At 45.7% G+C, this 144,179-nt stretch overlaps 2 protein-coding genes across 6 annotated transcripts; both read left to right on the top strand.

Moving 5' to 3' along the window:
• Positions 1 to 46,557: 46,557 nt before the first annotated feature.
• ANO5 (anoctamin 5) lies at positions 46,558 to 134,157 on the top strand. 5 transcript variants are annotated; one of them, XM_044271152.1, is made up of 22 exons: positions 46,558 to 46,692; positions 77,066 to 77,136; positions 83,238 to 83,285; positions 94,934 to 94,975; positions 97,556 to 97,672; positions 108,835 to 108,903; positions 109,306 to 109,590; positions 109,895 to 110,008; positions 111,931 to 112,046; positions 112,566 to 112,700; positions 113,335 to 113,440; positions 113,529 to 113,589; positions 115,095 to 115,246; positions 118,519 to 118,593; positions 121,359 to 121,581; positions 122,792 to 122,961; positions 123,287 to 123,384; positions 123,971 to 124,101; positions 125,538 to 125,743; positions 126,871 to 127,052; positions 130,678 to 130,783; positions 131,089 to 134,157. In XM_044271152.1, the coding sequence occupies exons 1-22, from the start codon at positions 46,638 to 46,640 to the stop codon at positions 131,311 to 131,313; spliced, it is 2,787 nt and encodes a 928-aa protein (XP_044127087.1). In that variant the 5' UTR covers positions 46,558 to 46,637; the 3' UTR covers positions 131,314 to 134,157. The 5 variants fall into 5 exon arrangements, with proteins under 5 accessions (XP_044127087.1, XP_044127086.1, XP_044127090.1 ...); XM_044271151.1 differs by lacking the exon at positions 118,519 to 118,593 and adding an exon at positions 117,862 to 117,942; XM_044271155.1 differs by lacking the exons at positions 83,238 to 83,285; positions 118,519 to 118,593 and adding an exon at positions 117,862 to 117,942.
• A 4,407-nt stretch (positions 134,158 to 138,564) lies between these two features.
• On the top strand, positions 138,565 to 141,541 carry LOC122920745 (P2Y purinoceptor 1-like). Its single transcript, XM_044270459.1, has 2 exons — positions 138,565 to 138,585; positions 140,556 to 141,541. Exons 1-2 carry the CDS (start codon positions 138,565 to 138,567, stop codon positions 141,534 to 141,536), a joined length of 1,002 nt encoding a protein of 333 aa, XP_044126394.1. The 3' UTR covers positions 141,537 to 141,541.
• The last annotated feature ends 2,638 nt before the right edge of the window (positions 141,542 to 144,179 follow it).

Genomic DNA, 144,179 nt, shown 5'->3' with positions numbered 1-144,179 from the left:
AGGGAACTATAACATGCAATCATCTGATTGCTATTCTCATAGACTCCAATGCACTTGCATTGGAATCTATGATGAGTTCACTACTTTCCTATGGAGCCCTATTACAGGCAAGGGCTCCATAGGAAATACTATGCGGCAGCCTCCTGTCATTCACAAAGACACGGGCTGCTGCATACACGCTCCGGCTCCTCCAATCGCCACATGGGGGAGCCGGAGCACAAAGTGCGCACTTTCGGTTTCAGAGAGCTCAGATGCCATGGTCAGGATTGACCACGGCATCTAAGAGGTTAAATGTCCAAGATCGGTATTACTGGCGGTGGTGGACATTAGCCGCAGGTGTCTGCAAAAGAAAGCTAGGGCGCCCGCAGCGGGTAGGAGCGGGCGCCATCTTTAAACACCCGCCCTGCGCCGTACATGTACAGTGCTGGGCGTGAAGGGGTTAAAGGCCGAATCCACCTTTAAAACCAAACGTATTTGTTGCCCCAATGCATCTAAACGGAAATAAGATTTGCAACAAGTCTTAATTAAAATTTTCCTATCCTTTTGGGTACACAGCTCTATGCAGGCCGATGCATCTCCATGGTAACAGACAACAAAGAAACCCTAGATAATCTTATCCTGCAGTTAGTTTCTTCCATCTGTTACTAGCTTTATGCTAGCTTGCATTCAGTAGGTTACCAGGAAGTTGGCGACTGATGGACGAAGGTATGACCGCAGGATCAGACTACACAGGGTTTTGCTGTCTGTTACCATGGAGACGCATAGGTTTGCAAAGGAGCTGCATAAAAAAAAAAAATTTTATAGGACATTTTTCATCAGGAATTAATACAAAGTTACTTAATTTTTCATTTTAGATACACAGCAGGATAAAAAAAAATAATTGTGAATGTGGATGCTGTACGTCTGGTTACAGATCAATTCTGCATCGTGTGAGCTTATTAAATGGCTGTGCGCGATGCAAGTTATTAATTGGCGGTACAATCAATTAAAGAGACGATTCGCGGACGCAGAGCTAAATGTGCGTCTGGTGGTAAAAGCTTTGAGGCTGAGAAAAACACTCAGCGAAATAACACGTCAGCGATCAGGACAAATCACTGGTGACTGAGAGAGATAAGATAATATTTCTGTCAGGCGTAGATTTAAGGCTCGTTTCATTTCACGGAACACAAAATAAATGGAAGTATTACTGCTGGAAGGCCATGGGAACATGACTTCACATTACATGAATGGACATCATTTTTCAGGGCAGAAAACTAGTCTGCGGGCCAAGTCTGAGCCGAGATGAAAGGAAGCGACCCGGAGTCTTCCACCACCAGGAAGGTACAAGGAGGAAGACGCTTTGGGGGATCTGGAGGAACCTGCAAAAAAATGAAAAAATGATTTTTCTCTGTTCAGCTCCACTGACTTCTAAGAGATGTGAACGCGCAGAGGAGAGAAACGTCTAATGAGCAAAACTGAACCTATATGTACGGAACCGACAACAAAGACATGAGAACATGAGCCGCCCGAGGGGTTCTACATGGATGCCGTATACACACACATATATACACAGACTGGGGGGGGGGGGGGGATATAAAGAAAAATCTTGGTCTTCTTCCAACTGAAATTCTTCTGTCCCTCGCAACCAGTACCGTTAACTGGACCGCCTTTGGTATCATCATGTGATCGCATCACTACAGACACAATGGCCCCATTTACTAAGCAATTTACTAGAGTTTTTGGTTTAAACTCCACAAAAAAAGTCCAGTGTGACCCATGTGCTCGAGTCCGCCCAATGCAATGCAATTGATGAGCACCCAGCTCCACCCGCCGCCACTGATTGGCAGCTTTCTCCCTATCCCTATACCAGAGGGAAGTGGAAGTTAAAGGGGTGATCCCATGACTAATGTAAAAAAAAAAAATCTGACATAATCTAGTACATGACCACTTCTTTCTAACAAAGCCAGAACCAGCCCTGCACCTCACATGGGTCCAGAGATCTCCTCAGTCATTGCTCTGTTAGATTTATATCAAGCTGACCATTCAAGGGGAGTGTCCTTTCTGCTGCAGCTCAGGGGGCGTGGCTATGCTCTCCCCATCACAGCACATGGGGCAGTTGAAGGATTAAACTGAGCATGTGCGACCATCTCAGTGACCTGGACAAAGAAATAAGAAAAAACACAAACAGCAGGTGGCGCTATACAGATACATTTTATTTAAGAACTCAGTGGTTATGCTAAATGTTTAATTACACTCAATTACAAAAGTATTCAGGTCCAGGTGCTGGTTTGAAAACTGTAGAATATTTTTCGTGGGACAACCCCTTTAATGAATATGAAGACTCCAGCACTCCGGATCCACTAGAGATACTCTATAGCAGGCATGCCCAACCTGTGGCCCTCCAGCTGTTGCAAAACTACAACTTCCAGCATGTCTGCACAGCCTACAGCTATTAGTGCATGCTGGGAATTGTAGTTTTGCAACAGCTGGAGGGCTGCAGGTTGAGCATCCCTGCTCTATAGGGATTCTGTGACAGTTTCCCTATGGGTGATGGCTGCCACTGTGGTATATGTTGGATGCATGAATTGGGAAATCTCCCAACCAGAAGCCTTATTGGGATCAGAGCCTTCGGCCTCATGCACACAGCCGTTGTTTGACTCCGTTCCGTGGCCCCGCTAAAAAAATATAACATGTCCTATTCTTGTCCGCACTTTGCGGACAAGAATAGGCATTTATATTGACGGCCGGCAAATTGCGGAAGGCACACGGGCTGCTTCAGTTTTTTGCAGATCTGTTTGCGGACTGCAATAAAAGGGCACGGTCGTGTGCATGAGGCCTTACTGATATTTTCCAGTTTCAGAGGGTAAAGGATTCTTCACAATGCCCTCAGCAGGCCCCAAAATTCAGACATCAGAGGTGAGGTTGGACAGCCAGCCTCGCCCGGACTGGCACTGATATGATCCGAAAACGCAGGCGCCCCCTCTGCTGTGAGCCGCACATCCTGTACCTATCCCCTATACACCGGGAAGCATTGATCTGCTCTTCTCACAAGCAGAGATAATTCTCTCTTCAATCATTTCCCGCTGTAGATGAAGACGAACAAGGCCCTTTGATTTCCACCAGCGACTGATAATTCAATTGCCGACGTTCCTCTCGGACGGACGGCATTACAAACTGGAGAGGGAGACGCTGCTCATCCTTTCATCACATCGGCCTGAAAATGACTGAAGTGATGTGGAGATGCCATTATCCGGGGAAATTTACAGGAAAGGTCACGACATGGACTGGCCATGGACCCTGGTAACGCAATCACTGGGGCGAAATCAATTAGTGTCACCAGTTATGAATGGATGTTGGTTAAGGAAAGTCCAATTGTGGAAGATCTAATACAATAACACGCCACATACATATCGGTTAACACCTCGCTGTGACAGGGCGGCTAGCGGAACGGCTCGCCCCAAATTACACAGAGCTTAAAGGGCATTTGAGGCAATGTCTGGGAGTGGTAACTGGAGCACACATTACACTAATCACATCAGGGTGGGAGCGAAGGGACCTTCATGGGGGCTGCAAAGACGAAATACAGGCTACAACCCCCACAGACTTATAGGATTTTACTGGCAGTCTGCACCCAGAGAGAGCTATCGGGGCACCCACAAAGTGCCGGCGGCGGGTTACAATGGAGCTCACCCCAGAACCTGCCACTTTATGGCTGTCCAGGAGGGCGCACTGGAGGTGGGGTGCTGTACAGCTATGGGGTGCCTTGCCTCGTTAAAGAGCTTGTCCCAAAATTACAACTTATCATCTATTCACAGGAGAGGTAATAAGTATCTGATCTCTGGGGGTCCGACCACTGCTTTCCCACCGATGACAAGAATCTGTATCCCCGACTCAATAGAGTGGCAGTCAGCCATGTACGCTCCTGCTCCATTCAAAGTCTATGGGATTGACGGAGAAAGCAGAATGGAGCTTGATTGGAGACATACTGCACATGCTTGACCGCAGCTCCCTTCCGATGCGGAACTTGCATTCCCTTAAGGCCTCTTGCACACGAATGTTTTTTTTTTCTGTTTACGTTCCGTTTTTTGCTTTCCGTATACGGACCATATACGGAAGCATTCATTTCAATTGATCCGTTAAAAAAACTGAAGGTACTCTGTAGCCTTCCTTTTCCGTATTTCCATTTTTCAGTTCCGTTCAACGATAGGACATGTTCTATTAGGCCTCTTGCACACGACCGTATGGCTTTTTCAGTATTTTGCGGTCCTCAAAAAATATGGATGACGTCCGTGTGCATTCAGTCTATTGCAGAACGTAACAGCTGGCCCCTGATAGGCCAGTACTATCCTTGTCCGTTATGCAGGCCTATTCAAAGATAGGACATGTTCTATCTTTGAACGGAAAAACGGAAATACGAAAACAAAAAGGCATACGGAGTACCTTCCGTTTTTTGGGGGGATCCATTGCAATGAATGGTTCCGTATACGGTCCGTATATGGAACGCAAAAAAAAAAAAAGAATGTAAACAGAAAAAGTTTGTGTGCAAGAGGCCTCCGTGGCCGTATTGCGGATCCGCAATACACAGGCGCCGTTCTGTGGGCATTCTGCATCACGGATGCGGACCTATTCACTTGAATAGGTCCGCAAATCCGGAGATGCGGAACGGAAGCATGGAATGGAACCCTACGGGAGCACTATGGAGTGCTTCCGTGGGGTTTTGTCCCGCACTTCCGTTCTGCAAAAAGATAAAACATATCCTATCTTTTTGCGGAATGGCCGGATCGCGGACCCATTCAAGTGAATGGGTCCGCAATCCGCTGCAGCTGCCCCACAGACGGTGTTCATGCATTGCGGCCCGCAGCACGACCACGGGGCGCACACATTTGTGTGCAAGAGGCCCTATTGATCGCATAACAAACAAGGACAGCGCTGTTCTATCAGGGGCCAGCTGTTCCGTTCCGCAAAAAACGGAATGCACACGGACATCATCTGTATTTTTTGTGGACTGCAAAATACATACGGTCGTGTGCAAGAGGCCATATATTGTAGATTCATCAATTACATGTTTTATAGATATAGGCCAATAGCTCCACACACAACATACGTGGCGGTATTACTTACGCCAAGGCGGCTAAGCATATTAAAATATTTTAAAAAGTGCCTATCAAGTATAAGTCTGCACCAGACATCAACGTAAAGAGCAATAAAACCCATATAAGAGGCGTTCTATGGAAATCCCACCCGGCGCTCTCAGCCTGGCAGCGCGCCAATCTCATTCTCCGCTCAGATATAATAAGATAAAGAGAGATTTATTACAAGTAACTACAATTGTCTATAAATGGGGAGATTGTCCTGCCTGCTCCGTAGGATGCGCCATAAACTACGTTATTTTACCGCTTACATCATTAAAGGTGAAGCTCCGTGCAGACGCCGAGATTTGGCTGCAATCGTCCTAATTGGAATATTGTTCTGATCTTAGAAACTATCATTATGATTTAATGTTTGCACGTCCTTGAATAATGGGCTAATGGCTGCTGAACGTTAGATCGCTCACATTCTCCTTATTAGATATTTCGGTATTTATGGCGGCAATAAGAGCACAGTCTGCAGGGCTATTATTACTGTCACACGTGATGAGCCCCATTATAAATCAGTGGGGTCCGTCAGAACCGGTCGGATCTGTTTGAACAGATCATGGTGTTTTTATCACGCTAATGTGAACAGAGCCTAAAGGAACAAAGAAAGTGACATGGATGAGGGCGAAAAGATCCAATGCAACTTCTCAGTGAGGCAGAATGGGGGTCATTTGTCAACGACTGGCGTTTTCAGCCAGTGTTTGATACCCCCTGCGCTGCCGACGGATGAGCCTCTTCACATATTAGGCCTCTTTCACACGAACGATACGGATTAGGTCCGGATGCATTCAGTGAAACTCGCACCATTTCGCAAGCAAGTTCAGTCAGTTTGGTCTGCGATTGCGTTCAGTTGTTCAGGTTTTTCCACGCGGATGCAATCTGTTTTCGGGTTATCGAACAATAGCGTTATGGATTCCGCTACCACGGACTATAACGGAATTTAGAATCCATAACACGATTCTTTGATAACACGAACTTTAGACGCCGAACTTAAAACACAAGTTCGCTCAACGGTACTATGGAACATGCTGCAAATCTCGTGCGACGCAGAACTGATGCGTGGAAATCAAAGCTCATATGCACAGACCCATTGGAATGAATGGGTCAGGATTAGGTGCGGGTGCTATGCGTTCACTTCACGTATCGCGCCCGTGCGGAAAGCTTGCTTGTGTGAAAGGGACCCATGTGACTGGGGTGAAATCTACTTTAGCCCCTGACCGGAATAGATTTCAAGCATCATTTACACCTGTTTCCTGGCATAAATGTTTGTGGCATGCCCCCCCACTGCCCGAGGTCGAGAGTGGCGTGGAAATGGGGTCTTGCTCATTTTTTTAAGCCTAAAACTGTACCGTCAAGAGGCTTTCCCCATGAACACCTTCCATGTGTACTTCTGACGAGTCCACTGCATAGACATACTGTCTATAGTTGTCCGGCCTGACAGCCAGAGTATGATGGAGGTTGTAGTTTCGCAACAGCCAGGGAGCCACATGTTGGAGGCGCCTTAGCACATGACAACCTGACCACCTGAATCCTATTACAGACCTTGGCTCCTATATAACACAATTAGACCCAGATCTCCGACCAGCGGTGCCATAACATAAAGACGGTTCTGTGCAGGACTTGGACACAATCCAAGGACCCAGCAAGAGAACGCGCTTGTAGACGCACTGACGGTGTTAACGCTGCTTACCCCGCAGGCAGTGACGGAAAAGTCTGCCAAATCATCTCGCTAACTCTTCATTTCCCTACAATTAAAGTAAAAACTATTTCCAGTTTGCTTTACGATCCAGAGGTCACTAGGGAAGAGACGGCACTAATGCGGATTATATGGAATACATCCAAAATATCAAATAAAAGCAACCAAATAGGATTTCATGCACACGGCGGAGAATGGAGTTCAGTGGCTGGGGATCTCCACCAGTTTCTGCAGATATCGAGAGCCTAAAAGATATTTTATTATGGTCCAACAGGGGGAACTTGCAAAGACGAGAAAACCAACCCAATACATCAAGTGTCCACTGCCTGCAATGACTGCCCGACTCCTGGGATTTCACCTGCTCCATTGGGATGTATTCACACCTGGCTATGTGCTATGTTCAGAGGCCTTTATTTCACAAGGAATGCTATAAATGTCTGGTAGCTGGGGGTCCCACATTGCCAAACTGCTTCCAAAACACCCACTGCCACAAATCGAAGACTGTCGTCATGGGAACCCCTATTCTCCATAAAGCGGGGGAGGGGGGGGTCACACATATTTAAAGGCTAGATCCATCTTCACCACAATTATTTTTCAATGAGCCATAGTACTTGATTCAAACTTTCCTATTCTTCTGTTTATACAGCTCCTATGCAGCCCGGTATGTCTCCATGGTAACAGACAACAAACAAACCCTGTGTAGTCGGATCTTCCAGTCGTACTTTCTTCCATCAGTCCCCAAAGCCTTGATAACCTACTGAAGGTATGTTAGCAGAAAGCCGGGAACAGATGGAAGAAAGTATGACTGCAGGGGTTTGTTTGTTGTCTGTTACCATGGTAACACATAGGTTTGCCTGGAGCTGTCGATCCAAAATGAAAGGACATTTTTCATTAAGTGTTATTGCAAAGTTATTTCATTTTTCATTTTCTATGCATTTGACAATATTAAAAACCGATTGCGAAGGAGGACATAGCCTTCAGTTTTTTCTTAGGCCTCATGCACACGACCGTTGTGTGTTTTGCGGTCTGCAAATTGCAGATCCGCAAAACACGGATGGCTTCCTTTTCCGTGCCGCAATTTGCGGAACGGCACGGACAGCCTTTACATATAACTGCCTATTCTTGTCCGCAAAACGCGGACAAGAATAGGACAGGTTATTTTTTTTTGCAGACCACGGAACGGAGCAACAGATGCGGACAGCACACGGAGTGCTGTCCGCATCTTTTGCAGCCCCACTGAAGTGAATGAGTCCGCATCTGAGCCGCCATAACTGCGGCTCGGATGCAGACCAAAACAACGGCCTTGTGCATGAGGCCTAACTTTCTACCGTCTCCAGTTCTTGTCTTGCTAATAGTAAAGCACCAGAAAATCCTAACACCAGGCGCCTCTGTGACGCTGGATAGGACTTGTGCTTAGCATTAAAGACCGAAGACTTTCCTAAGGAGCAGGGTTTGATTAAGTGCCTGCATTTTGCCACATTTGAAGCCCATGATAGCATCTCCTTCAGGTAATCCAGGAGTTGGATTTAGAAAAAAGCTTCAAGAGGGGTTTCCAGGATTTTAATACTCAGCATCAGTCACCGACGCTTGCAGTTATGGCGCGGCCTTCTCTCAGCTTTCCCTACACCTGGGACCCCCACCGATCGGCTGTTTCAGAAGTCACCGACGCTCACAGTTATGGCGCGGCCTTCTCTCAGCTTTCCCTACACCTGGGACCCCCACCGATCGGCTGTTTCAGAAGGCACTGGCGCCGGGGCCTTCTCCGTGCTCAACAAGCACAGCGCCGCACATTGTATAGTGGACGTGCTTGGTATTGTAGCTCAGTCTCATTCACTTCCTTCCTCAGCTTTCTATGAAAAAAATCTCATTAATCTCATGAAAAGGACAAAGAAATTGAAGTGTCCTTGCTTCTCTCGCGCAATGTCATTTCAACCTTTAGCTGAAATCAGGAGTAATCTGAGACAGACCGGTTGCTAAGGAAATATTACCAGGCAACATCACTAAAGGCAGTTTATCCCTAGCAACCAGGCAGTATATCCATTACAACCAGGCAGTATATCCATTACAACCAGGCAGTATATCCATTACAACCAGGCAGTATATTCCTAGCAACCAGAATTCACACAAGTCTCAAATCCGGATAGTCATTGTGCTGGAAGCAGGGAATATGAAGGGCAGCCTGGCCTCTGTCACATCACGCGAAGCCCCTTTAAAAGGGGTTGCATGAGATTACAAGGAAGGCTCTGCTTTTTTCCTGTGAAATAGCGCCACCTTTGACCATGGGCTGTATTTGCTATTGCAGCTCAGAGCTCCAACAGCAGCCATGACCCATAGACAGACGCGGTGTGTAGGACATTTAGGGTTCATGTCTTGCAGAAATCCTACGTCTGTCCTATCGGTCTGAATTGGGCTAGCAGAAATCTATGCACACGCTGCAGAAATAACTCCACATGAATGGAAACAACGATTGCAGAAATTACTGCAAGAAACCTGCCATGTGTAAACACATCCTTAAAGGGCCTCTGTCAGCAGTTTTGTCCCTATGACGCTGGCAGACCTGTTACATGTGCGCTTGGCAGCTGAAGGCATCTGTGTTGGTCCCATGTTCATATGTGTCCGCATTGCTGGGAAAAATTAAGTTTTTATATATGCAAATAAGCTGCTAGGAGCAACAGGGGCGTTACCATTACACCTAGAGGCTCAGCTCTCCCTGCAACTGCTGCACCCTCTGCATTTTGATTGACAGGAGCAGGCAGTGTAAACGTGATCACACCTGGCCCTATCAATCAAAGTGGAGAGGGTGCAGCAGTTGCAGAGAGAGCTGAGCCTCTAGGTGTAATGGTAACGCCCCTGTTGCTCCTAGAGGCTCGTTTGCATATATAAAAACTACATTTTTCTCAGCAATGCGGACACATATGAACATGGGACCAGCACAGATGTCTTCAGCTGCCAAGTGCACATGTAACAGGTCACCAGTGTCATAGGGACAAATCTTCCCTTTAAATACTTAGTCAGAGACTAGTGACTCCCCACAGCTAGACCCGACCATCATTCATGGCTACGTCTATGTGGTCATCGCACACAGGCTGTTTTCAGTTTTGCGCATCTTTTTGAGCGCCCAGTCCTGTACACCCACACTGGCAGCACTCTGAAGCGCACTCTTTATTAATTAGACTTGTTTGGACCCGGCGAAGGAAAGGAAGAGCAGTTAAAATCAAAGTTACACATATCATTATGTATGGAATGCATCCCTGTGACAGAAAGAGTGCGAGTGAAGATGAATGGCAGCAAACCATGACCAACTTGATTCGCCTCCCAGCTGCCACGCAGGCTCGCCAGCTAATACAATACTCTCAGCGCCCCCTTAATACATGTGTCCGGGCACCCGGTGTCAGCAGCAGATGGGACGCTCTGGAGGTTTTGTTTTGCTGGGTGAACCAAGGAAATAATTAATTGCATATTAATTTAGCGGTACTGGGGCAATTAATCGGTGCCGGTGTCAAAAGGTCTCACATATTTTGCCATCAAGTCCTTATTACAGAAACCAAAACCTGCCCGAGGCTCCTACTGATGTATTCCTATTATACAGAAGGTAGGGGGGGGGCAGAAGACAGCGGCAGGATGATCTGACAGCTCTACAGTCTATAAATCAAACCCTCAGCACTGAAATCCATTGAAGGCTTTCCCCGATTTGTAGGAGCCGGGAACAGATGCAACGCGTCATTATCTACACGCCTTATATCTATGAGAACTCACTAACACAATGCAAACCCAAACTAGCAAATAAAACGTCCCTGGATGTAATGTAGACAGACACAATACATACAGTGTATATTACAGCCTCACGGAGCCTCTAATCCCTTTTGTTGAGGTCCGAGCCTCATTACCTGGCTGCTCTGCGGGGCCCGGGGCCACAGACGCACGACAGATGCCTTATACAGATCATAAACCTTGACCCATCGTGGAGCTTCGGATGAGAGAATGATATTCTGCAGCTCTGATCAATAACGAGGCCGACCTGCTGATGGCGGCTACTGTTAATTACTGCTAATCCCATTCATCTGTCATCTCCAATGCCCAGCGACACGGAGATCCTCGCTATTTTTACAGGACAAATCCAATAAAGTCATTTACATTTATTACCCATACACATTGCTGAACAAGGCTGCACGTGGAGCCTCCGCTTACTGGTCTACAGTCTACTGGAACCAGTCAGTCACAGTCTATGGGCTCATGCACACGACCTTGCCGTTTTTTTGCGGTCCGCAATTCGCGGATCTGCAAAAAACGGATGCCGCCCGTGTGCATTCCGCAATTTGCGGAACGGAACAGTAGGCCCATTATAGAAATGCCTATTCTTGTCCGTAAAATGGACAAGAATAGGACATGCCTCATAATTTTTGCGGGGCCACGGAACGGAGCAACGGATGCGGACAGCACACAGAGTGCTGTCCGCATCTTTTGCGGACCCATTGAGATGACTGGTTCCGTATATGGAATCAAAATACGTCCCGTATACGGAACGGAACGCAAAAAACGTTCGTGTGAACGAGCCCTATACTGAGACCAGTACTTTAAAAGACACTGAGGGGATGTGACAATAGACGACTTCTTGGTAACATTGTCTCCAGCAACTGGGATAGATAGATAGATAGATAGATAGATATGACATAAGTAGACAGATGGACAGACATAGGTATAACGTGCTGGTGCAGAGTATAGCTAATCTGCCCATGAGCGATGAAGCATGAGGACCCCTGGGTGTGAACCATCAGATGTAGCAGAGTGCATCCAGTAACACTGAATAGAAGGAATTATAAATGAAGGGCGGCCAAGTGAAATAAATGGCACGGAGGGCGTTAGATTCTACATGTTCACATGAAAACTGCTGCATCTCGTCTGCTGCAAACCAAAAGTCTGGAAGTAATTAGACTCGGCCTCCATTGTTTCCTACTACGGCTGCCTACCTGAGTGGTCAACTGCGACCGTGCAATACGAGGAGCCCCCGAGTCTTCAGCCACAGATGTAATTATACCGCAATCATCTGCTTCTCTATATCACCAATTCACTATAACCCTGGGTTCACACCTGAGCGTTTCTCAAACGCGCGTTTTACGCGCGTTTTTGTCGCGCGTTCTTATGCGCGTTTTTTGTAATAGTAAACGCGCGTTTGACGCGCGTTTGTGTCCATTGACCTATGGCCACAAACGCGCGTCAAAACGCCCCAAAGAAGCTCAAGTACTTGTTTGAGCGTCGGGCGTTTTACAGCGCGTTCGTACGCGCTGTAAAACGCCCAGGTCTGAACCATTCCCATAGGGAAGCATTGGATTTCATGTCTTGAGCGTTTTACAGCACGTTTGAACGCGCTGTAAAACGCTCAGGTGTGAACCCAGGGTTAGGCCTCATGCACACGATATAAGTCAAGTTTGCCATGCAAATGATAGGAAACCGTTTTTTCACGGACCCATTGACTTGAATGGGTCCGCGAACCGTTTTCCGTGAAAAAAATAGGACAGGTTATATTTTTTTGACGGACTGAAACCACGGATCACGGACGCGGTTGACAAACGGTGCATTAGCCGAGTTTTCAACGGACCCATTGAAAGTCAATGGGTCCACAGAAAATCACGGAAAACGGAACAACGGACACGGGACACAACAACGGTCGTGTGCATGAGGCCTAACAGTGGGATTGTGACTGAGTACCCGTCTTTTTAATCAAAACCCCTTTATGGTGATATTTGGGGTGGGTATCACCCTGGGTATATTCAATGGTCCAAACACTTCTTTAGTATCTGCTTTCTATGTTTGTGGAGCGCAATCGGAGAATATCCCACAATATACGCCAAACTTAGGCTGAGTTCACATCAGCGTTCAGCCTTTCCGTTCTCCTGCTCCGTTATAGGAAGACCAGAAAGGACGGATTCAGCAAATAACTGAGCCGAACGGAGCCTATGGACCTGCATGCATGGCTTTTGTCTCCGCTTCAAAAATCATCCATTATAGTCTATGGGGCCCGTAGGTTCCGTTCGGCTCAGTTATTTGCCGAATCCGTCCTTTCCGTTCTTCACCTATAACGGAGCAGGAGAACGGAAAGGCTGAACGCTGATGTGAACTCAGCCTCAGGCTTCGTCCCACACAATCAGGTTTCCTGGAAGACAAAACCAGGAGTGAATTTTGAAAAAGAGAAGTCGTATCCGTCCTTTATACTCATCTTGAATGATCCACTCCAAAACCGTAAGCAGAAACCTGACCTCCAATGTCTGTAACTGGTGGCCACTGGTCGCCCATTGACTCTCATTGATAAAAACAACATGCGCTATAAGTTTATTTAGCAGGATCCATTTGTATTAAAAAGTAAAAAAAAAACTAAAAAACCAAACAGGGTATGACGCCGCATGACTGCAGATCGTCTGTGGCTGCTATATGCTATGGATATGTTCACCATGAACTAAGAGCCAACACCACAAACAGAATGAACACAGTCTTAGGGCTCGTTCACACGAACGCGTGAAGCCCGTGCCTATGCTGCGGTTCCGCAATGCACGGGCACCGTCCATGGGGCAGGCGCATGGGGATCACAGACCCAGTCACTTGAATGGGTCTGCGATCCTTCCAGTTCTGCAAAAAGATAGAGCAAGTTCTACCTTTTTACGGTGCGGAAGCACGGAACGGAACCCCAGAAAGCACTCCGTGGTGTTTCCATAGTGTTCTGTTCCTGTGCTTCCATTCCGCATCTCCGGATTTGTGGACCCATTGAAGTGAAAAGGTCCGTATCTGTGATGAGGAATAGCCACAGAACGGTGCCCGTTTATTGCGGATCCGCAAATGCGGTCCGCAAGACGGCAACAGGGCAGCACAGCAACTCAATAGCTACAAAAAAAATAGTCCACTGCAACCAATGAGATAAAACAGAGATCACCATGCAAGCGATCAATGCCACAAAATCTGGTGCACCCAATGCCAAGAATGCTGCACCCAAAAGAGAGGCTATTTACACAAAATCCCAGGGGACTGAGGCCAGTTTCGCATTAAAGTCTCAAAACTCTGACCCACAGCAGAACGTAGACCACCACACAGGACCACAAGGGCCCCACTCTTGTGGACATAGGACAAAATGTATTCATATTCCAGGCCCATGAAACCGGCCTAGGACTGAATACATATGGGGTAATTACTAGAATTTATCATCATGGGGGAGGAACGGGGGGGCCCCAACCTCTGAGACCCCTACAGATTCTGAGAATGAAGGGGCTGCACCGCTAAACTAACCCCATCTAAGTTTTCCCTGCACAGCAGCGCTCCCGGCCGCCCAGTCAATGGCATGGAGCAGAAGGGCCCGGAGATTTCTAAACCTGTGCTGTGGCCCCTTCATTCTCAGGCTGTGTTCACATCTCTGTCAGAGAGGGTCCAGCAGCTTGATCCGGCATAGATGGCAGCTGGACATAAAACGCTGCATGCAGATGTATTCGTCTGACCGAAATCCGCCAAAAAGCGGCCGGATCACCACCGAAACTCATTACGGTCAGCGGGGATCCGGCAGTGAACTAGAGAGTCCATCAATCACAGGAGATGTGAACGTGGCCTTAGGATCAGTGGGGGTCTCAGAGGTCGAACCCTAGTGATACGCAGGAGGGAATATAGCTTGGGGGGGACTGCTCCTGGTGGTACCCCACGGTCCTGCCTCTCAATGACATGAGCGCAAAACAACCAATTGCTGCAAGAAATGATTCAGAGGACAGAGAATACAATAAAACAAAAATCTCATCTGCACCCTCGTTCTGCCTCCCCATAGAAGCAGGGCCCGGACGCCTCCTGCCACAGATGCTTGTAGCCACCAAACTGCATGCATTCATCTGGATATTTTCGCAAACCGCCGCCGCTGCCCCCTAATCTAATACTAAATCCTAATCTCAAGCTACCCCGTGACTCACCCTTTTCTGCTCCTCCAGCCCATGTGCTATTGGCTTCCTCTGCTGGTGCTGCTTGGATTCCGGAACAGACGCCATCCCTTGGTTATTTGTATTCCTTAGTTTCCCTCAGGACACGACCAGACATATTCCTTCAGATGTGCGCCTCGCCATTCGACCATCCACCCAGATATCCCACCGCTGCGCTAGGACGAGCCATTGCCAAGACACCACGATACGTCCTTTTCTTCTTCAGCACAATTCATTTCTACAATCCCACCACATCTGTACAATCCAGAATTTCACCACGGCTGCCATGTCCACTGTCTTAGTCACCCGCCGTCCACCATGACTAGTCCAGGGGAATCCGGAACCGAGATTACGTTCCTAGGACCACAAAAAAACGCACCGGTCTTACATCTGGAAAGAGGGAGACAAACCTTCTGCTCGATGGAGAAATATTGAACCTGCAAAAACACAAAGACGGTGAAACTCAAGACAAAGCGCAGCGAAAAATAAAGCATAAAGTCAACTGCCCGGTAAAACGTATGACGGACGTCATCCATTTTTTTTTTGCAGACCGCAAAACACATACAGTCGTGTGCATGAGGCCTAAATATGATTGCCATTTTTTTAACTAGGCCCTCTTGTAACATAGCGTCACCTGCGGGTCCACTGCGGATTCTGCTACGTTTCTGCAGCAAAATCTGCAACAAATCCGCATACATTACGTGTAGATTTGTTACGGATATTCCTGTGAATTCGCAGTCCGTGCCAGTTTTTATCATCTTACATGCTACATTTTCACGCTTCTTTAAAAAAATGAAAGTCAATATTGCGTAGGCGTTAACGTGTGAACTAAAATGTTTGGTTTTATATAAGTAATAGCCAAAGCATATCTGAGCCACTCCTATTCTCCCAGCCACAAACACAATGATTGGAGTTAACACCCCTGTAAGGCCTCATGCACACGGCCGTATGTATTTTGCAGCTCACAAAAAACATATCCACAAAACACAGGGATGACATCCGTGTGCATTCCATATTTTTCAGAACGGAACAGCCGGCCCCTAATAGAACAGTCCTATCCTTGTCCATAATGCGGACAATAATAGGACATGTTCTATTTTTTTGCACAACGGACATACGGAAATGGAATGCACACAGAATAACTTCCGTTGGGAACCCATTGAACTTAAAGGGGTTCTGCAGTTTTTTTAAACTGATGATCTATCCTCTGGGCCCCCACCGATCAGCTGTTTGAGAAGGCACCGCGACCTTCTCGCTGTTTACCGCCGGCCCAGTGACGTCCCGACTAGTATCAATGGCCTGGGCGGGGCTAAGCTCTGTTGACTTGAATGGAGCTTAGCCCCGCCCAGGCCATTGATACTAGTCGGGACGTCACTGGGCCGGCGGTAAACAGCGAGAAGGTCGCGGTGCCTTCTCAAACAGCTCATCGTGGGGGTCCTGGGTGTCGGACCCCTGCCGGTCAGATGCTGATGATCTATCCAGAGGATAGATCATCAGTTTAAAAAAACTGCAGAACCCCTTTAATGGTTCCGTATATGGTCCGCAAAAAAAAATAAAAAACTGAACGGACACGGAAAGAAAATACGTTTGGGTGCATGAGCCCTAAAACAGATGATCATTCGAGGGGGTTTCCAGCTTTCTTTTTTATTAGTCTCCCCCAGTCTGGAGTAAATGTGGAAAAATCCATACTCATCCGCTCCCCGATAATCCGTTTCGGCACCCTGGCTCTATTCGCTGGTCTTCAGGCCGGTCTGTCAACTTCTGGATGGACAGGGTCACATGCACCACTGCAGCTAATGAATATCACATCCCCAAGTGGCACGTGGCTTAGTAGTGATGTGCCTCTTGGGGACACATCACCGCTGAGGACAATCACAGGATAAGGCGGTTCACGTGACCCTGTCCGTCTGGACGTGGAATGGAAGACAATGAAGAGAGCCAGGGAGTAGAGCGATGGAGAGCAGGTGAGTAGGGATGTTTCCACAAGTACCGCAGGATGAGGTGGAAATATTTTTTTTAAAAGGCTGCAAAAAAATCATCTAAAGGAGGTTTTCCAGGTGTTTAATATTGAAGATGTAAACTCAGGAAAGGTCATCAATATCAGATCGGTGGGGGTCCAACACGATCAACTATTTGGGGAGACCATGGCTTTCTCGCAGCTTACCAAGCAGAGCGCCATCCATTTGACAGTGGCTGCACTTGGTATTGCAAATCTGTCCCATTCACATGAATGGGACTGAGCTGTGCCTAGGACACATGACCGATGAACGTGACGTCACTGTCCTAGGAAGAGGTCACTATAAAATTGGCCAGGGGTTGCTGTCAGAATATTTATACTGCTTCTGATAAACAGTCTAATTTATTTATGTAAACAAATTAGGATCTATAATAGAGGAGATTCCAATTTGTTTTCATAACAAAAAGCTCACAAGAATCGAAGATGAAAAGAACCCAGTTGTAAACAAAATATATATTAATAATAATTCAGTGCAAAATAGTCAATATAATATAAAAATTGGTGACAATCAAATAATAAATCAATTATAAAATTGGTAACAAGAGTATTATAATAATCAAAGATATGCCATCAAGAAACCCAAAACAACCCGAAGAATATGACTCTAATCCATAATATAATTAGATTTCTTAATAATAACCCAATGAGACAATTCCTTAACTGTACACTTGATTTCTCCCAGCAGCGGATCTATCAGATGTCCATCATATTTCCATATATATATATATATATTCAACTATATGTGACTAGAACTAAAACAGTTCTTTGGAGATGATACGATAATAGGATTTATCTCCCCATACTGAAAAAGGTACACTTGATACTGCAGGTACAAGAACCCAATTCAGTATGTATCCTACACACAAAATATAGTTGATACTATATATATATATATAAAATGAAATTAATGTACATAAATTTATACTATACCAAAGAATCTGACTGGATGAGATCAGAGTCAAAGTTCGGGAATATAGACGGGTCTGGTCCTATTTGTCCCCGTACTGATTGATTATAGATTGAAGAATGGAATGATGGGTGGATCTGAATGGATTAAAAGGTGGCTCTCCAGAAATAAGTGGATCCCCCCGGATGGCTGGATAGGTGCTAGTCGTCCTCTCCCCACTCATGCAGCCTTTTTATCCCATTTAGAGGTGGGTGGAGTAACTTCTCTGATGTCACCAGTTACTGATCAACCCGACTAATCCCACAGATTTTTTGACCGTACAACCCTTGCCTAGCTTCTGCAGCGATTTTGCAAAAAGCATGGAAACAAATATATGTCTGCGCCATGTGAACGCTCCCTAATGCAATACATGAGCAGCAATACCGCCATACATGACTTCTGCCCTTGACGAGCGGCATCCCAATAGTGAAAAATACAGGCTGGATGTTAATGGCATTCACGCGGCCGGCTCCAGGAGACACGTCTCTGCTCCACACAAGAAGCCCCCCTACCCTGTTTGCATATAAATTGCGCAGCCCCTTGAACCTCTCTGGTGCAGCCGGTGGATGAGCAGCGCCGGCTTGTGCTGCGCTCAATGATTTTACATTAGTCAGTATAGGGGCTGAGAATGGGGGGGCTATTCAACAGCAAATCAGCGGGGGCCTCTACAGCGGAGAGCAGCGCGGAATCCTGAGTTTACAAACAATGAAATAAGATGAGCGCGGCGTTACCACCGTACATAGCGGGAACGGCGGCAATTAGCAGAGTAATTACCAGCAATTACCTCGATCATTGCCTTTAATTAGACTTCAGGAAAATACAGAAGATATGATGGAAAACAGAAGGAAAGAAGGAGCTGCGGCGTACGTCATGATGGATGAAGTGAGCGTCCTGCAGAAATGTGCCCCGAAATGTAAGGGAGTCCCTAATCCTCCCTTCAGATGAATATCCCCTTTAGGCCTCTTTCACACGACAGTATGTCCATTTCAGTGTTTTGCGGTCCGTTTTTCGCGGATCCGTTGTTCCGTTTTTTGCTTCCGTTGTGGTTCCGTTTCCGTTCCGTTGTTCCGTTCCGTTTTTCCGTATGGCAAATACAGTATACAGTAATTTCATATAAAAAATTGGGCTGGGCATAACTTTTTCAATAGATGGTTCCGCAAAAAACGGAACGGATACGGAAGACATACGGATGCATTTCCGTATGCATTCCGTTTTTTTGCGGACCCATAGACTTTAATGGAGCCACGGAACGTGAGCCTCTGCTGACGTGAGGGGCCCCGAAAATATCAAGGACCCCTGCCTATATTATGTACGCCTGGCTCAGGACTGTCATGACATAATGTGACTGTTATGATATAAGGGTCTTTTATGACTGTTATGGTTCTTCTCTGTCACGTGGGATGACATAGACTTCAGCTGTTGTGATATAGGGATCTGCCAGGTAAATTCTACCCGGGATCTTCAATTTATATCAGAAAAAAGGGACCATTATGATGAAAGGGAGCTCTGTCATGACATTGGGTAAGACATATATAATGTGACTGTGGTGATATTTGTTTGTATCATGACATAAAGCTAAGTATATATTTAAATATATATACATATAGGGTGTTGTGTGGTAGTGGTCTGTCCTGACGTGGGAATATTTATAATGTAGCTGTAGTAACATAATGTCTTGTATGTCGAGTGCAGATGAGGTCTGTCGTGACATGGGACCATATATTATGGACCTGTAGTGATATAGGGATTTTCGATATAAAGTGTAGATGCATTGTGTCGCCACACTGGACAATATATAACGTAGATGCAGTGAGCAGAGTGCGGTCTGTCGTGACATGAGACCATACATAGTGAAGCTGTAGTAAGCTGAGAGTAAATGTGGTTTGTCGTGACATGGGACAGTACATAGCGTCGCTGTAGTAACATGGTTTCTATGTAAAGTGTAGATGAGGTCTGTCACGACATGTTACAATATATTAGAGATATAGTGATACAGGGTCTTCCGTGTGGAGTGTAGATGTGTTCAGTCGTGACATAATAATACCATATATAAAGTAGCTGTAGTGTACGGTCTGTCGTGACATAGAGTAGCTGTAGCAGTGTAGAGTGCGGTCTGTCGTGACAGTGTAGCTGTAGCAGTGTAGAGTGCGGTCTGTCGTGACATAGTGTAGCTGTAGCAGTGTAGAGTGTGGTCTGTCGTGACATAGTGTAGCTGTAGTAAGCAGTGTAGAGTGCGGCCTGTCCTGACATAGTGTAGCTGTAGTAAGCAGTGTAGAGTGCGGTCTGTCGTGACATAGTGTAGCAGTGTAGAGTGCCGTCTGTCATGACATAGTGTAGCTGTAGCAGTGTAGAGTGCCGGCTGTCGTGACATAGTGTAGCTGTAGCAGTGTAGAGGGCCGTCTGTCGTGACATAGTGTAGCTGTAGCAGTGTAGAGTGCGGTCTGTCGTGACACAGTGTAGCTGTAGTAGTGTAGAGTGCGGTCTGTCGTGACACAGTGTAGCTGTAGGGACACAGGGTCTCCTATGTTCAGTGGATGATCGGAGGCTCTGCTGACATGGAGCCCCAATAAATCTCCTCTCTGTACTGAAGACCCGATACATGTGAGAATCCCTGTAACTTCCTGTCGTCTGTCGTGATGCTGGGGTCTCACCTGTCCTTCTCAGAGCGGGATGATGAGGAGGATGCTCCGGCTGGACGCGGACGGTGTGGAGAACACAGCGGCTGGTAGCGAGCAGCGTGCAGACCCTCTCCTCCTCCTCCCGCCCCGCCCCCCGCTCCTCCCCGTTACCACAGTGCGGCGCCCCGTACTTTACCGTCTACTTCACACACGATAAAACTTCCCTCTCCGGTGCGGTCACATGACCTGAAAAGAGTAAGACACCCGCGCGGCCCCGCCAGCTCCCGGCATCACCGAGCCCGTTACCTGGGCAACCCCGGCACCGCCTCCGTAACTCCCGCCTGTGCCAGCTCCTCTGGGCCAATCAGCTTCCAAGGCTCGGTCACGTGGGGGTATTCCAGCCAATGACAGCGCCCAGCGCTGCGCATCTCTCGGTGTTCTCTACTAGTACTTGGTCCCTTGAGCTGAACGTTGTGAGGGGGGTAGCGGAGTCAGGAGAGTGTGACGGGGCCCCGACGATATGAGGGGCCCTCACAGACACAGATTGACCCCAGCCTCTGGGGTTTCATGAGTATCAGGGCCACATTTGTGAGAGTAAAAAACTCTGAATCGTTGTACCATACTTTTAGTCTCACCATTTGTAATATCTCTGCTTGCTGTCAGTGACTGGGGATTCGGGTTCACAACTACGTTCTCAATTTGCAGGAGCAGAAGGATACTAAGGTTGCCAGTGGACCCCACTGACATAATGGGGAATGTTACCAGAAAACAGTGGCGCCTGCAGAACAAGGGATTGGGCTTCTTAAAAGCCAACATGCCCAATCCTTCTTTCCCGCCACGTCTGCTGGGACACCTCCATGGCCGGGTTTGGATTAGGATGAAGTTTTAGGGTCGCCTTCACACGCAGCAGACTTTTTAGACAGAAAATTTCTGAGACTAAAAATCAGTTCCATTCACCTGAATGCAGCTTGCAGAAATCCACGTGCTGCCAATAAAACAACCCCATTGACATGAGCAAACGGCTTTTCAGCTGCAGAAATATCTGCGCAATATCTGCTGCTCCATGTTATCAGCCGACGTCTGCAGATGCTGCCGCTCTGTCGTGTGGTTTGGGTTTTTTGGCTAAAGACTCCAGTTTTACCGTTTTTTTTAGGTGTTTCTGCCTATATAGTGTTTAAAACTTTATGTGGCATTTTTTTGTAAAGGCCACTATGTAAACCCGTCGCCCCAAAGCCGACCCTGGCAAGTGTTCCGGAATTTTTGACGAAGAAAATACCGCAGCATGCTCCAAAAACCGCAGTGTCCAAAAACCGTACAGTGACTGAACTGAAGACATCCTGATGCCTCCTGAACGGATCGCTCTCCATTCAGAATGCATGGGGATAAAACTGATCAGTTTTTCCCCGGTATTGAGCCCCTAGGATGGAACTCTATGCCGGAAAAGAATAACGCTAGTGTGAAAGTAGCCCAACATCTGGAGATGGCTGCAAAAATGGCAGAAGAATAAAAAGGTACTAAAAACAACTCAAAACGTAAAAAAAAAAATATATATATATAATGATGGCCTAGCGAACCTCCAGCACGCCAGCTGGGGTAAAACTACGACTCCCAAGATGCACACTTGCTTGGCTATTGTCAGAACATAGAAATTAATGGAGCATGCTGGGAGCTGTAGTTTCACTACAGCAGGACTGCCGGAGGTTAGCCATCATCCTCTGGTCACCAGTATCTGATGTGTGGCGGTCCGACCCCCGCCAATCAGCTATTTGAGCAGTCTACTGTGCCCATGTGAGCGCCGGGGCCTTCTCACAGCTTACCCTTAGGTCCATGACATCACGTTCCTCAGTCACGTGGCCCAAGCGAATGGGGCTGAGTTGCAATACCAAGCATGGCCATCATCAAATGGACGGCGCTGTGCTTTGTAAGCAGTGAGGAGGCCGCAGTGCTCTGGTGAGCTGATCGGCGGGGGTCTCAGGTGTTGGACCCCCTCAGATCAGATGCTGATGACCTATCATCAGTATAAAAGAGTCGGAATACCCCTTTAAACTGCTATCGTTTGGCCTATGTCCCAGCAGCGACCGCAGTAGTGTGGTACACGATTGGCTCTGGTGGTCTTCTACACACACGTCATCGCTGGCAGCTGAAGAGTCGCTGACCACCGGAGGATCTCAATGGGATCAGCAGGGGAGCCCAGAAAACCTGCCTGTAGTGCGGTGTATTCAAGATCCCGCTACCACTGCACCTACAGCGTTCCCTACTGGATCCTCTGATCTATTACAGTCTATGGCGGGAGCAGGTCTAGTGCCTGTGTCTTTAATAGTGAATTATTTTTGCTCTCCGTAATGATTTGGCTTCCATAATGGGCACAGTGGCCCCGTTTGCCTCTTAGTGGCTTTGGTTCTACTATTACCCGCAGCGTGTTGCACAGTCAGAGGACATGCCAGCCTGAATGCCCCATGAAGCAGTTATACTAGCTGCCCCTGGCCTCACACTGTACATGGAGGCACTGAGGTGCTGTGCTTCTGATGTGCTCCTCTGGCTCCCTCTAGTGGTGGAGAGAGAATGTCAGCGGGATTACGCACAGCTACAATAGGCTGCAGTTTAGAGCCTGTTTTTCAGCAAAAAAAAAAAATAAGCCATAACTTTCAAGTGTTTCTGGTGTAATTTTTTAAATATTTTTGTTACTTTGAGAAGCCGGTGAGGAAGCCAGCCATGGAAAGAACACGCTAGGTTTTTTGGCTCTGTATAAATGAACTTACATCACTATACAACCCTCTGATGATCCCAGCATTGTAACTGTAAGGCCTCATTCACACGTCCGTGTCCGCACTTAAAGGTGGTCAGTGATGCCTCCGTGAAGATGTCCGTCATGGATCCGTGTTGAGTCCGTGTGCCATCCATGTTTCACTGACCCTGCACAGCTGAATTATTTTTTTTTTTAAGGCATCTCTTACTAATGGTCTGTGTTGCATCTGTGGTTTTAGCGGACCCATCGATTATAATGGGCGTGGTGATGGATCCGTGAACACGTGTTAGGCATGACGTCAGCATGTTTAATAGACTGGAAGGCATCGCTGCCAATCAGCTGTAAGGAAACAATGCGCCGCTCATTATGGTTTCTGTTACCCGGCCCTTGTTATATATATTACAATGGCGCAGATCTCTCTTTTCTGTAGATTTCATATTATGTTTTCTATATTTATTTCTGGATATCCGTATGTACAGGTCTCTTTTCTCTGGATTCCCGACTCTAGAAAGCCCCAGTGGGTGCAGAGTATTGTAGGCCAGGCCCCTGTGGTATTCTGGGAAAGATTGAAATTAGCTCTCCTAATCCTAGCGCAGCAGACGTTAGACCGAATAATTTGCATATATTTTACTCACTCCAATGTAAAATATAGCAAGGTCTCGAAAATTTGCATATACTGATATCCAGAAAAGATACTCCATGAGCATTTGTGATATAAAACAAGGCGTGGATTAACAGAACTCATATGAGCGCCGCGTTATCTTCCAGCTGATTGGCAGAGACGCCTTCCAGCCTATTAAACATGCTCACGTCATGCTGACGTCACGCCTAACAGCTGCTGTCTTCAGATAGGCTTAGGAAAGCTCATATGAATATATTTCCCAGAATACCAAATGTGCAACGCCTGCCTACAATACTGTGCACATGCATTCCACATAATAGTGGCTTTGTGGTAGCTCAGTGGTTAGTGGTGGCTCAGTGGTTAGTACTGGTGCCTTGCAGCGCTGGGGTCCTGGGTTGGAATCCGACCCTGGACAACATCTGCATGGAGTTTGTATGTTCTCCCCGTGTTTGCGTGGGTTTCCTCCAAGTACTTAGATTGTGAGCCCAGTGGGGACAGCTTGATGATAACATGTGGAAAGCGCTGCAGAATATGTCAGCGCTATAAAAGTGCAGAAAATAAAGAATCCACAGAAAAAAAAAAAAAAAGAGACTTAACTCTTAATGTCCAGGCCATTTTTTGCAAATCTGACACGTGTCACTTTATGTTGTAATAACTTTGGAACATTTTTACTTATCCAGGCCATTCTGAGATTGTATTCTCGTGACACATTGTACTTCATGACAGTCAATAAATTTTACCTTTTTTATGAAAAAATCCCAAATTTACCAAAAATGTGGAAAAATTCACAATTTTCTAAACTTCAATTTCTCTGCTTTTCAAACAGAAAGCGATACCTCATACTTAACATTCCCCAGATATCTACTTTAGGGTCCATTCACACGTCCATATGTGTTTTGCGGATCCCCAAATTGCGGATCCGCAAAACACGGACACCGGCAATGTGCGGTCCGCATTTTGCGGACCGCACATCGCTGGCACTCTCATAGAAAATGAGCAATTGCGGACAAGAATAGGACATCTTTTACTTTTTTGCGGAACGGAAGTGCGGATCCACAAATGCAGATGCGGACAGCACATTCCGTCCCCATTGAAAATGAATGGGTCCGCACCTGTTCCGCAAAATTGCGGAACGGATGCAGACCTATTTTGCAGACTTGTGAATGGACCCTTATGTTGGCATAACCAACCCCAAAATGACGCTATTTTTGAAACTACACCCCTCAAGTTATTAGAAACTGATTTTACAAACTTTGTTTACCCTTCAGATGTATCACAAGAATTAAAGGAAAATAAAGATAAAATTTCAAAATTTCACTTTTTGGGCAGATTTTTAATCAAACTTTTTCTGTAACACATCAAGGGTTAACAGCCAAACAAAACTCAATATCTATTACCCTGATTCACGGCCTGGAACCGTGGGGAACAGCCCCCCACCCTGCTCTTTGACTGCTCCCAATAAGAACCGGCCCGGATCGGCTTTACAGCCACACTAAGGCTGGGTTCACACCTGAGCGTTTTACAGCGCGTTCCTACGCGCTGTAAAACGCTCAACAAGGAGAAACCAATGATTCCCTATGGGAATGGTTCACACCTGGGCGTTTTACAGCGCGTACGATCGCGCTGTAAAACGCCCGACGCTCAAAAAAGTACATGAGCGACTTTGGGGCGTCTTGTCGCGCGTTCCCGTACATAGACTTCCGGGAACGCGCGACAATGGGCGTTCGCATACTACTGGAGCCGCGTAGGTGAGACGCCGGAGAATCGCGCATACACAGCGCTCAGGTCAGGACGCTCAGGTGTGAACCCAGCCTTACAGCTGAAGTGTCAGACTGCAATTGCAAAACTGACACTTCAGGGAAAAACCCAGTTCTTACCTCACCGAGGCCAGGAACCTCGGTGACACGTATCTTCCGTCAATGAGGGCCCTTGTTCCTTCTTACAGTATACTTTTTTAATTTATTTAGGTTTTACACAATAAAAGCATAAAAAAAAAATAATAATGTTTTAGTGTCTCCATTTTCTGAGAGCCATATTTTTTTTATCATTTGGGCGATTGTCTTATGTAGAGGCTCATTTTTTTGCCAGATGAGATGACTTTTACAGTGTTCACCTGAGGGGTTAAAGGGGTTTTCCCATCTCAGACAATGGGGGCATATCGCTAGGAGAGGTGCGGGTCTACAACGAGAACGAAGCTGGGAGCGCTGTGGCTGGAGGACCCCGTATTTCCCAGGGTCCGTCCACCACCAAGCGCTGCTCCCATAGAAGTGAACGGGAGCGCACCGCGCATGCGCGGCCCATGCTCCCATTCATTTCTATGGGGCCAGCGCTCGGCTATTTTCGGGGGCTCCATAGAAATGAATGGAGGGCGGCTGCGCCCTCCGTTCATTTCCCGGCTCCGTTCTCATTGTAGGTGCAGGTAACCCGCACCTATCAGACAATGGGGGCATATCCTAGCGATGTGCCCCCATTGTCTGAGATGGGAAAACCCCTTTAAGGCTACTTTCACACTGGTGTTTTGGTTTCCGCTTGTGAGATCCGCTGAGTTCGGATCAGTTTTGCCCTTAAAGGGGTTATCCCATCTCAATGATCACTGTTAAATCTGTTAATGATTCGACAGTTATCATTTTTGTAAATACATTTAATTACCCAATTCCCACCCTTTTTGAGAAAATAAGTCCCCTCTTACCTGATCGTTGTCTTTCGTCTCCCCTGGTTACAGCCACCTTTCCTGTCCAATCCCGCCGGGCCGCGCTTGAGCAGAAGACTGAAGATTTTCTCCCGGCTGGGCCGCGCATTGTCCTGAACCCGCACACCGCCGCGCATGCGCCATGATGACTTCTTCCTGGCCAGTATAGTACAGAGCTCCGAACGCGCACACCGGCTCTGTACTATACAGGCCAGGAATAAGTCACCATGGCGCATGCACGACATTGCGAGGCCCGGCCGGGAGAAAATTTTCAGTCTTCTGCGCAAGCGCGGCCCAGACGGGAGAAGAATCCAGGAAGTGAATGTCGCGCTCAACAAGGGTAAGTATAAAAAGTGAAGATGGGAATACCCCTTTAATGCATTCCGAATGGATAAGGATCTGCATCAGTTCGGCTCAGTTCCGTCACTGTCCCATCACCATTTTGCTTTGGAGGCGGACACCAAAATGCTGCTTGCAGCGTTTTGGTGTCCGTCTGACGAAACTGAGCCAAACGTAACAATGTAAGTCAATGGGGACGGATCAGTTTTCTATGACACAATCTGGCACAATAGAAAACTGATCCGTGCCGTCCTCCATTGACTTTCAATGGTGTTCAAGACGGATCCGTTTTGGCTATGTTAAAGATAATACAAACAGATCCGTTCTGAACGGATGCATGCGGTTGTATTATCTGAACGGATGCGTTTGTGCAGATCCATGACGGATCCGCACCAAACGCCGAGTGTGAAAGTAGCCCAAGGGTACTTTCACACAGGGCCAGCGTCATAACCCGGCATCCCCGGACAAGTGCCGGGGCCCAATGCTCCTGGGGGGGCCCACTGAGCTGCTATGAGCACTTCCATCAATACAGATGGGAGCTCTCACTGCTGTCATTTCACTTACGCAGTACCCCCCTGGTGGACCCTCTGAGCTGCAGAGACTCAGACACGCCCCCTCTACACAGGACACACCCCTCTACACAGGACACGCCCCCTCTACACAGGACACATGCTGCCTGAGGAGAGAGACCGGAGGGCTGGAGCTGGAGCAGAGAAGTGTGAAGACAGTCTGTGAGTGAGTCTGCACTGTGACTGTCTCTTGTCTGTGGGACAGAAGGGGGGGGACTGGGACTCTTCGATCTGCTGCTGCTTCATTCTATTTAGTTGTGTTACTGTTTTATTAAGCTGTTTGTCTCCATGAGACCTGCCCTCCTCCCCCACATTTCCTGTCCTATCTCATCCTCATGGGGCCCCTGCTGTCTCCTTTCCTCCATGTATCCAGAGCTCCTGTTTCACCCTCCTATCTCCTATTGCTGCCCTACACAGACCTCCTGCCCCTACTTCTTGTATGAATCCCCCTCAGAGCCCCTTCCCCCTACTTGCTGTGTCCACCCCTCCTGTCCATCCAGGGCCCCGGGCCCCTGTCTCACTCCTCTGCCTCTCATTATGGTGGCATCTGAACAGCATTCACCATATGGACCTTCTAACGTCACAGGGTCATGTGACTGTGCCCCCCACCCCGTACTGTGCCCCTTTATACCCTGCATTGTGCCCTCTTACCACACCCTGTGCAGTGCCCATAGTCATTCCCTGTACTGTGCCCTCTTATACCCTTTTATCCGGTCACTGTATGGTGTTTATCATTGTATGGCAGGTGTTATCACTATATGGCAGTGGTATCCAAATAACTGCATGGCCATAACTGTATCCCCTTCCATGCCCACACCACTTTTTTTAGACCTGGCATGAGCGGGAAAAGATACAGATTGCGGTGCTAAGGACCTTTGCGCCACAATCTGTGTCAGAAATACGCCTAATATAGACGTATTTCTATATAATAAATGACCCCCTGATTGTATTATTATTCGGGGGTAGGGCTAATATCTTTATATTATATAGATTCTAGTGTATTATACTGGGCCCTGTATTTCCCAGTAGAAAATGATCCTTGGGAAGCGCAGTCCTCATCCCTGACCACCAGGACCAGGTAGCGCTCTGTCAGTACATGGCGGCCTCCCCTCTCCGCCACGCTGCTCCGCTGTGTACTGGGGCTTATTCTGACACTAGGGCTGGGTTCACATCCCATTTGTGCCATCCATTTAATGTATACCAAAAATGTCTGCGTTAACAGATGCCTCAGACTGATGCCGTACAGTGGCGTCCGATCACCATACAATCCTCAGACTGATGCCGTACAGTGGCGTCCGGTCACCATACAATCCTCAGACTGATGCCGTACAGTGGCGTCCGGTCACCATACAATCCTCAGACTGATGCCGTACAGTGGCGTCCGGTCACCATACAATCCTCAGACTGATGCCGTACAGTGGCGTCCGGTCACCATACAATCCTCAGACTGATGCCGTACAGTGGCGTCCGGTCACCATACAATCCTCAGACTGATGCCGTACAGTGGCGTCCGGTCACCATACAATCCTCAGACTGATGCCGTACAGTGGCGTCCGGTCACCATACAATCCTCAGACTGATGCCGTACAGTGGCGTCCGGTCACCATACAATCCTCAGACTGATGCCGTACAGTGGCGTCCGGTCACCATACAATCCTCAGACTGATGCCGTACAGTGGCGTCCGGTCACCATACAATCCTCAGACTGATGCCGTACAGTGGCGTCCGGTCACCATACAATCCTCAGACTGATGCCGTACAGTGGCGTCCGGTCACCATACAATCCTCAGACTGATGCCGTACAGTGGCGTCCGGTCACCATACAATCCTCAGACTGATGCCGTACAGAGGCGTCCGGTCACCATACAATCCTCAGACTGATGCCGTACAGTGGCGTCCGATCACCATACAATCCTCAGACTGATGCCGTACAGTGGCGTCCGGTCACCATACAATCCTCAGACTGATGCCGTACAGTGGCGTCCGGTCACCATACAATCCTCAGACTGATGCCGTACAGTGGCGTCTGTTCCATTGTAAAAAAAACATACGTTAACGTCTGCATTTTTTACTTGACTCTGCAGGATACAAAAACGTGGAGTGCTGCACATGTCTATACATCAAACCGATAGGAAAAACGTGATGTGAACACACATTGGGGGGGAGGGGGGCGTACTAAAATTTGCTGTGGGGCCCAGTCAGTTCTAGCTACATCACTGCACATCTCCTTCTCTGCTCCAGGCCTGGCTCACTGCTGCAGCTGGCCGCCGGAGAGAAGGAGCGCAGGGAGCTGCGGTTAGTGAATGACAGGACCACCAGCTCCCCTCCAATGATAGGTATGTGAGGGGGCCACTGGGGGGTCATTCATCACACTGTGAGGGCCCCCTACACAGTATAATGACTCCCAGTGCCCCCTATTTAGTATAATGATTCCCATTGACCCTCCATTTAGCATAATGACCACCAGAGCCCCCATTAAATATAATAACCCCTCGTGCCCCCTCCAAACAGTATAACCCCCAGTGTGGGGGCGACTGGGGGTCATTATTCTGAATGGAGGGTCACTGTGGGGTCATTATACTGTTAGGGCCCTTTACATAGTATAATGACCCCCAGTGTCCCCCATTTAGTATAATGATCACCAATGACCCTCCATTCAGTATAATGACCCCCAGAGCCCCCTCCATACAGTATTCCCCCAGTGTGGGGGCTACTGGGGGTCATTATTCTGAATGGGGGCGACTGGGGTTATTATTCTGAATGCAGGGCCACAGGTGGTCATTATACAGTGGGGGGGGGGGAATTGGGGGGTTTATTATACTGTGTGAAGGGCCACTAGTAGTCATTATACTGTGTGAAGGGCCACTAGTAGTCATTATACTGTATAGGGGCCACTGGGTGTCATTATACCGTGTGGGAGCCACAGGGGGTCAATATAAAAAAAATGCCTCATGGGGGCCCACTGGAATTTATCGCCCAAGGGCCCACATGAACCTGGAGCCGGCCCTGCTTTCACACTAGTGTTTTTCTTATCCGGCATAGAGTTCCGTCAAAAGGGCTCAATACCGGAAAAGAACTGATCAGTTTTATCCCCATGCATTCTGAATGGAGAGCGATCCGCTCAGGATGTCTTCAGTTCAGTCATTTTGACTGATCAGACAAAAGATAAAACCGCAGCATGCTACGGTTTTATCTCCGGCCCAAAAAAACTGAAGACTTGCCTGAATGCATGCGCAGACCGAAAAAAAGTTTAAAAAAATAAATGCCGGATCCGTTTTGCCGGATAACACTGGAAAGACGGATCCGGCATTTCAATGCATTTTTCTGACTGATTGGGCATTTTTAAGACCGATCAGGATCCTGATCAGTCTTACAAATGGCATCAGTTGGCATACGTTTTGCCGGATTACTCTGCCGCAAGTGTGAAAGTAGCCTAATATGTATACTTGTTATTGCGCTTTTTGTGATTTTTGGCACAGTTTTTAATATTTTTTTTATGGCGTTCACCTGACTTAGTAGATTATGAGATATTATTATAGAGCCGGTCATTACGGACGCAGCAATACCTAAGCATTTTTGAAACAAAAAAAGTCGCGTTTTAGTGTCTCCATTTTCTGAAAGAAGGCTGTAGAAGGCCAGTCCCGATGCCTCTGTAAGGCATCAGGCTGCCTTGTCACCCATCTAATCCCTATCACCCGCTGCAAACACCTTCTATGCCGCGGTCAGCACTGACCACGGCATAGAAGGGGTTACTCTGCCAGCATTGGCTTTTACAGCGATGCCGGCAGATACAGCAGTGGTCCGGCTATCAGTGACTGCCGGGCCCTTGCACTGATCAGGAGCGCACAATCAGCATGACCTAGTAGTACGTCAAATTGTGGGAAGTCACTTCCCGCTATGACATACTATTACGTCATATGTTGGGAAGGGGTTAAACATGCTCATGTCGTGCTGACTAACATCTGCTGTCTTCAGATAGGCTTAGGAAAGCGCAGTTGAAAACTCGGAAAATGCACTGTTGTTCGTGATCCGTGTTTCCTGTCAGTCAAAAAAATAGGACCTGTCCTATTTTTTTGACAGACAACGGTTCACGGACCCATTCAAGTCAATGGGTCCGTGAAAAAACACGGATGCACACAAGATTGTCATCCGCGTCAGTGATCCGTGTCCGTAGGCTACTTTCATACAGACGGATCCGAAGATCCGTCTGCATAAAAGCTTTTTCAGATCTAAGTTTTCACTTCGTGAAAACTCAGATCCGACAGTATATTCTAACACAGAGGCGTTCCCATGGTGATAGGGACGCTTCAAGTTAGAATATACTACAAACTGTGTACAAGACTGCCCGCACCCGATCTCTTACAGGGGGCTGTGATCCGTACAATTAACCCCTCAGGTGCCGCACCTGAGGGGTTAATTGTGCGTATCATAGCCCCCTGTAAAAGATCAGGTGCTGCCAGGCAGCAGGGGGCAGACCCCCCTCCCTCCCCAGTTTTAATTTCAGTGGTGGCCAGTGTGGCCCCCCTCTGTCCCTCTACTGTATTAATTTCATTGGTGGCCAGTGCGGCCCCCCCTGCCCCCCCTCCCTCCCTCTACTGTATTCATTTCATTGGTGGCCAGTGCAGCCCTCCCGGCCCCCCCTCCCCTGTATTAATTTCATTGGTGGCCAGTGCGCCCCCCCCCCCCCCATCATTGGTGGCAGCGGAGAGTTCCGATCGGAGTCCCAGTTTAATCGTGGGGCTCCGATCGGTAACCATGGCAACCAGGACGCTACTGCAGTCCTGGTTGCCATGGTTACTTAGCAATATTAGAAGCATTATACTTACCTGCTGCGATGCCTGTGTCCGGCTGGGAGCTCCTCCTACTAGTAAGTGACAGATCATTAAGCAATGCGCAGCACAGACCTGTCACTTACCAGTAGGAGGAGCTCCCGGCCGGTCACAGACAGCGCAGCAGGTAAGTATAATGCTTCTAATATTGCTAAGTAACCATGGCTACCGGGACTGCAGTAGCATCCTGGTTGCCATGGTTACCGATCTGAGCCCCAGCGATTAAACTGGGACTCCGAACGGAACTCTCCGCTGCCACCAATGATGGGGGGGGGGGAGAGGGGGGCCGCACTGGCCACCAATGAAATTAATACAGGGGAGGGGGGCCAGGGGGGCTGCACTGGACACCAATGAAATTAATACAGTAGAGGGAGGGGCGGGGGGGGGGGGCCACACTGGCCACCAATGAAATTAATACAGGGGAGGGGGGGCCGCACTGGCCACCAATGAAATTAAAACTGGGGAGGGGGGTCTGCCCCCTGCTGCCTGGCAGCCCCTGATCTCTTACAGGGGGCTATGATATGCACAATTAACCCCTCAGGTGCCGCACCTGAGGGGTTAATTGTGCGGATCACAGCCCCCTGTAAGAGGTCGGGTGCTGCCAGGCAGCAGGGGGCAGTCATGTACACAGTTCGTAGTATATTCTAACTTGAAGCGTCCCCATCACCATGGGAACGCCTCTGTGTTAGAATATACTGTCGGATCTGAGTCATCACGATCTAACTCAAATCCGATGGTATATTCTAACATAGAGGCGTTCCCATGGTGATGGGGACGCTTCAAGTTAAAATATACCCTGACTTTACATTGAAAGTCAATGGGGGACGGATCCGTTTGCAATTGCACCATATTGTGTCAACGTCAAACGGATCCGCCCCCATTGACTTGCATTGTAAGTCAGGACGGATCCGTTTGGCTCTGCACGGCCAGGCGGACACCAAAACGACTTTTTCCTTTATGTCCGTGGATCCTCCAAAAATCATGGAAGACCCACGGAAGAAAAAACGGACACGGATCACGGAACTACGGAACCCGTTTTTGTGGACCGCAAAAAAAAAACGGTCGTGTGCATGAGGCCTAATAGGGAATCCACAGAAAAGAGACCTGAACCAAAGAAAAAAATACCAAGGGCCAGAAAACCTGTATATACTGAGATCCAGAAAAGATACTGTAATATATAACGAAGCACGGGTTTACAGAACTCATATGAGCGCCGCGTTCTCTTCTCCCAGCTGATTGGCAGGGACGCCTTCCAGCCTGTTAGGCATGACGTCAGCATGACATGTTTAACACCTGCTGTCTTCAGATAGGCTTAGGAAAGCTCATTTGAATATATTTCCCAGAATTCCACAGGAGCAGCGCCAGCGTATTCCACATAGTCTGGACATTCTATAAAGGTCTCATGCACACGACCATATGTTTTTGTGGTCCGCTAAACACAGATCCGCAAAAAAAAGACATCCGTGTGATGCCTGTGGTTTTTTTTTTGTAAAACGGACTAGAATAGGAATTTTTTTTTGCGGAACGGACATGCAGACATGGAATGCACACGGAGTCATTTACGTTTTTTGAAGTGAATGGTCTCGCATACGGACCTGTAAAAAAACAGAACAGAAAAAAAAATATGTTCGTGTGCATGAGCCCTAATTAAGAATCCATAGAAAAGAGACCTGAACCAATGTAAAATATACCAAGATCCAGAAAACCTGTATATAGTGATATCCAGAAAACTAATATATGGAGTTGAGCAGATTGTCGTAACAGTGTCTCTCCTTCTCTCCCTCTCTTGGGGGGAATTAGTAAATTCGTAGCAGTATAAGGTTCCATTCACACGTCCGCAACGTGTTTTGCAGATCCACGGAGCCGCGGATCCGCAAGACACGGAAAGTGGCAATGTGCGTTCCGCATTTTGCGGACCGCACATCGCCGGCACTAATAGAATATGCCTGTTCTTGTCCGCAATTGCAGACAAGAATAGGACATGTTCTATTTTTTTGCGGAACGGAAGTGCGGACACGGAAGTGCGGATCCGCAAGTCCGTGTCCGGGCAGCACATCATGCTGCCCCATAGGAATGAATAGGTCCGCAATTCCGTTCCGCAAAATGCGGAACGAAATTGCAGACGTGTGAATGGAGCCTTATAGTAGTTATTTTCTTACATATAGAAGGCAATACTAGGATAGTCATATTGTTAGGGCTTGTTCACACGACCGTATGGCTACAGATACGGAAGACATACGGATGCATTTCCGTATGTGTTCCGTTTTTTTGCAGAACCATTGACTTGAATGGAGCTACGGACCGTGATTTGCGGACAAGAATAGGACAAGACTCAAAATCTAGCGGAACGGAATTGCGGACATACGGAAACGGACTGCTCACGGAGTACATTCCGTTTTTGTTGCGGACCCATTGAAATGAATGGTTCTGTATATGGACCGTATACCGAACGCAATAAACGGCCCGTATACGGAACGCAAAAAACGTAGTGAACGAGCCCTTATACAAAGGGGGTAGTGTTATCTCTCTTTCTCTTCCTTGGTGGGAGTTAGTACATTAGTATTATAGCAGTTATATTCTTGTATGTAGAAGGCAATAATATAGTAAATCGGATCCGTTTTTCATTGACTTGCATTGTATGTCATGCCTATTCTGTTTTGATCCGCATCCCATGAGGGAAAGAAAACTGCAGCTTGCTTCTGTTTGCTCTCCGGTATGGGAACGCAACCAAACGGAACGGAAAGCATTTTGGAGCAATCCATTCTGTTCAGTTCCGTTTTAGCCCCATTGACAATGAATGGGGAACAAAACAGAAGCGTTTTTCTCCGGTATTGAGACCCTCTGCTGGATCTCAATACCGGAAAAGTTAAACGCAAGTGTGAAAGTAGCTTTACAGTCTCTCTCTCCACCTGGTATATACAGGTATATCATCCGTGCGCTGCAGACCCTTCAAACAGCAGATGGTGTCTCATGTAAAAGGCTAGGGACCTGCCTTAAACACTTACAGGATAAATGATATATATGTTAGATTCCCAGGGGCCCCATCGATCACACAGTTTACCATTCCTTGTCACAGGTACAGCTGCAGTGGGGGGAGGTTTAGGTATATGGCAGTATTCCACAACCTAAACCCAGTGGACCCCATTTTAGTTAGTAAGGTCCAATAGACGCTATTTGTGGTTTCCATCATATCACAGATTCATTTTCTCCTTTTTGTTGTTCCTATACTACATAGTAACATAGTACATAAGGCTGAAAAAAGACATCTGTCCATCCAGTTCGGCCTGTCATCCTGCAAGTTGATCCAGAGGAAGGCAAAAAAAATAAAAAACCTGTGAGGTAGAAGCCAATTTTCCCCACTTAAGTGGAAAAAAAATTCCTTCCCGACTCCAATAAGGTATTAGAATAACTCCCTGGATCAGCGACCCCCCCCCCCCCTCTAGTAGCTATATCCTGTAATATTATTACGCTCCAGAAATACATCCAGGCCCCTCTTGAATTCCTTTATTGTACTCACCATCACCACCTCCTCAGGCAGAGAGCTCCATAGTCTCACTGCTCTTACCGTAAAGAATCCTCTTCTATGTTTGTGTACAAACCTTCTTTCCTCCAGACGCAGAGGATGTCCCCTCGTCACAGTCCTGGGGATAAATAGATGATGGGAGTGATCTCTGCACTGACCCCTGATATATTTATACATAGTAATTAGATCTCCCCTCAGTCGTCTTTTTTCTAAAGTGAATAACCCTAATGCTGATAATCTTTCAGGGTACTGTAGTTGCCCCATTCCAGTTATTACTTTAGTTGCCCTCCTCTGGACCCTCTCCAGCTCTGCTATGTCTGCTTTGTTCACAGGAGCCCAGAACTGTACACAGTCCTCCATGTGTGGTCTGACTAGTGATGTGTAAAGTGGTAGGACTGTGTTCTCATCACGGGCATCTATGCCCCTTCTGATGCAACCCATAATCTTATTGGCCTTGGCAGCAGCTGCCTGACACTGGTTTTTGCAGCTTAGTTTGCTGTTTATTAAAATTCCTAGATCCTTTTCCATGTCAGTGTTACCCAGTGTTTTATCATTTAGTATGTACAGGTGACTTGCACTATTCCTTCCCATGTGCATAAATTTACATTTGTCAGTGTTAAACCTCATCTGCCACTTATCTGCCCAAGCCTCCAGTCTATCCAGATCGCTCTGTAGCAGTATACTGTCCTCTGTAGTATTAACAGTATACTGTCCTCTTCAGAAAATGGAACACATGTTGCAGATGTGAACCTAGCCTAAGAGATACATGGGTTTAGAGCAGGGGTGCACAACCTGTGGCCCTTGATACCATTCTGTGCGGCCCCCAATCATCTGGTAACAGACATGCATGTCTATGTCTTGTGGCTGCTCACATGTATCTTTCACGTATTTCTCCCATTAAAAGGAAGTCCTGGAACTGGAACTAGACATTAATGGTATATACTGTGTGTTCAATATGACATAAATACAGTATTTCAGTTGTTAATACTCCTTTAAATTTAAATATCGGCCCTCATCATTGGTTCAGTCTGGCAATGTGGCCCCCAACCAGGAAATGTTGTGCACCCCGGGTTTAGAGTGACTCTACAATGTAAACGAGCAGTTCACAGATTGTCCACTAGGTGGCACAAAAAGATTACAAAAATAATTAACTTTCAGCAACTGTAAACAGCAGTTTCAATACGGTTGCATAGATCTATTATTATTATTATTATTATTAAGAGCCATTCATTCCATAGTGCTGTACATATGAAAAGGGGTATACATACATAATACAGACAATTGCACTAAGCATGAACAAGGCGAGTTGCAGAAGGAGAGAGGGCCCTGCCCGTGAGGGCTTACAATCTATGAGATCTGGGGTGTACAGTCCCACTGTACATAACTGTCAAATATAGGGGTGACCCTGGCCTTAGTATCACATCAGAATCGTATGGTGTGATTTTAAATTGTATTCCTCTAGGAGTTTTATGTCCAGATTTTGCATTTCTGGGTCCACAAGCAAAGTTATGTCTGGGGCCCCCAATGCATCCCTAAACTCTGCCCCCTCTCCGGGCTAAGCTCTAATTTGTCACATCTCTAAGCTCCGCCCCTAACACCCCGCTAAGCCCCACTCTCTGCTTAGCGGTACAGTCTGGGCTCTTCTGCCACTGCTCTACCGCTGGGAAGGGCCCCTCCCACACTGGTCACCCCCCTTCCCGTGCAGCTGAACCAACTACACAGGTGGTACGTCCGCCCTTGATTTAGTCCGTTTTTTTATTGGGCCCCCGATCTCTGGTGCGCTATGCATTAATTTGGTTTGCATTGCGTTAAAGTTTGCCCTTGTGTATGAAGTGAAGTTATAACGGTATTCCTTTCTGACATAGCGGATATATTTCCGATGCAGATCTCACCTCTGGGACTCATAACCCACCATCGTGAATTCAAAGTAGACACTTTTCCTATTGCAATCAGTGGAGGGGCTTATGATTGGCCCTGCTATCATTGGCCCTGCTTGAATATTCGTCATATTCTAAAACAAGAATATATAGCAATATAGCGAATATTCGTAAAATACACACATAGACTGCACTTTAGCTAATATATTGCTATAGTATTTTTTGAATAGTGTATATTTTTACTAAAACTGAAGTTCAGAAGAGACAAAAAAATTAGACTATAAAAAAAGATTATAGCACTATATTAGCTAAATTACAGTCTATATGTGTATTTTACGAATATTTTAAAAAACGTTATAGCAATATAGCGAATATTCGTAAAATACACATATTAGCCATAGCCAACCAATAGGAAAGTTGCCTTATACAGTTAAAAGAAAATCGCAATACGCAAATAATTAAATCGCATATAAATTACGATAAATAGAATAATGATGAATATTCAATTTCGACGAATATTCAATCAAATATTCGCGAAATATCGCGAAATCGAATATGGCACCTCCCGCTCATCACAACTAATTAGAGGTTTTCCAACACTTTTTAACTGGTGACCTACCCTATCCTGTAAGCACTGCGTTCTTCTCGCAGCTTACCCTAGCCCATGTGATGTCACGTTTAGGGGTCTCGTGGCCTAGGCGCAGCTCAGTCCAATTCAAGTGAATGGGCTGAGCTGCAATACTGAGCACCGCCACTATCCAAGAGACAGCGCTGTGCTTGGCAATTTGTGACGTGACCACATCGCTCACCGCAGCTTATTCAAACAGCAGATCGGAGCGGGTCTCGGCAGTCGGGCCTCTGCTGATAAGATACTGATGATCTATCCTGAGGGTAGGCCGTCAATATTAAATTCCTGGAGAACCCCTTAGTTGGATTCTATTTACTTTCAGTTTGAGAATGTCGTAGGTACAAACTTTTGGGGTCATTTATCAAACTGGTGTAAAGTAGAACTGGCTTAGTTGCCCATAGCAACCAATCAGATTCCACCTTTCATTTTTGACAGCTCTTTTGGTAAATGAAAGGTGGAATCTGATTGGTTCCTATGGGCAACTAAGCCAGCTCTACTTTACACCAGTTTGATAAATGACCCCATTAGGGCTTGTTCACATCATGAAGGCTCCATTACAGAGTTTGTCAAAAATTGCAGAGAGAAGTCCTGCATGCAGGACTTTTTTCCCAGCTAAAAAAAACATTCTCCTGAGCAGATCCCATTAAAGTCAGTGGAATCTGCTTGGGTCTGTTCCTGTCAGTTATGTGCTGAATCCAGGGCTTCAGTTATTTTCATTGTTCTGCTCCTATAATGGAGTAGAAGAACAGATATTATAGTGCTGATATGAACTTGCCCTTAATGATTATTGTGATTTATTTTTTCTTTTTCTACTTTTATGTATTTTATTATGTTTAGATGTCCTTTTATGTAAATCTGTAGAACATTTCTTAGAACCAGGGGGAAATAAAAAGAATCCTTTATGACATAGATCACGTAGTTTTGTAATCAGCTCGGACTGGCCCACAGGGGGATAAGTGAATCCTCCATCCCCTGCACAAGTGGCCCATGGCACCGACATGCAGATACCAGCCGATGCTGACCTGACCTCTGAGGGTCTCTACAGGGACCCCCATAATCCATCATCCTGTAGCGTCCTGCTGCTGCCGCTATGTGAGCAGGTGGTATTTGCATGCAGGTTTACAAAAAAACCCAAAATGAATTTTACTGGTGGTCCCTAGGCACCCCAGTCCGACACTGTTGGTAATGTATGGCAGGGTTACTATCTGGCAGGATTGCAGGGCAGATCTTTGATCCCAGCGGTGGGGGTCACCTCATCTTCAGCCATCATTAAAGGTTTTGACTACAAGTAATACAAGATTGTTCTACCCAACAACCACTCCCAGCATCTCCCATGTAGAGCTTGTTACTCGTCTTTAGTGTGGTGAAAACATATGAAGAAAATAAGAGACTAGATGGCAAAGGCTGCCATTAACGTCTGGCTAAATATAGCTGGTGGCCGCTCATCTCTACTCGTGGCCAGACACCAACATGCCTGCTGTCATCTGAGCGGAGATGGCTGCAAACTACATATAACCCCAGGAGACACCCATAGGGAAAATAATCCTAAATTCTCTTCATTATTTCCTGTCCTGAGTCGAGGGACCACCGCGGGCACCCTGTCGATTTTGGATATGTGTGAATAAAGACCACATTTTATTCTTCACGGAGTGCTGCGGATTATTGCTCATAATTCCCCTGTAAATGTCCTTGCTTCACTCATATTGTGGATATGTCCACACACACGGGACGGTATTCCAGCTGGATTTGCTCCATGTGGAAAATCCTCTGCATTTTCCAGCCCCAGCAAAGTGGAAGAGACTTTCACACTTGTGGCAGAGTGATCCGGCAAGCAGTTCCATCGCCGGATCAGGCAATCTGTATGCAAACGGACAGCATTTGTAGACTGCTCCGGATGCGGATCCATCTCACAAATGCATTGCAAGAACGGATCAATTTTTTTTCACATTTTTAAAGGTCTGCAGATCCGGCATTAAAAATACAGCAAGAAAATCTGGCAGCACTCCCTTCAATAGTAACCCAGGGTGCCCGCGGTGGTCCCTCGACTCAGGACAGGAAATAATGAAGAGAATCCGCAGCACTCCGTGAAGAATAAAATGTGGTCTTTATTCACACATATCCAAAATCGACAACGTTTCGGTTCTCTCACAGAACCTTTTTCTATCACCTGACTTGAAAAAGGTGCTGTGAGAGAACCGAAACGTTGTGGATTTCGGATATGTGTGAATAAAGACCACATTTTATTCTTCAAGGAGTGCTGCGGATTCTCTTCATTACATATATATATATATATATATATATATATATATATATATTATATATTAGTAATTACACATTTATTTTGTGCCATACATTTTCTTTTACAATTACAAAAAAATATATATAAAATAAGACTTCTGTTGTATAGGAATACCTAATACATGAGAAACTACTATGAGGTTTTTCTAGCACAGTTTAGCATTGAGCTCCATAGCTCAGTGGTTAAGGTTCTTGAAATCCCAGCAGAAACATTTCAGAAATAGAAGCTAAATTAGACTTAGGCTACTTTCACACTTGCGTTCAGAGCGGATCCGTCTGAGACGGATCCGCTCATATAATGCAGACGGTGGATCCGTTCAGAACCGTTATATTGTAAAAAAAATTCTAAGTGTCAAAGTAGCCTCAGACGGATCCGTCCAGACTTTACATTGAAAGTCAATGGGGGACGGATCCGTTTGAAAATTGAGCCATAGTGTGTCATATTCAAACGGATCCGTCCCCATTGACTTACATTGTAAGTCTGGACAGATCCGCACGGCCAGGCGGACACCCGAACGCTGCAAGCAGCGTTCAGGTGTCCGCCTGCTGAGCGGAGCGGAGGCTGAACGCCGCCAGACTGATGCATTCTGAGCGGATCCGCATCCACTCAGAATGCATTAGGGCTGGACGGAAGCGTTCGGGGCCGCTTGTGAGAGCCTTTGAACGGAACTCACAAGCGGAGCGCCGAACGCTAGTGTGAAAGTAGCCTTAAATATACACATACTGATAATGCTTGGGGATACCCCGTCAGATGGGAACTAGAGTCCTGACTGTTCAGTAACACTGGGGGATTCCCCGTACAGCGATCTTTGCATAGACCTGAGTGGGCCCCCTAGGAGCAGTGGGCCCGGGTTTGCCGGGAGCTGATGCTGGCCCTGGGGATGAATGTGCTGTATGGAAGATGAATGTGTTGTATGGGGGATTAATGTGTTGTATGGGGGATTAATGTGTTGTATGGGGGATTAATGTGTTGTATGGGGGATGAATGTGTTGTATGGGGGATGAATGTGTTGTATGAAGGTTCCCCCAACATACGGTAGGTGTAAGCCGTGAACATGCGCGTTGTGTGGGGAGCTATTATTATTTTTTGAGGACTGCACTTCTCATTAGTTTTAACCCCTAAAGGTCTGTGCCCTTTTGCTGCAGATTTGTTGCAGAGTTTGCTGTGAATGTTACCCTATGCATTGTGGTTTTTTTTGTGTGAATGAGATTTCTAGTTCTGATCCAGTTAAAATAAACTACATGCGGATTTGCTGGAAACAGGCGTAAAAGTGCAGTGAAAACTCCTCCTATTGGGGGCTATCAGTCAGGGAGTAGTGTTCACTCCAAGCACACGGACTGCCCGTGGTGCGCCTAATGTATAACTAGGCCTGAGCTCAACATAAATTATGCGCTGGAGGAGAAATAAAGATTGGCGTAAACTTCTGGTCTTTGTAAATGACCCCCAAAGTATCCGTGCTCGGTCCGTGTGCGTCATGTAAGGCCTCCAGTACATAAAACTCCAAAATTGAGTTGTTGCCCCTAGCAACCGGTCAGGCACCATCTTCCATTTCCAACTTATTCACTGCATTAGGAACCATCAGGCAGTGAGGTCCGTATGTCTCCATGTGCCCATAAGGCATGGCCCAACATAGGACCTGTTCTGAGTTTCTCGGCACAGACCACTTACTTCTAAAAAACATGGTGGTCTGTAGAGGCCTCTATTAGGGAACATGGATGCATAATACAGGGGTCCCTCATCCAGGGCCTTGTTTATCAAAACAGTAAAAGCCTCTGTAGCCCATGGCAACCAATCAGAGCTCAGCTTTCATTTTTTAAACTGCTCTGGAAAAATGAAAGCTGCGCTGTGATTGGTTGCTGAAAACAAATCACCATTCTCCTCATGTCTATGACCTTTGCAGCAGTTTCTGTGAGGAAAAATCCGCCATGGAATCCGCGACAGAAGACCTGGCTGATCCTTGGATTTCTGCACGTCCGCCTGCAGTTTTAGCATTATCGGTAAGTGGACATCTGCCATAGTTTACCACAGTGTCAATGCTAAGTGTGAACATGTCCTTTGTTGGTGCGGTCTGTTGGCATGGACATTTCTTTGGTCCACCCTTGAGGAGAGCCGCCATCTTATTGGTTGCTATAGGCAATCGCTCCTTTTTGCTGCTCTCAGAAGTATCAGGGACATTCTGAGTTGCCAGTGCGGTATTATTATCACAGTATTTATAATAGAGGCGCTCTGTTACCTGAGACATTACTGATAGTACTATAATAGAGGAGCTCTGTTACCTGAGACATTACTGACAGTACCTATAACAGAGGAGCTCTGTTACCTGAGACATTACTGACACTACCTATAATAGAGAAGCTCTGTTACCTGAGACATTACTGACAGTACCTATTATAGAGGAGCTCTGTTACCGGAGACATTACTGACACTACCTATAATAGAGGAGCTCTGTTACCTGAGACATTACTGATAGTACTATAATAGAGGAGCTCTGTTACCTGAGACATTACTGATAGTTCTATAATAGAGGAGCTCTGTTACCTGAGACATTACTGATAGTACTATAATAGAGGAGCTCTGTTACCTGAGACATTACTGATAGTACTATAATAGAGGAGCTCTGTTACCTGAGACATTACTGATAGTACTTATAATAGAGGTGCTCTGTTACTTGAGACATTACTAACAGTACTTATAATAGAGATGCTCTGTTACGTGAGACATTACTGATAGTACTATAATAGAGGTGCTCTGATACCTGAGACATTACTGACAGTACCTATACTAGATGAGCTCTATTACCTGAGACATTACTGTCAGTACTTATAATAAAGGAGCTCTGATACCTGTGATATTACTGACAGTACCTATAATAGAGGTGCTCTGTTACCTGAGACAGTACTTATAATAAATGAGCTCTGTTACCTGAGACATTACTGACAGTACTTATAATAGAGGAGCTCTGATACCTGAGACATTACTGACAGTACTTATAATAGATGAGCTCTGTTACCTGAGACATTACTGACAGTACTTATAATAGATGAGCTCTGTTACCTGAGACATTACTGACAGTACTTATAATAGATGAGCTCTGTTACCTGAGACATTACTGACAGTACTTATAAGAGGAGCTCTGATACCTGTGATATTACTGACAGTGCAGTACGCAGCCCTGCAGGGTGAGGCGAATGGTGAGGTCACAGGGGTAGTTACTAACCGTGGGTGGTTATAGTACTCAGTCTTTTATATACCCTGGGCAGACATACAGCTCTACCTATACTAGATGAGCTCTATTACCTGAGACATTACTGTCAGTACTTATAATAAAGGAGCTCTGATACCTGTGATATTACTGACAGTACCTATAATAAAGGAGCTCTGTTTACCTGAGACATTACTGAAAGTATTTATAATAGAGGTGCTCTGTTACCTGTGATATTACTGACAGTACTATAATAGAGGAGCTCTGTTACCTGAGACATTACTGACAGTACCTATAATAGAGGAGCTCTGATACCTGTGATATTACTGACAGTACCTATACTAGATTAGCTCTGTTACCTGAGACATTACTGACAGTACCTATACTAAATGAGCTCTGTTACCTGAGACATTACTGACAATACCTATAATAGAGGAGCTCTGATACCTGTGATATTACTGACAGTACCTATACTAGATGAGCTCTGTTATCTGAGACATTACTGACAGTACTTATAATAGAGGAGCTCTGTTACCTGAGACATTACTGACAGTTCTTATAATAGAGGAGCTCTGATACCTGTGATATTACTGACACTACCTATAATAGAGGAGCTCTGTTACCTGAGACATTACTGACAGTACTTATAATAGAGGAGCTCTGTTACCTGAGACATTACTGACAGTACTTATAATAGAGGAGCTCTGATACCTGTGATATTACTGACAGTACCTATAATAGAGGTGCTCTGTTACCTGAAACATTACTGACAGTACTTATAATAGATGAGCTATGTTACCTGAGACATTACTGATAATACTTATAATAGAGGAGCTCTGTTACATATGATATTACTGACAGTACTTATAATAGAGGAGCTCTGTTACCTGTGATATTACTGACAGTACTTATAATGGAGGAGCTCTGTTACCTATGATATTACTGACAGTACTTATAATAGAGGAGCTCTGTTACCTGAGACATTACTGACAGTACCTATAATAGTGGAGCTCTGTTACCTGAGACATTACTGACAGTACTTATAATAGAGGAGCTCTGTTACCTGAGACATTACTGACAGTACTTATAATAGAGGAGCTCTGATACCTGTGATATTACTGACAGTACCTATAATAGAGGTGCTCTGTTACCTGAAACATTACTGACAGTACTTATAAAAGATGAGCTATGTTACCTGAGACATTACTGATAATACTTATAATAGAGGAGCTCTGTTACATATGATATTACTGACAGTACTTATAATAGAGGAGCTCTGTTACCTGTGATATTACTGACAGTACTTATAATGGAGGAGCTCTGTTACCTATGATATTACTGACAGTACTTATAATAGAGGAGCTCTGTTACCTGAGACATTACTGACAGTACTTATAATAGTGGAGCTCTGTTACCTGATACATTACTGACAGTACTTATAATAGAGGAGCTCTGTTACCTGAGACATTACTGACAGTACTTATAATAGAGGAGCTCTGATACCTGTGATATTACTGACAGTACCTATAATAGAGGTGCTCTGTTACCTGAAACATTACTGACAGTACTTATAATAGATGAGCTATGTTACCTGAGACATTACTGATAATACTTATAATAGAGGAGCTCTGTTACATATGATATTACTGACAGTACTTATAATAGAGGAGCTCTGTTACCTGTGATATTACTGACAGTACTTATAATGGAGGAGCTCTGTTACCTATGATATTACTGACAGTACTTATAATAGAGGAGCTCTGTTACCTGAGACATTACTGACAGTACCTATAATAGTGGAGCTCTGTTACCTGATACATTACTGACAGTACTTATAATAGAGGAGCTCTGTTACCTGAGACATTACTGACAGTACTTATAATAGAGGAGCTCTGATACCTGTGATATTACTGACACTACTTATAATAGAGGAGCTCTGTTACCTGAGACATTACTGACAGTACCTATAATAGTGGAGCTCTGTTACCTGAGACATCACTGACAGTATTTATAATAGAGGAGCTCTGTTACCTGAGACATTACTGACAGTACTTATAATGGAGGAGCTCTGATACCTATGATATTACTGACAGTACCTATAATAGAGGTGTTCTGATACCTGAGACATTACTGACAGTACTTATAATAGAGGTGCTCTGTTACCTGAGACATTACTGACAGTACTTATAATAGAGGAGCTCTGTTACCTGAGACATTACTGACAGTACCTATAATAGTGGAGCTCTGTTACCTGAGACATCACTGACAGTATTTATAATAGAGGAGCTCTGTTACCTGAGACATTACTGACAGTACTTATAATGGAGGAGCTCTGATACCTATGATATTACTGACAGTACCTATAATAGAGGTGTTCTGATACCTGAGACATTACTGACAGTACTATAATAGAGGAGCTCTGTTACCTGAGACATTACTGACAGTACTTATAATAGAGGTGCTCTGATACCTGAGACATTACTGACAGTACTTATAATAGAGGAGCTCTGATACCTGTGATATTACTGACAGTACTATAATAGAGGAACTCTGTTATCTGTGATATTACTGACAGTATGTATAATAGAGGATCTCTGATACCTGTGATAATTACTGACAGTACTATAATAGAGGAACTCTGTTATCTGTGATATTACTGACAGTATTTATAATAGAGGAGCTCTGTTACCTGAGACATTACTGACAGTACTATAATAGAGGAGCTCTGTTACCTGTGATATTACTGACAGTATTTATAATAGAGGATCTCTGTTGGGGCTCTCCAGCCAGACTACCAATGTCGGGCAGGCTGGGGGTTGTAGTACAGGGGGCGCTGCAGTACACAGGGGGCGGAGGAGGAGGGCGGGGGCTTCTTGGAGGAGGAGCCCGGGGAGGAGGCCGCCGTCTCCGGCTATATCCGCCGCTCGGTCCCGTCAGTCTGTGCTGCTCCCGGCCGCCGTGTCTTCTGTCCCCGCCAGGAACCATGAACCGCTCCGGGGGGAAGGAGGAGGAGACCCTCATAGAGATGTCCGGGGCCGGTGAGTGAGGGGTTAATGGGGGACACACCGAGTCTGGAGGCTCCGGGATCGCCGCGTGTCCTGACAGGGAGCCGCCCGTGACCGGAGCCGAGGCCGGAGACTACACTGTCCGTATACTATAGGATACATTGTATACAGTGTCCGTATACTACAGTGTCTGTGTACTATAGAATACATTGTATACAGTATCATATACTATAAAATACATTGTATACAGTGTCGGTATACTATAGATTACATTGTATACAGTGTCCGTATACTATAGAATACATTATATACAGTGTCTGTATATTATATAATATATTGTATACAGTGTCCGTATACTACAGTGTCTGTATACTATAGAATACAATGTCCGTTTACTACAGTGTCTGTATCCTATAGAATACATTGTATACAGTGTCTGTGTACTATAGAATACATTGTATACAGTGTCTATATACTCTAGAGTACATCCGATACGGTGTCCGTATACTGATTACATACACCACATCATTTACCATATAGTACATCATATAGAGTGTCATGTATACACCATATAGTACATCTATACATGTGATAGAATGTATCATATATTCCATACACATAAACATGATATAAGACTTCTATATGTGTCACATTATCTATAAATATTGTTAGATACATAAACTCTCCTAGAGATGTGGCGCCTCCTCTACATGTAATACTATGTAAGTCATGTACTGCCCCCTATACACCCCCCCACACGTACTGCCCCCTATACACCCCCCCCACACGTACTGCCCCCTATACACCCCCCCACACGTACTGCCCCCTATACACCCCCCCACACGTACTGCCCCCTATACACCCCCCCACACGTACTGCCCCCTATACACCCCCCCCACACGTACTGCCCCCTATACACCCCCCCCACACGTACTGCCCCCTATACACCCCCCCCCCCCACACGTACTGCCCCCTATACACCCCCCCCCCACACGTACTGCCCCCTATACACCCCCCCACACGTACTGCTTCCTATACACCCCCCCACACGTACTGCTTCCTATACACCCCCCCACACGTACTGCCCCCTATACACCCCCCCCCCCACATATATACAATCCTGATGCTTATGGGTATTGTACGGTATATAGAATACGGATGCGTCTTTTGTGTCAATCATTTTGAGAACATTCTCAGGTTTCACACCATGGATTTTGCACAATCCCCATGTGGAAGGTGAATTTGGATCCCGTAGATCCGCGCTCGGGGCCGGGACCCTAATCCGTAATGTTCCCACATGGAACTGACTGCTGATCCAGCGGAGGTGTGGGCTTTCATGTGGCGCACCCACACGTGGCAGAACTGCTGCAGACTTTTCACTGTGGACAATCTGTGGTGTTTACAGTAGCAGCGACCTAGGTGACGTCCAGACCACCTGCAGAAAACCTGCGTGAAATCCACTCCAAAACCTAATGAAAACTCTCATAATTCCGTACTATTTATCGCGGGTTTGGTGTGTCTTTTGTGCAGATTTTCTGTGTAACGACCACACTGGAGTCTGTGGGGAAAACCAGTCCACATAAAGTGCCGAATCGCACAAACAATTGAACTTCTGGAGATCTTAAAATCCACACGATATGAAAAGTGCTGGTGCTGTATTAACGTTTTGTCTTATTTTGTTGGAAAATCCATGTGGAAATAAACGCACACACGGCCTCATGCAGGCGGACCGTATGTATTTTGCAGTCCACAAAGCGCATATCCGCAAAATGCTGAGACCGACGAGTTGCCGTCCACGTTTTTTTGTGCAGATCCATTGACTTCAGTCAGTCCGTGGACCGCGTTTTGCAGACCAGAATAGGACATGTTCTTTTAATTTGCGGATCAGACATATGGATAGCGCATGGATTTCGTGGTTGCCACATTAATGCAATTTTTTTGGGTGCATTTACGTCACTTAGTGGTTTTCCAGCAATGCATCACATTAGATACACAAATACGTTAATATTGTGCCCAGATTAGTATACTTTAAGTTGCGCACAATTATCCGCCGTCATGTGTGATGGAAACCAGTGTGTATCGTAATCGGAGAAAGTGAGAGTCCTGCCACCAGTCACTCCCGGTGAGTCACCTAGACGTAGCTCGCAGCGGTGAAAAGCCATGTCGCCTGCACGCCTGCAAAGATCACAACGTCCTGACAGCTGCTGGGGGTGAGAGCAGGAACAATACACACGATGGGAGTTGTGTTACCTGGAGATCTCACGATAGGACGCGGTTAATCTTTATGGAGGCAGATGTGGCCACCCAGCTTTCCCCATCTGCCTGATTATGCACAGTGGGATCTGGAGAGCAGCCGCTTGTCACCCAGCTTTCCCAGAATCTGATATGGATTATTATTGGATAGAGAAGGGCTGGCTCATTTCTCCTCCATGCTGGGAGTTTCCGATCTTTGTACATGGTTTCTGGGCAGAACGTGGCGACAGATTTGTAGGCTTTAGGTTCGGGGTTTGGTCTGTGGTTTGTGGAGAGGAACCTTCATTCATGAGAGAACTGTTTCAGAAGCGTCCTCGTGTCACTGATTGTATGTGTGGTCAGTATTAGGATACAATGTATGCATTCTTAGGCTACTTTCATTTCCAGTATTGAGATCCGTCATAGGGTCTCAATACCGGGAAATAACGCTTCCGTTGTGTCCCCATTCATTGTCCATGGGGACAAAACTCAACTGAACAGAACGAAAAGCTCAAACGGTCCGTGAGATACCGGCTGGCATTGCAGGAGCGCACGGCGTCATAGCAACCAATGATGCCGTGCGCTCCTGCAATGCCAGTCCGGTATCTCACGGACCATGTTCCACGGACGTCTGCATGAGGTTTTACCGTGTAAAACCTCTCCAGCAGATGACCATCACAGGGGGGCAGCGATGTGTCTTTCATAGAGGGTCACTATGGGGTACTTCCCTCTGTCACTTAAACTAATTATCATTGCAATTGTTACCACTTTATGGAACACTCTTCCACCAGCATCCTGGACCTATCCCTCCATTACAAATCTGTTCACACGTGGCAGATTTGTTGCAGACGTTTTTCCAACTGAAGATCGGTTCCATTTGTCTGAAGGGGAGTTTTTCTGCAGTAGACGTGGATTTCTACAAACCCAGTTCAGATTCACTGGGGAGCGGCAATAAATCTGCCACATGTGAATATACCCCAAAGGGAAAATTCCAGGAAGTCCCTCAGTTGTCCTCTGTGCCGACACTGCTTGGCCCAGGCACAGTACAGGAGATGTTATCATGAGGTCCAGAAGAGGACTTTATTTAAGGCCTTATGCACAAGACCATAGGATTTTTGCAGTCTGCAAAATACGGATACCGGTCATGTGCATCCTGCAATTTCAGCGAGCCTTATTGTCAAAATGAGGACAAGAATACGACGTGTTTTATAATTTTGCAGGAGAGACACACGTGAGCTGTCTGCAAAAATATTTTTCGGCCCCATGGAAACAAATGGGTCCACATCCAGTCTGCAAAGAAATGCAGATCAGATGTGGAAGAGAGAGAGAGGGAGTTTCTCTGTGGTCTGTCCTCTGCTCCGGTGACAACAGGTCATTGTGCCATGACATCTAGTGTAGGCTTGTGGGTACAGGAGGATCGCTGGTCGCCATGCACAGCAGACCCCTCCTGCCTTTTGTAGTTGTGGCTATAGCTTATGTCTATAATTGAAGGTCCGGATGGAGTTCTGCTCCTGTAATTTGAACTATTCATGGTGAGGAGCTCCACCCTGACCCCATATTCCTTCAAATTGAGGTTGGTGGCACAGGACTGTCATAAATAGACTAGAAATATATTTCCTATGGGTTATCCTCCAGCTTTCCATAAACCTAAAGGACATGTGTGAAAATGTACTAGTTTTTTTCACCATTTAGAGGAGTGCTGTGGATTTCTTTTGTTATTCCTACACCCAGGATCAAGGGTTAAACGCTGGCACCCAGATTGCTACATACAAAAAGTGCTGCCCCACTTCATTATATAATTTTTATAATATTTATTTATTTACACCGTGACCATTGGGCGCCACTGTATGGTTATGGACTTGCAGTGATGTATATTATTTTATATACTATATTCCACAGCACCTTAGACATAATCATCACTCGCTGTCCCCAGTAGAGCTTACTATCTAAGTTCCCTATCAGTCTGTCTTTGGGAGAACACGGAATAAACCCACACAAATCGGAGCCTTAGATCCAAGATGTATGTGGGTTACTGATTCCAAGATAAGAATCTGACTAGATGTGAAGTTAGCACTAGATGAACAGCGGTTGAATCCCCAGATTTCAGCAGCTGACAATCTACTACCTATGGGGCCTCCTGACTCTACCCTGACAACATGTTAAAAGAAGGATCGGGCATGTTGAATTTCTATTCTCGATCCTCTTGTTTTATGGGAGATGGGACATTGCTAGTGTTAAGTCCAAGGTTCGGGTTATCGGAGAATCCCGTTATGGATTCCGCTACCAGGGCCATAGACCTCTATTATGACGGAATGTGATATGGAATGCCTCTTATAGGCTTCTGTGGTACGTGCTATCATAGAATTTCGTTATGGTCCGTGGTAGGGAAATCTATAACGGCATTGTCCAATAACCTGAACCTCGGACGCCGAACTTAGGCTACTTTCACACTTGCGGCAGTGTGATCCGGCGGGCAGTTCCGTCGTCGAACTGGCCGCCGTTCTGCCGCTGACTGAAAGCATTTGTGAGACTGATCCGGATGCGGATCCATCTCACAAATGCATTGCAAGGACGGATCCGTCTCTCCGCTTGTCATGCGGACCGACGGATCCGTCTTGTACATTTTTTGCACATTTTTACCGATCTGCGCATGCCGGAATGACTGATCCGGCATTCCAGTATAGAGCCCCTGTGACGGAACTCTATGTCGGAAAAGAAAAACGCAAGTGTGAAAGTACCCTTAAAACACAAGTTCGCTCAACACCAGACAAATGCCAGAAGAGGCTGTGATTTGCTCCCATTATCCCATTTAATGCACACTCTGGCTAGCATGCACGTGTATGGTGGGTTCGGGAGGAATACTGTAGCTGGCGCCCGAACAAACGCTTAACTGATGTGCAGGGCTGCCCTCAGTGTGGAAACCCTCATGGTCTGTACCAGGCACAGATCTGCAGTGTCTGGCTGCATGAGGGATGAAGAGGCAGCAATGATAAGACCTCTTGATAATGAGAGGGTGCATGGTTTTTGAGGAGCAAATTCATGAATAACTGGAAATTAGGAAGTTGTTGCCATTTCAACTTTGTAACAAATGCATGGTGACCTTTTCAAAAGTTGTTAGGTTTTGCCTATGGTGACTTGACAGTTTGTGACTTGACCAGGCCCCTGCTAGGCCTGAAGAGCGGATCTGGAGCATGAAGCACTGAAGGCACTCATTCCTGCTGACCGCATCATCCTTGTATGCTATTAGATCATGCAGGCGATTGTCGGGACTGTTGTTCCTTCCTGGCAATCACTTGCTCTGTAGCAGAGGAGACCGCTGCTATTACATACACCAATCTCCTCTACAGTATGTAAATGTATACGGCCGTGTGCATGAGGTCTAAAACAAACCCTGTGTAGTCTGATTGCGTTGCTCTCATATGTGTAAGGCCATGTTCATGTCTGCATTTCACCCCAAAAGGTGAAAAAAAAAAATTTATTGTGCAATAACGTACCGCACCGTGTGCATGCTCCCTTCTGTCAGTACAGTAGATATGCGTAGTAATTAGGCCGATGCTTTCACCTCTGACCCTTGCATGAGTTTTATTTTTATTTTTTTTAAAGTGCCAATCCAGGCGTTCCCTGTAAACACTTGGTTCTACCTTTTTGCAGTTTTCTTAGGCTACTTTCACACCTGCGTTAGGTGCGGATCCGTCTGGTATCTGCACAGACGGATCCGCACCTATAATGCAAACGCTTGTATCCGTTCAGAACGGATCCGTTTGCATTACTATGAACAAAAAAAGTCAGTGGGAGGCGGATCAGTTTTCAATTGCACCATATTGTCAGTGAAAACGGATCCGTCCCCATTGACTTGCGTCAGGACGGATCCGTTTGGCTCCGGATCGTCAGGAGCGTAGGCTGAACGGAGGCAAACTGATGCATTCTGAACGGATCCTTATGCATTGGGGCTAAACTGATCCGTTTTGGGCCGCTTGTGAGAGCCCTGAAACGGATCTCACAAGCGGACCCAGAAACGCCAGTGTGAAAGTAGCCTTAAACGTCCTATCTCCTTTATATTAGTGGAAAACATCTAAGGCTACTTTCTCACTAGCGTTAATATTTTCCAGTATTGAGATCAGTCATAGGGTCTCAGTACCGGAAAAAAAACGCTTCCATTTTGTCCCCATTCATTGTCAATGGGGACAAAACGTAACTGAACAGAATGGAAATCTCCAAAATGCATTCCGTTCTCGTACCGCAGGGCAAACGGCAGCATGCTGGGATGCAAGTCAATGGAGACGGATCCGTCCCCCCTTTTTGACTTTTGCTAGTTTTTACGCTAGCGGCAAGGAACTCTGGCAGGCTGTTCCGACGGGTGAACAGCCTGTCGGATCCGTGCTGCCGCCAGTGCATGCCAGCCCCATTGGCTATACAAAAGTACATGTCTTACTCTTATTCCAGCCGCCTCTCGGCATGTTTGCCGTGCTGCCGCCGGAACATTTATAGTCAATGGGGCCGGAGCGGTAGTCCGGGGGCACGCGGGAGTTCCTTGCTGCTTGTGTGAAAGTACACTTACAATGGTGTTCATGACGGATCCGTCTTGGCTATGTTACATATAATACAACCGGATCTGTTCATAACGGATGCAGATGGTTGTATGATCAGAAACTGAAGCGTTTTTGCTGAAACCTGTCGGATCCCGCAAAAACGCTTGTGTGAAAGTAGCCTAAACCGAAATAAAAACCAAAAAGAGGGGAAATATAAGTTGTATATAAGGCTACGTTCACATCACCGTTCAGCCTTTCCGTTCTCAGAGCAGGAGAACGAAAAGGACGGATAAGGCACATTACTGACGTCAAACTGAGCCCTTAGGACCTCATAGACTATAATGGGGTCCGTTATGTTTCCGCTCAGAAGATGATTTTTAAGCGGACACAAAAGTTGTGCATGCAGGACTTTTGTCTCCGCTTAAAAATCATCTTCTGAGCGGAAACCTAACGGACCCCATTATAGTCTATGGCTCCGTTTGGCGTCAGTTATGTGCCTTATCCGTCCTTTCCATTCTCCTGCTCCTAAACTGAGCAGGAGAACGGAAAGGCTGAACGGTGATGTGAACGTAGCCTAAGAGAGCTGCAGCTTGAAACATGTTAATCCTCCAACACCCCCCCCCCCCCCCCCCAACTACAAAATACAGTTTGTGGGTTCTTTTCTTTATCACCCGGAAGGAACGCCCTTGGCTGTGTAATGGTGTTATTTTTAGATTTTGGGGCGTTATGATTGCTGGAGGGCTCACAGCTGTGTGACCCCGGGTTACAGTTTGATGCACATAGCCTTGTATCCTGGACCCCACATTCTAGCTCCCCTCAGCCTGAGTGCTGTGAGATGTCCAGGACGCCTGCGTCCAGCTCTTTTGCAGGCAGCTGTCGGAGAGAAGGAGTTTGTTGCCAATAAACATTACAGAAATAGAAATCACTGCCATTCTCCAGCAATGCTGAGACCTGCAATACACTGTACATTTTTCTTATGGCTTTTTGCCAAAATAAGGCCTGGAAATAATTTTATAATTGCAAGATAAATATTTTTGTTAGCAGATGTTGATTATTTATTTTTAACTTTTTGTTTTTTTATTAGAGGGAGGAATACTGCCTGCCCTGACTATGTTCCTGTCTACGAGTTTTGCCAGAACCCCTTGGTGCTTTGCACTGGTGCCTCTGACCCCTGTAGGTCAGCCACCAACTACACCAGTACTATTCCAAGAAGTAGTGGCCTGGTGGCACCCCAGAAGTGAAGACCAGATCATTGTACATGGTTTAAAGGGTGAATACCACAGGGGTCACCAGGATAATGCCCTTAGGTCTATCCCAAAGTCAGACCAGTTGGCTTGCACAGTGTTTCCACACACACAGCGCTGTACACCACTGAAGCCAGTGATTGGCTGCAGTGGTCATGTGGGTATACGACACCTCACGGCTGCAGCATTGTAAACAAGGATGAGCAGTAAGAATATATGCCTTTTGCTATTTTATGCCATTTCCTCTCTGGTCTGTTTTCTTTCTTAAAAACCCCCTCTAATAATGTATTTATGATAAATTGCCTGAAAAAAAAAAATTATTCTTAAACGGCAGCTCACATAATAGTGAAGGTGATCGATCCCCCGACACAGGTTTCCATTTCATTTAGCCGCAGTAATAACGTCATTGTCTCCAAGGTTACATGAAAATTAGTCTTTTCTCTGTTCTGTCTTTTTCATTTCCCTGCCCCTCCCTTTTTTTTACTATTTATTATGTTTCCGAAACATAATAGCAAAACCCCCACTACAACCAGTATGCAGCAGAGCTGGTCAGAAATTCCCTCACTTTGTGCTCTTTTCTAATGGTTTGTGACTTGTAAGAACAGGTTCAGTATATTTATTCATGTCACCTGGACAAACATACAGTATAGTGAGGAGGAGGGATGCAAATGAGCCATCGATATTGCCCTTCTGTATATCGGCAGGATCATTATGTGTGTTTTTTTTTGTTTTGTTTTTCACATTTTATGGTCATCAGCGTGAGATCCCTTTTTAAGGCTAGGTCTACACGACGACATTTGTCGCGCGACATTTTGTTGCACTAATGTCGCGCGACAATTTTTATAATGGCAGTCTATGGTGTTGCACTGCAACATGCTGCGACTGATGCAACAGTCGCAGAAAATCCATTCGAGATGGATTTTTCTGCGACTGTTGCATCGCAGTCGCAGCATGTTGCAGTGCGACACCATAGACTGCCATTATAAAAATTGTCGCGCGACATTAGTGCAACAAATGTTGCGCAACTTATTGTCGCGCGACAAATGTCGTCGTGTAGACCTAGCCTTAGTGTCACTCGGCTAATCGGATTGATTTCTTGGCAGATAAACTGCACTTGAAGCGTCTAGCAAACACTCTTTGCTCCCTGCCAAATTTAAGGGGACATGCTATCCTTTCGGGCCATCTACTGTAAAATGAAGCCTATAAAATTATTCCTAAAATAGCGCAAGATAAATTCAAAATTCCACCTGAGTGTGCTTTCACATTGCCTTTTTGCAGTCTGTTTTTCCTGGATCCGTTTTTTTCCCATTATTATTTTTTTTTTTTCAGTAGTGTTTCCAGTTCTGTTTTTCCATATGGCATATATAGTAATTACATAGAAAAAAATTGGGCTGGGCATAAAATTTTCAATAGATGGTTCTGCAAAAACGGAACAGATACGGAAGACATACGGAGTACGTATATGTTCCGTTTTTCTTTTTTTTGTGGACCCATTGACTTGAATGGAGCCACGGAACGTGATTTGCGGGCAATAATAGGAAGAAGAGAAAAAAAATAAAAAATTTATCCAGCCCTAAAGTAACCATTTTTTCTTTAGTTCATCAGCGTTTTGTGCTTTTTTGCTATGGCCCTCCATCACCCGTTCTTCTTTAATCAAATTATCGACTGCTTTTCTCCACTGTCCCGCTGTCGGAGGATCTACCTTTACCCATTTCTTAAGTATAAGGCTACTTTCACACTTGCGCTTGATCGGATCCGTTCTGAACGGATCCGATCATATTAATGCAGACGGAGGCTCCGTTCAGTACGGATCCGTCTGCATTAATAACTTAGAAACATTTCTAAGTGCGCAAGTAGCCTGCGCGGATCCGTTCAGACTTTCAATGTAAAGTCAATGGGGGACGGATCCGCTTGAAGATTGAGCCATATGGTGTCATCTTCAAGCGGATCCGTTCCCATTGACTTACATTGTAAGTCTGGACGGATCCGCACGCCTCCGTACGGCCAGGCGGACACCCGAACGCTGCAAGCAGCGTTCAGCTGTCCGCCTGGCCGTGCGGAGGCGAGCGGAGCGGAGGCTGAATGCCGCCAGACTGATGCAGTCTGAGCGGATCCGCATCCATTCAGACTGCATCAGGGCTGGACGGAGGCGTTCTGCTCCGCTCGTGAGCTCTTTCAAACGGAGCTCACGAGCGGACAGCAGAACGCTAGTGTGAAAGTAGCCTAAGGAGTCTAGCTTGGAATAATACTTTGCTCAAAACCAATCGTATATTTTTATTTATCTTCAGATGTTCGGTTACCCCTAATATACAAGTTACTGGATCTTCTGATATTTGGACCTTAAAAAATAGAGACAGTCTCTTCTATTTCTGTCCAATATCTGAACAATCTGGGACATCTCCAGAAACAATGTATTAAATCAGCATTCTCTCCCCTACATTTTGGGACATGTTCTATTTTTCAACGGAAATACGGAAACTGGAATGCATACAATACGGAGTACATTCCGTATTATTTTTTATTTATTTTTTGCTTTCCAGATACAGTCCGTATATGGGACTATTCATTTCAATGGGTCCGCAAAAAAAACGGAATGTACTCCATATGCATTCCATTTCCGTTTTTCCGTTCAAAGATAGAACATGTCCTATTATTGTCCGCATAACTGACAAGGATGGTACTGTTCTATCAGGAGCCAGCTGTTCCATTCTGCAAAAAACGGAATGCACACGGACATCATCCATTTTTTTTTTTTTGCGGATCCGTTTTTTGCAGACTGCAAAATACTGAAAGCTATACGGTCGTGTGCAAGCAGGCCTGAGACTACTTTCACACTCGCGTTTGGTCTGGATCCATCATGGTTCTGCTCAGACGGATCTGTTCAGATAATACAAACGTCTGCATCCGTTTGTATTATCTTTAACATAGCCAAGACAGATCCTTCTTGAACACCATTGAAAGTCAATGGAGGATGGATCCGTTTTCTATTGTCACAAAAAACGGATCTGTCCCCATTGACTTACATTGTGTGCCGTTTGGCTCACTTTCATCAGACGGACACCAAAACGCTGCAGGCAGCCTCCAGAGCGGAATGGAGACGGAACGGAGGCAAACTGATGCATTCTGAGCGGATCCTTTTCCATTCAGAATGCGAACTGATCCGTTTTGGACCGCTTGTGAGAGCCCTGAACGGATCTCGCAAACGGAAAGCCAAAACACCAGTGTGAAAGTAGCCTAAATGAGCCCTAAATCCCCCGGGAGCAGGGTTGTCAGACATATCCTGAGCGCTCCTGGATCCTGTCATAGTTAGACCCGTGCAGGATGATATCTGACAACCATTTTCCTACGCTTTGTTGGAAACTGTCAGATTGGGTGAGCACGGAACAATGCCGCCTGACACCCGACCTTCATTCTTACAAGGCGCTTCTCTTTCTGGCTTCGTTGTCTAGTAACATGTTCTGTATATTCTAATTTGTTCACCTGGTAACATGGCCTCCAGGTGTGTGACCAGTGAGGTTCTGTGGGCCTAAGGCCTCCTGCACATGACCGTTTTTTTTTCCCCCCCCCGTTTACTGGCCGTTTTTTGCGTTCCGTATACGGAACCATTCATTTCAATGGTTCCGCAAAAAAAACTGAATGTACTCCGTATGCATTCCGTTTCCGTTTTTCCGTTCAGTTTAAAGATAGAACATGTCCTATTATTGCCCGCAAATCACGTTCCGTGGCTCCATCCAAGTCAATGGGTCCGCAAAAAAAGGAACACATACGTTTCCGTTCCGTTTTTTGCAGAACCATCTATTGAAAATGTTATGCCCAGCCCAATTTTATCTATGTAATTACTGTATATGCCATACGGAAAAACGGAACGGAAACAAAAAACTGAAAAACGGACAGCAAAAAAAACGATAAAAGCCATACATTCGTGTGAACTAGGCCTAAGCGTAATGTCACGCAGCATACACTGGTCAGCCATACAGACTCATACTAAACTGCCGACAGCATTAGGTAGGTGCCAGGGAGAGCATGAAAAACATTCCTTTTGTGAAGCTTTTATCATTGGGAGTAGTGTGAATATGAGCTTTTATTCTGCTCCTGGAAGTGTCCAGGAGGCGGAGCTTCACTGTGAATTGCCCTCTGCTGCCTGCATTGAGCTACTTCACAGCTCCTCCCCTCTGCTGAGTGACAGTTTTAGCATTCAACCAGGACCCCTACAGCCTAACGCACAGCACTTCACAGGGAAGCTCCGCCTCCTGGACACTTGCAGGTAAAGGACAAAGAATTATATTAAAGGGGTTGTCTAGGACTAGTAAAAGATGGCTGCTTTCTTCCAAAAACGGCACCAGTTGTGTGTGGTATTACAGCTCAGCCTCATTCACTTTAGTGGAGCCAAGCTGTAATACCCAACACAACCTTTAGACAGGTGTGGAGCTGTTTTTAGAAGAATGTTGCCATCTTTTCTAATCCTGGAGAACCCCTTTACCACTGTTCCTGATAATAGAAGCTCCACAAAAGGTCGGCTTGTCCTGGTCTCTCCTGCTTAGTGCTGTCAGCAGTTTAGCGTGGTCAAAACTGTCCATGTCCTTTAAAGCCACTGAGGTTCAGTGAAATCGTGGATTATCTGCTGATAATAGTGCATGTCAGGGGTAGGAAGTGAACAGTAAGTTTTTGAAGTTGAGTTGGAAGGTGGAAAAATTGGTAAGTGTAAGGGCGCATTTACACCAACGCATTATCTGACCAATCAGATGGCCATTTACACACCAACTAGTTGGTCCGATTGGACAGAAATTGGTCAAATAATCTGTTGGTGTAAATGCGCCTTTCTGAGAAACACTGACAAGGACCAAATGGTGATGTGTAGACATCCCGGTCAGAGTGTCTTGTGGGCATTTCTGGTATGCAGTGGTTAGTACCTATCAAGTGGTCCAATGAAGGACAATCGGTGAACTGGTGATGGACTGCCCAAAACTCATTGATGCAAATGGGGATTGAAAGCTAATCTTCCTGGTCCCATCCCACAGAAGCACTACTTGGAGCAAATTACTGGAAAAGTCACTGCTGGTAATGACAGGTGCCAGGACGCTTGCTGCATAATGCATAAAGGCAGGTGGTTTCAATGTTATGGCTGATCTGGTGTATGTTTTTGAATTTTTTTTATGTCCATGATAAATTCAAAAAGAGCCAGTGAGGGTCACAGTGCAGAAAGGGAGAAAGAAGAGCCAACAGCAGCACAGAGTATTACAGTAGAACAGGGGTCAGCAACCTTCGGCACTCCAGCTGTTATGAAACTACAATTCCCAGCATGCTCTATTCATTTCTATGATATTTCTTAGAAGAGCAGAGAAAGGATGTATGCTGGGAGTTGTAGTTTTACAACAGCTGGAGTGCCGGAGGTTGCTGACCCCTGCAGTAGAACATTGTGCTGATCTAGTTGGGGGTATTGACCTGTCCACCCATAACTGTGAGGACAGGGTCTGTCTCATGTTTGGAGGGGAGAATTGGGGACGTGGGTGAGATTGCAAACTAAAAGGAGGCTCCCCAGCAGCACAGGGTATCTTCTTCTTTAGGCTGGGTTCACACCTGAGCGTTTTACAGCGCGTTCCTACGCGCTGTAAAACGCTCAACAAGGAGAAACCAATGCTTCCCTATGGGAATGGTTCTCACCTGGGCGTTTTTCAGCGCGTACGAACGCGCTGTAAAACGCCCGACGCTCAAAAAAGTACATGAGCGACTTTGGGGCGTTTTGACGCGCGTTTGTGGCCATAGGACACTGTAGTCAATCACACAAACGCGCGTCAAACGCGCGTTTACTATTACAAAAAACGCGCATAAAAATGCGCGACAAAAACGCGCGTAAAACGCGCGTTTGCGCAACTGTTGTCTGGATCCTTGTGATCTGCTCCATCACATTAGTTCCTGGGATCAGAAACCTCCGGCATGCATACTTGCTCTGCTCTTCTAAGGCCCCTTTCACACGGGCGAGTTTTCCGTGCGGGTGCGATGCGTGAGGTGAACGCGTTGCACCCGCACTGAATCCTGAACCATTCATTTCTATAGGGCTGTGTACATGAGCGGTGATTTTCACGCATCACTTGTGCGTTGAGTGAAAATCGCAGCATGCTCTATATTGTCCGATTTTTTTTTTTTTTTTTTTTTTTTTTTTTTTTTTTTTTTTTTTTTCTTTTTTTTTTCTTTTTTTTTTTTTTTTCACGCGACACAGGCCCCATAGAAGTGAATGGGAAGCGTGAAAATCGCATAGCATCCGCAAGCAAGTGCGGATGCAGTGCGATTTTCACGCACGGTTGCTAGGAGACGATCGGGATGGAGACCTGATCATTATTATTTTCCCTTATAACATGGTTATAAGGGAAGATAATAGCATTCTGAATACAGAATGCATAGTAAAACAGCGCTGGAGGGGTTAAAAAAAAATATAATAATAATAATAATAATAATTTAACTCACCTCCACTTGATCGCGAAGCCCGGCATCTCCTTGTCTCCTTTGCTGAACAGGACCTGGGGTGAGCATTAAATACAGGTAAAGGACCTTTGATGACGTCACTCTGGTAATCACATGGTACGTCACATGATCTTTTACCATGGTGATTCACCATGGTAAAAGACCATGTGATGACCGAAGTGAGTCATCAAAGGTCCTTTACCTGTTTTTAATTCTCACCACAGGTCCTAGTCAACAAAGGAGACACAAGGAGATGCCGGCTTCGCGATCAAGTGGACTAAGGTGAGTTAAATTTTTTTTATTTTTTTTTTAACCCCTCCAGCGCTGTTTTACTATACATTCTGTATTCAGAATGCTATTATTTTCCCTTATAACCATGCTATAAGGGAAAATAATACAATCTTCAGAACATCAATCCCAAGCCGGAACTTCTGTGAAGAAGTTCGGGTTTGGGTACCAAACATGCGCGATTTTTCTCACGCGAGTACAAAACGCATGACAATGTTTTGCACTCGCGTGGAAAAATCGCGCATTTTCCCGCAACGCACCCGCCTCTTATCCGGGCAAAAAAACTGACGCCCGTGTGAAAGAGGCCTAAGAAATTCACATAGAAATGAATGGAGCATGCTGGGAATTGTAGTTTCACAACAGCTGGAGTGCTGAAGGTTGCTGATCCCTGGTTTAGTCTATAGTAGCATTGCTTGATATGAATTCTGCAGGTGTGAACACGCTCGGGGGTGGGATGTGTGCAGAACTTGTCAGGCCGAGTCCTGATCTTGTATTTCATGTTCTTCAGTGAGATCATTACAGAGCAGCAGCTTTCACACTTGTTCTCATTGTGTATGTACTACTACTACTCCTCCCATCCGAGCAGGTAACAGGTGGAATAGATGATGATTTATGAGATGGGCCTCTTGCACACTCTTTTTATTATTTATTTTTATTTTTTTTCCATTCCGTTTGCTGTCCATGTCCTTTAAATGTGGAACCATTTATTTCAATAGTTCCGCAAAAAAAACTGAATACTCCGTATGCATTCCGTTTATGTATTTCCATTGTGCTGAAAGATAGAACTTGTCCAATTATTGCCTGCAAATAATGATCCGTGGCTCCATTCAAGTCAATGGGTCCGTAAAAAAAAAATGGAATGCATGCGGAACACATCTGTATGTCATCCGTTTTCTGCGAATCTTTGCCGATGAGTATGCTGTTTAAAACTGTACATTACATTAATGATTAAAAATGTTATGTTTCAATTTTGCGATCCGCAAACAAGGGATCGCATACGGAAACGATACAGAGATTTTTTTTTTTTATGGAACGAAAAACTAAACAGATACACAACGGAAACAAAAAACTGAACAACGAATCCGTAAAAACGGGCCGCAAAATACTGAAAAAGCCATACGGTCGTGTGCAAAAGGCCATAGGCTTCCATGGGGTTAAGAAGATATTAGTTAAAGGAAATATCAGATACGACCCCTGTTAAAGCCTCATTCACATGTCCGTGTCTATGCTTAAGGGCTCATGCACACGAACGTATTTTCTTTTCGCTTCCTTTCGTTTTTTTTGGCAGAACGTATTTCATTTCCGTTCTGCAAAAAAGTAGTGCATGTCCTATTATTGTCCACAAATCACGGTTCAAGGCCCCATTCAAGTCAATGGGTCCGCAAAAAATACGGAACGCACACGGAACACATCCGTATTTTGCGTATCCATACTGTAGATATTCTATGCCCAGCTCATATTGCTTGTGTTTGGTGATTAATAAGTTACTGTTTCCGAAAAACAGATCACATAGGGATGTGTTTTGTGGAATAACTGAACAGAAGAGGACTTTAAATCGGAGAAAAAAAAAACTGATACGGAACAACGGATCTGTGAAAAACTGACTGCAAAACAACGGTCGTGTGCATGAGCCCCAAGTCCGTGAAAAGGTGGTCAGTGATGTCCTCCGTGAAGATGTCTGTGATGGGTCAGTGTGTCTGTCTTTTGCTGTCAGTGTGTCATCAGTATTTCACTGACTGCACAGCTGAAAAATAATTTTTAAAGCATGCGTCTGTGCTAAAAAAAAAAAATGGTAAGAAACTGGTGTGTGAATACACGCATTACAATGAATGGGTCCGTGTGCTGTCCGCGGAGAACACGAATAGCACATGTATGTGGAACACTGACGTGTGAATGAGGCTTAATGCATGAGCCAGCCGGGCGGTCTGCTGATCGCCTCAGGGTGAGATCCTGAGACCCCTGGCAGATCAGCTGATGAAGCTGCTGTCGGCTGCTCCTTTTTCCGCAGCGGTCGCCCTCTGCGCAGAGGGAGTGATTCTCAGGCAGGGAGCATCATGGTTGTCCAGGTGAAAGTCTCTAAAGGAGATCAGCCCAAGATGGGTAACTGATCGGCAGCTGCATTCCATGGGGCACTTTACCAAGACCGGCTTTTTACACAGGTCCTAGTTTCCCGATCTGCGCTGCCATTAGATTAGTCTAATTTATGATGAGTCTTTCGCATCTGTGCCAGTCCTTGCGCCTGGCTGGCATAGCTTTTTGCTAACAATTATGCTCATTTCCAGGAGTAAACGTTGGTAAATTTGCTGGGGCTGGAGTCTTGGTCCTGGCACAGCCACCATCATACCGAATGGGCAGACAGAGTTGCACAGCCAAAAAAGGGCCTAAAATAAGTCACAAGTAAGTGTGCCCCCATGTCTATGTTGGAGCGGACATTGTTATTCTTCTGTCCAGCAGTCCCACAGAAAATGAATGGAGCAGCAGTGATGTGCATCCCAGTCGCACACAGACGTGGGACCCCCGTTTCTATGATCGGTGGAGGAGCCAGTGTTTGGACACCCATTTATCAGTTCTTATCCCCTGTCCTGTGCATAGGGGATATGTTTATATCTTGGGACAACCCCTTTAATGTGGATCCAGTGATGGAGCTTCACCTTTAAGCTGACTGTACATGTCAACTGTCTCTCCTGATCCTTTCATACGTACGCATGCTTGGCTCGGCTGAGCATGAATACAAGGGGAAAGCCACTGCCATCACCTCTGGCAGCAGCTCAACTCCTGAGAACAATAGGGTCAGGCAGTTGAAATAAAACATGCCCGATCCTTATCTATCCTGCCATCAACCATCAGAACTGTTGGATGCTCGGCTGAATGTGCTCGGCTGAATGTGCTTTACATCTGTCCTTGATGCGTGAATTCTGCATCAGTTTTGTGGGACCAGCACTGACAAGTAGAATTTTGTTGATACAGGAACTGGGAATGCTCTGCGAAAAGTCTTCTGAAACACTCTGTGCTGCTGTACAATGTAGGACTGCTGATCCCTTCTAATGAGCAGAAGAAAAATGTGTGTCAGAGGATGAGTGGCCCCCAGTTGACTTCGGTCATGGGAGGTTTAATGCACTGAGATCTGTGAGGTGAACAGCTGTCTCTTGTGGGATTGCCGTGCGGTCTATTAGCCGTGTCACTCGGCAGCTCTGCTCCTGGGAGTCACTAATTAGTGGGTGTTTTCCTCTATACATTGTGGTGTGATGTGCCGATTATTCACTTGTATTGCCCCTCAGGATATGACCCATGAATGGAGTGTCACTACCTGTCTGGTATTCTCTCCAGCCGTGGCTACCTTTATTCACTGCTTCTTTATTAGGGCACAGCTTTCAGCTTAGCCTGTTGGTGCCTGAGGTGGTCTGAAATCCACCTTCTGTCTCGTCCACGACTCCCCCGTGCTTTACAGTGAAGCTCTGCCCTTGTTTTATACCATTTTTTATAAGCAGATAAAAAAAATATATATATAATCATGGGGTTGGAAACCCCTTTTAATATACTGGGAACCTTTCTAGTAGGGTCAGTTTTTGTGGGAGTATATATTTGTGTGCCCCTCCGCAGTGGTGTCCCCAGTGCAGTAGGCTGGAGGTTTATTGGGGTCTATCCCTGTGCTCTGCAGCGACGCCTCTGTTTCCCCAAGTGCTGGGGCAGAAATGGCTGCGGCCCTTGTCTGTGGTGCTGGTGACCTGTAATATGGAGACTGCATCTGAGTGGAGGAAAAGTGATCTTCACCAAAGAGATCCATGAATCCCTGTATGATCATTAATGTTACACACACATCGATTTGCAGGTTTATAATTCTGGCCGTGATCCACTTTACATCCCTGGCCATGCCGGAGTCTTGTTCTGTAGCGGACAAAGCGTCTATGATGTTTTGCACAGTGTTAAGATCTCTTTATTGATTTAATAGATTTAGGCCTCATGCACGTGATCATATCCATTCTTGCTATCCACAAAACGCGTATACCGGCCATTTGCAAATTGCGTTTTGCGGATCAGAACGTCCGGCCCTATGAGAAATGCCTATTCTTGTCCACAAAACGGGCAAAAGAGTGGGACATGTTCTATTTGCTGTGGAACAGACGTACGGATAAATGTAGAAATGAATGGGTCCGCATCCAATCCGCTAAAAATGTGGATGAGATGCGGACTGAAAATATGGTTGTGTGCATGAGGCCTAAAGAATTTATTTTTATTTTTTTCGGGTTACCATGATACATGTAGGTATCGTGCCGGTATCGTCCCTCTCCTGGTGGGCATGGTCACAGCTCTGACCTATCGTAGCCCCTCTTGGTGGGCATGGAAGCTGAACTGCTTGTAATTCTGCCTTCTACTGGCCTCTCGGCCTCCTGCCTGCCATTCTGTGCTCCCTTAAAGGGCTAGCGTGCGTGAAGCCTTATTGATCCCATCCAGTGGCGGCCTTCCCCCTATAGGAGGACTCCTAAGCTAAGAACCTTTTTGCTCATCTAGTCCTGAAAAGCTGTGCTCTAGTATTGTCCTGACCTTTGCCAGTTTACTGTATTGACCTTGTGCTGCCTGTTTACCAGATTGGAAGATCTCTGCTGTCGCTGCTATAACACTGCCCTAATATCTGCCCTGTCTTATATGACAGCTTACATAAGTGAATGGGATTGCTGTCGGGTAAAGGTTTTCTCGGGGAACCCTGCCTCAGAACACACAATGTTGATAAAGTACAGGAGATATAGATAAATGATGATAACAAGATGGGTTATCTTTTTTTCCTGCCATAATCATCCGTGTGACGAGGCTATCAGTCAGTTTTTTTTGACCTTTTGGATTTTGTAATTGTAACCGATCAGGAGATTCCTTAAAACTCTGCAGAATCCAAATGGTTTTTTTTTTCCTCTGGTCTATAAATCCCCGCTTGTGCTGCTCGTCCTTATTGTGATAATGCTGCCTCCTTCTCTGTATATTCATCTTGATGTTGCACATTCTTTTTCCATGGAGCATGGCCAAAGTCTCCATGCCTTGGAACATTTTCATTAACTCTCCATACACAGCTGGGAATATGTTACCCCGATATTGGACTATTGTCTGCAGTAATACATGGGTAGTACTGCAGATCTAGAGTCCAGATCACTATATATATTTTTTTATTTCTGTCTCCCCTTGATTCTCCCACTGCCAGCACTCAGACCTGCAGTGAAGTAAACTGTCAGGACTGCAGTGAACATAATGGCGAGGACTTGTGTCCGCATGCACAGCAGTCCTGACAATGTGTATTTCAATGCAGTTCTGAGCGCTGAAAGCTGGGAGTAGGGGCAGAAGGAAAATAAAAAATAGTGATGTGGACTCCATATCTGCAGTAATCAGAGGTCGCACTGCATTTTTTCCAGAAAAGTAAAAATACTCCTCTCGCCATTTTTGAGGAGTATTTTTACCCGAGGAGGAGTATGAAAGTTGCAGTAAAATAAATATGTATGTCACAGATCCTGACAAAAAGACCAGAGAGAAAGGACTCGCACGCAGGACTTTTTTGTCTGCTACAAAGATAGGATCCCGAATAGAAACTGAATGGACTCCCATAGTCAGTGGGGTCTGTTCAGCGTCTGCCCTGGCAGTTAGGGTGGGTTCAGATCACATTTTTGTCATACATTTAATGTACACATAAAAACGTGTGTGTATATTAACGGCCGCCTCAGACAGATGCAATAATGTGGCATCCGTCAGCATAAAAAAAAGTATACGTTAGCCTATGTGTGTGTGTGTTTTTTGCGGACTGTATGCGGAACCATTCACTTCAATGGGTCTGCAAAAACAAAACAAAAAAAAACGGAAGTTGCTTGTGCATTCCGTTTCTACATGTCATTCCGCAAAGAAATGGAACATGTCCTATTATTGTCCGCATTACGGTCAAGGATAGTACTGTTCTATTAGGGGCCAGCTGTTCCGTTACGCAAAATACGGAATGCACACAGATGTCATCCGTATTTTTTGCGGACCGCAAAATGCATACCATCGTGTACATGAGCCCTAAGGCGTATTGGTACACCTCGGCCTTTTTTCCAGGGAGTAAAATGTCCTGAAGAAGTATCTGACACGTGTACAGGCTTTATTGACCCCTGAGGAAGCTGGACTTTACCAGTGATACGCGTGGGGTTTTGTTCTATTGACTCGGGGTTAGTACTTTGTTCTTTTTAGGTATCATTTCATGTTATTGGATGCTACATTATTTTTATTTTTTATTTACCGGTATTTATTTATTTATTGTTGATTCTTTATTTGATATTGCATTGTATTTCATTTCGTCTCTGATTATACATATTGTGTCCTTATTTGTGGACTTTGGTGAATGCTGTATTTGGATTTATTCTTACCAGCACATGGTTAATTGTAGACAAATTTTAAAAAATGTCTGTATGTCTATGTAGTCTAATAAAATTGCTTTATTGATTTTATACTTTATGTATGTGCACATTATTACTGTTCTCTTGGCCTTGTGGCTTTTTCTGGGAGTTCAGTATCATATTTATGCTATTAGTGCACTCCTTTTAATTTGTAGTGTGCCCCCTATATTTGTTATGAGACTTGTACAGGCTTTATTGCGGCCTCTGGAATACTACTCATGTATTACTGTTGATAATGTCCAAAATTGGGGTGACAGATTCCCTTCAAGGAGATTCCGCACCCTGCCTAAGCTGCATCCAAGGCATCCCACTCAGCGGGCCAGAATCCTGCTCTGTACTGACAAGAGTCAAGCACCTCAAAATAGCAGTCTATGGATGGGTATCTGGCCGGGCTATATTCCCTTGTCGTATTCCAAGGCTTAGGACCCTTTCACATGAGTGCGTTTTTTTCACACATCAGTTCTGCGTTGAAACGCGGCATGTTCTATATTCTACGTTTTTCACGCAGCCCTGGCCCCATAGAAGTGAATGGGGCTTCAGTCAAAAACGCATTGTATCCGGAAGTGCGGATGCAGTGCGTTTTTCACTGATTGCTAATAGATGTTGTTTGTAAACCTTTTTTTTTTTTTTTTTTTTTTTTTATCACGCGCGTGAAAAACTGATTGCACCTGTGCGGAAAAAACTGAACATCTGAACGCAATCACAGACAAAACTCACTGAGCTTGCTTGCAAAATGGTGCGAGTTTCACTGAACGCATCCGGACCTAATCCGTATCATCCGTGTGAAAGAGGCCTTAGTTAGAGTTGGATTTTAACTTTCAGGAAGCCGCTTCCACAAGGTGGAGCTAGTAAGGCTGAGTTCACACCAGCGTTCAGCCTTTCCGTTCTCCTGCTCCGTTATAGGAGCAGGAGAACGGAAAGGACGGATTGGGCACATAACTGAGACGAGCGGAGCCTACGGACCCCATAGACTATAATAGGGTCCGTTAGGACTTTTGTCTCCGCTCCAAAATCATTTTCTGAGCGTAAACCTAACGGACCCCATTATAGTCTATGGGGTCCGTAGGCTCCGCTCGTCTCAGTTATGTGCCCAATCCGTCCTTTCCGTTCTCCTGCTCCTATAACGGAGCAGGAGAACGGAAAGGCTGAGCGCTGATGTGAACGAGGCCTAAGATTGTTCTCTTTGCTTGGGAGATACCTCTGCATATTAGAGATTAGATACACTGTGGTAGAGACATTGATACGTTGTTGCTTATTAACTCTCTATTAATGCTGACAAGGAGTTTCCTCCATCCCATGTAGTAAAACGGCCTTCACTTTGTCTCATAACCTCGCTGCTTTGATGCAGACCTGTCACCATATGACATATAAACCTAGAGAGGTATGCAGCTCCTCTAGGAAATTAGGGGCCTTCCGTTCCTTGACCTCTTTCCTACCGCAAATGGAAATTGTCTGCAGAGGTCCCATATTTGCCATGTGCACCATGGCTTTTGTTTTGCTCTGACGCTGCAGAATATGACTTTTCTCTCAGCCCAAGACTTCCTACAGTCGGTGCTTTGTTTGTGCTGACGGTATTTTGACATTGGCAGCTACAGCAGGGGCAGGTCTGGGTTACCACCACTGGAGCTAGAGCAGAGGTCTTCACATTCGATGTGTGATGATGACAGTGCTGGTTCGTGTTTGAATTTAGGCTATCGCCTTGTATTTCGGTCACCTATGAAATCTTCTGCCTTGGCCAGGAGGAGAAATATTACACCCATTCATTCGTTTGTTAGGGGGTGCAAACTGGTGCCAGAGAAGCTGATCAATTTTCATCCGATTTTGTCATATCGGGGAGATATTTTAGAAGAATTTAATGCTCTAAAACTGACAACATGAGTCTTAGGCCTCATGCACATGACCATGCTGTGTTTCGAGGTCCTCAAGTTGTGGATCTGCAAAACACAGGTGCCGCCCATGTGCATTCTGCAATTTGCAGAAGGAAACGGGCACTCGTAATAGAATTTATTTTATTTATGAATTATTTTTAATTTTTTTTTGCGGGGCCACGGAACGGAGCAACAGATGCTGACAGCACACATCTTTTGTGGCCCTGTTGAAATGAATGGGTCTGCATAGGAGCAGCAAAAAATGCGTCTCTGATGCGGACCAAAACAACGTTCGTGTGCAGGAGGCCTAATGTTTAGGGGGCTTGACCCTATTGGGACTTTTTGTGGCAGGAGACTCCCAGGTAAAGACATACCGATACTAATTGGCCGTGGGATTGCTTGTATGAACGATGCTACCAGCAACATGCCAGCGTTAAGTGCCTGACCAAGGAGCCAGTTTTTAAAAAACTGCATCCAAAATTTTCCATCCTGGCAGATTAAAGATTGCTCTTGACCATCTCGAGCTTTTATCTTATGGATGAACGCAGTTGGTGACTGCAACATACAGCATATCCTATAAGTAATTGGCCTTTGTAAACACCTGGCTTGACCTACATTCACTGGCCGCCATACTACTAGTGCTTCCATGTCACCTGTTAGTTTAGGGCTGCCCCTGAGTCATGGAGGCCACTTGGTGTAATCTTTAGATAAGCAAATCTAACATTGTTAACATTTATTGTCCTCTACATAAACTCTGCGTGAGGTTTATGGCCCATATTAAGCAGGGTGAGGCTTTGCAATGATTGTATTCTCTTCACCACGGTGTGGAAGGGACAGTAATCTGCAATGATATCGTATCGTGGTGAAATGTAGGACTATTCCTTTCCAGAGGCCTCTAGCAGTATTGTCCTATGCAGTTTACCATATGATAACTTGTATCTGCTTTAGGGCTCATTCACATGAGCGTATTTTTCTGGCCACATCCCTTCTGCAATTTTGCAGATCGGATGCGGACCCATTCATTTCAGTGGGGCCGCAAAAGATGCGGACAGCACACCATCCGCGCTTCCGTTCCGCGGCCCTGCAAAAAAATAGAACATGTCCCATTCGTGTCCATTTTTTGGACAAAAATAGGTATTTCTATAATAGGGCAGGAGATCCTGATCTGCAAAATGGGGAACGCACATGGCTGGTCTGCAAAAAACAGATACGGTCGTGTGAATGAGCCCTTATTTTGGGGGGGGTGGGGGGGGGTACTAAGCCGAAAGTGTAAATGTGGGAAGTTGGGTTTGATGGTTGTCAGCCAAAAAAGCATTTAAACCATTGTCTTCAGTGTATGGCAACTGGAAATCTGAGACTCAGCTAAAAGCATAATGGGAAGATCAATGGAGTCTGTAAATCAGCGCTTCAAGAGCATTAACGTTAATATCAATACTTTAGAAAGGTCTTGTGTACAGCACTTTCAGAAAGTCTTCAGACCCTTTCACTTTTGTCACAATTTATGTTGCGGCCTTGTGCTAAGATCAAAACAATTTCCCCCATCCATCTGCACTCAATACCCCATAAAGAGAAAGGATAGGAGAAATAGGATTTTGGAAATTTCTGCAAACTTATGTCCATGCAAAATTTTAGTTTTCGGTTTTTAATAAGTATTCAGACCCTTTACAGTGACACTTGACATTTTAGCTCTGAAGCCTCCCATTTCTCTGGATCATCTTTAAGGCCCCTTGCAGCCGAGCGTTCCTCCCACATCGAATCCGCAACGCAGCTCCCGGCCTGACCTCCCAGCGCTGCCGGGAGTCACATAGCATTATATTTATTTATGATGCTATGTAACTCCTTACAGTTCTGGAATGTATTGGATACCATTGGCATAAATCAATATAATGCTATGTGAATGCCGGAAGTGCTGGGAGGTCAGGCCGGGAGCTGCATCGCGGACGCGCTGCCGGAGGAACGCTCGTCTCCAAGGGGCCTAAGATTTCTCTTTTCCTTGATTGGAGTCACCTGTGGTAAATTCAGTGGATTGGTACATGACTCGGAAAGACCCAGCCCTGTCTATATAAGATCTCACAGCTGACAATGCATCAGAGCAAACTGCCAAGCCATGAGGAGGAAAGAGCTGCCTGTAGAGCTCAGAGACAGGATTGTGCGGAGGCACAGATCTAGAGAAGGGAACAAAAACATTTCTGCTTCAAGCACAGTGGCCTTCATACTGTATTTCATTTTTTATTTTTAAATATCCATTTTATTTCATTTTCTTCTCTATACAAAACAACACATATTGTAATAGAAAAAACAGCCAACGCAGGGTAGTTACTATAAGACAGTAGCAGACTACCCTATCACATAACACAAAATCCTACACAGATTATAAATGACTGTAAATTCACCAATAGTTTAGAAAATAAACCTATGGCTGTCCACCAACGGCCCCCATACAGCCTGATAGAGCGTGAGAGCATCTGCAGAGAAGAAGGGAAGAAAACCCTAACCCAAGTTCCAAACCTTGTGGCATCATCCCCCAAGAAGACTGGAGGCTGGAATCACTGCTAAAGGGGCTTCAACTAAGTCCTGAGTAAAGGCAGAGGATCTCAAAACCCGGGCAAAATGCTTAATTTTGATTTAATACATCCCGATGCATCTGTTCCGTTTAGATGCGGTTGTATTAAATCGAAACTGAAAATAGTGTCGGATCCAGTTTGTTCAGTTTCACAAACCGGACACAAACCACAGCGGTAAAAAAAACGGAAAAAACCGCAGCAGAACGCATCCTGATCTGGTTTGTTCTGTTGTCCCCATTGACAATAAACTAAGGACAAAATGGAAGCATTTTGCCCTGGTTTTGAGATCCTCTGCTTTATATGTGAAACGCATGTGTGAAAGCCCCCAGGTGCATGCACTCTTTTCTCTGAGGTGACTTTCCCAGGAAGCCGGGATATTTTTGACAGACGAACCTAGAATAAAATAGATGATTTCACGTGGCCGGAATTCTACTTGTGTCCAGTCGTGAAGACAACAGCCCTGAGCCACTGTAATCTGTTAGAGGGGTCTTCAGTGAGAGGAATCGCCAGCTGATGTCTGCGGAGCACAGGATCTACCTCTGGCCCCTACAAATGCCTAAAAGAAGGATCCATTCTGGTGCAGTACTAAATTGGAAACTATGGGGGTCATTTATTAAGACCGGCATTTTAGACACTAGTCTTAGTAACCCCTATATCAAAGTTATGAAGAGGAGCCAGCCACTCCATAACTTTGGCGCATCCACCACAAGTTCTAAATGTGAGACCGCTTCTGCCTAAAACCGGTGTAGAAACTGATGAGGGAGATGGGCCTGCCGAACTCGTATCCTTTCCTGCCCACGCTGTGCCCACTTTTTTTTATTTATTTTTTTAAGACCTGCCATGAGCGGGGATGACTGTGCAGATTCTGCTGCAAGTAACCTTTTCGCTGCAATCTGCACCAGAAATACGCCTAATATAGGCGTACTTCTGGATGATAAATAGCCCCTATACCTTGTACCTGAGTACTACATCCCTTTCATTGTAGGCATCTGTGGGCTCCAACAGCCGTCATGTCTAAGGCTACTTTCACACCTGCGTTAGGTGTGGATCCGTCTGATATCTGCACAGACGGATCCGCACCTATAATGCAAACGATTGTATCAGTTCAGAACGGATCCGTTTGCATTGCATGATAATGCAAACGGATCCATTTAGACTTACACTGAAAGTCTATGGGAGGCGGATTCGTTTTCAATTGCACAATATTGTGTTAGTGAAAACGGATCCATCCCCATTGACTTGCATTGTAAGTCAGGACGGATCCGTTTGGCTCCGCATCGTCACACAGACTTCAAAACGCTGCAAGCAGCCTCTAGAGCGGAATGGAGGCTGAACGGAGCCAAACTGATGCATTCTGAGCGGATCCTTATCCATTCAGAATGCATTGGGGCTAAACTGAGCCACTTGTGCGAGCCCTGAAACAGATCGCACAAGCGGACCTAGAAACGCCAGTGTGAAAGTAGCCTAACACTCCTTTCGGCTGGTTTCACACGTTTTCTGTTCCTTATTTTTGTGGGTTTTTTAACATGCCTCCAGATGTTATCTGCAAGTCTACGGGAATTATGAAATCCAGTATAAACGTCTCTGCTTGCTCGGACTGTGACTTTGTTTTTGGCTGATTTGCAGGTTTTGAATCCATTGGCTTTTTGCCGTTGCTTGAAAACAACACGTGTCGCTTTTCTTTTGGTTAGGATGTATCTATCAGAAGGGATATTTGCCGTACTTCTTTCCAGCATGGCTTGCAGGAAAAAAAAAATAAAAAAAATGTATGCACTAAAACACACTATTAAAAAACAAAAAAACTGCTAAATAAAAGTCACAAATCATTTAAAAACCGTGGAACATTTCAAAAACTGACATAAAAAATGGTGTCGGATGGATTCCTGAGGCTGGGTTTCCGCATTCAGGTTTTTTGTGCACTATTTAATATTAGGAGCAGATCATAAACTGTGGACATGTAGACGCCTCTTCTTTCAGAACCCTCTCCTGGCTTTGTCTTCAAGAAATCTGACTGTGGAAACTGAGCCGTGTATAACCTATTGTGGGATTGCTAGTTAAGCAATTACCAGGTGTAACTTATGAGAGCGACTGCTGTCGTATCTGGCGCAGTGATGGCTGCTGAAGGGACCCCCTCCCAGAAGCCTGCGCTCCAGTAATTGAGCGGCTAATGGACTCCAGAAATAGACAGTCCTCGAGACCTCATTGAGACGTGCGCTTTATGGCCTTGCTGGGCTCGTTAGATAACATTGTGATGTGCAGGAACTGGGGTGACTCCGACTGTATTCTTATCCTTCTGCTCGGTGATTAAGTCTATAAATTCAGGATCTCTGCACAGACGACTTATCTGCTGCACACTTACAGTAAATCCCATGAGGACGAGAACAGAAGGAATGTGACCCGTATAAACCGATCGCGTGTTTATTTCTCATTTTGATAATGAGGACGGAGGGAGTTTGATATGTTTTTGGATCCTTACTGTTTCTCTTTCAAGTGTATGGAGGGCTATTTTTCAGGCAGCGCTCCATCTGAGAAATCGTGGAAAGTAACTTCAAACCAGAGACCCTTCCCATACGCTGTAAAACAGCACGTTGCCTTGAACACCCCCTTACGGTTGTCGCCCACGGACATGCCTTCTGTTGCTAAGCCTATCCTAAGGCTACTTTCACACTAGCGTTTTTCTTTTCTGGTATTGAGTTCCGTTCTAGGGGCTCAATACCGGCAAAATAATTAACAGTTTTATCCTAATGCATTCTGAATGGAGAGCAATGCGTTCAGTATGCATCAGTTCAGTCGCTCTTACGTTTTTTGGCCGGAGAAAATACCGCAGCATGCTGTGTTTTTTATTTTTCTCGGGCCACAAATCCTGAACACATGCCGGATCTGGCATTAATTTCTATTGAAATGTATTTAAAATTGCCGCATTGATGGATCCATTCTTCCGGTCCGCGCATTAAATCTGTGAGAAAAAAAAATATCTAATCCGTTTTTCTGGATATTTCTATGCATTTGTCAGACTGATCCGGATCTGTCTGACAAATGCCATCCGTTTGCGTCCAGATTGCCGGAATCCTCTGCCGCAAGTGTCAAAGTACCCTTTGCCTAACCATCATTAGCTGCTTTTTTCAATTTATTTAATTTATTTTTTGCTGTTTTTGTGGCTAAAAATTCTAACCCCTCCCCTAAATTTACTGTTTTTGTTTAAAGATGATATTTCTGTGCTTACCGATGTCAAGACTCCCGATTCGGCAGGTATTGTACTAACCTCCACTAACCCGTCTTCTGTGTCCCTTATGGGAGACGTGTGTGTTTTCTGTGAAGCTTTGATTGCCGTCTGTGTCTTGTCTTATACATTAGGGGCGGTAGATGAAATGGTCTTTCCCCTGGACGTCCCCATGATGGCTCCTGCGGAGTATGACATCCAGGGACGAGAAAATGCAGAGGTTAAAGATCGCCTCTCGACTACCTCCACCAGAGCTCACGGCTTCCCTAATGGGGCTTTTAGAAGTGAAAAAATAAAATAATAAATCTATATATTTACCCACCTGGACCCCCTCTGCTCCGGCCGATCCGTTCTCCCCCACCAGGCTTTGTTGTGCTGACTGTAGCAGTTTTGTGGCATGTCATCACTGCAGCCAAAGCATCACGTTATGACTGCAGTAGCGGTGACGCTGGAGCACAGAGGGTTCAGCAGGGGGAGTATCATTGTTTATTTATTTTTTACATTCTAAGGCCTCATGCACACGACAGTATTTTTTTGTGGTCCGCAAAACAGGCTTCCGTTGTTCGGTGATTCGTGTCAGTTTTTGTTTCCGTGTGTCTTCCTTGATTTTTGGAGGATCATCAGACCAGAAAAGTGAAAAAAAATAATCTAAGTCAAGTTTGCCTTGAAAATGTTAGGAAAAAAACGGACACGGATCACTGACGCGGATGACAATCTTGTGTGCCTCCGTGTTTTTTCACGGACCCATTGACTTGAATGGGTCCGCACCGTTGTCCGTCAAAAAAATAGGACAGGTCCTATTTTTTTGACGGACAGGAGACCCTGATCACGGACGCGGATGACAAACGGTGCATTTTCCGAGTTTTCAATGGACCCATTGAAAGTCAATGGGTCTGCAGAAAACGGAACAATGGACACGGATGCACACAACGGTCGTGTGCATGAGGCCTTATAGTATCCTTGACACACAAAATAATAAACGGCAACCCCTCTGCATTGCAAATCTCCCATTTTCTTCCTTTAATCTGCCACATTCCAGGAGCCATTTGCAGTACAGTTTGCAAGATTTGTCCCTCTGTTGCAAGTACAGTATACTCGAACATAGATGCCATGGGAAAGCCACGTTCACACTTCCGTTAAGGAGAGTCAGCTGCCTGATCCAGCGCAAACGCCAGCAGTCAGCTGGACAGGAAACTGTTTCATGTAACTGTTTTCTGGATCACCGCCAGACCTCATTGCAGTCCATGGGGATCTGGCAGGTGTGAACAAGGCCTTACTTTTTGTCAACCATTTTCAGTTTGCATTGTGTGTGTGTGTGTGTGTGTGTGTGTGTGTGTGTGTGTACTACAGTATATTTTTTGGACGTGGAAAGTTAAAAGCTACCGTATAACTGTCTGATCACTTGCTCTGTTCATTCACTCCACTTTTTGAGAGGTATCCGTATCCCCCATTGTTTGTTGTTCCTTGTGTCTTTTATGTCATGTTTAGTCTTTGTATTTTTGGACTTCAAAAATTAGCAAAATGTCTGTCTGAAAACGTCCTCACTGGATCGTGTAGGTGAATCTGCTTCTGACCTCTGCTCTGTCTTGTTCTAGGTGAAGACCTCAATGGGCCTCTGTACGAAATCAACTCCAATGCAGATTCAGAGATTCCTAGTAACTCGGAGGTGGGTAAAAGTCGTGCTTTGATTTTGATAATTAGTGACCTCATTATTTTCCATTGTGTCTGTATCATCTCACTGGGTCAAGTCTGCACCAGACAGTTTATATATGTCCATCTGTTCCAACTTTTAATCGTTTGTCCACCTATACAGATCAGCCTACATAAGGAATGAATCTATCAAACAAGTTGATAAGTAATGTATGTACACAGTGACTCCACCAGCAGAATAGCGAGTGCAGCTCTGGGGTATAATACAGGATGTAACTCAGGATCAGTACAGGATAAGTAATGTATGTACACAGTGACTGCACCAGCAGAATAGTGAGTGCAGCTCTGGAGTATATTACAGGATAAGTAATGTATGTACACCGTGACTGCACCAGCAGAATAGTGAGTGCAGCTCTGGAGTATAATACAGGATGTTACTAAGGATTGGTACAGGATATGTAATGTAATTTATGTACACCGTGACTGCTCCAGCACAATAGTGAGTGAAGCTCTGGAGTATAATACGGGATGTTACTAAGGATTAGTACAGGATAAGTAATGTATGTACACAGTGACTGCACCAGCAGAATAGTGAGTGCAGCTCTGGAGTATAATACAGGATGTAACTCAGGATCAGTACAGGATAAGTAATGTATGTACACAGTGACTGCACCAGCAGAATAGTGAGTGCAGCTCTGGAGTATAATACAGGATGTTACTAAGGATTGGTACAGGATATGTAATGTAATTTATGTACACCGTGACTGCTCCAGCACAATAGTGAGTGAAGCTCTGGAGTATAATACGGGATGTTACTAAGGATTAGTACAGGATATGTAATGTATGTACACAGTGACTGCACCAGCAGAATAGTGATAGAAAATAAAGTATTGGAATCGCACTCACCAGATCTCGCGGTCAACCGGAATGCAACAGCCCACCTGGAGTCCAAGATTCTTTAGGGCTCCCTCATGATGAATCCGAAACAAAACAATGGAGGCAGCATGTCCGGTAAAAAAACCCTTTATTGGGTCCAGCCAAGTGAACTTGACGTGCAAAAAAGTTGTGACGTTTCGGCCGCTTCACAGCCTTTATCAAACACCTGTTTGATAAAGGCTGTGAAGCGGCCGAAACGTCACAACTTTTTTGCACGTCAAGTTCACTTGGCTGGACCCAATAAAGGTTTTTTTTACCGGACATGCTGCCTCCATTGTTTTGTTTCGGATGCACCAGCAGAATAGTGAGTGCAGCTCTGGAGTATAATACAGGATGTAACTCGGGAGCCGTACAGGATATGTAATGTATGCACACAGTGACTGCACCAGCAGAATAGTGAGTGCAGCTCTGGAGTATAATACAGGATGTAACTCGGGAGCCGTACAGGATATGTAATGTATGTACACAGTGATACCAATGTTTCTATACATTGATATTATATGAAATGGTTTTAAAGGTGGAAGTTCTTCATAAAACACTCCTCTCCCTGAAAAAAAAAAAAACACTTAATAAGCTGATAATGATCTCTGGATCTGCTCTGTACATTGACTGATAGTTGTCGGACTGCTCGGCCTCCAAACATTTTAGCCGCAGCCATTGCCTTCCCTGAAAGCTCCGCAGACTGCTTGGCAATGCTTTTTAACTGCGTCCTGTAACCACAGATCTATGAAAGGTTTATGAAAATGCCAACCAGTGATATCCGATCCAGGGACGTTCTGCATTACCACCTGCACTGCCTGCTGTTTGTATATGCATCTGTAGTGCTGGCTGTGGAAGGGTTAATGTGCTGAGCGCCTTTAATAGGATCGCACTGGAAAATAAAGTATGTGCAAATATTGACCATAAGTGGCTGTTTGTGCAGTGTCCACGAGACGCTGATTTGGAAATAACCCTAAAGTCCTTTACTACTAATCGATCAGCTTGCGGGTCAGGACGCTCGCTGACTGGAGCTGTAATTTCCTGTATAAACCTTGCTGTAGACTTTCAATCCTTTTCACCCCTCTGGACAGGATCAGTTGACCATTTCTTAAGGACTTTCTGGCTTTCCTCTGTCCAAAGAAACAAGGAACTGGCCAAGTGGAGCTTTGGCCTGTGCAGTATATTACCCTAGAGATAGGTGGCGCCAACGGTCAGCCAAACAATTGTATAGAAGAGTCGAGCGGAGCCCTGTCTGCCAGTCCCGTCACACGTCTGTGTGTGACTTGCTTTACCGTGTAATGCAGTTCTCGCCAGTCACTGACTCCCCGACTGCTGCAAACCTACACCTTCCAGATTGCCCCGACAGCCTTTACAACAGTGAAGGAGCCACAGGCTGAAGTTCACTGATCTAATGGCACCTGGCTATCTATTCTTGACCATTGGGCGACCACCATTGACCATCATACCCTATCCTAAGGCCTCATGCACACGACCGTTGTGTGCATCCGTGGCCGTTGTGCCGTTTTCCGTTTTTTTTTTTTCGCGGACCCATTGACTTTCAATGGGTCCGTGGAAAAATCGGAAAATGCACCGTTTGGCAGCCGCATCCGTGATCCGTGTTTCCTGGCCGTGAAAAAAATAAGACCTGTCCTATTTTTTTCACGGCCAACGGTTCACGGACCCATTCAAGTCAATGGGTCCGTGAAAAAACACAGATGCACACAAGATTGTCGTCCGTGTCCGTTTTTTCTTATCCTTTCAATTTCATTTCATGTCCGTGGATCCTCCAAAAATCAAGGAAGACCCACGGACGAAAAAACGGTCACGGATCACGGACCAACGGAACCCCGTTCTGCGGACCGTGAAAAAATACTGTCGTGTGCATGAGGCCTTACTCTAATGCAGGAAAAATATGAGAGAACCACACGTGCCTCATAATAATCATAGGTGTAAACAGATTTATTTACAGGTACCTTCCTCTTTTTAAAACCAGAGGCTTTGTATGACCATTGTGGGCACAGTGGTATCAAGATGAATTTCGCCTGGATGTGATTCTTCACACTTTAAGGCAGCCACGGACTCCATTGGCCTCTATACAACCTCCGTGCACACTGCTGTTAGACATTTATTGCCGTTTTTATTTTATTTTTTCACTATATGCTGAAATCCACATGTATTGTAAATGTCGGAGAATCTGCACCGAAAGTCCATTGCAATTCTGTCAACGTTCCTCATATACCCCAGATGATTGCTTGCAGCACTAAATGATTTGATGCTGTTGTGATGAGTCTGTTAATTCACATTAGGCTACTTTTCACACCTGCGTTTTTTATTCAGGTTTAGAGATCCGGCAGAGGATCTCCAAACTAGAATTAAATGGTTCAGTTTTGTTCCCATTCATTGTCAATGGGGACATAACTGTTCAGGATGCTTAAAGGAGTTATTCAATCCTATAAAAAGCCCCCCAATATGCCAGGCCCCTCACACTGAATATACTTACCTGGGTCCCTGTGCCGCTCCTGGTCCTCGCTACCTGCACCACTGCTCCCCGAGCGAGGATGAAAACATCCGGTGTCGGGGAGAAGCACTGGCGCAGGTAGCGGGGACCAGGAGCGGGGTAAGTATATTCATTGTGAGGGGCCCGGGCATATGGGGGGCTTTTTATGGGATTGGATAACCCCTTTAAGTATGCATCTGTTGCGTTTTGCGCGATTTTGTGTCAGTCTTGTGAAACGGAAGAAAATGGATCCGGCATGAAAATAAAAACTGATCCGGCGCCTATTGACTTACAATGATTTTCATACCAGATTGGGTTGGTTAAATTTTGATTTGATACAACCAGATCCGGTCAAAATGGATGCATCCGGATGTATTAAATGGCACGGATCGGTTTAATTCTGGTTTTGAGATCCTCTGCTGGATCTAAAAAACGTGAATTAACAACGCAGATGTGAAAATAGCCTTTATAGGAGAAGTCTCCCGGTATCTTCCAGGCTTCCAGATTTTTATCCTAATGCATTGTGCATGCCAGAATCTTTCCCACATAATCCACTAACGGAGCATGCTTGCTGCTGGTTCATGTCTCCGGTTATATTCGCACACAGCATATCTGTTGCAGAATTGGCCGAGACTGAAAGTCTCTTCCATAGATGTGAATGTTTCTGCAACTGGTGCAGGAATTTTTGCAAACCTCATAGAGATGCAAACTTTTCTGCAGCAGATCTGCTGCCTGTGAATTGTGCATGTGATTGCTCTATTTTATGTGAATGAAGTTTAAAGGGGTGAACCATCTGGGACATTGATGGCATATCACTAGAGTATGTCAGATAGGTGCAGAATTCACCTCTGGGACCCGCTCCTGTCCATAGAACAGAGCCTCCAAAGTAAAGGAGAGCGCACACGGTCCCGTTCTGGAGATTGGTGCGGGTTCCACGACTGGCATCCGCAATTAGGACATTAATGGGATTTCCAAGTGATATGCCATCAATTCCCAGATGGGAATACCCCTTCAATCAATGTAAAATTAAAGGTTAGTGGTTCTAATATTGTGTTTTTTAATGCTTCACAAATTTCAAGGTCTCTGTTTGCTGTCAGTGAAAGAAAAGTTTTAAATAGGTCTGTACATGGTTCTAAGACTAATCTTACAGCTGAGGGTTTGTTACAGCTGCATCTCGTCTCTGAGCAGTACAGACGTCTACATCCACCTTATTAAACACCATGATAGAAGGTGACATACCCCATCGTGAGTCGGGGGGGTTCCATCACATGACACATCTATTGTGGCTTACATTCCATTTCTGTGTTCCTGTGATGGAATAGAAAAACTAAATTTATATCCAAGATGTGAACTCGGTCTTGGGCCTCATGCACACGACCATTGTTTTGGTCCGCATCAAAGCCGCAGTTTTTGCGGCTCGGATGCGGCCCTTTTCACTTCAATGGGGCCGCGAAAGATGCGGACAGCACTGTGTGCTGTCCGCATCCGTTGCTCCGTTCCATGGTCTGCAAAAAAAATATAACCTGTCCTATTCTTGTCCGTTTTGTGGTCAAGAATAGGCAGTTATATAAATTGCGGTCCGTGCGGCTCCGCAAATAGCGATACACACACAGACGCCATCAGTGTTTTGTGGATCTGCAATTTGTGGACCGCAAAACACACAACAGTCGTGTGCATGAGGCCGTACTTGCACTGACAGATGTAACAAACTATCAGGAGCGGTTTGTGCCACTGACTGAGGCGTCTTGCACACGACCATATGGTTTTTTTCAGTATTTTGCGGTCCGCATAAAAGGATCCGGAAAAATAGGGATGAAGTCTGTGTGCATTCCGTTTTTTGCGGAACGGAACAGCTGGCCCCTAATAGAACAGTACTATCCTTGTCCATTATGCGGACAGTAATAGGACATGTTCTATCTTTGAACGGAAATACAGAAGCCGAAAGCATACGGAGTTCCTTCCGTGTTTTATTTATTTTTATTTTTTTGTGGGTCCATTGAAATGAATAGTTCCGTATACGAAACGCAAATAAGGAACGTAAACGTAAGAAAAAGTTTGTGTGCAATAGGCCTCACTCTTGTAGCATATGAATGTAAGCAATTCACTGACAGCAATGGACGCAGCCTCTTGGTATAGCGTATTCCTTGTGTGCTGAAAAGTTCTATATTTTGTTTCTAATTAGTATTGATATTGTTTCATGATCTCTACTTGCTGTCACTGAATGAGGATATTCATTGGTTAGAATCTGTCCTGGTCATGTGACGATCACATGACCACGATTGATTCTTGGCCTCTGGAAGCAAGCAATGGATATTCCCATTCAGTGACTGCAAGAAGAGATCTGGAAACAATACTGATCTGTTGCAGAACTTTTTGTTACAAGCTATATATCTTTTTAAAGGGGTGTTGTGTTCTCATCCTATGAATTGATATATTGCCAGGATCACTTCATGTTCGATGGGGTCCTACAGGTCAGACCCCCACCAATCATAAAGTGATCGCTTTATCAGATGCCCCTTTAAGGTCCGTTCTACCAAGAGACTGCGTAATGGAAAATCAGACAATTCTGCTGTGTACACCTCACTGTAACGAATCCATCAGCGCCTCATCCTCTGTTTTTATGCCGAATGCATCTGCTATATAATTATTTTTTTTTATTCACCATTACTAACCGCATTATATATTTTTCCCATGATGCCACTCAGGGCCTCAGCAGCACAGAGAGTACCTTCCTCATCACCAGTCCTCAGAGGGTAAGCGGCTGCAGCCCCGTGCATGTCCGGTGTGTAGCTGGGGGCAGCATTTAGTGTCTAGTGGTGCCAAGAACACCTTCCATTCCTAACCTGACATATATTTCTGCTCCAGCATCCCCCCATGGAGGCCCTATTGATGTTCACCCAACTTTCCCAGAATCTATGGATCTAATGAAGAAAAAGGTGATGGACAAATGCTGGAGCAGGCCCCTAGTCCTCTGATATTTAGGGGACCCCCCATCCTATATTTATGCCTTATTCTGTTGCTATAAACCCCTTTAAGGATATTTTGACATCAGATTCAGATTTCAGTCCTTTTAGCCCTTATGGACTCCATGTTCAGAATATGGCGGGTGCTACTGGAATGTGTTTTTGGCATTTGGTGAAGGATTGCGGCATGTGCTGGTTTGTGGTGTAGTGTCGTCGTGTTTGCATTTTTCTGTATTAACTCCTTTGTTTGATACTAAACCACATTTAGGCTACTTTTACTTTCACCTCTGCGCTTTCTTTTTCCGCTATTGAGATCAGTCATAGGATCTTAATATCGGGGAGAAAACACTTCCATTTTGTCCCCATTCATTGTCAATGAATGTCAAAATGCTGTCTGTTCCGTTTGGTTGCGTCCACATTGCGGACAGAATAACGCTGCAACCAGCATTTTTCTGTCCGCGATGTGGTGCGGAGCAAGACGGATTCGTCATGACACACAATGTAAGTCAATGGGGACAGATCAGTTTTCTCGGACGCAATAGAAAATGGATCCGTCCCCCATTGACTTTCAATGATGATCATGATTGATACGTAATGGCTATATAAGACATAATACAACCGGATCCGTTCATAACGGATCCAGGCGATTGTATTATCATGACGGAAGCGGTGTGAGAGAGCCCTGACTACTTTCTTATAAGGTGTCTGGGTGCTGGTAAAATGAAGGGCAGAAGTGTCTGCTGGACCCCTTTGTCTTCCGACGTGAGGGGTACCATGTTCTGTCTCCTGACGTGTCTGGTTTAGTAACTGCTCACATGAAGAGACTTTTATGCAGCGTTCTAAGAGAACATGCTCCAGAATAAGGTTATTACTAAAACGACGGGCAGTCATTAAGATACTTCAAATTTCTGCCTTGGATTTGCTGTTGAAAATGCTGCCGATCCAAATGTGGATTTATGCCCGTTCAACGGGATAATAGGCATGTATCCACCCATCATTTTTTGGTAAGAAGTGACTTGTGATTTTTGTTTAGTTTTTTTTCATTTGCTGTGCAGATCAGATTCTCATTGACATCAATGGGATGCGCTTAGTGTTTTTATGTGGATTCCTGTGGAAAAATAATGCCGTGTGAACACATCCTAAATGGAGAGCAATCAAAGACTTCAAAAATTACCAATAATCCAAGAGAATCCACAGCACTTCCTTGCATAAAAAACTTTTCGGTTTGCACACTGGAACCCTTTTCAAGCAGTGATATGTTGGTAAGGCTGATTAGTCAGCCTGCATTTGTGGGAGGGGCGGAGGCTCTTCATATACGAGCCACACCCTCACTCACAGGTGTGTGTTTTCAGGTGCACATTCAAGCTGCGCTCACCTGTTGGCTGTTACATCTCATTCCGTCCCCAGCCGACAGCCGGATCCGTATTACATGCCTGTTATTACATGTTGTATACTCGGCTTACAGCCATAGCTGCTACTGTTACTCCGTTTTCATGCTCTGGACGCACCACCCTGGTGTTCCCAACTTGCTCCACTCACAACCAGAGCTGCATTTATACCAATTTTCATGCTCTGCTTATACCCAAAGTTGTGTTAACACTTCTACTGCTACACCAGGTTGTATACCCCACTCACCAAAGCCGCTTTCCATGTCTGCGGTCACATCAAGTTAATATTCCGTTCACATCCAAAGCTGCGTCCGCATGTCTGCTTTTCACATCTTGTCCTATACTCCTTTCACTACTAGAGCGGCGTCCACATGTCTGCTTTCGCATCACGTCAATACTCTGATCACTTTCAGGTTGCATTTATACGTCTGCTTTATACCATGCTTTTCATGCGCTACCCATACTCAAAGCTGCGCCTATACCATGTTTTTAGGTACCACTCACATCCAAAGCTGCATTCTCCTGTTTATTGCTACATCATGGTTTTGCTCAATCTCACCGGGGCAGTCTGCACCCACCGCTCTGGTACCTCTCTCCTGACAAACATAACTGCGTTCTTTTCAGGCTTACGTTACCTTCCTCGGTGGTCTGTTACATTCCATAGGCCTGGTTTCTGTTTAATCCTGGTTCGTATTCACTCAGATTGGTCTCCTTTTACTTCTGGTTCGTATTCACTCAGATTGGTCTCCTGCCCCAGTTCACCAAACAGCTCCTCAGCGGAGGTCAGTGGGCCGATAGGAGTACGTTTCCTGCTATGTTTTCACAAGCTGTTCATTAGTTTGTCACGATAAGAGACTTCTCTTAGCGAACTTGCAATGCCCCAGGCATTTCATGTTTACGTTTATGGTTCGCAGTGGTTAGTGTTTTATGTATGCACGTGCTTCGGATTACTAATGTCTATATTTTTAACGCCTGTTGGCAGTCATGTTCCTTAGGCCACCTTCTAGCCAATCCAATCATTCAAGTCGCTTCATATGCCATCAGGTCCGGCTTACGTTTTAATTACTTATCGTCACCGCAACATCATCCCTCTGGCTTCGGGGGCCCTATGACCGATCCGGCCTCATGGCTCCAGGGGCCCCTTGACCGCTTTTCATGTTTTGTTTGTTAAGGGTACGACATGGTTGTAGGCTGGTTAGTGTCCCAGGTTTCTGTTGGAGGTTATGCGAGTCCATGTCTTTGTCTTTCTAGGTTATCGAGTTCCGGTTGCTTACTAAACCCGTTGGGTTAAGGCCCAGTCTTTTCCCCAGCCGTCCTTAATTCTAAGGTTCGCATCCCAGCGGCTGCCCGGCCCCATGGGCCCCTGGTGGTTGCTTCAGCCAGGGGCGTACACAGAAATCATTGGGCCCCATAGCAAGAATTTAGATTGGGCCCCCATGCCCGTTCCTAGTCCCTCCTACTATGCGCCCTGGCTCCTCTCACTACCCTCCCTAACTTCTCCCCTGCCCCACCTCATGCAGAAGTATTTTGTTCTACAAAATGGCAGTACTCATGCCGGAACCCAACAGACCCATTAGGGTACTTTCACACTTGCGGCAGGACGGATCCGACAGGCTGTTCACCATGTCAGATCCATCCTGTGGCTATTTCGCCGTGCCGCCGGACCGCCGCTCCGTCCCCATTAAATATATGGTGCACGGCGAAAGTCGCCGGACTAAAAAGTCAGACATGCAGTACCTTTTAGTCCGGCGGCTTTCGCCGTGCACCGCCATGCTGCGCCAGAGCTCCGCCCCCGTTATAGCCAATGGGGACGGAGCGGCGGTCACGCGAAATAGCCGCAGGACGGATCCGACATGGTGAACAGCCTGTCGGATCCGTCCTGCCGCAAGTGTGAGAGTCGCCTTATAGAGAATGGGATCTGATAGTTCCCGGCGGTGTTCAGCATATATTGACAAGAATCTGGGGCATTACATGATGTAATACCACCCAACTTTCCTGCTGTCCAGCATTGCACATGCGCATAGACATGAGAAAAGTGTGAGGAAGCGAGTGCCCCCCTTCCCCCATCCTCTGTGTCATGCAGGACAGCTGGGAGACACTGTCATTACTCGCTATCCTGCATGACACATGTGCAGAGACAGGAGTCTCTGGGGAAGCTGGGTGACCCCCTCCCCCTGCCTTTCCATGTTCTTATTATCTGCATTTATGCCTTGCAGGATAGCAGGAAATCTGAGTGACATCACATGATGTAATAGCACCCAGCTTTTCTGCTGCCCTGCATGGCACATGTGGAGAGACATGAGAATAGTCTGAGAACGCTGAGTGACACAGCTCCCACCTACCCCCATATCTTCTCATGCCTCTGCACTTGTGCCATGCAGGACATCAGGAAAGCTGAGTCACATTACATAATAGCACCCAGCTTTCCTCCTGTTCTGAATGGCATATGTGCAGAGGAATAGCCTAGGAAAGCTGAGTGATTCCCCCCCCCCCCCCTCCCCCTGCACTGTCCTCACCTACAAGTGGTCACTTACTTCATTACTGGTGGGGCAGTGGCAATCCAGAGAGGAATCGGGCATAATGGAGCTAACAGGCGGGAGGCGGAGCTATCCGGCGGGAGGCGGGGCTAAGAGGCGGGCCTAGCAGACGGGAGACAGTTAGGAAGATAGACGGGGGCGGGGCCTCTCCTCCACTGCGGGCCCCTCTTCCTCACGGGCCCCATAGCAGCTGCGTGGTCTGCCTATATGGTAGGTACGCCACTGGCTTCAGCCCCATGGCTTCAGGGGTCTGACCAATGGTTGTCTGTCCACCTGTGCAGCTATGCTTTTGAATGACTCATATCTTTACCTGCTTGCCAGCTTATGTTATTATTTTTAGTTAATATCCGTTATTATCTCCATTTTCTGTCACGTTTCCCTTCGTCTTTTCAGGTAATGCAGTTCAACTATTGGGGTAACATTCCACGTCGGTCAGGTCTCGTTCCTAACGATATTTCGCCTTGCATGTTAATCAGGCCACGTAGTTTATCTTGGGTATCGCCTGCCACATCGGTCGGGCTCATGGTTTAATTCACTTGCACCTTATTCATGTCACTTTTCATAGTTATAATTCTTTAAAAAAAAAAAAATCGGCCCCATGGCTTCGGGGGCCCGACGACCTGCTTCGGCCCCATGGCTTCGGGGGCCCGACGACCTGCTTCGGCCCCATGGCTTCGGGGGCCCGACGACCTGCTTCGGCCCCATGGCTTCGGGGGCCCGACGACCTGCTTCGGCCCCATGGCTTCGGGGGCCCGACGACCTGCTTCGGCCCCATGGCTTCGGGGGCCCGACGACCTGCTTCGGCCCCATGGCTTCGGGGGCCCGACGACCTGCTTCGGCCCCATGGCTTCGGGGGCCCGACGACCTGCTTCGGCCCCATGGCTTCGGGGGCCCGACGACCTGCTTCGGCCCCATGGCTTCGGGGGCCCGACGACCTGCTTCGGCCCCATGGCTTCGGGGGCCCGACGACCTGCTTCGGCCCCATGGCTTCGGGGGCCCGACGACCTGCTTCGGCCCCATGGCTTCGGGGGCCCGACGACCTGCTTCGGCCCCATGGCTTCGGGGGCCCGACGACCTGCTTCGGCCCCATGGCTTCGGGGGCCCGACGACCTGCTTCGGCCCCATGGCTTCGGGGGCCCGACGACCTGCTTCGGCCCCATGGCTTCGGGGGCCCGACGACCTGCTTCGGCCCCATGGCTTCGGGGGCCCGACGACCTGCTTCGGCCCCATGGCTTCGGGGGCCCGACGACCTGCTTCGGCCCCATGGCTTCGGGGGCCCGACGACCTGCTTCGGCCCCATGGCTTCGGGGGCCCGACGACCTGCTTCGGCCCCATGGCTTCGGGGGCCCGACGACCTGCTTCGGCCCCATGGCTTCGGGGGCCCGACGACCTGCTTCGGCCCCATGGCTTCGGGGGCCCGACGACCTGCTTCGGCCCCATGGCTTCGGGGGCCCGACGACCTGCTTCGGCCCCAGGGCTTCGGGGGCCCGACGACCTGCTTCGGCCCCAGGGCTTCGGGGGCCCGACGACCTGCTTCGGCCCCAGGGCTTCGGGGGCCCGACGACCTGCTTCGGCCCCAGGGCTTCGGGGGCCCGACGACCTGCTTCGGCCCCAGGGCTTCGGGGGCCCGACGACCTGCTTCGGCCCCAGGGCTTCGGGGGCCCGACGACCTGCTTCGGCCCCAGGGCTTCGGGGGCCCGACGACCTGCTTCGGCCCCAGGGCTTCGGGGGCCCGACGACCTGCTTCGGCCCCAGGGCTTCGGGGGCCCGACGACCTGCTTCGGCCCCAGGGCTTCGGGGGCCCGACGACCTGCTTCGGCCCCAGGGCTTCGGGGGCCCGACGACCTGCTTCGGCCCCAGGGCTTCGGGGGCCCGACGACCTGCTTCGGCCCCAGGGCTTCGGGGGCCCGACGACCTGCTTCGGCCCCAGGGCTTCGGGGGCCCGACGACCTGCTTCGGCCCCAGGGCTTCGGGGGCCCGACGACCTGCTTCGGCCCCAGGGCTTCGGGGGCCCGACGACCTGCTTCGGCCCCAGGGCTTCGGGGGCCCGACGACCTGCTTCGGCCCCAGGGCTTCGGGGGCCCGACGACCTGCTTCGGCCCCAGGGCTTCGGGGGCCCGACGACCTGCTTCGGCCCCAGGGCTTCGGGGGGGGGCCCGACGACCTGCTTCGGCCCCAGGGCTTCGGGGGCCCGACGACCTGCTTTGGCCCCATGGCTTCGGGGGCCCGACGACTGTTTTCAAACCTGCTGGGCTCATTGCCTGGTTGGTTGTCCATCTGTGCATCTAGGCTGATTTGGCCCCTATGTATCGCATACATACCTGCTTCCCTAATTTCCTAATAATCCATGTTGATCGCTCATTTTATGTTTTGACCGTAAATTGGTCCGGTTCGCCCTACAGCATTATTGTCATGTCTTACGCAGATATTTCGTCTTTCTTTAATTGTTCATGCTTTCGTTCAGGTCCTGCCAGAGGAAGAACAAGTAGGGCAATTCGCTCTAGCATTTCAGTCTCTGATTGTAGTCGATCATATCTTGTCAACCAGGTCCCCGCACAAAGCCTTTGCCTTTTTACCACGACCAGGAATTCATTTTCGCCAGTAGCTTCATTGCATTGCATTCCCTCACTCATGGGAGGGCATAGACAGAATCGTGTATATTATGGCTTCATAGCTTCTTGCCCCACTAACCTCCGACTCCCTACAACCACGGATTTTGGACAAGGTCCAGCATTTTCTCACGGTAGAAGATTCAGATAGTAGGTCGGTCTTCACGTCTCAAGCGTTAAAACAATTCTCAGGGACGCACAGTAGAACAAAGCGCGGATAGCTGTTGTCTGGGTAACTATTCAAGGATTCTCTTCCTATCTTCATGGTTCTTTTTGGCCCTCATTCCTGCATAGTCTAGGCAGTTAGGTTTTGGTCCCACGATCTCCTGACGCTAGAGCATTGCCAGTACTCGCACTAGAACCAAACTTTACAAGTTTCAGTTGGTTTTATGATCCATTTCACAACGTATTCTCGGTCCTCCATTCCGCTTTGGTGCAGTATCCGCAATATTGAGCATCATGTCTCTGGCCTTGTCATCCACAAGATGGGTTGTAGGTTTCCTACTGGTCTTGCCTCACATACCCTGAATGTTCGCTCTAGATCCCGGATGCCTTGCAGTTGGCTTGGGGATTAGTTTGTACATGCCATTCAAATTCCTTTTCTATCCTACTTGGCTTGGTTTTTGCCCACTTATAGGCCTACCCACGATCATGGCTTAGGGCACACAACAAGCCATTTAGTCAGGTCTGCTAAAACACGCCTAGCTGGGTTAGGTTGTTCCTGTTGTTTTCTCCCTAGGGTTCTTCGGATACCTCTTGGCCGTAGCCATGACCACAAATATAATATATTATATCTATCTCTCCTCTTGGCCCTGGTTCTGTGCTTTTGTGCGTGTTCTTCAGTCCCTGCACCAGTATATCTCTTCCCTCCACCATAGGACTTCGGAAATGAGTGTTATCTGTATCGGTCTGTGGCTGCTTCTCTACTTCCCGAACCATCAATGTACAGTTGTCACCCGTACCCTGTAGAGCACCTCCTGAAATAACCACTTGAGGATTTTTTATATATGTATGTATGTATATTTGGTACTGAAAAGTACATAACACAAAGTAATGAAATAAAAACTTAGCAGGAAAAAAGCTACTACATTGAAAACAATGCAGGATACAGTTAATGGAGCCTCTGTTTAGGCTACTTTCACACTAACGGCAAGAAGCGGCGGCGCATACCGAGAGGCGGACGGAATAAAAGTACGACATGTCATAGTTTTATTCCGTCTGCCTCTCTGCATGCGCTGCCGCTGGAAATCCGGCCCGCCCCTATTATAGTCAATGGGGCCGGAGCGGTAGTCCGGGGGCATGCATGCTCTAGCGGCAGCATGGAGCCGTCTGCCGGAGTTCCTTGCCGCTAGTGTGAAAGGGGCTTGAGTTTGTCAAACCAGACTAATCTGTGATTAAAGCGGTTTTTTGAGACTTTTAACATACACAACATCCAAAGACCTTCAGACTGAGCTGGATACATCTGGAGTGATGATTTCATCCTGTGCGATACACCACACCCTGAACAAAGCAGGGCTCTAAGGGAGGATGACACCACCACTTAAAGGGCTTATTCTGGAAAAGATAATGATGACGTATCCTGGCGATAGGTCCTCATTATTACATCGGTGGGGGTCTGTGTCCTGGTACCACCCTGATCAGCGCAGGGATCCGCTGTGCTCGCTGGAGCTGCGGTGTGCGATGCAGGCTCCCAGCAGCTTTCGAAGGACAGCGCCGTACATCGTATAGTGGCAGTGCTTGGCACTGCAGCTCAGCCCCCCTGACTTGAATGGGACTGAGCTGAAACTCATGTCACTGATGTACAGTAATGTCACTGGCCTAGGAAGAGGCTGCGGCGCTCAAGGCCTCGTCTGACAGCTGATTGGCGGGTGTTGCAGCCCCTCAGATCCAATACTGATAACCTTTCCTGAGGATAAGTCATAAATATATTTTCCTGGATAACCCCTTTAAAGAAAAAGCGACAGAACTTTACTAAACGTTACACGGACAAACCATGATCCCTCTGGCAAAATGACCTCTAGGCAGAAGAAACCAGACAAGAGCTTTTTGGCGATGGCAGCAGAATGTTTGTAGACCCGGAAATGAAGCCGATAAAGAAAAGTGAGCCTACCAACCTACCTACAGTGTGCCTGGTAGAGGAGCCATGACATGGTGGGGCTGCTGCCCTAGAGGCCTTAAATGTGTGACAGGAGCGATGACAGAGAATGATCAGAAAAGTGTAAGAAAACTAGGTTTAAGGCAAACAAAATAGATCCTACAGCAGGATAATGACTAAAGCACATGGGCGTAACAAGCCATGGGGCCCCATTCCACCATGATTTTAGCAGCATGTTCCGAAAACCTTGTGGCTAGTTTCCCTAAGGCAGGCAGGGACGTCCTAGTACAGGGGTAATGCACATAATAATGTAATAGTGGAATAATGCGCTCAGTGAAGTCACAGTATAGGGATAATGCACACAGCGATGTCACAGTACAGGGATAATACACACGGTGATGTCACAGCACAGGGATAATACACACGGTGATGTCACAGCACAGGGATAATACACACGGTGATGTCACAGCACAGGGATAATACACACGGTGATGTCACAGCACAGGGATAATACACACGGTGATGTCACAGCACAGGGATAATACACACGGTGATGTCACAGCACAGGGATAATACACACGGTGATGTCACAGCACAGGGATAATACACACGGTGATGTCACAGCACAGGGATAATAGACACGGTGATGTCACAGCACAGGGATAATAGACACGGTGATGTCACAGCACAGGGATAATAGACACGGTGATGTCACAGCACAGGGATAATAGACACGGTGATGTCACAGCACAGGGATAATAGACACGGTGATGTCACAGCACAGGGATAATAGACACGGTGATGTCACAGTACAGGGATAATAAACACGGTGATGTCACAGTACAGGGATAATAAACACGGTGATGTCACAGTACACAAAATTGTAGTAATGCCACACAGAAGGGATAATCCAAACAGCAGAAGTAATCATGAGGGTCCATAGTAAAACATAGAATGGGGTCATATTAAATTTTCAATGGCTCCTGGCACCACTGACTGCACTTTATGCCTGGGTGGAAATGGGCCCCATTAGCTGCTGGCCCCATAGTGACTGCTATGCCTGCTACTCTGCTAGTTATACCTATGCCAAAACAGGCATCTAAAAGCACACTTGTGGTTAAGAAGGAAAAAATGGACTGGCATGATGGGAGTTGTAGTTGTCAACAACTGGAAATCCACAAGTTGGAGATCAGAGATAGAGCTTTGTCAGCAGTGAACCCGTGAGTAGTGGATGAGTCAGCCTTAGGACACATTCTCTTCTGTTTTTGGACATCACTGGGGTTTTCTAAAAGTAGATTCCTGGATTATTACTCATTCACCCCTTCCTCTTGCAGAACAAGTATTTTAGGAATTTCAAAATCCTCTTTCAGGTCTTCACTGCTCTCAGTGACGTCCGCACTTGTAACTACTTGTACATGGACTAGGTCCTTGTGCTGAAGTCCCTGATGACCAGGAAGGACCAGGCGGGAACATATGTCTAGTGTCTGCTCTTATGGTGAAGCTTCAAGAACATGTCCACACACAGTTCTGGAATGTATTGGGTAACACTGGCAAAATGCTGCCAGTGTTATCCAATACATTCCAGAACTGTAAGGGTTATATAGCATCATAAATCAATATAATGCTATGTGACCCCCGGGTGCTGCGATGCGGACTCGCTACGGGAGGAACGCTCGTCTGCAAGGGGCCTTACTTTTAACTTTTAAATGTCAGACCACTGAAATCTCTTTATACTGCCGTTAGTATGGGCAGCATAAAGGTCATGACAGGTTCCTTTTAAAGGGTTTCTCTCACCCCAATTTTCGCTATTAAACAGGCTGACATTATAAATGTGATAAGGTCACCTGAATTTAACTCTGCATTTCTTTTAGTTAAGTATGCCCCCGTTTTCGTGTAATTTGAACTTTTAATTACAGGCGCAGTGAGAAAGCCGGCTGCTGGCTTTCTCACTGCGCCTGCGCCGAATACTGAATGGGACGGCGCAGGCGCGAGATTTACACGGCAGACGAGGCCTGCAGGAGAACCAACGCTGGCCTGGCCCTGTCAATCAAGACAGAAGGGCGTGGAAATGAGGTGGCTGAACGGAGCCTCTAGGAGCAGGTGCAATGCCCCCCCCCCCCCCCCTGCCCCTAGAGGCTCATTTGCATATAAAAGTTCAAATTACACAAAAACAGGGGCATACTTAAATAAAAGAAATGCAGAGTTAAGTTCAGGTGACATTTTCACATCTATAATGTCAGCCTGTTTAATAGCGAAAATTTGAGTGACAGAAACCCTTTAAGCCTCTCCAAGTGAGGTGCCGTAAATTCTCCTTTTGTGGTGCATTTGGTTTATCAGTAGATCTTCCAAGCTATATGTATTATGCCTGAGGGGGCAGAGCTTGACCCCCCCCCCCGTATCATGCCCCCCGCACTAGGCATTATACATTGTTTCAGTTTTGTTTTAAATACCAATCTCTGAAATGCAGTCGTTCTTCTGCATTAGGTTTTAAGCTGATCCTGAGTTCCCCTCCCCATCTGATTATAGAGGGGGTAATTAATAAACACATCCTAAAGTTGTATTTGCTTTTGCAGCTGCTGCTTGACATTGAGCACTGCTGCTTGGTTTACTAGGAATTAGAATACCCAAGTCCTTGCGATTCCCAGTTTTATTCCATTTCAAGTATACACAGCAATACAACTTGCAAATTTAGCTTTTACCCATCAGATCTTTTCTTTACCCCAGAAAGTGAGATGTAGGCAATGAACGTCGTTGGATTGTTTAGCTGAAAAGATACAAATTCTGACATTTTCTGCTAATTGTTCCACAGAAATGGCACAAGCACGGCCTGTTCTTCGAGCGTCGACTACGGGTAAAAGACTGGTTGTTGCGTTAGATGTGGTGTGCAAACTAAACCTTAAATGTGTGCTGTGTGAACAATGGTTAACATCAGGTTTTTCTTGAGGTCCCATATTCTGCAGATTCATTCATTTCTAAGAGTTGGCGCTCAGCTGTTCTAATACAGAGCTCCAAATCCTCAGTACGGACGGTCTGAAGACTGATTTATTGCTGAGTTCTATGGAGGGACCTGTATTGTGAGCTCCCTCTAGTGGTAGCTGCAGGAAGACAATATTTTATTATGCAACTCTATGGCTGTGTGAGATGATGGGGGTTTTGGAGCTCTGTATCAGAAAATCAGAACTGTCATCTGCTGTCTAACTACAAACCTGCTGGTTGGATGCATGTGAACGGGGGTCCTTAATGCAACCTGATGCATGTTTCCTGGTCACTGGATGCATTGCATGTGGTGTTTCCTTCTCAGTACTAAAGAGGTGCGTGCTTAAAGGAGTATTCCCAACGCATACAGTGATGCCCTGTATCATCAGGATATGCCGTGACTTTACGATTAGTGGGGCTCCGACCTTCCGACTTCTAGGATCTCCACCAGTCCTGAGAAAGACAGGGATGCAGTTCTGATTCAGTGCTGCGTCCCCTTCGTTCTCTAGATTGGTGGCGGTGTCAAAGGTTAGATCCCCCACCAATTATGGTGACGGCACATCCTATTGGGAATACCCAGGCCTGCACACTGGCTCATGTCAAATTCTGTCCCTCATTTCTGAGATCTCTGCTTGCTGTGAGTAAAGCTGAAACCCTGTCCTGCTCACAAAGGTGTATCGGTGTAAGAAAAAGCTTAACAACCCTAAGGTCCTAATGGTCTGTGCAGCAGCAATAATCTGAAGTCTTGAACTGACAGCAAGCAGAGGTTTTAAATGACTGGAGTGTGGATAAATCCTTCCAATAATAATGGACATGTGTGCATTTGCCACGCTGTGTGGTGCCATATAGTGCATGAGCCTCAGGCCCCAATGCTTTTTGGTAGTTGATTGATGCAAAGGGAGGTTCGGAGTATTGCTGGTGTCCTGCTGCCAGAAAACGGTGCATTGTGGGAGCTCAAGACGCACAATGATCAGCTGTTAGGTCAATGTGTCCAGCCGAGGGGTGAGCCAAAGTGCCTGTCTTTAGGGTAGAATGTTACTATACAAGGTTGTGTGTGTGTGTGTGTGTGTGTGTGTGTTTTTTTTTTAATCTACAGACCTCCACAAATAAGTAGAGAACCCCTTTAACTGTCATCCTTACTCTCCAGTATAGGTAATTGGGATAATTTGAAGAATATCCTGGTCCCCATTTATTTCTAATGGAATCCAATTAAATCTGTACAGACGTTACATCGTGACGCCCGATGTACTGACCGACCCGTAACGTCCTCTTGATGTGGGGCTGTAGTTTTCGTTCTGCTGTGGACGTAGAGCAGAAATTCCAAGGAGCCATTTTTTATATGTTTCCATTTCTCCTGGCTGCTAGGCTGGGAGGCATTAGTCAAGACTGGGCAGGGTGACTGTTTTTTTGGGCGGATATGTTGACTTTTATATTGCGTGTTGCTACTTTTTTTTTCTTCAGGCCCTCCCTATTACTTTTCACATGAAATAATGAGCCATTCCTCTGGCGTTGCGCCTCAGTAGTTACTTGTCCGGCATGCCCATTATTTACCCCTCTGTAGGTGCCAGCTCTGAGGTGTTGCATTACAGATAGTCGCTGGAGTCTGGGTTACAGCCAGGATCCGTTGTATACGGAGGGTTGTCAGTAGCGACCCTGTCTGCTCTCAGTACTCTGCATGTGCAGGGGGAGGAAGCGCCCATTGAATGCAAAACGTCCATGAAAGCCTCAGTATGCAATCACCAGGGCAATAAAGTTCCAGCCTTGACTGTAATGGACTGTTAGCCAGTACATTTTGAGTGACGGGAAACTGTCAGCAAGGAGGACGGTGGCTGCTGCTGCTTCTGGATCTTAGTCTGTTTTTATTTGCATTCTAATGATGGCCTGTGTGAATACAATACATTATACTGTTATCTCTGCAGGTTTAAGGATTTATTGAAGTGTCATCATCTCGTTTTTGTGTCAGCAAATTTAGTGCTGACTAAATTGATAATATATGTATCCGTATTGGGGTACAGCTCATTTTCCCTAATACAGAACTCCCAATCCCCGTGACCGTAGCTTTACGTGATAAATCGGTCTGCCTGCAGCCACCACTGGGGGGAGCTCACCTACAGTAATCAGACAAGCTGTTTGTGATGAAAGGTCCACACCACCCTGCACTCTACAGAAGAGTCCGTATGACCCCAAAACTAGTCCGCACACATAGACCCTGTGGCAGCTGCCGTGGTGCCATTCATGAACCCTATAACTTTAAGCAGAGTTTAACCTTCTTCCTTTCTGCCATGTCTGTAACACCTGTGTGTTCTGTGCAGGATTGCTGCATGCTCCTAAGTAGGCCAATAACCTCCTCCTCTTCCCTTGCAGCGCTGTAACACACCACCTCCTGTGTGTGAAGGATCCTCGCTGTCCACCCCGCGCCTCTTCCATGTTGTAACTCTGCCTCTTCTCTCCACAGATAGATAAGCATCATCAGAGTAAAGATTCTGTCTTCTTCCGTGATGGCGTCCGGAGAATCGACTTTGTTATTTCTTATGTTGATGAGCCGAACAAAGAAGTAGACCGGCGAAAAGCTGTAAGTAAAAAATCTGTGCCCGTCTCCTGAATCCCCCTCACCCCCAACTCCTCGTGGTCGGGGCAGAGGTCCTGGACCTTTTGCAGTTCCCTCCAAGGAATGTGCACGCTCCATCTGAAAGCATGGACATACAGGGTCTGTCCGGGGAAGAGCCACTCTTTGTTGTGGGGGACCCTCGTCTCGTACCTCCCACCCTAATAACGTAATCAAATCACCATGCGGTCTCAAAAACGGCACACTCCTAGTTTATAGATCAACCACAGAAAAATAATACACCAATAATGAATCATAAAATGTAATGTTTATTAATGACAAGTATTAAAACATTATGTTCACAGTACATGATTGTGAATAAGTGGGGGGAGAAAAACACAGTGACGCATCACCTCAGATAAACGCTCTTCAACTATGACAAAATGCAACAATGTAGCGACCTATGAAGGTGATAATAGCAAATCCCAGATACAGGGTATGAAGGTCGGGTCTGTATAAAGTGCATATGAATGTACTGGTATGCCAAAAAGTGACCAGTGCGTAGAGTAAGCAATAAAGTAACAAACATGTATACTCGCTAACTACAGATACAGCATAGATGGCAACATACCAATTGGAAATAGGCAATAAAAGGGTGATGGCGCTCCTCGACGCACGTTTCACGTGTAATCGCTTCCTCAGGGATTAGCCACTCTTTGTTGTGGGGGACTTGTATCTCCCACCCTAATAATGTGTAAGGTAGCCAGCGCTCATTTGTCTAGTCAGTGCCACAGACCCTGAATGAAGTGGATGGATGACTGCTCAAACCAACACTCCATGCCAACACATATTACCTGTGGTCTTGAGGCAGGAGGGCCAGGGGTCTCCTATTCTGGGGACTTCCACGATTTAGGCATTTATCATAAATATGGTTGCTGGAATAGCCTTTTAAGGACTTGTCCAAAACCTATATCTGTAAACTGTAAATCCCTTTAATCTGGCATCCATAGGACCACAAAGGACTGGACTATGTTTTCTGGTTTACCAGACACTTATGTAAAGTGGTATAAAACTGTAGTGGCAGCGAACCTTCACAATCTGCTATACCGCATCCTTTTACAGACCTGTGCTGGAGTTTTGGATACCAGATTAAAGGGATTTTATGTTTTCCGTGCCTTTAACACGTTATAATCTAGGACCTTGCAACTGGCAGCACTGACCACTAATAATAGTACCTGAGCTCCCGGCCGCTCTGATATCAGTCCTTCCTCCCCTTCACCTTCATAGTTACTTGGCGCTGAGCCCTGGCAGGCTGCCACGCTGCGTAATGGCAGAGAAGGGCGGCTCCCAGGCTGAATGTAGCCACAGAGACCGGGCTGAGCCATTCACTGTGTCCATTCACTTCTGTCTGACTGAAGTCATCACGGTGTTGGTTTTCAAGACTAACTGTACTCAAAGTGTGTGAATTCAGGGGTGACTGTGACCTCCAATATCGCACACATCCCCTTCAGGTCACATTCACAAGGCTCCTGGAGGCTGTGGTATGGGGTGCTGTTTGAGGATCCGCACAGCTGTTCTAGCGGTCCATATGCTCCTTGTGACTTGGACAGGACACAGTTGTTTTTTTTTTGTTTTTTTTCCCCCGCTAAGGGCCCTTTCACACTTGCGTTCTTTTCTTCCGGCATAGAGTTCCGTCGTCGGGGCTCTATGCCGGAAGAATCCTGATCAGGATTATCCTAATGCATTCTGAATGGAGAGAAATCCGTTCAGGATGCATCAGGATGTCTTCAGTTACGGAACGGAACGTTTTTTGGCCGGAGAAAATACCGCAGCATGCTGCGCTTTTTGCTCCGGCCAAAAATCCTGAAGACTTGCCGCAAGGCCGGATCCGGAATTAATGCCCATTGAAAGGCATTGATCCGGATCCGGCCTTAAGCTAAACGTCGTTTCGGCGCATTGCCGGATCCGACGTTTAGCTTTTTTAGAGTGGTTACCATGGCTGCCGGGACGCTAAAGTCCTGGCAGCCATGGTAAAGTGTAGCGGGCAGCGGGGTAGCAGCATACTTACCGTCCGTGCGGCTCCCGGGGCGCTTCAGAGTGACGTCGGGGCGCCCCACGCGCATGGATGATGTGATCGCATGGCACGTCATCCATGCGCATGGGGCGCTCTGACGTCATTCTGGAGCGCCCCGGGAGCCGCGCGGACTGTAAGTATACCGCTCCCCTGCTCCCCGCTCCTACTATGGCAACCAGGACTTTAATAGCGTCCTGGCTGCCATAGTAACACTGAAAGCATTTTGAAGACGGATCCGTCTTCAAATGCTTTCAGTACACTTGCGTTTTTCCGGATCCGGCGTGTAATTCCGGCAAGTGGAGTACACGCCGGATCCGGACAACGCAAGTGTGAAAGAGGCCTAAGATGCTCCGCAGCGCCAAGGAGCCTATTTCCCTACCCCCCTCCTGCACGTGCATTCAAAAGGAAAGAGGATGTTCACTGACCACAATGTAAGGGTTCATTTACATGTCGTCCATGTTTCTGTCTTAACAGGCGTTCTGCAATTTGGGGCTGCAAAAGATGCAGATAGCACACCGTGTGCTGTCCACATCCGTAGTTCCGTTCCGTGACCCTGCAAAAGAGAGGGAGCATGTCCTATTCTATGCGGACAAGAATAGGCATTTCTCTCACTGGACCGGACATGTTCGGTTCGCAAAATGGGAAACTGACACAGGCGGTATCCATGTTTTGCGGATCTGCAATTTGCAGACCGCAAAACGCTTATAGACTTCTGAATGGACCCTAAATCTTGCAAGCAGCTCATGTTATCTCTGGGTCCATGTGATATGCAACCAGTTTACTCTAATACTTCTGAAATGCGTAATGAGGGGTTATCCCATACGACAACACATCTCCTATCCACAGGATAGGGGGTGAGTGATCGGCAGGGGTTTGACCACTGTGACCCTGCCAGTCACAAGACCAGGGGCTGTGCTCCCCCAATTGAATGGAGGGGTATGTGTGTCTATGTTCTATGCTCTACGGAGCTGCCAGCGATATCGGAGTACAAATGCTCAGCAATCCTATAGAGTTTAATGGAGCGACGGCTGCATGTGTGTCCACCAGTCCGTTCAAACAGGGGAACACAGGCCTCTATTATCCTGCTCGGCAGGGGCCCCACTGGACAGACACCTGCTGACCAGACCCATTTCCTATCCTGTGGATAGGGGATACGTAGTTCTAATGGGGCAACCCCTTTAAGTGAGGTTGGACTGGGGATTTTTGGTGTTTATGGCATCAGACAGAATTTTAGTCATTCACTTAATGCAGAGGTTGTACCAGAAAAGGCAGTTCTATAGGCTTGAGTAGAATCCAAGGCAATCACAGGGCTTCCTATTTACTGAAGGAAATAATAGCACGATTCGATTCGGACGATTCCGAAGTTCAAGAAATTCAGTATATTCCGAATTAATTTGTCATGAATCATGATAAATCTGGTATACCCCGGCCACTCTGCCTAACCATATGCATCCCACTTGGCCCAATCTCAGGGTGGAGGCATGCTTTTGGCCTAGAAATTCTGATCAAATACTGATGCAAAACACTGACCAAACACTGATTAAAAGAACCTATTAGCTACGATGAATTTTGGTCGAGTTGGTGGAGTTAGGCTGCTTTTACACTCACGTTTTGGACGGCTCCGTCATGGATCTGCAAAAAACGATCAGTTACAATTATACGCCCGCATTCATCCGTCATGAACGGATCTGTTTGTATTATCTGTAACATAGCCAAGACGGATCTGCCATGAACTCTATTGAAAGTCAATGGGAGACTGATCCGTCATCTATTGTGCCAGACAAAACGGATCCGTCCCCATTGACTTACATTGTGTGTCAGGACGGATCCGTTTGGCTCACTCAAGCGGACACCAAAACGCTGCAGGCAGCCTCCAGAGAGGAATGGTGACGGAACGGAGGCAAACTGATGCATTCTGAGCGGATCCTTTTCCATTCAGAATACATTAAGGGCAAAACTGATCCGTTTTGGACCGCTGAGCCCTGAACGGATCTCAGAAACGGAAAGCCAAAACGCCAGTGTGAAAGTAGCCTTATTTGTGTGGTTCATTCCAATAACCAATGTTGCGGCAGGCCAAAGGTCAGCCACGTGATGATCGTTGCCTCGTGTTCAGGTGAATGACGTCGACGGAGGAAAATGACAGAAGTCTGAGTATAGTTCAAAACCTTGTCAGGACCCTAAAGTGAAAGTGTCCTGCACCCTTTATTTATACACAGTTCACAGGGTGTAACCCCTCAAAGTAAAACATGATTGGTTTACAGACATTTCAATAATGGCTTTTGAATCCATCTATTGATTGGTTAGTTATTTTTCAAGTTTCACTTTTACAAAAATATGTTAACTAATGGGTTTAGAATTTTAAGCAAAAGAGGCAAAATTACAAGGAGTAGTACAAATGTTATCTTATCTTAACACACACAGTTCACTTCTATAGTTTTCTTTTCAAATGTCAGCAAATTATATCATGTATACAGATAAAATGAAAATCACTTTTATATGCACAGTAAAAGCTGGATAATTTCCTTAACACCAACGACACTACTCCTGTATGGCAATAATCCAGCTGCCATGTTTGATCCATCCAGCAAGTTCGGCCCATCTGGTTTTAACCCTAACCCTGGGTTCACACTTGAGCGTTTTACAGCGCGTTCCTACGCGCTGTAAAACGCACAACAAGGAGAAACCAATGCTTCCCTATCAGCATGGTTCTCACCTGGGCGTTTTACAGCGCGTACGATCGCGCTGTAAAACGCCCGACGCTCAAACAAGTACCTGACCCTTTTTTTGAGCGTTTGTCGCGCGTTCCCGTACAATAGACTTTTGGGAACGCGCGACAATGTGTGCACGGCTGTCTCTGTATGCGCGCTTGTAAACGCCAGTACAAGCGCGCATACAGAGCGCTCCTTTCGGAACGCTCAGGTCTGAACCCAGGGTAATACAAGGAGTTATTTGACCCCAGGCGGTGACCTCACAGGGGTTGGCTCTGCTGATTGTGATTGGCTGGCTGCACGGCATAATGGGTCATATCGTATCACCAGGCTTCTTACTTTCACTTTGCAACACGTGTAGCCACCATATTAGGAAAAAAAGATTCATTAAAATTAAAGGAAATTCTGATTCGTGGCGAAACAAATTTTTCCTGAAATTTGGATCAAAGTCAATTCGTTTCACTTCAATTCACTGAACACTAATTGGAAGCTGATTTTTTTTTTTTTTTTTATATGGAAATTGTTGTCGTGCATGTCCTGCTTCTGTGGTACCGCAGTCTCATACTGGACCACACTGTTAATACAGTGGTTTTATATCTCTCATCAACAAGGAAAGATAAGCGCCGGCAGTAGGACATGCGGAAGTCAAAGAAAGATGCTGCAAGTTGTAAGCTTGAACCTCCTTTCATAGGATTTTTCCTAACAGCAAAGCAATGTGGACTGTACACGGACCTGTTCATTTCTATGAGGCCACAAAAAATACGGACAGGATACGGATGTCCTCCGTGTGTTTTCCGCATCCATCCAGTCATGCTGCAAATGATAGAACATGTCCTATTGTCTATTTTGCTGACACGAATAGGCATTTTTACTGTGGGGCCTGTGAAAAGTGTGGGATGCACCCAGACCACATCCATATTTTGAGGACCGCAAAACTGATACTGTTGTGTGAATTTAGCCTAAAAGTGGGAAATATATAAGGAAAGTGTCCCAGGAGTTCAGCCATGCCCTCCTCCTCCTCCTGTCTTGTCTGGCAGTAAGACGACTGGCTGCAGCAGGCTCCTCCCCCTCTGCCCTGTCTGCAGTAGGGTTGTTAAGCCCCGCCCCTTGGCTGAGTCCTCAGAACTTCCCCCAACTAAAAATGGAACAGACCAATTAAAGGGATTGTCCGCTTTATTTATATTGATGACCTATCCACACTTCAGCAGGTGCCTGGCACCCCAACAATCATTCGAAGAGAAGGCCATGCTCGTATGAGCGCTGCCATCTCTTCACTGTTTACCTGCTCGCCGTCGCAGCGGTAAGCGGTGTAATTACAACTAAGCCGTCCCATTCACTTCTGTGGGACGGCTCCTTCCTGTTCACGTACGAGTACGTCCTTCTCTTCATACAGCTGATCGGTGGGGGTGCCAGGAGTCAGATCTCCCCCGATCTGATATTGATGACCCATCCTGCGGATAGGCCATCAATATAAATAAAGGGGACATGCCCTTTAACCCTATGTTCTCTGCAGGGCTGTTTGTTTCAGGATCCTGCAGATGACCAGCAGCATCCATTTAAAGGGGAGATGATGATTTTCTGTCTGTAAAAAAGCTTTTGGTTCAGTGTATCCCAGTCGTCGCAGATCCTGCAGTGGGTGTCACTTCCTGAGGAGAACAGTATGACGACTGCCATATAAATGTGCCCCCTGTTCAGTCTCTGTATTGTGGCCCGCATGTGACTGATGCTGGTTTCCTGCAGATAGGTCCGGGTGGAGCTCACCATAGCCGGCGTGTTCTCGGCTGTAGCGTGTCACTGTGTGATATCCATCAGCAGCATGTCCGCTCATGTCATTTGCATTTCCTGCAGTTTATCCACTCTGCGTTCTCGTTAGACACGCTCACACACAGCAGCAGAAATCCCCCATGCATCGGAATGGGGTTTGTAAGAATTCACGCAGCCGCTGCAGAAGTGATTTTCATTTTCAGAAATTTCTGCATGAACAGTGGCACAGACTCCCGTTTAAAACATGGGGGTTGTTCCATGCATTTATTTACTTTTTTTTGCTGCGGAATGCACACCAAATTCTGCAGAAAAAATGCAGATGAGGCCTTACTGTTACTGGTGATTTCTGCTGCCACCTGCTGGTTCTGAATTATTATACAAGGGGACGCCACCCAAAGCCTTTCACAGCCTTATTACCTGGTAAAAATGGCTAAATAGGCTACTTTTACACTGGCGTTTTGGCTTTCAGTTTGTGAGATCCATCCGTTCAGGGCTCAGCGGTCCAAAACGGATCAGTTTTGCCCTAATGCATTCTGAATGGAAAAGTATCCGCTCAGAATGCGTCAGTTTGCCTCCGATCAGTCTCTATTCCGCTCTGGAGGCCGCCTGCAGCGTTTTGGTGTCCGTCTGACGAAACTGGGCCAAACGAATCCGTTCTGAGACCCAATGTAAGTCAATGGGGACGGATCCGTCCTCCATTGACTTCAATGGTGTTCAAGACTAATCCGTCTTGGCTATGTTTAAAGATAATACAAACTGATCCGTTCTGAACGGATGCAGACGGTAGTATTATCTGAACAGATCCGTCTGTGCAGATCCATGACGGATCCGCACCAAACGGGAGTGTGAAAGTAGCTTAAACTTATTAAAGCAATTTCATCAGTCGGCTGCATGAAAATATTAAGTGATCACTGCTTAAAAATCAGCCACATTGGACATTGCTGGGCATCTGCCATGGTAAGTTTATTGCATTGTTACCGTGATTTTGTCTCTTGCTTATAATATTCTAAAAAGGTGACCATGTTGTATGAGCAAGGGGGGCATCGTCATCTATTTGTGTGCGGCTTTAGTATTTTCAGCACCACCCACCATCCAAGGAGCCGTCATACCTGTATACGGATTGTCAGCAACCTTCAGCCCTACTACAACTCCCAACATGGTCTATTCACTTATGTTGCAGTGCCCTAAAAACGGCTGAGAGTTATAGTTGGTAGTTTTACAACCGCTGGAGTGCAGAAGGTTTCTGACCCCTGCTATAGAAGCTCCTGTGTTGTCTCATGGAGGTAACAGATTTCCATATGTGCTATTAGGACCAATAGACATCCCTATTCGGGACCCCTCTCGGAGTGCTACTCCATTACTGGCAGATTCCGTGTATTACATGGACAGCTTTCATTTGAATGACCGCCATGTAATACTACATTTCCCTTGCTGTGGCTGCTGCAGGGGAAATCCCTTGCATTACCTGTATGCCCGGGCAAATTCAGTTGGCGCACCCCTGGGCCACATTCTCCTGAGACAACCTTTTTTAAAGAGCACCTGTTGGCAGGATCAACCCTATTAAACCAGGCTTACTGCTCACATACATTACCACTGAAACGTGTATGAACTGTCTCATCAACATCACAATGTAACCCATATATAATGACCATATTATAGCGGGAATAGTAGTAGTGCCTTTGGCTACACAGAAAAAAAAAAAAACACATCAAAAAATACCTGTCCGCACTAGTAATAATCAATAGTACTTTATTAAATCCCATATAAAAGGTGCTAAAAAACAATGCAGGGAAAAAAGGCGGCATCGCTGGATGCAACCACTACAAAAGACATAAAGTGCGAGTGCAGTAGAATGTCGCACAATAGTCAACTTTCACCGACCGTTCAGAACTCAAACCAGGATGGCGCCAACCTCCACGCACGTTTCAGTGTTCCTTCATCCAGGGTGGCGTAATCACTGCAGAGTAAGGATTAAATACCGCTTCCAATCAATAACACCTGTGTATTTGCCCACCTCCTCATGGAAACACTGTATCCATTTTATGGTGACGGTGTCTCAGGTGGTTAGGTGATTGGATAGGTCACATGATTCGCCGGCGATATGACATAAAAATAAAGGAGCGCATGTGAAAATAGGACCACACTGCCCTCTAATGGAACAAAATTATACCACATTATTAACCTACACAAAGGCTGTTCTGTCAACTAGACAGCTACAATTTCCACTTGTACCACAACCAGAATAGACCAAAACAAACAAGTGGAAATAATGTATCAAAAATGTCATTTATTAATAAAATACAACATATGGGGAAACGACAGGATGGTATACAGTTTACGGAGAAGCACAGGGCCAATGGCACCAAATAACCACCAAGATATCAGTGCAATATAAGGCACCGGTAAGTACAGCCTATGAATCAAAGCGTGAGGCTCAAGGATGACCAAGGCAGTGTGACACAAAAAGGTCGCCCTCATAGGGCTATGTACACAGAGTACAGAAAGACCATGCCTGGTAACCCGTGAGCAATCACCCACATACCAAATAACCGAAGCACCTGGACTACAGATAATAGACAGTCTCGAGTAAGAATCACTGTTTAGATCACAAAGATGACATGCTCCTCGATCAGAGGGAACCACTGTGAAAGTATATAGGGGTACCCTATAAAGGATGTGGGGCTGTACAGAACGTACCTGAAGACATGGTGGTGAGATGGATAGCAGACCCTGAGCGCGAGACCTCGACGCGCGTTTCACCTACACGGCTTCGTCAGGAGGTACTGGATGATAAGTCGGCAGGGTATAAATAGACTAGAGTGGGGGTGGGATGGTGGGGAGATATTAACAGGATACGACTCACCTGCGGTCCACACACTCGGGCGCGGAGAGCACCATGATCCACGGCGTCATCTGTCAGCGCATCCACGCCTGCATACCGCGCATGTGCGGCACTTGCAGACGTCACGGAGCGTGTCGAGATGGCGTCGTGCAGCGCATGCGCACCCCGCGACCCAGTGGAACGCAGGTGACCCGCACCTCACAACAATGGATGGAAAACTTCGGAAGGACCTGCTCGATACTGCAAAAAAGGATACTCTTTATCTCCACAATGGGTCGTTTTGGGGATTGGGAGCCTGTGCACCAACGTGGGGAGGTTCATTGATTTTTTCCTTCAGAAGAGTGTAGAAATCCTTCCCTCTTTTGTGAAGGATACTACCGACCTGCTGAGACGGCTTAATGGTATCCATGTTGATCAGGACGTCGTCCTGGTTACATGTGATATCGAATCATTATACACGTCTATATGCCACGACCAGGGAGTGCGTGCATCCAGATCCTTTTTGTTTATGTCTGATTATGACAACGACATGATTGAATTTATTTTGACGTTACTAGAATTTATGCTAACGCATAATTATTTTTTGTTCAAGGACCGCCTCTTCCTGCAGCTCCAGGGGACAGCGATGGGGGCATCTTGTGCCCCCTCATATGCCAACTTGTTCCTGGGGCTGTGGGAGAGGGAGGTTGTACAGGATACACCTGGATACGATGCCGCACTCCTATGGTCTAGGTATATAGACGATGTGTTCTTTCTGTGATCTAAACAGTGATTCTTACTCGAGACTGTCTATTATCTGTAGTCCAGGCGCTTAGGTTATTTGGTATGTGGGTGATTGCTCATGGGTTACCAGGCATGGTCTTTCTGTACTCTGTGTACATAGCCCTATAAGGGCGACCTTTTTGTGTCACACTGCCTTGGTCATCCTCACGCTTTGATTCATAGGCTGTACTTACCGGTGCCTTATATTGCACTGATATCTTGGTGGTTATTTGGTGCCATTGGCCCTGTGCTTCTCCGTAAACTGTATACCATCCTGTCGTTTCCCCATATGTTGTATTTTATTAATAAATGACATTTTTGATACATTATTTCCACTTGTTTGTTTTGGAAAATTATACCACATGCCTGAAGAGAAACATGTATATCCATTCTGGCAAAATAGTGTAAGATATAAAATAATGATTGAACAATTTGTGCCAAGTTAAATTTAAGTGACATGATAAATATAATATGTAATATACATAATTAAGTGAACAATGTATATGAAATCCAACCATGATAAACCTGACCTAATGAATGAAGAATTATAAATAAAAAAAATATATAACCAATAATATATAAAAAGTGTAAAAATGTAAACAAAGTGTGTAGTGTGAAAATAATTGAAAAAATACTAAATACTACTCGTGAAGCGCTGGTAGAGTTCTGACTGAAATGATACCTGTCTTGTGAAACTTCTGCAGAATTACTTTTATTAGTTTATGCAAATTAGGTATTCAAGGGGTGTGGCCAGTACTGGAAAGGCTGAGGGGCTAGGCACTACATTTACATAAAAAATTAGTTCCCCCTCCCCCAGGCATAATAGGGTTGATCCTGCAGATAGGTGCTCTTTAAGGTGTATGCCCCTTGCAGTAAAATCATCTGCAGTCTTTTCCCTTTGGAGGGATGAGCGGTGTGACAATTATGCTTGAACTTCTAGCAATGGTCACAAGACACCGACGAACCTTTCCCTCATAGGCAAAATATGAATTTACCACAAAGTTGCCAAATTTAGCATTTATTCTTGGTTTCTCCCCAGGAGAGAAGAAGAGAATTTGAATTGAACTTGCAGAAAGCGGGTCTGGAGCTAGAAACCGAAGACAAGAAGGTGAGTGGAGGGCACGGAGCAGTCGCACCTGTGTACTGGCTGGAGGTGCGCTCCTACTCATTAGCTTTGTGTCATTACATAGGCTGGAAGCCAAGGAGCATAATTGGGAATTGGGGAATAGTCTATGCAATTACCTAGCGGTTATAATTGTTTCCAAATCATGGCCAATTCGGCCTCAAGTCTGTATTCATGTATGGATTTTGTAGATTGTAAGCTTTTCGCGGGCAGGGTCCTCTGCCCCTCTATACCAGTCTGATTATTACTTTTAGGTTTATACCATTTGTATTTTATATATTATGTGTAACCCCCCCTCTTGATGTACAGGGCCGTGGAATAATTAATGCTTTCAAATAAATAATGATAATGGGTCTTAGGTGTTGATATTTCTATTTTTCCCCGTAGGAGTCGGAGAATGGAAAAAATTATTTTGTCAAGATCCATGCGCCCTGGGAGGTCCTCTCCACCTACGCCGAGGTGCTGAATATCAAGATGCCCTTAAAGGAGAATGATATGGTCGTGACGACGGAAAACCCTCTAAACTGGTTTCTGAAATTCTTCAAACTTCCGTATGACGTCATGAACCCAGAACCAGATTATTTCACGGCTCCTTTCAGCAAGCAGAGGCAGGAGCTGTTCTACATCCGCGACCAGAACACATTCTTCACACCGGCCACCAGGAACAGGATAGTAAGTGCCGTGAGATGACCCGCTCTCTGGTACCTCCAGGTTGCCCCCACCAGCACTTAATCGCTTCCCACCCTGTGATGTACTCATTTAGACGACATAATAGTCGGTCACAGTGATAGCATGGGTACACTGGGCACTAATGTCATGAAATCTCTAATCACTAATGTCTGTTTAATACCTTAGATGCCATGGTCAGCATTGGCCATAGCATCCAAGTGGTTAAACAGAGGGAAGGAGCTCTTTGTCACCTCATTGTGCTCCCGCCATGTGATTGCAGAGTGATTGATTATTTTTCCAATTTCAGGTCTATTACATCCTCTCTCGTTGCCCCTACGGAATTGGGGAGGAGAAGAGAAAGTTTGGTATTAAGAGGCTGTTAAGCAATGGGACGTACACAGCCGCCTTCCCTCTCCATGACGTAAGTAATCCCTGGAAAATGGAAGCCCTGGTGTAACACAATATATTGTGTGTTAGGTATATCTGTGGAAATGCGCGGTGACAACCAATATAGCTGCCAATACTGATCCCATAGAGGTTGTCACTTAGTACCTTGTACAGTCGTGGCCAAAAGTTTTGAGAATGACACAAATATTAGTTTTCACAAAGTTTGCTGCTAAACTGCTTTTAGATCTTTGTTTCAGTTGTTTCTGTGATGTAGTGAAATATAATTGCTCGCACTTCATACGTTTCAAAGGCTTTTATCGACAATTACATGACATTTATGCAGAGTCAGTATTTGCAGTGTTGGCCCTTCTTTTTCAGGACCTCTGCAATCCGACTGGGCATGCTCTCAACCAACTTCTGGGCCAATTCCTGACTGATACAACCCATTCTTTCATCATCACTTCTTGGAGTTTGCCAGAATTAGTGGGTTTTTGTTTGTCCACCCGCCTCTTGAGGATTGACCACAAGTTCTCAATGGGATTAAGATCTGGGGAGTTTCCAGGCCATGGACCCAAAATGTCAATGTTTTGGTCCCCGAGCCACTTAGTTATCACTTTTGCCTTATGGCACGGTGCTCCATTGTGCTGGAAAATGCATTGTTCTTCACCAAACTGTTGTTGGATTGTTGGAAGAAGTTGCTGTTGGAGGGTGTTTTGGTGCCATTCTTTATTCATGGCTGTGTTTTTGGGCAAAATTGTGAGTGAGCCCACTCCCTTGGATGAGAAGCAACCCCACACATGGATGGTCTCAGGATGCTTTACTGTTGGCATGACACAGGACTGATGGTAGCGCTCACCTTTTCTTCTCAGGACAAGCCTTTTTCCTGATGCCCCAAACAATCGGAAAGAGGCTTCATCGGAGAATATGACTTTGCCCCAGTCCTCAGCAGTCCCTTCACCAAACTTTCTGCAGAAGATCAATCTGTCCCTGATGGTTTTTTTGGAGAGAAGTGGCTTCTTTGCTGCCCTTCTTGACATCAGGCCATCTTCTAAAAGTCTTTGCCTCTCACCTGCCTGCTGCCATTCCTGAGCAAGCTCTGCACTGGTGGCACGCCGATCCCGCAGCCGAATCCTCTTTAGGAGACTATCCTGGCGCTTGCTGGACTTTCTTGGACGCCCTGAAGCCTTCTTAATAAGAATTGAACCTCTTTCCTTGAAGTTCTTGATGATCCTATAAATTGTTGATTGAGGTGCAATCTTAGTAGCCACAATATCCTTGCCTGTGAAGCCATTTTTATGCAACGCCATGATGGCTGCACGCATTTCTTTGCAGGTCACCATGGTTAACAATGGAAGAACAATGATTTTAAGCATCACCCTCCTTTTAACAGGTCAAGTCTGCCATTTTAACCCAATCAGCCTGACATAATGATCTCCAGCCTTGTGCTCGTCAACATTCTCACCTGAGTTAACAAGACGATTACTGAAATGATCTCAGCAGGTCCTTTAATGACAGCAATGAAATGCAGTTTTTGAGGATTAAGTTAATTTTCATGGCAAAGAAGGACTATGCAATTCATCTGATCACTCTTCATAACATTCTGGAGTATATGCAAATTGCTATTATAAAAACTTAAGCAGCAACTTTTCCAATTTCCAATATTTATGTAATTCTCAAAACTTTTGGCCACGACTGTACACTAATCTACCTAGGTGTGTGGTTATATTTCTCCTCTGGGCAGGGTGACTTGTGATCAGGGCTGTGCTGCAAAAGTCGCTTGTGTTCTGCAGCCAACAATCTAGCAGCTTTGGCTTTTTGGCAATTGTCATATCGCAGGAGCATCGTATGGCGTGTAGTAACACAAACCCTCACCACAGTCATTGCTTGTTGCAATGTGATCCTAGCGTCACCATGTAGCCCTCATGTTCCATGCTGGATGTGTGCTTTCCTCTGCAGTGTCAGTACTGGAAGAAGTCCCAGGATGTGAACTGTGAGAGCGAGCGGTATACATTGCATAAACACTGGGCCAGATTTGGAAAGTTTTACAAGGAACAGCCGCACGATCTGATCAGGTGAGTTCAGGACAAAGGCCAGGTACACAATAGTTACTAAACCTCCGGCACAAGGAGGCGACTGAATGTAGGGGCCACGGTGCTGATTTTCGCATGGCGTTCCTTTCATTGCAGGGAACTGCAGCACAGGTCTGTCAAATTGAATGCTCCTGGCTGCAATTCCTTGCATAGCTGGTGACGGGGACATAGAATGGTGCCCAATACGTCACCAGCGTTGCATTCTCTTCATCCTCTGGACTGGTAGGGGTTCCAGAGGTCAGAGCAATCCTAAAATGGTGTCATATCCTAGTGCAGGGGTCAGCAACATGCGGCTCTTCAGCTGATGTGAAACTACAACTCCCATCATGCACGCGTACTGCACTGTTCTTTTAACTCTCTCATAGAAGTGAAAAGAAGATTTTGGGAGTTGTAGTTTCAGAACAGCTGGAGTGCCGGAGGTTGCTGATCCTTGTCCTAGCGCCATGTGGTAGGAATACACCTTTAATACAACCACTGACCTTGATTTATTTCTCCTTCCAGAAAGTACTACGGGGAGAAGATTGGAATCTACTTTGCTTGGCTCGGCTTCTATACAGAAATGTTATCTTATGCTGCTATTGTTGGGTTGTTATGCTTCCTGTACGGATGGATAACAATGGATGACAGCATCAGTAGGTAAGATTATATAAATCATTCCAAAGGCTTGACGTGCAGCCTGCAAAATTGCCTTGTGTGGGTTTAGGCATTGCTTGTTTTTGTTTTGCTTTGTTTTTTCCCATGTTTATAGCCAGCTCCATATGTTGCATGGGAGTCTGTGGGAATTAAATGCCCTTGATGTGTGCGTTTTGTGTGACTTTTGTGTTGCCGTTTTTCCAATCACTTTTTTGCATATATTTTTTTTTAATTCAATTCTACAGAGAAAGTGACATAATAGGGGGCACATATTTTCCTCCCAAAAAAAAGATTCATGCAAAAAAAAAAAAAGACTGGTAAGATGCAATAAATGGACAAAAATGTCTCAAAAAACCCTGATGAAGGCAGGACATCTCTGAGGCTTTTTTTTTTTTTTTAACCAAAAAGCTCCAGGAGCAGCTTTTCTTCTGAAGGGGAACCTTGTCTAAGAACTGTCCACACACTGCAGCTTTGTTGCTGCGTCTGATTGTGGAGGCGCATGGATACGTTCAGGCTGGTTCCACAGTGTAATTTTTAGGTTGGGGCACACTTGTGCTCTGTGCTACTGGCTTTGGATTTTTACATTTCATACATTTGTGTGCTGCGTTTTCTTCATTGTTGTCTTTTGCTCCTGCAGTAAAGAGATCTGTGATAAGGACATTGGGGGACAAATCTTCATGTGTCCGCTGTGTGACCAGACCTGTGAATTCTGGAGGTTAAACGCCACATGTGAACCTTCTCAGGTAAGTACCGCCCTCCCGTCCACCACCCCCTGGGCTCTGTGTATTTGACCCCCTACCATCTGTACTGATCCTCTTATCTTCTCTGTAGTATTCACACTTGTTTGACAACGTGGCCACCCTCTTCTTTGCCATCTTCATGGGAATATGGGGTAAGTGTCCGGCCTTTATCCACAAATAGATTGTCTCCGTGCAACAAAACGTCCCAAAAATGAGAGAACAAAAGTCCTGTAAATATGTAAAAAAAAAAATGTATTGACTAATTTCTAATGCCTTAGAGACTTTTCCAGGAGATGGAGAAGATGGCCTGTCCTCTGGACAGATGATCAATATCAGATTGGTAGAGGTCCCGCACCCCTACCGAACAGCTGTTATGGGCAGTTTCGGAAACTATACATTGGAAAGAAGGTTCTGTGCAACGTGTAGTTATAAATGGGGGCTGAGCAGCATTACATGGCTCGGCCACTACATAGTGGACAGAATCTTCTGATTCTGGTGATGTTCACTGTCCATCAAACCCCTTCCAATCTCATATTTATGATCTATCCTGAGGATCAGTATCCAAGTCCCAGAAAGCCCCTTTATCACTAGGATATGCCACAGGTGTCGGATACAGGTCACGCCTCTGCAATGGGGCCACTAAAAGTGAACTAGGGCGCGCAGTGCAAGTGTGGCCACCCTCCGTGCACTTCTATGGGAGTGCCAAAAGTAGATGAGCTGGCTCGGTTATTTCCAGAATTCCAATAGAGGTGAATGGAGAGCACGTGTTCACTTTGGAGGTTCCCCCGTTCTAGAGGTAGGTGCGGGTCCCAGAGGTATGCCACCAGTGTGTGAGACGAGCCAACTCCTGTAAGGACCAAGACAATTTTGGCAGCAACATTTTCAACTTTTTTTATTTTATTTTTTTACTCTATATTCATAGAACTATAGCATATAAATTTTTACACTGTAGCTGCACAAGGGCTCATTTGGTTGCTTGTATTATAAACGGCAATACTTTATTTGTAGTCTATAACAATTTTAACTGTTATCTTATGATGCCCATGATGTAATAGGAGAGTAGTAAGATGCCACATTATAGGGGCATTTATTAGTCCCCTCTGCTGCCATGACAGTGCCTCGGGACCCTGTGACTGCACTCGTTAGGGGCATGATCACAGGACAGAGAGCCCCTTCTCTTTGTCTAACCACTAAAATGCCACGGTTGCTATTGACCGCGGTATCTGAGGAGTTAAACCTACTTTGCAGATTTGCATTGCAAAGGGTGAAAATCCGCAGAAAATGGAGGGTTAGCAGGATAATTAGGCAGCTGTGCCATTCAGAACTCTGGGAAAGATGGATGGCCTAGGTCTGTTGCTTTCCCAATTAGTAAATCAGTAAAGTTAAAAAATAAATTTTTTTTTACGGTGGGTGAATGCCTTGCTGCATATTCTTTGGAAGGGCTTGCTTTCCCAGTATGTTTTGCTGCATTAATAGAAGATTGTCAGCAAAGTGGATGTTACATGTCCAAAGAGCTTGCTATCTAGCCAGGTGTGTGTGTATGTGTATAGTGACTGGTTAGCGGTAGACACGTGTTATGCAGGACGCTATAGACCCTTCATCTCTTTGCAGCTAGTTAACCATAGTGGTAGAGAGGACTGACCTGCTCTCCTTGCAGTGACATTATTCCTGGAGTTCTGGAAGCGGCGGCAGGCGCGGCTGGAGTACGAGTGGGACTTGGTTGACTTTGAGGAAGAACAACAGCAACTTCAGCTGAGACCAGAATATGAGGCCAAATGCACCCAAAAAAGGAAAAACCCGGTGACGCAGGTAAATATTGAGGCCACAAATCTATTCTCCATGTAGGCGGCCCTTCCATTCTTAAAGAGGATTAATCTGTTCTGCACACAAGTCAGTTTTAGTAAATACTTGCATGCGTAACTCTAAATTGTGTCGTCTATCTGTTATTCCTCCTAGAAATTGGTAACTCTTTTGACAATTGGGTGTTACCAGTGGGGGTGGGTGTCCCTGCACAGTGTGACATAATCCAACCAATGTTGAGTATGGAGGTATACCCTCTAATGACGGGCGGAATGGTAGCGCCCAGTTGTCAATTTCATAAGTATTCAAGAGGCATAACTAAACAACAGGACAATGTAGAGTTATTATCTATTATGTATTTATCATTATTTATTATTGTTTTGATATTTATTATAATTATTAATAAAAAAAACCTTTTTAATCTTGCAGAGGAGGCCCCGGATTATCAATTATTCTGGATTATTGGATGTTCATAGAAAAGTATATAATGTGCATTATAGGGTAGACCACTTCCAGGGAGAAAGCTGCCATCACTTTGCACCTTGCAGTTGTTAAACTCCAGTTTTTTGTTTTTTAAATTTAACTTTTAAATCTCTATATTAGAAATAGAAAAAAACTTAGACACCATAAATTCAAGCTACCAATCCCACCCTGCACCCAAAAAAAAAACCCTACTTGGACCCCCGGATAATCTTCATAAATTACTTCAAGAATAATTTTTTAAATCCATTTAGACCAGGGTTTCTGATCTCTGGTCCTCGGGACCCACCTACCGGTCAGGATTTGAGAATATCCCCCAGAATGAATACCTGTGGTAAGTCCTGATGCATAGACACTAATTATATCACCTGCTAAGGAAATCCTAAAAACAAGACTGGTAGGTGGGTCCCGAGGATCGGAGTGGAGAACCCCTGATTTAGACCATAATACACACAACTTCTCCTGTTCTCCATGCCTTCATAACGCAATTTCTCTGAAATTTAAGATTACCTGCGGCGCTTTAAAGGGGTTCTCTCACTTCAACGAATAGCATTTAATATGTAGAGGAAGTTAAGACAAGACACTTACTAATGTATTCTTATTGTCCATATTGCTTCATTTGCTGGCTGCATTAATTTTTCCATCACATTATACACTGCTTGTTTCCATGGTTATGACCACCCTGCAATCCATCAGTGGTGGTCGTGCTTGCACACTATAGGAAAAAGAGCCAGACTATTTGGTAGCCGGGAGCTCACATGGGCTGGTGCTTTTTTCCTATAGTGTGCAAGCACGAACACCACTGATGGATTGCAGGGTGAGTGTAACCATGGAAGCAAGCAGTGTATAATGTGATGGAAAAATGAATCCAGCAAGCAAAGGAAGTAATATGGACAATCACAATACATTAGTAAGTGTTTTGTGTTAACTTTCTCTACATAATGTGCGAGAACCCCTTTAAGCCTCAAATCTTAGTGGTTCACTGTCATCGACCTGTCTATAGTTGTCCAGTATTAGCAAAGCAGCCCCCCCCCCCCATTGGTCCTATTCATTTCAGCAGAGCTGCAATACCAGGTACAGCCTGTGGGCAGGAGTGGCACTGTTCCTGGAAGACAGGAGCCATGTTTTTCTAATCCTTGACAACAGCATCGTAAAATAACTCTTTATTTCCAGCATTGATTGTGTCCGGAGGGCAGTCACGTCTGCTGCAGACCTGGCCCGGCCGGAAGTTGTGCACATGTATATTATAACTGTATTCACCATTATGTATCACACCACGGAGGCGGCCATTTAGTAGTTGTGTAGTACAGGGTATATTACTGTGCAGGTCGGTTGCCTCCAAACTTTCATGAGCTCCAGAATGGCAGTAATGGATCCTATATTTCACCAATACTTTTCTGCTTTAGTACTTGTCACCCAGCTTTCCTAGAGTCCCAAGCAGCCTAGTTATGTTAGTCATGATGGTTGTCCTCCACCTTTCTCAGACTCCTAAATGGTAAACTTATGCCCGTGCCTGGGGCACCTGTGCAACAATCAGTATGGCCACCATTACAACCCTTGGACACCAAACTTTACTGGGCTCCAGAGCGGCACCCTGTGTAGTAGATGTAGTGGTGGCCATATTGATTGTCAGAGACCATGCTGTGGTCTGGGAAAGCTGGCTGACAACTACCATGGCCATCATTTCAACTGATGCCCAAGTTGTCACCCAACTTCCCTGTGCTCCAGAATGGCGGTATGTAGAATATAAAACATCTAATAATGTAAATGTCTTGTATTTCAACACAACTGGCCTTTTCTTTGTAAGATAGGACATGTATGGATTTATTACTTTTAGTCTGGAGCTTGGCAAAGTTGGGTGGCAACCAGTGTCATAACTGTAATGGTGGCCATAAGGCGTGGGCACACAGCTTTCCTAGGAACAGCCCTAATTGTAAAGATTTGCCTTCCAGTGATCTGGAAAAGCTGGGTAACATGGAAGTGATGATGGCGGCCATCTTGTTTGTCACACAGCTTTCCCAGGAATATAAAATGCACCTAATAGACCGCTCAATGGCCGCCTCCGTTCTGTTGTGTTATCCTGCGGGCCACGCTCTGATCCGATGCTCTGCTTTGTCACACATTCAGCCTTTCTACATTTGTAGGAAATAGAACTGGTGCTAAAGCGAAGTCCTGCAGGCATCCTGGGGAAAGTGTTCTTGTGCTGGATGTCCATTGTGTTCTGGGTAAGAGGGAGGCGCCGGATCGCAGCCTCTCAAAGCCGACACTAACCAGCATTAACTCGAGCTCTGTTGATTTTGCTACAAAAAGGGATGCTGGACTTTGTGGTTCTGCCCGGTGATGTGCGGGAGGGCAGAGGCTGGCGACAGAAACCATCTTGTTCCATTGGACGCTGTAGACTAGGCGCAGAATCCGACAACTACCCTCATCCGGCAGATGCTGTAGTGCATTGGTGCCTATAAGGGGTGACTGCTTACACTGACCTCTGCTGGCTGCACTGGGGTAGTACAGTACAGCTGGTCATGGGTGTCATAGTTGGGGATGAGCTTGTTACCGGAATATAATTGGAAATCTGGTTACAGGTTTTAGAATCACTTTTGGTAATTTTGAGGAATTCGTGGGAAAAATTGACTTGCCCATTGTGTGTTAGCAGCTGAGGCTCCGGACCCAGGAGCAGGATGGTCTCTCTGCCGCCTTTGCTTCCTCACATTATTCGCCGACGTTTTGTATTCTGCTTATTTTGGGTGTGAGCGTCTTTACTCCATGGTGAATCGTGGCCTTGCTTGCTTTGACTGTTTCAGGAGATGGAACCTTTCTTGCCTTTAACTAGCAAGGCGGCCCGGTTCTGCTTCTCAGGGACCACGGTGCTATTCTGGGTGAGCATCTTCATACCTCTAATACTTCCTTAACCTCGGTCTGTGGTGCTGTGTTTTATATCCTGTGTGGACTTCTTGTCTGTCTCCTTATGCATTTGTCTCCTAAAATTCTCAATTATGATATCACAAGCCATTTACAGGTATGTTCTGGCGACCCGGGATAAACACGTCAGATCAGTACGGGGCGTCCATTGTTATTGCCCCCCATAGGGAAACAGCAGGTATGTTCTGCGACCTCAGAGCATTTCTGATTTCCAGGATGATCAGGCTATAAAATCAGGTATTTTGACATTTACTATGAGGCTAGATTCACACAGGCAGTTTTTGGTCCAGTTTTTGACAGAAGTGAATTAAAAAGGAAGGACTTGTACCTCTCCTTCCTGCTACTTGTGTTCTCAGCGGGATGTGGCGGTCAGTAGCCTCTGGTGATGGTTTATCTTCCTGTAAACAAGGGATTGGGCATGTTGAAATCCTGATCTCCCCCTGAAGGCAGTTGTCAGGAGGTCCTCATGCACCTCCGGTTCAGCTGGCGTTTTATCTATTGTGTATGGCCATTCATTCTCGTCAGTGGGATTAGTGGCAGTACCCTCTACAGTCAGTAGGCCGGCGCACGGGGTGTAGTGCTTCTTATCATGGTCCAACCTCTGCGACTCCCGCTGATTATACTGATATACAATCGCTCTATAAGATGGGGGAGACCCCTTTAATCCATGCATGCGGCTGCTCCATCCATTTCTATGGGAATTCCGGAGATAGCCGACCGCTGTACTAAACTATCTCCGGAACTCCCATAGAAATGAATGGAGTGGCCACAAACATGGCTGCTCCATTCATTTCAGGGGGTACGGGGCCCCTGTTGTGATCGGTGAGGAGTCCTTGTAGATGGGGGATAACTTTTAACTGGAATATGGGTATGAAGTCTTACATCTTGCCTATGAGCTTGGCTGCAGTCCTCCAGTAAAGACCACACAGTAACTCCTGCCATGACCCCACCATGGTGACAACCCTCAAGAGTTAGTGTCCCCTTGGGGCCCCCACAGCCATAAATGTGCCTATTTAGCTCCTCGATGGTGCAACCATTGTGGTTACAATATGGCGGTTACCCCTATATTGGTCTTGTAGTAATCCCTGATTTCTTCTCCATAATGCATAGTTACTTTGCTAACTTAATGCCACCATAGGACCTCCACCAGCAGTTACTTGTCCTCAGTAGTGCCCTCCACCACACTCCCATGCAGCTTCCTCGGCTGCCTGTAATTTTCTGGTCTGCATCCATCTGTAGTAACAGTAGCAGAATAACTGCACAGCTCGTGCCACCATTGCACTGCAAAATCTGTGGGTTACATGCGGATTGAGGTGCAGATCCCCCGAAGCTGCGCTGCCGAGGGCGACATCAGGAGTTAATCCACAGCTTTTCTGCAGAAGAATGTGTATGCTGCAGGTGTTAAAGTCCTCAGCAGCGCGCTCTGATTTGTGTTTGGATTATGGATGGATTATGAAACCCCAGGTTATTGTGCTGTAAACTGAAGCCGGTTGTTTGACAATGAATTTGAGCCAAACTGCTGACTGTTTCCAATGGGCTAGCGGGACAGAATGAGTCCTTCAGAGTGACTCAGATTATTATGTAGATTTATTGGATGGTGATGATGAGACGCCATATTGTTTATCCCGGGTCCCAAAACATCATGGTGTATAATACACTGCCAGGATGATGGGGGTTATGTCTGTGGTATTATCTATGAATTGGAATTAGCTTGTGAAATAGCTACATTACAGTAAAATTCCTTCAGTAGATAGAGGACTGTGCGGTAATATCTCCTCCACATAAGTCACAGACACAGTGTGACAAATCACTGTTCTTCACTCTGTGTCTTTTACCTTCTTTCCTTATTCCTTTCCTTTCCCTTTTATTTTATTTCCTTTTCTTCCCTCTTTCTTTGCCTTTCCTTTCTTTCTCTTTCCTTTTCCCTTTTCTTTTCTTCTCCTTTTCTTTCTGAACTATTGTTTCCTTCTCCCTTTCTTTCTTGCCCCATGTTCTATAATGCCCATGACCACACTGTGCAGTCCATATAACCCAGGACTGGCCGCTACCTCTCCTGGCCCTGCAGTTGTATGACGGGTGCGGTCTTGTACCAGCAGTAACATAAGCCATTCTTAGACCATCGATTTGGGTAGAAATCTGCGAACATCTTATGTCTATGATGGAAGCCAAACCTTTTCCTGGTTAGATGGGGAGGATTATTGCTCCCTGTGTACCTTGGGATCCACCACAATAACCAGTTTGGAGGCCTCCTCCTTATGCACCTGCCATGGTGCTATCTGGGTGTTGTAGTTTCAGACTGGTGACCCAATCAGCGCCCTCGTTTCCTAACCCACCCGTATTACAATTTGTCTGTCTAGCCACGGGCATGGGATTGCACAAGACCTTGTTTCTCTGGAAATACATTGCATCGCACACCTGGCCTCTAACACTGAGGTGTAAAGTAAATGTCTCAAGTGCAGGGACTGCAGAGGTAGTGGTCCTAGCCAGGCCCCACCTGTCAGTCTGCTGGTTATCAGTTATATTACAGCCGTCTGGTCACAGGTCCGTCCGGGTCTCTATAATATCCCCCGCCATAGATCTGGGTCAGTTCTACCGTTCACAAGAGCAATTCCAATACAATAAGGAATTGCTGTTTTCCTAATATTCCCCACACTGTAGTTGCTTTTTATTTCTCAGATGTCTTGTTTGCTTTCTTAGACCTTCTGTCTTATGTTCTCTGTAGATCGCTTTAATCATAGCCAGCATGATCGCGGTTATTGTCTATCGGTTGGCGGTCTATGCCGCATTCGCCAGTGTTATGGAGAACAACCACGCGCTGGAGCCCATCAGTGGGCTGCTAACACCACAACTGGCCACCTCGGTGACTGCTTCCTGCCTGAACTTCATCATGATCATGATCTTGAACTTCTTGTATGAACGTGTGGCTATCTGGATCACCGACATGGGTAAGCGGGCAGAGAGAATGGACCGCCATGGCTGTTGACACATTAGATTCTTCTGCCGTCATCTCCAGCGTTTTAGGCGATGTCTGCTACATTTTGTTTTCCGCTGAGAATTAATCACACGTCCTTGTTAGAATCTGTGACCTGAACAGAGGGCGTCTGTCCAACCTGGGTAACGCTGGAGTAGGAATGGGAGAGCACAACGCTTGTTGCAGTGCAAGGGTCCCCTGATTATAATTATGGAACATTCATCTGGAACGGCAGATGTAGAAGATGGAGGAACTCCACCAATGTTTTCTAAGACCTCTCATGCACACGACTTGCGATCTGCAAAATGTGTATCCATAAAATACGGATGACATCCATGTTGCATTAGTTTTTTTTTGCGTTCTGAAACGGACCTACTGATATGGAAAGCACTTAGGGTACTTGGTAATGCATTTACATGTACATATGCATGCCAGTGGACAAATTCCTCTGTATGCTGGCCCCTTCTTTAAGAAGACCACCCGTATAGAAGACCAGTTTCCTCTGCAGGGCAAATCCCTCTTTGCAGCAGATTACCCCGGTAAAAAACGCTGTTTGTTGCAGATACCAGGAGTGACTTCCTGGCCCTGCATTCTGAAAGGGTTTGACTTAGGCTACTTTCACACTAGCGTTCGGGGCTCTGCTTGTGAGTTCCGTTTGAAGGGGCTCACAAGCGGCCCCGAACGCATCCGTCCAGCACTAATGCATTCTGAGTGGACGCGGATCCGCTCAGAATGCATCAGTCTGGCGGCGTTCAGCCTCCGCTCCGCTCAGCAGGCGGACACCTGAACGCTGCTTGCAGCGTTCGGGTGTCCGCCTGGCCGTGCGGAGGCGTGCGGATCTGTCCAGACTTACAATGTAAGTCAATGGGAACGGATCCGTTTGAAGATGACACAATATGGCTCAATCTTCAAACGGATCCGTCCCCCATTGACTTTCAATGTAAAGTCTGGACGGAGCCGTCTGAGGCTACTTTCACACTTAGAATTTATTTTACAATATAATGCAGACTGATCCGTTCTGAACGGAGCCACCGTCTGCATTATATGAGCGGATCCGTCTCAGACGGATCCGCTCTGAACGCTAGTGTGAAAGTAGCCTTAAAGGGGTAGTCCCATCAAGCACAATGTCTGTTTTTGGTCATTTTAACTGAAAACATTTTATTTTTTTCCTTCCGAAAAACTAGAAATTCCCAGAACTCACCTGGAGTACGAGAACCGGCTCACTATGAAAATGTTCCTCTTCCAGTTCGTCAACTACTACTCCTCATGCTTCTATGTGGCTTTCTTCAAGGGGAAGTTTGTTGGCTATCCCGGCGAGTACACCTATATGTTCAACCGTTGGCGTAATGAGGAGGTGAGTCGTGTCTATTTCCACAGTCATCACATCTGGGCGATGTCTGAAGTAAACTGCCTGCAACATAAGCGGGTGGGGAGGTTAAAGGACTGTTTAGGGATCTGTCACAGGACAACACTCTTCAAGCAAAGGACCCACCTAAATGGTGCCTGTTGGTGCTACCACACTCATTGAAATGGGCACGAGTAGCATACAGCTTGCACTTCGGGATGGCCCTTATTGAATTTTTTCTACTTAAATGATATCATGTGTTGTACCATGGTTGGGTGGCAGGTCCTTTGTATGTTAGTCAATGTCATTATGTTATTTTTCTCTTATTTCTTAGTGTGACCCGGCTGGCTGTCTGATCGAGCTCACAACACAACTTACTATAGTTATGGCTGGGAAGCAAATCTGGGGAAATATACAGGAGGCCTTCGTTCCGTAAGTTACTGTCTATAGATGACCAGAGGAGTTAAAGGGGTTGTCTCACGTCAGCAAGTGGCATTTATCATGTAGAGAAAGTGAATACAAGCCACTTACTAATGTATTGTCTATATTGCCTCCTTTACTGGCTTAATGAATTTTTCCATGACATTATAAACTGCTCATTTCCAGGGGTTACGACCACCCTGCAATCCATCAACGGTGGCCATGCTTGCACACTACAGGAAAAGGCACCGGCCTCTTTGGTGGCCGGGGCCGTGGGACAATGCATAGGCACACATACGCAGCAGCTCCTGTCCCAGCCACCTTGCATCTGATCTGAAGCGGTGGTCATAACCTCTGGAAACGATGAAAAAATGTATCAGCCAGCCAAGAGGCAATATGACCAATCACAATACATTAGTAAGTGCTTTGTATTCACTTTCTATACATGGCAAATGCCATTTGCTGAGGTGAGACAACCCTTCCTATATCTGGTGTCATTCATGCTTGATAGGTGCTAATTAGAGAAATTACATATTCATAGTGTGTAGAATTTTTTATTTTTTTTTTGAATTGTTCTCAAACATTCTGTATTTCACAGGTGGATATTGAACTGGTGGAGAAGTAGAAAAGCCAGAAATAGCCCAGAGACTCTGTACAGCAGATGGGAACAGGACTTTGATCTACAGGTCTTTGGAAGTCTGGGACTCTTCTACGAATATCTTGAAATGGGTAAGACAGAGAGTAAACTGGAATGCAAGTCTGTGACCACTTGATTAATTTATTGATTTCTTATTCCTTTTAAATGACAATATAACCATAATACAGCTCCCTAATTATATAACTACTTTAATACTGCCTCCTGTGTATAAGAATATAACTACTATAATACTGCCTCCTGTGTATAAGAATATAACTACTATAATACTGCCTCCTGTGTATAAGAATATAACTACTATAATACTGCCTCCTGTGTATAAGAATATAACTACTATAATACTACTCTTATGTACAGGAATATAACTACTATAATACTGCCTCCTATGTACAAGACTATAACTACTATAATACTGCTCCTATGTACAGGAATATAACTACTATAATACTGCCTCCTATGTACAAGACTATAACTACTATAATACTGCTCCTATGTACAGGAATATAACTACTATAATACTGCTCCTATGTACAAGAATATAACTACTATAATACTGCTCCTATGTACAGGAATATAACTACTATAATACTGCTCCTATGTACAAGAATATAGCTACTATAATACTGCACCTATGTACAAGAATATAACTACTATAATACTGCACCTATGTACAGGAATATAACTACTATAATACTGCTCCTATGTACAAGAATATAACTACTATAATACTGCTCCTATGTATAGTAATATAACTACTATAATACTGCTCCTATGTACAAGAATATAATTACTATAATACTGCTCCTATGTACAAGAATGTAACTACTATAATACTGCTCCTATGTACAAGAATATAACTACTATAATACTGCTCCTATTTACAAGAATATAACTACTCTAATACTGCTCCTATGTACAAGAATATAACTGCTATAATACTGCCACCTATGTACAAGACGATAACTACTATAATACTGCCTCCTATGTACAAGAATATAACTACTATAATACTGCTCCTATGTACAGGAATATAACTACTATAATACTGCTCCTATGTACAAGAATATAACTACTATAATACTGCTCCTATGTACAAGAATATAACTACTATAATACTGCTCCTATGTACAGGAATATAACTACTATAATACTGCTCCTATGTACAGGAATATAACTACTATAATACTGCCTCCTATGTACAGGAATATAACTACTATAATACTGCCTCCGATATACAAGAATATAACTGCTATAATACTGCCTCCGATATACAAGAATATAACTACTATAATACTACCTCCGATATAGAAGAATGGGGCAGATCTGCAGTAGCCCCGCTCTTCAGTGTTCGGAGCGCTCTGCTTCCAGCTCAGTACACGGTTAGTTCCTGCTGGCAGCTGTTTTGGGGGGTTCCCTGCCGGATCTCTGTCCCCCTCTTATTGGATATTGATGACCTATCCTACGGTCCTGGTAAGCCCTTTTAAACAGAGGTATATATGTTCTCTCCTAGTGGTCCAGTTTGGGTTCATTACCTTATTTGTGGCCTCCTTTCCTTTGGCTCCGCTCCTCGCTCTCCTGAACAACATCCTGGAGATTCGTGTCGACTCTTGGAAATTAACTACGCAGTTCAGGCGACCGTTTGCAGCGAAGGCTCACAGCATTGGGGTGTGGCAGGAAATCCTGAATGGAGTTGCCATCTTATCCGTCGTTACGAATGTGAGTACCCCGGGCATGACGCTGCTGACGCCACAAGTCCATTTGCAGTGTAGCAGGACAAGCATGGGGGTTCTGTGAGAGGACAGAACCCGCACCAAGAGGAGGCCCATTTAATGTTACTTTTATTATTAGGCTACTCTCACACTGGCGTTTTGGCTTTCTGTTTGTGAGATGCGTTCAGGGCTCAGCGGTCCAAAACGGATCGGTTTTGCCTTAATGCATTTTGAATGGAAAAGGATCCGCTCAGAATGCGTCAGTTTGCCTCCGATCAGTCACCATTCCGCTCTGGAGGCCGCCTGCAGCGTTTTGCTGTCCGCCTGACGAAGCGGAGCCAAACGGATCCGTCCTGGCACACAATGTAAGTCAATGGGGACGGATCAGTTTTCTCTGACACAATCTGTCACAATAGAAAATGGATCCGTCCCCCCATTGACTCTAGAAAACATAATACAACCCGATCCGTTCATGACGGATGCATGCAGTTGAATTATTATAACGGAAGCGTTTTTCCAGATCCATGACGGATCCGCAAAAAATGCTAATGTGAAAGTTTTACACCATTTACAGCACTGATTACATGGTAATACCTGCAGTTGTCTTTTCTAGAATTGTTTCCAGTCTGTACAGTTCTCAGTTTGTGACTTTGTTACAATGTATCAGAGCAGGTAAATTGAATCTGCCTCGGTTGCAGACTTTTGTACAATTGTAACAAAGCATCAGCTGTGGCAACTATAAGGTTTGTGTAGGTTTTCAGCCTGTGGTTGTAAACAAGAATGTTACATTCACTTATGGCAAGCAGATATCTAAACAATGGGGAGAAATTGAAAACCAAAGTATATTACAAAGCTGCTGAGTTCTTTTTACTTAACGTGCCTTATGCACATGGGCATATGACGGCTCCTTACACCTTCCTCAATGCGGCACCCATAGGATGCTCTGCGCCCTGTACCTCTGACCTCCTATATGTGGAGACATCCAGAGTACTGTGACAGTCCCTGTGTAGTATGGAACCAGAGGTGATGCCTCTGTGCAGACAGCTGTGCAGTGTGCATGAGGCCAAACCCAGAATCTAACCCTATGCACTTATGTCCTAATAGGACTTTTCACATTGCTTTTCTCCATTGTAGGCATTTATCGTGGCGTTCACCTCCGACATGATCCCCCGCCTGGTCTACTATTATGCCTACTCTGACGACAACGATTCTTCCATGTTAGGATATATTAGCAGCAGCCTCTCGGTGTTTGACGTTTCTGATTTTCAGAATTTCAGCATGCCACAGAATAACGAAATGAATGTCACGTTGTGCAGGTTTGTTGAGATTTTCTTCCAGATTTTCAATTACACCCGGCACAGTGCCCTGTAGGGTTAACTCGGCTAAACGTAAGGATACTTTTCCCTTCCTTTTTCTTTAGGGCTCACGCACACAAACTTTTTTTTTTTTGGTCCGCATCGGACCTGCATTTTTTGTGGGTTGGATGCAGGTTCGTTCACTTCAATGGGGCCGCAAAAGAAGCAGACAGCACACAGTGTTCTGTCCGCATCTGTATGTCCGTTCCATGGCTTCTGCAAAAATATAGAACATGTCCTATTTATGTCTGCATTACGGACAAGGATAGGACAGTTCTGTTATGGCCCAGATGTCGCGTAAAATGCGGAAAGCACACTGCCAATATCCGCTATTTGCGGACCACAAAATGGGGCAACGGTGGTGTGCATGAGCCCTTATTCTGGAGGGAGCTTTAATCCATACGCAAGCAGTTATGTGCAACTGGGCGGATACAGACAGCAGAGGGTACGTGTGCCAAGAATGTGAATGGCCCCCCAAACCACACATACAGACATAAACATAGGCAAGGATTAATACATAGTGATGTGTTGCAGCAGAAGGTGCACCAAATTGTCAGCGCTCCCTGATCCTGCAGGGCAGGGGCAGGTTAAGTGCATAATAGGCCTGGGGCTCTCTACATAATTTGGGCCCCTGTTCACCATTTTACCCTGACATCCCCCCTTCCATGTGCTGTCCAATAGTTTTTTGTTTTTTTTCCTGTATGAAGAGGCTGCGGTGATTTGTGAGCGCTGCGGCCTCTTCCTAGGCCATATGACATCACATTCATCAGTCATGTGGCCGAGGCGCAGCTCAGTCCCATCTGAGTGAATGAGGCTGAGCTGCAATATCAAGCACAATGCTATGAAATGGACAGTTCTGTGCATGGTAAGGAGCAAAGAGGCCGCAGTGCTCACTGGAACATTGCGGTCTCCTCAAACAGCTGATCAGTGGGGTGCCAGGAGTCGGACCCCCACCAATCTCATATTGATGACCTATCCTAAGGATAGGCCATTAATGTGTGAATCTCAGAGAACCCTTTTACCTTATGTTATCTGTAGTGTTACATAGGACTACAGGTACCATACACTACATTATCTGTACACAGAAAGTTATCACTGTTATATGGGGTGTTACATAGGACTGCAGGTGACAGAGACTCTGGGTACGAATAATGTAGTAGATGAGTACAGATAATGTAGTAGATTTTACCTGCAGTCCTATGTAACACCCCGGATAACACAGTGATAACTCTCTGAAAACAGATAATGTAGTAGATGTCATCTGCAGTCCTATGCAAGAACATGGTGAAAACGCTCTGAAAACTGATAAATGCAGTAGATGTTATCTACAGACCTTTGTAACACCCCATAACACAGTGAATTGTTGTGTTATGTGGAATGTTACATAGGATTGCAGGGAATCTTTACTACGTTTTCTGTACTCTCTGGATAGAGATAGTCAGTTCATGGTACCTGTGCGCCCTCATCGCTCTTGCTGCGCTGCTCTCTGGCCATTTCCTCTTCCGGCTAGAACGCAGCAGCACAGGAGGGCAGAGGCAGGGACTGCAGACTGTGTTCCCTGTAAGCCAAGGCAGCTGCTGAGCGGGGTCAGCGTAGAGCTGGGCAATGTTTAGTCAAAGGTGGGCGTTATGAAAATGAAACCTGATATAATCGTCACATCGGTCAAACATACAAGAAGATGTATAACTTATACCAGCTGTACATATATAATTATATACAGGAGATGCCCAGGTTATACCAGCTGTACATATATAATTATATACAGGAGATGCCCAGGTTATACCAGCTGTACATATATAATTATATACAGGAGATGCCCAGGTTATACCAGCTGTAAATATATAATTATATACAGGAGATGCCCAGGTTATACCAGCTGTACATATATAATTATATACAGGAGATGCCCAGGTTATACCAGCTGTACATATATAATTATATACAGGAGATGTATAACTTATACCAGCTGTACATATATAATTATATACATAAGATACCCAGGTTATACCAGCATGGTCCATATCACTGCATACAAGAAGATGTATAACATACCAGCTGTACATATATAATTATATACATGAGATACCCAGGTAATACCAGCATGCTCCATATCACTATATACAAGATGTCTAACTTATACCAGCTGTACATATACAGGAGATGCCCAGGTTATACCAGCTGTACATATATAATTATATACAGGAGATACCCAGGTTATACCAGCATGGTCCATATCACTATATACAAGAGGTACGGGCTGTACATATATAATTATATACAGGAGATACCCAGGTTATACCAGCATGGTCCATATCACTATATACAAGAAGATGCCCAGATTTTACAAGCATGGTCCATATCACTATATACAAGAAGATACCCAGGTTATACCAGCATGGTCCATATCGCTATATACAAGAAGATGAATAAGTTACACCAGCCTGTGAATGTATATCGGAGCTCACTCTCTAAAAAGACAGCAGCAGTGCAGCAGTATGGAGTAGGCGGTGTCCGCTTTGAGCCCCGCACAGCACGTCCTGATGCAAGCGCCAGGATATTCCGTAGAGTAGGAAGACTGTGGCAGACAACAGGTATGGGCAGGGTTGCACCTTGCCTTTCTGCTACTTGATGTGAAAATTGAAATGGCCCAAAAAAACTAAACACACTCATACTTGCCTCCATGCTTCTGGCAGCGATATGGTGCAGGCCCCTTCCAGCCAACTTCCCGGATGCCCAGCTCAGGCAGCACAATGATTGTCATTGTGACGCTTGTGTCGGCCTCTGATGAGCTGCAGGCATAGTACAGTACCTGCAGCTTATCAGAGGAACAAGGAAGGGAGACTCCTCTCCCCTGCCCCGCCGCTATCCTGAGGACAGCGATACAGATGAATGTAGAGAGATGAGCGCTTCCACTATGGTTGCGCTCCTTTCCCCACGGGTCTGCTGCCGACACGCATCTTATGGGGATTTAGAAAGGGCCCCCTCCCACGCTAGGGCCCTGTCCAGCCGTACCGGCTGCACAGGCGGTATGTCCGCCACTGATGTGCACTGAAGGCAGGACCAAGCCACTCTGTGCAGTGCACCCTTGCTTCTGCTTCCTGTCATCCCCTCCCTCTCCTTGATTGACGGGTACAGCTTCCTGCATAGTGATCTCACCTGGCCCTGTCAATCAAAAAGGAGGAGGTGCTGGCTGAGGAAATGGAGGCAAAGGTGTCTTGGTCCCGCCTTCAGTGCACTTAACTGCTGATTTGCATATGGATTACAAATCCTTTTTCTATGGAATGAAGCAACAGATCTCTAACTGAAGGTATTGGGTATACAAGGCCCGGTGCCTACATCAGAAGGCATTTGTATTAATTACACAGGACAGCAGGCAGACTCATGTAGAGTATTCCCTTCTGCCCTGTTGGCCCAGTGGGTCTTCAGGATCAATGCTTTATACTGCAGGTGGAGTTTATTACAGAACTAGGCCCCTGGCCATTCCAGTGTGAGAGCAGCGCCATCTGCTGCTTAGAATGTTTAATGACTGAGGTAATCTGTGCTCCGTGCCTCTGCTGTAACCTCCGTTATATTTATGTCCTCACAGGTACAGAGATTATCGTTACCCTCCAGACCACGAGAGGAGATATCTACACACCATGCAGTACTGGCACATACTGGCAGCAAAAATGGCCTTTATCATCATTATGGAGGTACGATGGGAGTCGTAGTCACCAGTAATAGTTCTATGAAAATTGGAAGTAGTTTATATATGATCCCCAGTAATCTAGTGCATCAAATAAAATGTAAAAGGTGGGCCGGATGCTGGGGAACTGGGGGTATTCTTCTTCTGGCTCATAGGGTTGGAGAAAGGACTTGTGCACAATCATGTCTAAACACCCCAAACTACAAGCATCGCTTTCAGGAAGGCTAGGTGACAACCAGTGGATGTCCTATTGGTGGTCACCCAGCTTTCCCAGAGTCAGATATAACTACGCATTTCAACCATCTCTTCCAGCACGTCGTGTTTGTCGTCAAATTCTTCGTGGCCTGGCTGATCCCAGACGTCCCATCCGAGGTGAAGGCCAGAATCAAACGTGAGAAGTACCTCACGCAGCAGATTCTTCACGAATACGAGCTGTGCAAGTTACGGCAGAAGCTGAACGAGAAGAATCACTGCTCCGAGGTGGCCAAAGAAGTTGTAGCCACAGAAGGGAAGGCCCAGCTGTCTGCCGCCATGTAGCGGCTCCTCTACTGCACCCTAGGACACCATGCGTGCAAAAGCCATATTATAAAGCCACACTCTGTGCGTGTTGGAGCAGTGGGCGGGATGGAGCAGGGTCTCTGCCATGGCTGCTTCCAGTTCTGGGGCTGTGGATGAATATAGGGAGCACGGCCCTGCTGTCATCATCTTAACCTACATGGGACAATTTTTTATTTTTTTTTCAGTTTTAAATTGAGGCATGTCTGCAACCTTTTTTTTTTTTTATGACAAATTTTCTGTCACTTTATGTCCCACTCCGCGCCAGCACCTTGATTTGCACTTTTTTTTAGTAGGCGCCGTCGGAGGTTGTGTCGTCTAAAATCCACAGAGATACTTTTGTTTTGCCTGATATTCAGAAGCCATTTAAGGAGAGTGCTGTTTTTATTTTTTATTTTTGCCATAGACTTTTACTGTGCTGTGTACATTTTAATATTAAAGGGACACGATCAGCAAATGTTTTTTTTTTTAGCTCAGTTAAGAGCAAAGTATTACTAGAACAGAGTACATTTTTTTAAACTTTTTTTTTATTTTTTAAACCTTTTTTTCCTTCTTGCAAAAATCTGCCCTATTGTTATTGTGAGCAGTGCTTCTCTAGCCTCAGGCAGCACAATACACCTTTTAAGTTTCACCGACCGCACTAATGATGAAAGGTGAACATTCAGCGTCTCTGTACCCTGTAAACACAGTGCCTCCCCCAAGTTTGTTGTGCTGCCATCTAGTGGCCAATGGAGAAATTGCAATCTTTAATAATTTATTTTTAAACTGATCAAAATGTTTGCAACATTTTATTTGGGAAACTGTCACTTTCATGATAGTGTTTCTTAATATTCTCTGCAATTTATTGTATTGGAATAGTCCCTACTGTTTTGTTTTATTTGTTATTTTTTATGCAATTTCTCTTACAAACTCTAGGTGCCAGTACAAAAAAAAATAAAAAATCGGCATGGCTTCTATTCACTATCTACGTGGAAGCCCAAAGGGACAGTACCAGTTTAGAAAGGCATAACTGCTTTCTTCCAGAATGAAGGTCGCGTCTGTCAACTGTTTGTTTCTGGTATTGCAGCTCAGCCTTGCTCCATCAAAGTGAATGGCGCTGAGCTGCAATACCACCCCCAACCTGTGGACACATATTTATATTTTTTTTGTTTTTTATGTCCCCTCTTTAAAGGAACACTCCAGAATAAAATGATATGCTTTGTCATGCCTAATACAAAATCTGATGGGGCGGGGCATGACACAGAGACTCAAAGAATGCTCACCCCCTCAGGTCTTTCACTACGGAGAACATATCAGTTGTGTCTGAATGTGGGTCATTGATATGATTTTATGTGGTTCCAGTCATATTTTTATTTTTTGTTGGTTTATTGGTCTACTAAATCTGGTCCGGGTTTCCACATGATTAATGGCGATTTAAACCACAATGTAACACGTGGCGTATTGACTTTATATCCGATGCAGCCGTCTGTCTATAGATTGCAGCTTCCTCAGTGGTTTCCATGCAGGATCTCGCTGTTGCCTCACCCACACCTACCTCTCAGGAGTGCTTTATGACTATTATGAAGAAATTTGCAGCACTGACGACTCACACGATGCGGTTCTGTTATTGCTATTTAATTTAAAAAAATATTTTTTTTTTTTTTTTAAGAAACGTGATAGGTTTTGATGTTTTGGGGAGATTTATGCCAACACCTTTATGTGTTATGTGCCTTGTTTCCGACCTGTAAGTAAATGCAAGTGTTGACCCCAGTTATTTTTAAATGGTGCACCAAAGCAAATGGGCACACTTGTCTCCTGTCTGTAATCGGCACAGCAAAGCAGGAAGGAGTGCAACATCAGAGCATGATCCAATGCTTGGAGATGGCAATTACGGCAGCACCATCTAACCAAACTAAGTAGGAAAAGGCTACACAAAAATGGCTGCCGCCACTGTGTAGTTGTCTGATGGGGCAGATCAGCGCAGGGTTTGGTTTTGGTCGTGTGTCCTCTATTTACTCCCCTCTACGGAGAGGTTCTCCATTCTGGCTGGTTCCAGGAAGGACCCCCCAACCATCTCTTACCTCCATGTACTCGAGTAGGACATTCAGTATTTTCTCCGTTTATTCACGTCACACACTTGAACGCTTTTCAATAAACGTGCATGTTTTTAGCGCCCTTGTGTGGCGGCTATGGGTATTGCAGCATGTTCCTGTTTATTCATGGCGCTTGTACACAATGACCATTGTTGTATTTTGTCGCAGATCTTCATGTACAAATCCTAAAAGTGCCTTTTTGAGGGGCGTTCCTTGGATAGTGCATTGCATGTGTGTATTGGCCCGTCAGCCTGCAACCTCCTTAAATGACTGTAGATGTATTTTAAGCTGAAAGGCATATCTAGTCTTATCAAAGGGTTCATCTATTGGGTACTGATTGGATCCTCATCTGGTATCGGGGTACTGGTTTTCCTTGCAGAGATCCAGTTGATTTTGAGACACTTACAGCCAGTGTTTCCTGGGATAAATATGCAACTTAGCTCTCTAGTGCCACCTGTAGGTAGCTACCCTGTAAGTCAATGCCTGACCCTTGAAACATGACTAAGGATATCAGTCAAACCAAAGACTCCCATGCAGGGTGGCAACCTGTAGGTGGCAGTACAGACAGTTTTCTTCCTTCTGGAGGACTACTATTTGAAATTGTGGGGGGATCCGAGACCCTCGATGGTCCACTTAGCAGGAGCCACAATGTGCTCCGTGGTCCCCCTGAAATATTCTCCTGGTTTGGCTTAAGACGTCTCTTTCCTGCTGCGGTTACTTTCGTCGTTGAATCAATTCTTCATTTTATATATATATATATATATATATATATATATATATATATATATATATATATATATATATATATATATATATATATATATATATTTTTTTTTTTTATTATTTTTTTGTAGATTTATGATGGTCTGTTAATTGTTCTTCAGTAATTAATGTGTAAGATAATCACATCAGGATAAAATCTATTTTCTAGGATTGGGATCTCCAGCTGTTGCAGACTACAACTCCTAGCATTCCCTGACAGCCTGATGTTGTCGCAGGAGATCCCTCTTACTTAAAGCCATCCCTTCCCTTTTTAAGTGTTTTTTTTTTTTTTTTCTGGGAAAGCTGGGTATCAGCCCATACACGCCATTTGTCACCCATCTTTTCCTAGGTTCTGTCTAGTCCTCCAGTGTTACGTCCCACACTTGGCATTTTTGCCTTTCAGGGGTCTGGATTAGGTGGGTGACAGTCCCTCATATGCTGTTTAAGTGGTCTTATTGGTTTCTCACCCAGCTTTCCTGGACACTGACAGAAGAGGATTCCTCAAGGGCTAATGGGAGTCTGGGAGATGCTTGTGGTGACATATCATTGCTGGGCCTTAGAAGGCTGCATACATTTGCACATACGTTGACTAATGTTAGATATAAATATATTTATTAAAGATGCTGAAGTTCTATAATTTGCTCTATGCAGGATTTAACCTGCATCTCCCCCTAAGAAATCGGCAGCACAGAGGATTTAGAGCATCTTTCTAGTATAGTATAAGCCTAAAGTGCTATTTCTCTTTCACCACTAGGGGGCGATCTGTATGTAGCTTCTATTCAGGTCAACAAGAATCCTGTAGAGAAGGCGTGTAGATCGCCACCTAATGGTGACAACAGGCGGCAAAGGTTTATATAGGTCTGGAGCTTCAGAGCCTCATCAAGTCCATTAGGAAAATGCTGCATATCCTCTGTGATGCTAGTAACTTGGAAAACGTATTGTAATGTTCAATACCTTTTTAAATAAGATTGCTCTAATGCAGGCATGCTCAACCTGCGGCCCTCCAGCTGTTGCAAAACTACCCCTCCCAGCATGCCTGAACAGCCTACAGCTATCATCGTACAGCAGGGCATTGTGGGAGTTGTAGTTTTACAACAGCTGGAAGGCCGCAGGTTGAGCATGCCTACTCTAATGCATTTTAACGTCGGGCCTTGCTGCCCTCATTCAACCATCTGACCGTAAACAACTGGCTCTGACTTTCCAGGATGTTAAACCGGCCATATTCATTATATTGTTCCGCCATCTTGAATAAAAATCCCAGAAAATCCACAGAAAATACCAAATCTTCTGTTGTTGTGAAGACGACCTGCCCGTAAGAATACGTCTCCTCGCCCTGTATCTTTAGCTCATACAGAGGTGACTTGGCCGCTGCCAGCTGCGATGTCTGAACTCGCTCTAAGTCTTTACTGTGTCCATAGTTATTGGAATTATGAAGGAAAATTTACGGCAATCTTATTTTTTACAGGTAGTGTTGTTGTTCTGTATTTCTACTTTGACCTGTGAATAATTTGTACATTTCACCTTTTTAGCAGTTATATCAGTATGTTTCTCTGTCGGTTCAGCCCTGGTTTTATATTGTGTTTCACGCTGCTTGAACTTGTATGGAGAAAATAAATATCACTTTAAAGGATTTTCTGTGTTTTGGGTGTCATTGTATAGAGTAGAACGCCTCTCCACGCTGCATAGACGGGAGGCAACTGTGCAAGAAATAGTGATGCTAGCGCATAAAAGGCGAGACTAGGGGAAGATGTGATGCAACAAGGGGTTAATACGTGGGTCATTTGCCTCCGATCGGACCAGTGCTCAGAAGTTCCTCTGGGCTCTAGTGGTTTTAGCCATTGGCTGATGCTTATGTAATCGAGAGTCATAGGGGCTCAATACCGGAAAAAACTCTTCAGTTTTGTCCCCATTCATTGTCAATGGGGACAAAACTGAACAGAACGGAATGCTCCAAAATGCGTTCGTTCCGTTTGGTTGCATTCTCTATACTGGACAGCAAACCGCAGCTTGTAGTTTGCTTTCCTTCCTGGGATGCGGAGCAAGACGGATATAGAAAACGGATCCGTCCCCCCATTGGGTATGTTAAAGATAACACAACCGGATCCGTTCATAACGGATGCAGATGGTTGTATGATCATTAATGGAAGCGTTTTTGCTGAACCCTGCCGGATCCAGCAAAAAAACGCTAGTGTGAAAGTAGCCTAAATGGAGGAGTCTGGAGTCCAGGCTGGTTCATTTACAGATGACTGTCTAGACCAGATACAATTGTAACAAACTCCAGCTGTTAGAAGTATTCGCTCTGATTCCTGTATTATTGCTGCTCACACAACTGAGGCGTTGTTGGGGCGCCTTCACATGCAGCAGATTTTGTGGCCACAAATTCTGCGACTGAAAATCTGTTCCATTCACTTTAATGGAGCTTGCAGAAATCCACGTGCTTGCTGCCTCATTCAAATGAACTAAACGGATCTTCAGTCGCAGAATTTTCTGTGACAAAATCTGCCGCATGTGAAGGCGCCCTTACAATTGTATCCAGTCTAGACAATCCTCTTGAGCCTGGATTCTAGACGGATGCGTTTATCTTTTTGATACATTGTGTCGGTCTGGAATCCAGGCTGTTCAGCTCACAGACAATTGTAACAAACCCTCCGCTGTGATAAATATTAGGTCAGTGCAAGTTTTCAGTCCATGACTACAAACAGGAATGATTCTTGAATTATTACTGCTCACACAACTGAGGGGTTGTTACAATTGTATCAGTCCACTTTCAGCTGGATACATCAGCACAATGTAGCAGTCTATTCGCAAATCCAGGTTAGGGTATTTTCACACTAGCGGTTTTCTTTTCCGGCACTTAGTTCCGTCAAAAGGGCTCAATACCGGAAAAGAACTGATCAGGTATATCACAATGCATTCTGAATGGAGAGCAATCTGTTTAGGATGTTTTCCGTTCAGTCATTTTGACTGATCAGGCAAAAGATAAAACTGCAGCATGCTACGGTTTTATCTCCGGCAAAAAAAAAACCTGAAGACTTGCCTGAATGCCGGATCCGTCCTTCCGGTCTGTGCATGCGCAAATGACACCGGAAAGACGGATCTGGCATTTCAATGCATTTTTCTGACCAGGCATTTTTAAGACTGATCAGGATCCTGATCAGTCTTACAAATGCCATCAGTTGGCATACGTTTTGCCAGATACGGAAGGCAGTTCCGGGGACAGAACTGCTTGCTGGATAAGGCTACTTTCACACTTGCGCTTGATCGGATCCGTTCTGAACGGATCCGATCATATTAATGCAGACGGAGGCTCCGTTCAGTACGGATCCGTCTGCATTAATAACTTAGAAAAATTTCTAAGTGCGCAAGTAGCCTGCGCGGATCCGTTCAGACTTTCAATGTAAAGTCAATGGGGGACGGATCCGCTTGAAGATTGAGCCATATGGTGTTCCGTTCCGTTCCGTTCCCATTGTAAGTCTGGACGGATCCGCACGCCTCCGCACGGCCAGGCGGACAGCTGAACGCTGCAAGCAGCGTTCAGCTGTCCGCCTGGCCGTGCGGAGCGGAGGCTGAACGCCGCCAGACTGATGCAGTCTGAGCGGATCCGCATCCATTCAGACTGCATCAGGGCTGGACTGAAGCGTTCTGCTCCGCTCGTGAGCTCCTTCAAACGGAGCTCACGAGCGGACAGCAGAACGCTAGTGTGAAAGTAGCCTAACTCTGCCGCAAGTGTGAAAGTAGCCTTACTGGGAAAAAAAATTGCCTAGGCTGGTTAAAATTCTACCAAACCTTCAGCTGGGTGAAGTCTTAGGTTTGTACAAGTTCTTATCCTCTTGCTAGAACCAAGAATGTTTCTATTCACTGACAACAGGCAGGGATCTAGAAAATGGTGAAACCTTGAAACACACAGCCACATCCGTGCTTGGTAAGTATCCCCCTAATGCATCGTGAATGCACCATTTTTTTTTTCTAGAAATGTTTACAAGTTCTGGCTCAAAATATCGCTGTATTGTATGCCAGCCATGAGGTGGGTGAGGAAATTCTTCATGCCACGTGCACCTGTTTGGGGACATTCGTCTCTAATTGGAGACCATAGAATTTTCCGTATGTTTCAGAACCACATTCCTCTCTGCTGCTCCTGTTGACGCGGCTGAGCACTGCCGAGCAGCTTCACTTGTCCTTATCAGATGGTGCTGGTGGAACAGATTTGCTCTGCTTGTCACTTTCACCTCAGCAGTGTACACGAGCGCTCTATAGAGGCTGCTGGGTCGGGAGAAATGCTCTGCGGATGGACATTGCTGACTCCACAGGCGTTACCTTAGCAGACGTCGTTTAGGAACAAACGCCTCTAAAAGCAACTCTTAGCCCGAGAGGAAGACCAGACGACGGCTTGTACCGGAGGATGGAACTACCCTCCGAGCAGGTGAGTGTCATGAGTTCAGTATATGTCGCTGCAGGTGGGATGAGGAAGAAATCTAATGATACAATATATACATGAAGCAGAGCTGAGCTGGCCATCACTGCTTTATATGTTCAAGGCTGTGTTTGTCATTTGGCCCAACTCCATGGTCCTACATAGGACTGCATTTAAAAGTAGGGCGAGGAGATTTTTTTTATTTTTATGCACGAACCATACAGCCAAACTCAGCTCTGCTACATATTTATAAAATATATAGTTACAAATTTTATACTAATGTAGCACCACGGTTTCTGATCACATGACTCCAGGGATGCAATAACCACATACCAGGGGTATATCTATATACACGTCTCCAGTTGGAGATTCCAGCTTAATTACTATTCTAAGGTTTCTGTGCACTGACGCCTATTCAATACCTCTTGGCAATTCCATAAATATTTCAGCTGAAGTCGGGCATTTCTCTGCTACCCATGGGCTGTTTTATGACAGCCTGCCACCCAGATTATGACCTAGCGTACATTAAATAGGGCGCTATATATGTACATTTTGACACTTGCCATCCAATGACAAAATTGACATATTTTGTAATTTTGCAAATATATATATAATATTTTATTTATTTTTTTATTTTTTTTATTTCCCCCTTAAAGGAGTTGTCTATAGTTTAAAGGAGAAAAACACAACCCACCCTTTAAAAGGAACCAGTCACATTAGTCTGCTCTTCCAGGTTCCTACTCCTTCTGGGTTTAGGAGTCCAGTGGGCGGGCACCTCAGTAATTTACAGCTATATCCGTGCTGTCAATCAGAAAGACAACCCACTGGACTCTGAAGACCTGAATGAGTAGGAATTTAAATGAATAGATTACATGTTCTACCAAACCTTTTCTCACAAAATTAATTTAAATTCCTACTCATTCAGGGCTTAGGAGTCCAGTGGGCGGTCCTACTCATTGACCGTACAGATAACAGACAAAATACCTAATAAACAACCTCTAATAGGAATCTGAACACTATAGATTATAGATAAATATTCATTTACATCTAACCAATAGTTTAGGGCATATGGGTCCAATTTTTATCACCCTCCCGCATTTCATACAGACATCTGATTGCCTTCATTTGCATGTCTTCAAAAAGAATGTCACTCATTTACCATGTTTGGTGCAAAAACAGAGTTACAGTTTCCCACCACCCATAATTTGTGCAACTCAGATTTGCTGGATCTATGTGTCTAGCATGCTGCTATCTTCCCTTGCCTTGTATGTGCTTTCCTCCATATCTATAGTCTGTGAGCTCTAACCTTCTTAGATGCTTTCCCCCCTCACCACAGTCTGATCTGCCATGTACAACTTCCTCCCCTCCCTGCTGCTATCTCTAAGGCTACATACACGAGGCTAATTTCAGTCCATGTCCAATACACAATTTTTTTGCAGATTACACATAGACCCATTCATTTCTATGCGACTGGCAAAAAATGCAGAAAGCACTCGGATGTCCTCATTGGATGAGCTCCCCCGTCACCGGATGTTTTGATCCGCGCAATGGGGAGATGCAGTGGCGGCTTTGCAAGCAGTGTGAGGGGTCCAGACATTTTGGGGGGCATTATAGGGGTTGGATAATCCCTTTTAATACATATGTTGCAATTTCTTAGCTGCCCCTTGGAAACAAATGTTGCAATATGATGACAAATGTTTCCAGCTCTATGCTTGCTCTATTTTTCTGTTAAAGATACTGATGCATTAGTGCTGCTCAACATCTAGATGAAGCAGAGATGAGTTAGTCATTTTGCACAATCAATAGTTTTATCATTGTGTAATGTTGCTTTCCGTATGATGGCAGGTAAACCTACGAAATAGATTCAGCTCTGCTACATCCATCGGATCACCCTACAGTACATTAAGCCCAATAATTGTCCTCATGCTTATTTGATATCCAGATCTACAACCTATTGCATGTTTTTTTTTTTTTTGCAGAGGGCCGAGAATGACTTTTGTGAAAAAGCAGGTTCCTTCCTGAGCACCATTCAGAGGATCATATTTCCCATCACCTTCCTCTTCATTCTCGTGGTTGGTTTTTCCCTGAACCTCTCGGTGATGTGGATCCTGGTGTCTCGAATCAAGCGATGGAACAGGAGCACCATCTTCCTCTTCAACTTGGTCTTGGCCGACATCACTTGGATACTTTGCCTTCCGTTTCTTATCTACTACCACTTTAACCATCTGCACTGGATATTTGGAGATGCCATCTGCAAGCTGACCCGGACTGTCTACCATACCTGCTATTACTGTAGCATCTATTTTGTCACCTGCTTGAGCATAGATCGCTACTTGGCCATAGTCCATCCTCTCAAGTCCCTAAGACTCCTCAAGAAGCACCAATCTCTGCTAGTCTGCTTGACCATTTGGGCAGCCACTACTTTGAGTAGCGTACCCGTGATCTTCATAGCTGGAACCCAGGTTTGCAAAACCAATAAAACCATTTGCGGCAACTATGTATTTTCTCAAGAAACTCATGTGACTCTTCCGTACTCATTATTCTCCACCACCATAGGTTGCCTCCTGCCCTTTGCCTCCATATGTTATTGCTACTGCAGCAGTGTGTGGGAGCTGAGGAGGATTGAGATGCACAGGTTGAAGAAGAGAGACCTCTTGACCAAGCTCATGTGCTCTGCTCTGGTGACCTTTGCTCTTCTCTATCTGCCCTATCATGCCTCCAGGAACTCCTGTATCGTCTTAAGGATTCTCTGGCCGCACGCTCCTCTGGTTATTGAACGAGCAGATGCCTTGTTCTTCATAGAGATGGCCGTGTGCAGTTTAAACACTTGCATCAATCCCTTGTTTTGTTTCCTCGCTGGGGGAGATTTTCGAGAGCAAGTCTGCAAAATTGCCCATTCCATGCCACCTTTCAAGAGGTGGAGGCTGAGGAACAGAAGAGCGGCTGTCTGCCCCATGTAAAGGGACACTGGTTTGGATGGGTAACATCTAGACATGATGGACACACCGGTGTAATGTGTATGGCATTAAAGCAGGGATCAGCAAACTTTGGCACTCCAGCGGCTGTGAAACTACAACTCCCATCATGCACACTTATTCAGCTATATTTGTAACTCGCAGAGAGGTGAAAGTAGGATTCTGGGAGTTGTAGTTTCAGAGCAGCTGGAGTGCCGGAGGTTGTTGATCCCTGCATTAAAGTATAACTCCACAAAAAAATATAACCTGTCCTATTATTTTCGCGGAAAACGGTTTGCAGACCCATTCAAGTCAATGGGCCTGCTAAAAAACGCGGAGGCACACAAGATTGTCATCCGCGTCCGTTTTTTTTCCTATCATTTGCATGGCAAACCTGTCTTAGACTTTTTTTTTTACTTTCCTTTATGTCTGGTGGTCCTCCAAAAATAAAGGAAGACACACGGAAACAAAAACGGAAACGGATCACGGAACAACGGAACCCCATTTTGCGGAACGGAACACAACAGCGGTCGTGTGCATGAGGCCTTATATGGAGGAACTTTGTAAATACTGTTTTAGCTACAATATCAGAGTGCAGGGGACTGAATACAAATGCATGCCACACTTTTGAGGTTTTTATTTTTATTTTTTTATTTAAAACTATGTATCATTTTCTTTTCAGTTTACACATACTTGCTATTTTGAGCTGGTCTATTACATGAAAGCCCAATAAAATACAAGTGTTTGGGTGTAACATGAAAAAAATGTAGAAAAGTTCAAAGGGTATGAATACTTTTTCAAGGCACTGTATTTTTCTCCAGCCACATCCAAGCCTGCACTAGAAAACACTCAGACATCTCCAGGACCAATGCTATGTTATAACATCAGCTCCCCCTAGTGGTGGCTGCAGGCAGCCAGAATTATATAAGTCTTAAAACAGCGCCTCCTGTATACATATATCATGAAAGCAATCAGCATTAAATTGTATATCTAAAACATGAGCAGGTTCTATTCTTTAAATTATGTGGCCCTATGGTTTCTGTGCACAATCTTTTTTTGCTGTGCAACTGAAATTGCTGTGGAGTCAAATGGCTAATATAAAGCATTACATTCTGGAAGATGCACAAGACACAATATACGGTACTCGGCCTGTTATAAATACTAGGGGGGACATTTATCAAGACTGGCATTTAACACGCCGATCTTAGTCTCTCTCTTACTTACTTTCCGTGCAAGAAAGATATAATCCAGGCCAGTTTCCTAGATTAGATTATAATACATCTGATGGACCTCTTACCACTCACTACTTTGAAAAGTGATGAGTAAAACCCACAGAATTTTGTGCAACAGCTGGTTTTCTGGAACAGAGGGTATGATAAATGTCCCCCTAGGTCTCTAAAAATAAATCACTGTAGAGCATGCTGTTTAATAACACTGAACCAGCAGGGGGCAGCAGTGAGATGTATGCTTCAGTACCCTTAGACCATGGATGTCAAACTCATGGCCCCCCAGATGTTGCAAAACTACAACTCCCATCATTCCCTGATAGCTGTAGTATGCCCAGACATGATGGGAGTTGTAGTTTTGCAACAGCTGGAGGGCCACGAGTTTGACATCCCTGCCTTAGACTAAATGGGGGGGGGGGAAATCATCATTTTTAATGCAGCTCTGGATGTGACTGGAGAGTGATATAACACAGGATACAGTAGGTAGCAGCTGATCCTGTTTATACTGATACATTGTGTCTTTCCACTTTGGTTTCCTCTGTTTTGTATCTTTGTATAAAGTTTTTCTTTGTTGATAGGAGTTACAATGTGTGTCCCATTCAGGAAGCAGGAGATGCAAGAGCCAAATAGCTCAGTTCTGGAGGAACCACAGGACCCATGGGTGCCTGTAGATTCTAGTGGGTGCCATGTAATGCAGGTTACCTTATTGCTGCCCTTGTGGCCCCAATATTGGCTCTTGATCTACAACTTATTGCTTGAATAACAATTGCACATTATACTTAACTTTTTGAAAAATGTTCCCTTTTTTTTTTTTCTTTACTGCGAGGCCTCAACCTGTTCATATTTTGGAGGAGCAATGAAAATCTGATTCCACTTCAGGTAAAGCTGTGTCAGGTAAAGCTGAGTGCCAATCAAATTGGCTGTCATAATGTCTTCCGCAGAGTGCGCCACCCAGCTTTCCCAGAGTCCTCAATAGTTAAATCTGAGGCATGAAATATAGAGGGGCCACAGGGCTACCTGAGAAAATAGCAGCTAACCAATGAAGGTGGGTTTCAGATGCAAGACCCCAGCACTGCAAGGTAAAAATAAGGTTCATGACTGTGTATTTTTTTTGTTTTATTGAAAACGTTAATTGAAACAAGAATATCAAACCCCAATGATGTTCTCGTTGCCAGGAACCTACCCCACAGTTGTCAGAAAGAGTTGTGGAGTTATAGAGCCTGCACTTCTTGCAGAGAGCTCCCCCTACTGGTGGCCGTAAGCAAACAGAATTAAATTCCAGAGCTGAATGAAGAGGGGTGATAGCATTAAACAACTTCAACCTACTGTTCAGAACCATGTATTTTATGTTAAACCCCTTCACCACCCTAGACCTCCAAGCATCTGTATCAGAGGAGCAATGAAAATCTTATTCCAAGTTTCT

This window comes from Bufo gargarizans, chromosome 10, assembly GCF_014858855.1.
Source record: "Bufo gargarizans isolate SCDJY-AF-19 chromosome 10, ASM1485885v1, whole genome shotgun sequence".
NCBI classification, from domain to species: domain Eukaryota; kingdom Metazoa; phylum Chordata; class Amphibia; order Anura; family Bufonidae; genus Bufo; species Bufo gargarizans.
The sequence above is the reverse complement of the archived record's forward strand: the minus strand, read 5'-3'. Positions and strand labels throughout refer to the sequence as shown.

Bases quoted from the DNA above. Each gene is read 5' to 3' on its own strand.
- ANO5 (XM_044271151.1), top strand. From the start codon at position 46,638: ATGAACCGCTCCGGGGGGAAGGAGGAGGAGACCCTCATAGAGATGTCC. The intron at 94,976-97,555 runs GTAAAAGACTGG...TTCTCTCCACAG, and splicing joins TCTTCGAGCGTCGACTACGG to ATAGATAAGCATCATCAGAG. The intron at 97,673-108,834 runs GTAAGTAAAAAA...GTTTCTCCCCAG, and splicing joins AAGTAGACCGGCGAAAAGCT to GAGAGAAGAAGAGAATTTGA.
- LOC122920745 (XM_044270459.1), top strand. From the start codon at position 138,565: ATGGAACTACCCTCCGAGCAG. The intron at 138,586-140,555 runs GTGAGTGTCATG...TTTTTTTTGCAG, and splicing joins TGGAACTACCCTCCGAGCAG to AGGGCCGAGAATGACTTTTG.